This window comes from Odontesthes bonariensis, chromosome 10 (genome assembly GCF_027942865.1).
Source record: "Odontesthes bonariensis isolate fOdoBon6 chromosome 10, fOdoBon6.hap1, whole genome shotgun sequence".
Lineage (NCBI taxonomy): Eukaryota > Metazoa > Chordata > Actinopteri > Atheriniformes > Atherinopsidae > Odontesthes > Odontesthes bonariensis.
The window spans coordinates 11,991,067-12,135,245 of NC_134515.1; the positions used below are offsets into that span (position 1 = coordinate 11,991,067).

General features: G+C 40.0%; 3 protein-coding genes across 3 annotated transcripts; 2 read left to right on the plus strand and 1 right to left on the minus strand.

The window, feature by feature from the left end:
• Positions 1-5,089: 5,089 nt before the first annotated feature.
• Positions 5,090-55,125, minus strand: cfap74 (cilia and flagella associated protein 74). The gene is made up of 39 exons (XM_075475601.1): positions 55,038-55,125; positions 54,590-54,688; positions 53,724-53,805; positions 53,294-53,446; positions 52,468-52,566; positions 52,264-52,368; positions 51,691-51,864; positions 51,492-51,596; positions 50,711-50,813; positions 50,152-50,309; positions 49,791-50,004; positions 49,526-49,690; positions 46,817-46,975; positions 46,547-46,665; positions 41,227-41,293; positions 40,728-40,817; positions 40,165-40,326; positions 39,808-39,931; positions 38,677-38,771; positions 37,344-37,466; positions 37,068-37,189; positions 32,047-32,175; positions 25,203-25,290; positions 21,499-21,672; positions 20,915-21,048; positions 20,535-20,811; positions 19,161-19,295; positions 17,353-17,486; positions 16,795-16,929; positions 13,349-13,458; positions 13,202-13,257; positions 12,202-12,321; positions 11,842-11,997; positions 10,955-11,093; positions 8,093-8,247; positions 7,750-7,882; positions 6,379-6,506; positions 6,001-6,135; positions 5,090-5,270 (listed from the first exon to the last, which is right to left on the minus strand). Exons 2-39 carry the CDS (start codon positions 54,681-54,683, stop codon positions 5,166-5,168), a joined length of 4,956 nt encoding a protein of 1,651 aa, XP_075331716.1. The 5' UTR covers positions 54,684-54,688; positions 55,038-55,125; the 3' UTR covers positions 5,090-5,165.
• Positions 55,126-58,158: 3,033 nt separating this feature from the next.
• Positions 58,159-79,164, plus strand: gabrd (gamma-aminobutyric acid type A receptor subunit delta). Its single transcript, XM_075476295.1, has 9 exons — positions 58,159-58,540; positions 69,074-69,189; positions 71,092-71,159; positions 73,349-73,569; positions 73,723-73,805; positions 73,951-74,088; positions 74,536-74,691; positions 76,561-76,772; positions 78,160-79,164. The coding sequence occupies exons 1-9, from the start codon at positions 58,473-58,475 to the stop codon at positions 78,484-78,486; spliced, it is 1,389 nt and encodes a 462-aa protein (XP_075332410.1). The 5' UTR covers positions 58,159-58,472; the 3' UTR covers positions 78,487-79,164.
• A 4,445-nt stretch (positions 79,165-83,609) lies between these two features.
• Positions 83,610-88,077, plus strand: LOC142390096 (transmembrane protein 26). The gene is made up of 4 exons (XM_075475464.1): positions 83,610-83,803; positions 86,451-86,595; positions 87,192-87,923; positions 88,033-88,077. Exons 1-4 carry the CDS (start codon positions 83,610-83,612, stop codon positions 88,075-88,077), a joined length of 1,116 nt encoding a protein of 371 aa, XP_075331579.1.
• Positions 88,078-144,179: the final 56,102 nt, after the last annotated feature.

Consider the following 144,179-nt stretch of genomic DNA (forward strand, 5'->3'; position numbering starts at 1 on the left):
ACTGAATTGGTTTCTCAAAGTTGTAAATAAACTCACAATAGTTGAGTAATGGATAATGACTGAAACAGCTTAATAAATGTATTAGAACAGAAAATAATCAAAATGACAAACTAATCAAGTCTTTTCCAAGGTCTGGTAAATTGTTTCGGAGCTAAATGTAATAGATAAATAAATCACTAAAGAGTCCAGATTCTCCCTCTGTAAGTGATTCTTTTACAGAAGAAAATAACTTAAATCCATCACAAAAACATTGAGTAGTTCCCTCTCAACACACCAGCACGATTTTATAAAGGAAAAATGACACCGGGCCCTTACTCAACCTTTAAGGTTGCAGTGATTGTTAGCAATTACCTCATCTTAATCATTTTAAAAGTTAGCACTCACAAGAATAACCTCATATAAATGTGCCCCTGCAGTGTGACTAAAATTGGACCCATGACCAAAAGTGACTTTTGTTTGTCTGTGATATGAAAATGTTGGTACCTCAGAACTGCTACCTCCGGAGCAACAACACTGCTTCATTTGCAATTCAAAATACAAACAAATGTGCCCTGCCAGAAAGCACAGCTAAATGCTTTCAGAGTCTAAATTCAATCACAAAGTTGTTCATAAAAACAATATATTGAGAAATTATTATTGAAGGCAAATCATTCCTACTGATCAATTCATTATGAATCAACAACATCATTCACTCACACTGTCAGTAAAGCTGCTATTGAACATTTTTGTTGGCAAATTCTATTTGCTGAAAATTAACGTTGTCCTGCTTTACAGTTTATGGGCTTATGTGATCTAGTTCAAGCTAAGAATTCAGGAGGGATTTGCTTCCTGTGCAGAGGGTTTGGGTGGGGGGGGGGCATCACTGCAGCACAGAGATGACTTGATCATTATCACCAGCCGTGCAGGGTAGTGTGCTCAGGGGACGGGTTAATGCTCTCAGTCGGTTGAGGCGTTACTTGGAGATATGGAACACTTTGTTGTCCTCTGAGAAAACAAATCGTCCCCGGGTTCGGTGCGATTGGGGAGGGAGAAAACAACAGCTTTGTTTTTTTTAGGAGGAGAGAGCTGTCGCGTGGGTTATCAAATCTACCTGATGCCGGCTTTTCACACTTTGTTCACACTTTACACGGGCAGTCATGCATTTATTCATTTATTTATTTATTTATCGTGGCTTAGTTTTAATTGAATGTGAGCTCAGTAACAGTCAGCGTGCATCAGATTATCTCTGAATTACCTACGCGGATGTTTGCGTACACTTTAAATCGTTGGCGGTGATGAAAAATGTCTGCAACAATTCAAAAAGTGTGCATAACCTAAAGCTATAAGCCAAAATATTCTTAGTGTTTTTAGATGGGTAACATAAGTAAATCTTTGTACGAGCATATAGTCGTAGTTGGTATCGATCGATGTTTTATCTTACCCTGAGTATCGATTATATGTTGTTGAGTATTGTTTTTTTAATGTGATTACAACATTTGCAGATCGACACGGCCTGGAGGTGATGTTCTAGGTGTGGGTTTTCCACTGGGATATCTCTGCCCAGGTTAATGCTGCTGAGATTTAGTTGCCCCTGGATACACCCCTGCCTGTCTGCATACATGTGTTGTGAAGCTCCTGTAGCGGAGCTTCAGAGCACCCAGGGGAGGCGTTTTATTGTCTGCGTTCACCCTTGTGCCGGGGAGAGTGGAACAAGAAGAGTCCACACCTTGATGTGAGTGTAAAGTATAAGACTAAATTAGAATATGGATCTTATACGTATCCTTTTAAAAACTGTGTTGTTGCTCATCGATGCTCTATGTTCACATTCGTCAACATTTTTAACATAGAATCCACTATATGATCAGAAATGCATCAGCTATTAAAAACTCTGCAAGTGAACGTGGTTCCAAAGGTTTTTTTGTTCTAAATCTTGCGTTATGTATTATCAATTTCAACTTTAATTTGACTTAAACTTTTAGTTTTTACTTCGGTGTGTGAGTGCTTAACGTTTGTGGCTGAATTCATGGACACAGCCTTCACGAAAGCTCACTTCTGTTGCACTGTCGCGCTCCTACACTTTGTGACGTTTCTGTTCCCATCCAGATGCGCTCAGAGACATGAACACCACAGTCAGCACGAGCATGGGCTGTAAGTAGCACTATCTTACAGTATTAGCTCGAGATCATACGAGAAATCAGATCAAAAAAAGAGGCAAAACATTAACACAAATATTGCTTAATATGATCTGATACATTTCACAAAGTGAGTGACATTACATGAGGCTAAGCTCTTAATGACCTTGCTTTTTATAGGCAGGTTAGGGTACAGTAATCTGATTTAGCATAATCTCCTACAATCTCTGATAAATGCTTACTGCATGTGTCTCTGAGAGAGGTCAGATCCTATTGGTCCAATGAAAGGCATTACTGACATCTACTGTTCAGATATGCGGGGCTTTGTTCGCAGAGTGCAAAACCCTTTGTGGTTTAACAAGTGAGGATTTGATTTAAACGTAACAACACCAGAGAAATCTAAGTAAAAGTGATTAACCAGCCGAAACCTTCCAGGATTACTGATAGAATATATTATACATACACACATTTCAGATACGAGGTATCTAAAGTAGAAAGGTGGGGGAGGGAGCGTTGATTTAGCCCAGTGTGCCAGGCCAACCACTTCCTGCTCTGCTGTTGACTGCATAAGAAAAAACTGTATAACACACTAAATCACCAACTACCACCCATTTATATGTGTTAATCAATCTCAGTACACAACTTATCCTCCAATACCTATATGTTTACCAATGAAATTGCATTTAAACTAGCTAACAAACAAGCAGTTAAAGTGGTTGGCAACATTTGAATAATTTATATTTTGAATAATTATTTAAATGTAATGGATACACGGAGTAATTTACTAAAATGACTGAACATTAAAAATATTCAGACTTCCTGCAGTTCCTTTATGTGGTTTATTAGACAGCTGCACTTATCCTTCTAAAGGAAGTTAATATTTTCTGAAAAATAATAACAATAAAACTAAATCTGAAAGAGGTTGACAGACACAGCTCTAAACATACTGTAGTTCCCTGTTAGGAAACTCTAGGGTGGGTTTTAACGCACTATGTTTGCAGAAATGGGGGATTGTTAAGTGTGGCGATCTTTTATCATCGTGCTTATTTTGTATTTGTGAAGTGGACATGAAAAAAAAGTACAAGACAGTCGTGAAAATCAAAAACTACAACCCACACACAACAGATTTATGTGTGTGTTCAATCACAGAAGCCAACTTAACCTCCATTAACTGGTTATAATTATTCGATATGTTTTTCCATCTAATGAGGACTGATATTTTATTGTCCGTGTCGTCTCAGATTGAGAGAAACATTTTTACCCATAAGTGGAGCCGTTTCTTACACCTGTGTAAATTCAATTTGAGGAACTCCATCACACCTGGTGGTACATGAAACAGCCACTTAATGTTCTTTTATGATTTAAATAATTTATACCTGTCGATTTTTTATTTTTTTGCTGATTTAAAATCTTGTTTCTATGCATACATCTTATCATGAACCAACATGCTAAAAGATAAATGTCTAAACGATCAGACCATCGACACCTTCTGAGAGGTGTCCCCGATGGTGCTCATTTAGCTGAAAATAGTAATGCTACCATCACTTTTATTGGTGCTCTCACATTTACTGTTGCATCAATCAGGCTCCATCAAACTAACATGCTAGTAAGTGCCTGTTTAATAGGAACTATTTTCACAGAAATGGGATTTTAAACAAATGTATTCCATCAGAAACATTTCTATTTGCTCATTCTGACTCACTTATCTCAAACTGAACCTTATTCCTTCAGAGATACAGCACCAGCACGGCTATGGGAGGCCAGCACTGTATCCTGTACATCTTCTATCTGACACAACCTTCACCGTGTTGGTTATAAAACAGCCGCTAACTTGGCATAACACACCCTCTGGTGGTGTAGATCAGTTCTACGGTTAAATCCTGCACGAAATTACAAAGAACTGCAGATGGGGAAGTTTTGTTGAGGGTTTAATAATTCTGCTTCTCAATAAAGAATTGTGTTGGGGAAACGGTTGTTAACCTTCTGCTTATGAAGACTATTAGTGTGCTGGAAATTCATTTTACAGTCTCAAGGCATTCTGTCACCCCTTCGGTCCTCTGCTACACGTCCATGCTCCAGTGCTGTGCAAAAGCCTTCAACCACCCCTCATTTATTTAGATATTTAGCTTCTAAGCAGCCAGACCTTCTTACAATCATTTAAAGTGGTTTTGATCAATAGTTTTTTTTGGACATTGGCTGCTTTTTCTCTCATTTTAAGTCCATCCCCTACACATGACTTATATCTACTTGTTTATTTTTTGTTAAGCCACTCAAGCATTAAAAGGCACAAACTCAAGGAATGAATCAGTGTCTACACATAACAAACAACGTAGCAAAGAAAAAAATTTAAATGTTATCTTTGGTCACGTTGTTAGTATCAACCTGTCACAGGCTGTTTTTTTAGTTGCATCCCATAAATATGCCAAAGATAGCACAGACTGGCATAAAACCAACAAGATGATTCTCTGGGAGGTATTAACTTAAAATGTGTTAATCTCTGCACGGTGTGCAGGGCGTCATTAAAGAAACTGATGAAAATGCTCGACAAGTGGAAGACAAAAGAAGAAGTGTCGGGCCTAAAAAACTATCTACATCTATCAAGAGGTCTTAATAGTTTTGTCACGATGAAAGGGATAATTAAGGTAGAGTAACACAGAAGCCCAGCTGACGTTAGACTCATCTCATTTGTCTAAGTTGTGCCTCCTCGTCCTCTCCATCCTCCTGCCAGTGACCTTGAAATAGATCTCAAGATAAATATTTTGGAGGATGTCTCAACTTCTAAAGTGCATCAGAAGGACAGAGGACGTGCTATGAGTGAGGTTACACCGGTGTATCCTTTGCAGAAGCTGTTTGACATTTGGAACCAAATATTTGGAGAGGAGCAAAGATAAACTATGAGCGCTCTTAGAATGAAAAGACAAAGAAATCCAAAACATTTGTACCTTTAGAAAATAATTAATTTATTACTGTTGGCTCCAGATATGTCATGAGTGTACTCTGTCCGCGTATGCGTGAGCAGACTTCACATACGCAAGCTTTCGGGAACTGTAGAGGTCAGCCAGCAGTCGTGGAGACCAGAGCCATCAGGGTAACTCTGTAAATATTCTTCTCATCACCCTTTACAGTAAGAGGCACACACATCTGCACCACTTCAAAGGGCTGAAACACACACACATACAGTCAATCATTTAGTGCGGCGGGATTTTAAATAACTCAAGTAGTGCAGTTTACAACTTCTCACTGATTGATTCTTGATGATGGCGTGGATGTACGACCCCAATTCTGAGCCTGCAGGGTCAAAAAGCAACAGCGCAGTCTGACGCCATCGTTCCATTTTGCCTCTGTCAGCCTGAAACTCTTCAGATGGTTTTTGTCCACACTAACTCTAACAGACTTCACTCACTGAGCTCTTTTGTCTTTTTTTTCATGCAGAAAAAACACCACTTGTTGTTCCATTCCATTCACGTGAACACTCAAAATGAATACCGAGGCACTTACTGTTCATTTTTTTTATCCCGGGTGAGAAACTCATTTAAATTGATCGAAAAGGTGCCAATAATTGTGTCGACAGTGAATGTTTTATTTTTAAAAAATGTTTGGTTTTCTTCATTATAGTCTTTTTTGGTTGTTGTTAATAACTTGTTATAGATATCCTAAATTCTGACCAGCACTTTATTAAGTTTACTTAGTTGTTTAGCAGGATTACTTAGCAGTACAGTTAAAACAGTTTTTTCCTTTAATATTCAACAGAAAAACATATCACAGCATCAGTTGTAGATATTTTTTTCACTATCACAGAGTTGGGACTGATTTACGCAAACATTTCCTCATTCTTCCTCAGCAGAAAAGGTTTAGCGACTCCAATAACAGTGACACGTCTCTTTCTCACCTTGTACCCGCTGTGGGGAGTCCATGTGATGGTGACGGTGCGTTTGTGGCCTGCCTCCATGCTGCCTTTGATGGGCTCCACAACGAAGCCCTGTTGCTGCAGTGACGCCACGTTGTCCCAGTAGAACTCACCACTCTGGAAAACCACAGAAAAGTCATTCTAGTACAAAGAGACAAGTTCTTCTCTTCTGTCAGTGATAACAGCTCCATGATGATTTTCCGTGTTGTAATGCTGGCCCAGTGATGCTAAGTTCATCCCTAATTTGTAGACGTTGCTAATTTTCTTATCATGCAGTGCAGCTGATAACACGTGAAAGCAGTGAGTTATGTATCCAAGGAGACTGACTGCCTCTGCTGTGCTTCAGTGACATTCCAGTACCTTCTTGCTTGTGGGTGTGGAGCGGATGCAGCCCACCTGCAGCTCCCTAACTGCAGGTGTGAGGACCCCCGCGCTGAAGCTCGCCCGCAGGGTCACCAGCACCGGAATGCTTGGCCTCTCCATCGCCTCTGATGGTGCAAGAAAGAGAGATTTAAGCCTGCAGACCGACCACTCTGCTGACATCAACTCAGTGTATTGATATAGCTCAATTACACCCCAGCTGGCTTTTGGACCCACAAAGTAAAACCATTTCTATCAGTTTCAGCTTTTATCCGAAAGCACCACAGTGCAAGTACAACTTTCACATTGATGGTACTTTTGTTCGAATCATTTCAGGCATCAATTGGCTTACATTTGTTTATTTTATTTGGAACATTATTTCCAACAAATCTTGTATCAGTTTTTGTGGATTTTTAAAGGCCTTTTATAATCATTCTGCATCCCATAAGGACAGGTAACCCACCAATAGGTACCCACATGGTTCTGTTTTACTGCGCTGTGTGTCTCATTTGGGCCACACAGTCCTACATTTTGGGCCACGCACCCTTGCATCCTCAGCTATGCATAAAAAATAAACTAGAATTAACAGCAAAGTCACATAACAACACAATGACAATATCAAAAATTCATGCCAACCTAACACACAAATGTAACGCATCACAAAAGTCTGCCATTTGATTTTTTTATCTCATTGACATATCAATGAAAACTGAAAGTTGGCGAGAATCGAATAAAAAATTGAGTATCGTGCATTTAAGAACAAATGATCTGACACAAATGCTGTGATGGTACTTTTTAACTATACTCAAAATCAGAAGATTTTTGCAATGCAAATATTAAATATTAAATATTCAAGCTAACAACTCTTTCACTAGAGTGCCGTTTCTGTGACGCATTCATTGCAAAGTATGGGGTATTTTACAGGTGCTGATGGTATTTTAACGCACCGGCACCTTTTAAGATTTAGTCAAATTTAACATAACTCTGTAAAGGTGGTGTGCTTATATATACACTCATGATTTTGTGATGAAATATGATCTGATTGCCGGTAACTTGCACATGGGCTGTCGGCATGCCACTGTTAACATAAATTACTTCACTGCATACTCTGTCCTTGCTTTAATAAATCATAGAATGTGTCTTGAAGATATTAATCATCTTTATAGAGCTGATCTAGCAATTTCCTCTGCTACTGGAGCCATAAGAGGATACGCCTGGACCTGATTCCATGGGTAATTTGAACAGATGAACTCTAAAACAGATAAACTGTCATCTGTTCGTTGGAGAATACATATTCCATTTAGCGACAGGGTGTCCATCACGACACATGTGGTGACCCTCACAATGAGATGAAGATAGAGGCTTTGAGACCTGTGAGCTGAGGCTGACCGGTGATGAGCGATGGGAGGAGAGATTCGATGGGCACTGTCAGCAGGTCTCCTCCATATAGATACATATTATGTGAAGAGGCTGCACCCTTCAGATCCATCACACACACTTTACTCTGGGAGACAGAAAGGGCGCAGGGTTAAGGTCGTTACATCATGAAGAGCAAAGTGAAGTGAAGACATACAGGGTGCAGTGGGACCATTTGAATAACAAGTTTGCACTGGAGGAGTGATTAAGGACAAGGACAGGTTGAGTAAAGACGTGCATTCAAAGCTTTAAGTACATTTCAGTGTGTGTGTGTGTGTGTGTGTGTGTGTCTGCTGACCTTATTCTTTAGCTCTATGGTGAGTTTGTCAGAGTAGCTGACAGACGGGTGATCAGGCTGAAAGGTGATGGTGATGTCTTGGCTCTGTCCAGGAGCAATGCTGCCCTCTAGTGGCGCTACGCTAAACACACTCAGTCCACTGTAGTTCTGGGCTCCTTTACAAAGGGAAAATAAAACAATGTTTGCTATGTAAGCATCAGATTAGAAATAAATAAAATAAATAATTGTAAAACAAAATGGCATGTGTATTTCACTCAGCTTATCATATAAATGAGGATAAACTGATAAAAACAAAGATAAATAAATCATTCAGAGCACAGAGTAAAAACATAAAATCCCTGTGCATGACAAATGAGTTGCTTCTCATTACATCATCTGCATCCCTTCATGATATAGTTAATCTATACCTGTTACAATATCCTGAAGTGACCAAATCACTGCAAAATACTACAAAATAACAGATGAGGACATTATTAATTATTTGTAGGTGTGGCAGTATTAAACAGTAATGAAAGAGGTTTGACAGTAACACCGGTGGAATAATTATATACGTAACAGTGTGACTACATCAAGAGCCTTAAAGGCTTTATCCGTGGCCTTAGTTGATTTTAGTCTGAGTATTTATCTATAAAGCTTTACTTTGATAAGATATTTTGCAAGTGTTTCTGGTGCCTTAATTTGAGTATTTTGGTGAACTTTGGGTAAGCTTTTCTAAAGAAAATGTGAGAATTCATGACCAGAGCTGAGGTGTTATGTATGGATGTTATTTATGAACCTCATGGCTTAGGGTTCAGACCATTTGTTTTGAATCTCAACTTTATATTTGAAGAATAACATAGAATAACATGTGCCACTTCAGTCTCCTGTACCACTGCCACAATCTTGTCTGCCAACATGATGAACCTCAGTTGTGCAATTCGGAGCTCAAATTGCAAAGCAGGTGCTGTCCGTTTAAATTGATGTAAGAGTTTGACACAACAGGTTTAGGCGTTACGCAAATTAAGAGTCTTGGAAGCTGTTTAAAGAAGTGGTTTGTAGAATTTAGTCACATCTTTTAGCAATATTGTAGATAGTAACCAATTTAAAAACCCAATGCCTCACCCCTCCCCTCCCAAACACGCAAGTGGTAAAACTATGAAAGTCCCTCTGTGGGATCAGTTGTTATTTGTGCGCTTTGGACTACCGTGGAAACATAGCAAAACTACGTGGCTACTCCGTAGAACAGGGCCCAGTTTTATCCCAAGGTATTTTCGTCATAATTTACCTTTGGGATCATTTATTTTCATCTAATTAAATTTAAGCCATTTTTTATTTTAAATTATTTTTTTTTTTACATCGCTGACATGTTAGGAAAAACCTAATTACAAACCACCTGTAATTATCGTAAGACTCACAGTTAAAACTTTAGAACATTCATATAAATAAATTCCCTCATGACTATCGAGGCCACAACATATCGTTCAAACTAGGGATGCACCGATCCGATATTTGGATCGGATATCGGCACCGATATCGAAGAAAATTCGAGATCCGGTATCGGTGACAATGGGCCTATCCATATCTGCCGATTTTTTTAAATTAGAAAAAAAAACTAGAAAGCTGAAAGCAGCTCTATGCGGGACCGAGATGTGCGCACGTTGGGACACGCGCTGGACACTGTAGTCGTGCAGCTCTGCCCACACGCACGAGCACATAATAACCCCAATGCGGAGGGGTTTGTGAAAGTTTCTAGGGGGCGCCACTGAGCCATTTTGATCCGCCCACACACGATACCCTTTACATACATACGAGGTTGACAGGGTGGACGTGTGTGGCAAGTTTCATGACTTTGCGATGATGATAATTTTCATACCACAAACGCCATCACATGATTTTCACCGCCTGGCCACGCCCACACCGTTCAGAGTTTGGAAAGGTTTCTCCATGAACCCCCCCCCAGGTCTTAAGAGTAACCTCGTCAAGTTTGAAGCTGTTACCATTAAATATGTAGGATGAGTTCGATCATGTGCAAGGCGTGGAATCAGGCAAAAATGGCACGAAAACTCACCTACAATCCAAAATGGCTGCCTTACTGTGGACCTGGGACCATGGCGGCATGAGACTTTTTTGTGCGTCTTGGCATGATGAATGAGTGTACTGAATTTTGTTGTCCCACGCAAAACTAACCCCAATGCGGGACCATTTTTAAGTATTGTAGGTATTGTGGGCTACTCTGAAAGTTGGAGTGTAGCCCATTTTGAATTTCATTTTGGGTTACTTTTGGAAATCTGAAAAGGTTACCTAAAATGAAATTCAAAATGGGCTACACTCCAACTTTTAAGAGTTGACTGAACCAGTTACACTTGTTATATTTTTATGGTTAAGATTGTTTTACTGGTGCACAATTATTCAATAAATAAGTAATTCAGTACATTTATATCTGTTAATTTGTTTTTTAAAAAAATAGGAAAGAAATGTTTAAGTCAAGTCTGATATTGCCTTGCACAAAAGAATGATCCCAGTCTTTTCCACACAATGAAACTTACCATATGTCACCATAATTCCATGCTGTTTTTCTGTATCGGTATCGGCCGATACTAAACTTCAGATATCGGTATTGGTGGTGAAAAAAGTGGATCGGTGCATCCCTAGTTCAAACCATTTTTACACTTCCAGTATGAACCCATTCAGTGAGTTCATCTGTTCCATACATTTGATGTTTCTAACTAATTCCTAAATGCTGCTCCTTTAATTTTCCACCTAAATGTTTTTCAGATAAAGTATTAAATTCTGGGTCAGAACAGCTAAAGCATGGACAGGGATGACAGGACTCTAGCATCCAAAGTTTGCAGGTTAAGTAATGATTCATTTGTTACATCTTACCCACAGTAGGCTGAACCCGAGAGCCTCTGTAACTGTCCAGCAGCAAGGCCACGCTGTCGACTCCGTCCTGATGCCTGGAAGGAGACTGACTGGCCAGCAGCACCCTGAAACCCACTGCCACTGTTGAGCTGTTCTGTAACTGTAATCAGAACAGGACCCAATGCCATGACCAGAACTGGCTGACATTAACAGTCAACACACTCTACACACATCTGATTTAGACTGTTTTAAAATGGACACAACTTAAGCTGGGCATACACTGTGCGATTTTTTTCAATCGCGGTATTCAGCTGCTGCTCATACTGTACGAGTGAATCGCAAGGGTTAAAACGTCGCAGCTCACGATTCCTGTTCTCACACTGTACGACCCGATGGTCTGATGCGATCTGGCTGCTCACACTACACAACACGTCGGACTCGGTCGGACTGTCTGGAAGTTGTGCTGCCATGCTGTTCTGTTGTCTTCTTCTTCTTCTGTTGACAATTTTCTCTTGCGTATCTATGTTCGCGCATGCGTAGTGTGACAGGATGAGGTAAATCGCCGCGTGCAACTGCTTCAACTGTGCGAGAGCCTCACGAGGGGCGACCAGGATTTCAAACAAGTTTGATTTTCATCCGATCGATCGGGAGGTGGTCGGGAGGGCTTAATCGTTTGTCGTTACCCCATGTATACTACACGATGCGAGACGCACGATTAAGCCAAAACTCGGCCCGATCTCCAAAATAGTCGCACGAGTGAAAATCTTGTCGACATCGGGCCAAACATCGCACAGTGTATGCCCAGCTTTAGACACAGACAAGCAGAAATCTTCTAAACTAACAAGATATTTCCTCTTTGCCCAGGTTCTTCTTCTTGCCTTTTTGCTTCTGGCAAACTGTTGACTGACCTGAACACGTTGTGATGTGGGCTCCTTCTCTAACACGTATCCAAAGTCAAGGAGAGCTCCAGTGTGAGACAGGGTGACAGAAGGGACCACACCCACCCCACGCAGAGTCATTTCCAAGACCATTTTCTGGCATTGCACCTCCAACACGTCACAGTACTGAGAAGATGAAAGGCTGGGTGGGTAAAATACTTCTGAATATTCATAATGTTGTCAGTCACTAAACAACAGTTTGAGTGATTTGTCATTGGATTGCTTTCAAGCTGAAAGATAGTGGTTAATGTGGATAATTGGCTTATTTCTCAAACTACGCTTTTAGTAAATGACAACAAAGAGAAGTTCTACTTTTAAGTGGCAACCAACCTTTCTATCAAGAGTTGGACTAAAGGCCAGTACCAAAGTGTGTTTTTCTCCAGGTCGTATGCATCTGAGAGCATTGAGGAGGAAGAAAGGACCGTGTATATCCAACACCGATGACTTCAGCTGGCACGTGGTTAAAGAAAAGCAGCGTTTGAGTAACTGTTCATCGTTTGTAGTGGCAGTAGGGATTCAGGGACATATTTTTGTAACATGTGATGTCTGGACATCAAAGTTAAATCAAAGTAACAGCTGTCAGGAGCTATGAGTTCTGTCTGGCATTACCTCATCAGAGTCGTATACATTTCAGCAGAAATATGTTGGTGAGAATGAGCTTTTTATGTCGTTAATGGAGAGTGAACAGCAGAGATGGACGGTAAATGTGGTGAAGGTCAGATAGGAAGCAACAAAAAAACCAATGTGCTACAACCGCAGCCCATTTCCATCTCAGCTCAGAGAAGGTGAGCAGAATTTCAATTTCTGCGCTTCAAAGATTCAATACTTCAATGTAAAACAGTCTAAACCAGGATGAAAGTTTTTTCTTACTCTGAAAAATCCACACTTCAAAACAGATCTAATTTCAAGAGAGATTTAGACGGCATAAAACTGGCAACCGTGCAAAGTCCTGCAGGTTTAATTAACTATCTGTGATGCTAAATATTTCTAGAGGTATGTAAGAAATGATTCTTTTCTTATCTTGTTTAAGTTGTTGGAAGAATATTTAATACAATTTGAGCTTATTCATCAGTGTCAGTATTTAAAGTTTTAGCAGTAAAAGTAGATTTGACTGAAGCCGACAGAATAATATCTGCCTTCTACAACAGATCGACTGAAATATAATGTGCACATTATCCATTCTTTATAAACAATGTGTTGGGATACCTCGATAAATGTGTGCAGAACACAGATTCCATTTGGCATGATTTCTTTTAAGTTGAAAACACATTTGGTTCGCAGTTTCATCAAACTGTAAAACTTTGATGAAAACAAGCTGAAGAAAGGATACGTCCAAAGATTCCTTTGAAATGTTCTGAACTGTAAACCTTTTAATCACTCTTTCTCCTGCAACGATAGGCATAAATCCAACACAATATGTACGCAAAAATCATACAGGGGGAAATGACTGTGTGCAAGAACTTTATAAATGACTTACCCACAACCACCTGATGGAAGTCTATGATGTTGTGTCCGCTGTTAGATATCACCACCAGAGGGGGCTGTACGGCAGGGCACCGAAGCTTCAGGTAGAGCGTATTCATGGGACTGAGGGTGGGAATGAAACAGTTTGAATTCATTGAAAGCAACAGTTTTAATGCTGACAGATGCACGCTGGTATATGTATCTGATTTAAGTTTAGATTAAATGGCTTACAAGCTGTTTGCAGTGTACTCCACTGAGCTTACACTGCAAACAAGTGAGCAGAAAATGGATTTATTTACTGTAAGTTTGCCTTAGTGCACAAGTTAGCGTTTGTATAATTCAAATTTTAAGTAAATATCCAAAGTCACTGAACAACAGCAACAACAACAACAACAGAAAAAAGCTCTCAAGTTGTGAAATGAAAATATAAAATAATTACGTAGAGTATGCAGATGTACTGGTGCCATTTTGATGAAGTAAAATACAAAAAAAAAGTTTTTAAAGCATAAAAAAGGGTGAGATTGTTGAGAATGAAGATGTGATGAAGAAAGAAAAGCTACAGGATAAAGATCCAGAGATCTTGAAATCCCTGCTTCCACAGTTTATAATGTTACCAAGAAATTTCACAGTCATGAAACTGCTGAGTATGGAGTGCCGGACTCCTTGATATGGGCTGTTCGGTCTCTGTATGACCGGTGTCAGAGTTTGGTCCGCATTGCCGGCTGTAAGTCGGACATGTTTCCTGTGAGGGTTGGACTCTGTCAGGGCTGCCCTTTGTCACCGATTCTGTTCATAATTTTTATGGACAGAATTTCTAGGTGCAGCCAGGGCGTTGAGGGGGTCTGGTTTGGCGACCTCAGAATCGGGTCTCTGCTTTTTGCGGACGATGTGGTTCTGTTGGCGTCGTCGGGCCGTGACCTTCAGCTCTCACTGGAGCGGTTCGCAGCCGAGTGTGAAACTGCTGGGATGAGAATCAGCACCTCCAAATCTGAGACCACGGTCCTTGGCCGGAAAAGGGTGGAATGCCCTCTCCGGGTCGGGAATGAGATCCTTCCCCAAGTGGAGGAGTTCAAGTATCTCGGGGTCTTGTTCACGAGTGAGGGACGAATGGAGCAGGAGGTTGACAGACGGATCGGTGCGGCGTCTGCAGTGATGCGGGCTCTGCACCGGCCCGTCGTGGTGAAGAAGGAGCTGAGCCAGAAGGCGAGGCTCTCGATTTACCGGTCAATCTATGTTCCTACCCTCACCTATGGTCACGAGCTGTGGGTAGTGACCGAAAGAACGAGATCGCAAATACAAGCGGCCGAAATGAGTTTCCTCCGCAGGGTGTCTGGGCTCTCCCTTAGAGATAGGGTGAGAAGCTCGGTCATCCGGGAGGGGCTCGGAGTAGAACCGCTGCTCCTCCGCATCGAGAGGAGTCAGATGAGGTGGCTCGGGCATCTGGTTAGGATGCCTCCTGGACGCCTCCCCGGTGAGGTGTTCTGGGCCCGTCCCACTGGGAGGAGGCCCCGGGGAAGACCCAGGACACGTTGTAGAGACTTTTCGACTGGCCTGGGAACGCCTCGGGGTCCCCCCAGAAGAGCTGGAGGAAGTGGCCGGGGACAGGGACGTCTGGGTCTCTTTGCTCAAGCTGCTGCCCCCGCGACCCGATCCCCGGACCAGCGGAAGATAATGGATGGATGGATGGATGGAAACTGCTGAGATGCTTCCAGGATGTTGAGCTAAGAAGAAACTCCATCGGCGAAATCTGTGAGGGTTGATGGGAGTTGTGAAAAAAGCAGCTTATAGGAGGTTTTAAAGAGTTTCAGGCTGACCTCAGCAATATGGACTGATGTGGTGCATGAGCACATGAGGATAGCAACAAACTACTGCCCAATTTGAGTCATGTGAATAGACCAAAGTGAATCAAATCTATCCCAGACCTTTTTCCTAACCATCACCTAAGTTCTTGTGCATGCAGGACTCAAACATCAAGACAAAATGAAGCCCAAAAGCAAGACATAATACCCTGCATATTACAGGTTCTATTGGCAGTGGAGCTGCTTTGCTGGCCTCTGATGTAATCAAATGACCAGTGAATTGGGTTACTCGGGTCAGAAAACTGGGTTTGAGTGAAAGCTCTTGGATCGCTCAGCTGGACAATGACCCAGAGCACACATCCAATAACACAAAGGAGCGACTGCAAAGGAAAAGATGGACCGTTTTAAACTGGACAAGAATGACTCCTGAAAACTCTTAGAGGGGACTGACATGTGCCATTGTAAAAAGGAGCTCCTGCAAACTTAAAGTGATAGTTCGGAGTAGATTCAACCTGGGGTCATTTGAACCGTGATATCCAGCCAAGTAGCCCACCCGCAGTTTTTTCGATATTGACTGAACATCAGCTGAGTTACTGAGTTATCCCGAATAGCTTAGTACAAGGGTTAATGGATCCTGGCAGTATCTCCAAAATTACCACACTAAAATCACATGCCATGACACCAAACTTCTACAGTAGTACAAATATGGTCTGTACTCACCAAACAATACATTTGGAAGTTTGAAAATAGTCCAGGAGTTTATTATTATCAACACAAGCCTGATAGCTTTTCTGCTGCTAAAGCTGCGTCGAAGTCACCTCAGGAAGCTGGGAGCTTCAAAGTAAGATGAAGGTTGATCTACTACTGTAGACAACAAAGCAAGGCTGCTCAATTTCTCCATTGATAAAATAATTTCACAACTCTACAACATAAAAATTCATAAAAAAATATGTAGAATATAGCATATACTTTGTTGTCTACAGCAGTAGATCAACCCTCATCTTACTTTGAAGCTCCCAGCTCCCAGAAGTGACGTCGACGCAGCTTTAGCAGCAGAGAAGCTATCAGGCTTGTGTTGATAATAATAAACTCCTGGACTATTTTCAAACTTCCAAATGCATCGTTTTGTGAGTACAGACCATATTTGTACTACTGTAGAAGTTTGGTGTCATGGCATGTGATTTTAGTGTGGTAATTTTGGAGATACTGCCAGGATCCATTAACCCTTGTACGAAGCTATTCGGGATAACTCAGTAACTCAGCTGATGTTCAGCCAATATCGAAAAAACTTCGGGTGGGCTACTTGGCTGGATATCACGGTTCAAATGACCCCAGGTTGAATCTACTCCGGAGTATCACTTTAAGAGCTTTAATGCACAGTGATAGAAGAGTGGCAGAAACTAACAGCAGATGGGTACAAAAAGCTTCTAGATGGCTGTAAGCAAATCCGAATTCAAATTAAAATAGGATCATTTTCTGAGATCTTCATCTGTATCCAAAGTCTGCCTTTATGGATGGTAACCATGGTTACCAAGTGAAGAACACAGTACAGTCCCAGGACCGAAACTTCTTATCTCTGATGCTTTTCTTTTCCCCACGTCCTTCTATTGGTGTAAAAAATCCTTTTGTAAAGATCAAATCTGATTGAAAGCTGACTTACCTCCACGCCGCCTGAGCCTGTGTGTCCGTCCCTGGAGGGTCTCCATCTGACACGAAGCAGGGGACGGTGTACTCTCTGTAACGCTGGCCGCAGGAGCACAGCAGAGAGGTCTTTGCCTGCTCATAGTCCACTGACCTTCAACACAAAACACTCACAAATCAAGACCTACACAAATGAAGAAACTCTTCACACTTATCACAAAGAAATCCTCTTCATCATTTGGCAAGATTTGCAGTTGATATTATATGATTTATGTTGGGACTGCAGCAAATTAAAAGAAACTGGAATACTAATGCCACAGATAAATCCCCAGCTGAAGTAGGTATAAGATTCATCTGTACTTTATATGTGATTATCGTTAGATCTCAGATTTTAGGCCAAGTTATTAATTGGATTCAGACAACTTTCTTAACAGAGGACACATTTCCTAGTGAATAATTCATTCTCTTTTTGCTGCACTACTCTGTACTACTACAGAGTATTGATTAAAGAATATTTACTTCCTCCAGCCCAGCAAACTGGGAGCGTTTGATGACGCTGGGTAAATAAAAAACCTACCCCGGCTGTATCTCAGCTGGATCGGATGATTCGACTGGTTTCTCTGTGTTTGGCTCTTCTGAAACCTTGGTGTTCTTTGGATTCACAGATGTCCTCTTCCCTTTACTGGGCTCCAGCTGTTTCTCCTTTTTAGTCTAACAAAATATAAACATGCTGTGAGTTAAGACAGAGAAAGTGGCTACGGTCTGTATAAACAGTGGCATTGGGCCTCATGCAAGAACATTTTCGTATTTTTATTCTAAATTTCTCTTACTTTTTTCGTAAGAAGGTCTCGTACGAACACGCCACGTCAGATTCAACAAGCGCTCTTAACTTCGGAAAAAGTGTGTAAACGACCTGCGTAAATGATGAATCCCACTCATGGTATCTAAGTGCACGTGCACGAGGATAGCAGATTTGCATACTCCACGCCCTAAATTATACCATATAAGGGTACACTTCCTCTCTCCTGTGCCAGGAAGTGTTGAGTCATGAAAACGGCATCAAGGCGCAAAAAGAACAACTTTAGGGGCTCTGAGATTGAAGTTCTGCTTTCAGAGATCCAAAAAGGAAAATCTGTCACTTTTAGCAGTGTCAGCAGTGGAATTACGGGACCTGCTAAACCGAAGAAATGGGAAGCAATTAGGAGTGCTGATAATACCATGTCACCGAAATAAAAAAAAGAAATGGTTTGATATGAAAATGGCTTAAAAAAAAAACGTCTCGCCCTGGGCAGACGCTCGATGACTGCAACTAAAGCCGTGCAATCAGTTGTTGCCTCATCATGATGGCACTTTGATGGGGTGGTCCATGAGGGGGGTCTTCTGGCACCACAGCTTCTGGTCTGCCTGGGCTGGTTCAGGTGGAGACCCTCGTTCATGGCAATATTGCGCCATGAACGAGGTATGGAGACACACCCACCTGGCCTTCAGCTCACGGGTGTTTTGATGCGTATGTGTGTCTCGTGCTCCAATTATGATTGGCAGTCCAGCCACGGCATGAAAGTCCCTCTTAATTTGTACTTATTGGACAGCGGTGTATGGGAATTTGATGTACCATGGGGGATAAACCGATGAGAGCTTTGATGACCAAGGGGAGCGCACGACTCACAGAGGACTGGGACACACCCGATCTGTCTCCAATCTCCCTCTGAAAGCTTCCAGTGGCCAAAAATCCAAGGGTGGTGAGGACCTGGACGTGTGGTGGAATTGGGTTTGATCGGCGTGTTTCTCTCTGGAGTCGTGGCTCTAGGAAGCTGCATATGCAGCAGCACAGTCCTTGGGAATCTTAATCGCGATGTCAGCCATTCGTCTGTCTCCACACGGTCTCTTCCAAGAGCCTGACGCGCTAAGGCATCCAAAAGTAGCAAGACAGCCGCTGCGCTTCCCGTTACAGATTCAAATGAACCTTCAATTAGTGCACAATTTAAGTCAAACAGAATAATGTCAGCATCATTATGGGGTAAAATGTATGTTTATTTATGTTTTCTTCAAAGTAATTAAATATACAACCATTAGTCAAGCAAACTTGATTTGAATAACAGCGGACTATTTTACGAAACTCCTACGACAGGTCTGGATCACTCATAAATTCTGTTCGTACCTGAAAGAAAACGTAAAATATGAAAAGATTGGTGAATGCGCAAATTCTCTTAAATCACTCGTACGGACGATTTGAGAACAAATCTGTGCGTACGAACGGTTCTTGCATGAGGCCCAATGTTCTTAAATGAAAAAAAGAAAAATCAGTATGCTGCTGAGGAACTGTTCACATTTTAAAAGTCTGGCAAGAACAGAAGGTGATTGGTGTGGGTCGGTGTGCAGTTGTACCTCCTGTTTAGCCTGTCTGTTTCTCTCCAGCTCCTTCTCACGGAGCAGCTTGGCTCTGTGGAGGCGACGGAGTGCCTCCTCTTTGATCTCATGGTCCGAAAGTCTAGGTCTGAACATCACCTGGACCAGACATTTCTAGGATGGGGGAAATGGTAACACATACAAGTTCAATTTAAAGTTTTAAATGTTAAAACTGGATATTACTGAGTATCTCTTTCAAATGACTGCGTCTTTAACACCCCAACAGTTATTAATTTAAATCTCCTCTTCATTATCGGAAGCGGATGTTTAAATTAGTTTTGAGAGGTATCCGGCTTTGGGGTTTCTCCAGGGCGGAACGATTCAAGTGGACTGATGATAATCCCTCTGTTTCCTATTTGCAGACTATTTACTGGATTGCTCCCATTGGGCCTCTCTTTAACTGCAGAAAAAAACCTAATGTGAAATGAATTAATTGTTTTTATGGGCAGTGTCTGGATGAAAGTGGTCCGCCGCCAAATTAAACCACTCATAACAGAAAACTTTGCTGATTGTAAACATTTCTAAATATTAGAATTATGCTGCATACAATAAAATAAAAAGATTTTCTTTTGTTGCTGTTGGTTTGTGATGTGCTCTGGAAATAGTGCAGGGAAAAGAAGTGTGTCTACACTTCCATTAGGTGTCCAGTAGAGTGCCTCATTACACCACAGCAGCTATGATGGCTGTTTCCCTCACTGTATTCCACTGTAGTCATGATGTCCTCACTGCAGTTTATAATTATACATTTCCTTGCCTTCGGTTTGGTTTTCTTATTGTGTAAAATATCCAACACAACCTCACAATCTTAAGAAAATAAAGGCACAATAGATTACCCAAACCAGGTGGCTCAGATGGTGCCAAAAAACAGTTTATTATAGCACTTTTTTAAAGCTGAAGAGAGAAAAAAAACACAGTTGGTTTAAATCAATGCGGCAGGCGCTCACAAATTCTTAACTACAGCCCCTCTTATGGAGCCTTTCCAGTTGCATTTCAGAGTAGAAGAGAGTAGGACATCATAATCTTAAGAAATGGCCAGCAGTCCAGCTTTTCCTAGAATTTGTAACTGCATGTCATGGTCTTCATCAGCTAATGGAGGTTGAAGACCCCCACATGCACTTAAAAAGCTCTAGAATATAATTGAAATTTGATGTGGAAAAACAGACTTTGCCTGCAAGTTATAAATTTGTCCCCAAGCCTGATTAAGTCGTCACTTATTTCCAGTCAAAGCTCCTCCAGAGACACAGAACACGCAGTTGCTTCAGTCGTCCAGACAAGCAAACTGCATTTTGTGTGTAAAATCGATCAAGACCATCTCAAAACTCAGTGTAAACACAAGACAGATTTCTACCTCACCTCTCCAGGGAGAAGGCGTCCTGCAGAGGGAGTGATGCTGATGTCAGATGCCTCTGGTAGAGTGAAGCAGAACGACCGGGGAACCACAAGAGTCGTGTCGTCTTTGTCCACTGGACTGACTATCTGTTTGGACTGGTTACGGTTGGTTTGACGGTGGATCAGGTGAAATACGGCCGTGGACTGGTCTCCTACTGCTGTGGCCCCGAACTCAACCAGAGAATGAGAGAGCTCCAGCGGCGGTTGGACACCCACTGCTCGGCAAGACAGCAGAAAGTCTCTGATGACAAATGGACAACAGACGATTTATTTGTAAATGAGGTCCGTTCGTTAAATCAATAAACTTACGTGATACTTATTCCTGCTCTGTGGGGGATTATAACCTGTTTATTCCAGACTTGCAGCTGAGTTGGAATTGGTACTCTTTAGTTGTTTTGGCACTGAAAATCAGCTCGATCTCCAGGGTCTCTTGTGGGAGCAGAGTACCAAAGCCATCATTAGGCTGGACCTCTATAAACTGCGGGTTGAGACAAACGACACATTTAAACAAACTCATATTGCTCGAACTGAAGAACTGAAGATTTTGAAACTATTCATCACTGGCTTTTTTTCTGCATGCTATCCATTCACCGAACAACTCTTTTTTTAACACAGCAGCTTTTTGTTGGTTGTGGTGGAATCCACCATTTCCTGATGGGATTCAAGCTGCCCACTCAAGCAAGGTAGACTCACAAAAACATGCAATTAACCTCACTGATAGCAGTTTCTCTGATTAATGAATCAGATTCCAAATTCCAAATGATGGGAAACCTGCTAAATAAAAAGATAACTGAATCCCAAAGTTGTATTTTAGCCACTAAACGATAGTGTAGTGCAAATCTGAGGATATCTAGAAAGACAGCAATGTTCAGTTTTGTTCATAGTCACTTAACACGGATTAAGGTAGTCAAGGCTTTTTCTGTAATACCTCTGGAACACCCAAGAAGCCAAAGTCTTGAGGCAGGAGAGACCAATTGGTGAGGCGAACACTGCTCCTCACCGACTGGTAGATGGAGCAGCAGCCAAAGTCCACCTCAGTCTGGCTGAACTGCAGGTCTGTGGAGGTCACGATCGCCTGGACAGTGAAATGGGCAGACTGCACCTGAACACAACAAATTCATACAGTTTTATTTTTTCAAATGATCATTTTAGGTAAAGAAAGATCTGGTTTTTCATACATATTTGTTCATTTCCTTGCAGAGTGCAATAGAGTAGATTAGAGTAGATCAATGGAGTGTATCCCCATCATGATAAAGCTGTCCTGTGTGAACAGACTTGTAGGACACAAACTCACCAACTGTCCCATGAACTTGTATCGCTTTTCAGGTCTTAATCATACACTTTCTTATGTATTGAGGGTAGGCATACATTATAGACAAGGGGTTTCTTTTATCAGATCTGATCTCACCAATGTGAATATACACACTTGAAGTATCCACCAAATTCATGTATAACCTTTAGTCTTTCTAGACTAAATGGAGCAAAGCTTTCATGAGTAAAGTCATCACTCATCACTGGGCACCCAGGAGATGTGAGCGTGTGCAATCCAACCAAGAGCTCTGACTCAAAGTGACTTGTAGTAACTGAAATATCTCTATTTACCAGGGACACCCCCCCTCTTCCCCTGGCTGGTGTTCCTCGATATTTTTCTTATTTTCAACAAATCTCATGAAAATCCAACAATGTATCTCTCTTTACCATCTGAGGTCCCTATGCAGTCTGTATTACTCATCTCCAACCCCCCTGGGTTCTCCTGCATATATACATTCTAAAAAAAAAAAAACTTCAGAAGTATATTTATTTTTTACATCAGCTGGGGACTTCAGTGTATAGAGCAAATATTTCTCAAGCAGGAGTAAAGCAGTGCGTTTGGTGGAGACTATCTAAAGCAGGGGATTAAAACACGTTTTTGTGCTCTGGTGTTTATTTATGGCAGCAGATGATATGTTTGGAACAAACTCAAACTGCAACAGTGGAGCTCATCAACATGTTATTCAGACTTTTTTCCTCTTTGAGATGACGTCTTCTCGAGTCATGTCAGTGTTCAGCGGATGACCTTGTCTCTGCGTCCATGCTTTCCCGGCTGCTGTGGTGTCTGGTGATCATACTGGGTGTGTGTTTTCATGGTTAAATGCCAGGAGCTTAGGGTCTGGGGCTGGGGGCAACAGCTTTGGTGCTTCACAGGAACATCCTGGCCGTGTCTTTGGCTCCCCGTCATAGCCACACACACACACACACACACACACACGCACACACACACACACACACACACACACACACACACACACACACACACACACACACACACACACACACACACACACACACACACACACACACACACACACACCTCAATCCTCTCCTCCACTTGTCCTGGTAGAGACATGGACAAGTGGCTGGCCGGTTGAGGGAAAGGAAAGTGACAATTTGGCAGAAGGATGGACCAGATTTAGATTTCCTGAAAAAGAGTTCTGGCAAAAATGAAGCACAGATGTCTGAGCAGCTCCTGTGTTTTTTTTTTTTTTAAATGAAAAGCTGCTGCGTCCATATTTAAAAATTGTTAGTTGGAAATCAAGAATAGAATATTTAGATTTGAGCCTCTGGCGAGGGTTGAATTGCAAAGTGTGTCCTTGTAAATGTTTGAGCAGTAAAGTTAATGAACAGATGGTGGATAATTAAAAAGAGAAACCTCAGCACTTGACCCCAACAGTGAGGGGATCCGGTGGCTGTGCTGTGGGGGATATTTCACCGGTGTGGTTTGGATCCACTTGTCCCTTAAGAGGAAAGGGTCACTGCAAATCAGAATAAAGTGCTTTGACTGATCACCTTTATCCAATGATGGAACATTTTTAACCTGAAGGGGGGGGGGGAATTGATCTTGATGTTACAGCCTTCACAGTCACAAAATCTCAACTAACCAAAGGTCATCATCATCATCATCATCATCATCATCAAACGAGGGACTATCTTTTATGAATTGCATAGTATATGGAACATATTTCACTGTTTTCATCATTGTCTTATCTAAACAAATTTAGAACAAGTTACAAAACTTGTGAGTACTATGATTTGATATTGAGCTAAGTTTATTTTAGTCAAAGCAGAAAACAACAACTAGAGTTACAATTAAAGATAGGATCTGCACATTTGATGCCACAATCGCTCTACTATTCAGAAAAGAAACAAACTCAAAAACACACAGTGTGTTCATGTGAGTCTTCCAGTTAGAACTGTGGATTTGAAGCATCCCATCTGTGCTTGTTAACATCCTGGTATAAAAAACGTGGGCAAGCCCTTTTCCCAGTTTCTAGAAAAACACACAACTATAGTTGGAGTTTTAAAAGAAGCCGGACACAAAAGCATGAATATGCATAATCAGTCAAAAATTCGGACTCAACTATCCGTTCGCCCGTCCAAACTTTGCCGTAACTGCAGGTGCTGCTTTAACCCACTGATGAAAGAGAAAAGCAAACAGCAGCAGCAGTAAACCCTTCTCACTTTCTACAAAAGCTGGGAAATAGTGACCTGCTCAAGTCTGAGAATGGTAAGTGACATGATGCCACCACCACATCTGACACTGTCACATGAGTTTAAGTTTGCATCAAAGTCTGATTTGTGAATGTAGAGTTGATATAATGCAGCAAAAAGTTGACTAGATACTGACATGTATAATGTAAGTAGATACAGATGACACAAGTAGAGAAGTCAACAATGATTCCCAAGATGCATATTTAAAAAAGACCTACATAAAACTCCAAATGTACCATAACAGGATTGATTTGTTTTGTGCTTTTGAAATTTTCTTTTAATGTTTCCTTTGAGGTATTTTAATTTTTCATAATTTAAAGGACCTGTTACAGATGATCACGATTATTTCTTCATAAGTTAAGCATGCAAGAAAAAAAACGTGACATCCCATGCAAAAACAGGAAGTCAGCTTCTCATTCACAGACCGGGTGCTGGCGGTCACATGAAAGAAATGGGACACAGGAACATGCACATGCACACCAATCTTCTGGACCCGAGTCTGAGCCATTCAGCTGAGGTCGGACATGGAGGAAAATAAAACTATTGCCCACAATTAAGGAACTAATTCATCCTTAAGAATAAGAACGGCGACGACCTCGTTTAGCAGTGATTGCTTTGTTTTTCTGAAAAGTGAAAAAATAAGCTTCATGTGTTCTTGAACAAATAACACCTTTATTTTTTACAATTTTCTTTTCTTAACACCTTACGAATAAACTAACTAAATACCTCTCACAGGCTTCTTCTCTATTGCAGCGATGGCTGTGGCTCATTAACAGAACATCACAGAAGCATAAAGCACCTTTAGATTGTAGTAAAAGAGGAACATGCTCACATACAGTCACTGCAGGCCCAAAACAATATGGGCTGGCATTTATGCTTGGCTTATTTGGGCCCGTAGAGTAACTGGGCCTGGAGGGTGGGAGATAATTTTAGCTTGTTAGCAGCGAAATAGGTTACAACCTTCAGTGGCTCTGCCTCTGTTTGGGACAAAGTAGGACACAAGCACAGCACTGCACGGCAACTACGCCGTCTTCAAGACCACAGGAGTGTTTACTGAAAGATAAGTCTGACATGTATGCACCGTATAAAACTTACAATACCAACCTGGCCTGCTACTTGCACTTTAATAGGAACCTCCAGGACTCCTGTATCACTGTCAAAAAACTTCTCCGCATGTTTGGATAGTGAACGCCTGTGAGAGAGCAAACAGGGAGAAACAGTGTGATGACACAGAGTGCTTTCTAATAAAAGCAGCTTCATCCTCAGACTCAGAAACATTAAGGGTTGAAGACAAACACACATCTGGACAGTCAAAACCTATGAGCCGCTTTGGAACTTTTTAATGGAAGATGAAGACTCAGACCCTGAAGACCTATTTCTTTACTTTAACCCACGACTGCAGGATTGGCTAACCAGAGAAAGCAGAGGAGAGATAAAGAGTGCGCCTCCACACTACTGTAGGTTGTAGCCATGGTGATGAGAGACGTAAGTATGATTCAAAGAGGGCCAGTAGTCATGCACAGGCTTATGTAAAACTCCAATACCTCAATATCAGTGTCGAGAGCTGCTCTCATGATAACGTATACACTGGATCTATGTGTGTATGTATGATTCATTATCATATTAACAGATTCAAATGCAGTTTGTGCCTGATATCCACCTCTCACATCCTCCTCTTTCCTTTCCATTTCTTTCTCACCCGTCAGCTGTCCTCTCTGTTTTTCCCTCGTTATGTTCTTAATGCTCGTTGAAGGCTTGAGAGCTAAAGCTGTAAATGTCAGTGGTTTAAAGGCTTTCCTCATGCAGTGTGCGTGTTTTTAAGGCGCAAAAACAAAGTCTTGCCTTCTAACAGATCTGTCAGCTGGACAAGTTTGTGCTTCATATTTCACAGAAATCAATCATGCTGCCCGACGACAACAATGACTCAAAGCGAGAAAGGCCTCTTTTTCCACCAGTCAAAAGTTAAATCTCTGCAATTACAATTTTATTTGATTTTCTTTCTTGTCGTGGCTTGACCAATGAGCGCAGTGGGTGTATTTAAGGAAGCATTCCTGTTCGGCCTACTAATAGAATCGCTGCTGGAGCGTCACTCTTGAATTAGCTTGGCAGGGCAGAGTGGAAAAGCCTGGTGGGGCGTCACCAGGCCCATATGTTCAGGAGAATAGTCAGATCTGTCACTGTCCTGCACAGATTTACTGGCGCACTCTCCCTTATGATAGCCAGATTATCCACATTAATTCTCCTTTTTAGTCTTTAATGCTACTTTTTAGATTAGTGGAGGAAGAAGACAAGAAGACTGAAACGGTTTTCTGAACTTCATCTCGGGTGCAGTTCACCTAAAAGATCTGAACGAGGACGAATGTAACCTACTTGAAGCTTCCTCATGCACGTCCTTAAATAAAAGAAAAAAGAAAAAGAATGACCGAAGAGAAGGTGACTGATGGTAATCCATGCAAGAAAGTTAGAAAAAGTCTGAATAGTGCATCTTTTATATCCAATGGGAGAAGAACGTAATATTACTGTTGAAAAAAAAAATTAAAGATGAAAAGGATTTGAAAAACAAACAAAAAAAACAGATTAAGAGGCTATAGAATTTTTCACATTGGCAAAATGGATGGGTAAAAATGACAGGAAATGACTACGGTAAAAATAGTCAAAACCATTCGAACCAAACCAGTGATCATTTTGTTTGGTTTGCTTTCATGCAACTCCCTGTACCATCGAAGCGCCTGGTTCTGACAGCAGTAAAAAGCACTGGTGGAGCTGCTCAGTTTAATCTGTAGCAAATCGTCCTCGTAATCTCCCTTTTAGCAACCGGAACTGCCGGGGTTGGACCCACCGCATGCTCCTCAGAGATTACATCTAAAACCGCTCAGACAAGACATCCTATTCAAATGATCCTGTCATCAGGTTAACACAGAAACAAATTAAATAGATAAAAAAAAAAGGGGGGATTGCAGGACCAAGCCAACCAGATCACAGGCCAACAGAAATATAGCACACATGCTAATAGATGCAATCTGGCTTGGCTTTGTCCCCAATTTGGAAAATTATTAGTGGGAACATGATCCTCCTGCATGGTCAGTTACTGAAAACTGCCAATTACACTTTACCAAGCAACTGCTACTACGGATTTTATATCAGAATAGAAAAAAAAATCTAGAAAATATTTTTTAAGAATGCTGAGAGTATGACAGCATGACGTGACACTGAATAGCGATTAAATCTGATTGTGTCCTCTCTTAAAATGAGCAAGATTCCTCCGAGCTGAACGGGATTACAAACATGTGGGCCCTTACTCCTGATGTTGTAGCGACAGAATTATGTAGCGTGCAGAGCAATGCTGTGGTTATGTGAGGGAGAAGTGTGGGCCGGATGGTGACAAATAAAAGTGGAGGCAGACAGCCAGAAGAGGGATGAAGCGAGAGAAAGCTGCCGAGCGATGTGGGCAGGTTGAGCCCGATCCCTCAGAGCAGGAAGCAAGGATGCGCTCACCCTCTCCCAAAAGCCTGAGGAGGGAAGGCAGGACGCAAACACCTGTGTAAAGAACGAAAGCTATGAGTCATTTTACAATCCAGATTTAACAGTGTACGAGTGTGTGCGTGGATGTGACAGTGAGTGAAAGCAGTGCAGATAATGAGGATTTGGAAATCCAATCATGGGCTTCGGCTGGGAAAATTGGCAGTGTCATTTTAAATGACACACCACCACCGAATAAAACAAAAGCAAACCTAGCAGAAATCAACAGATTGGAAGGGCTGATCCAACCATGACAGAGATGACACATACAGGGACACAACCTGCTGTGCTGCTGGAAACATACTTATTATCTATTCCCAGTCTGAACTGGGATGATAGTCTTTAGGAAACATAAATAATTATTTCATTCTTTTCTGTTTATTTGTCTGATAACACTTCCCCTGACCCCAGTTTATTGTTTACTCAGTGTTATCACAACTACATATGCGAGCAGGTATGTCGTGTCAGGTCTTAGCAGGTCCACAACCCAGAGGGTATAATCTAATATAACTTACAGTCATTTTTCCTCAAACCCTCAAAGACTTTAACCTTTTAATCAGTATAAAGAAACACAGATGTCAGCTGAAACTGAACTGTTTTGCTTTGCTTTGCAGGACATCGATCAAATCTAAAAAGGTTTTTAATCATCGCTTATGTTTGTCTGAAGTCGTAACTAATCTTTTTACTGCCCGGTTGACATAGCTAACCTTAAAGTGATGAAGTATGTTGCCCGAGGAAATGTGCAAGCTGTGATCAATAAAAAATCTGATGATGTTTGAGTTCCATCTTCCAATAAATAGTAAAGCCTAAAGTTATTTATAGCCATGCAGAATGTCAATTATGATGTCTTTTCTTCAACCTGACAGTGGATCTGGCTGACAGTGAATTTGCTATAATAATGCACTATATTAAAAATGTTATAACACAATGTGATAATAATAGATTTAAATACGACATTTCCATTTTCTTTTCCTTTTACACTAAAAGTGGCACTTCTGAAATTGTTCAAACCTTTTCTCAGAGATGCGTTGCAAGGCTATCACAGACATCCAGATCACCTTATAATGGATAACAAATAATTGCCTTTTCCACGTCTCTCCAGGATTTTACGCTGCTCTTCTTTGGCAACACTCTCCAGGTCTTTGAGGTCTGAAGACTACCTTGCTGCCACAGATTCAGGTCTGTAATCTGGCTGGGCCACTTCAAATTGCTGATATTTTTCTTGTCCCCTCTTCTTCACCGCTTTAGCTGTATGTTTCGGCTCATTGTCTCGTTGGAAGGAGCTGCCAGAGACCAAGCTTCTCTGCAGACTGCCTGATGTTCTCAGCCAGAATCTTTACATGATCCTCTTTTCCAAAGATTTCACAAGATGAGAAGTTGTGTGCACAGAGACTTGGAGGAGGGAGAAATACTCAACGACAAAGACACCATTACTATAGTAAAGCATGGTGATGGGAATGTGATCCTTTGTTGTTTATTGTTTTTCCAGGCATCGACAAGGCAACGTTAAGAAAGTACACACCTCATGAGAAAAGAGGACTCAACTTTATCTAGTACACAAGGGTTGGACAGAATGTAAGTGTTGAAGAGGCTGTAGCTTTTTAGCTGATTAGCTCAATATTGCTAGTGTATCATTACCAAGTCACAGACCTTTACCAAGGCCAAACAAATGGCTCCACAAATATAAGTATACAAGCTGTATAGCTTGTATGTTGCCTTACTGATGTCACAACTCATACATTGCTATATTTCTTTGTTAACTTAAAAAAGAGCTTCTGTGCACCAGCTGCAATCTGTAGTACAGTTCCTTTACAGGCAAAGGAATCACTATAAAACAAAAACTATATAATGCAAACTCAATTTAGAACAGCAGCTCGGGCGCAGTTAAAATAATCCTGCCTTCAATGTACCAGCAGTTATTAATCCCCTAAAATCTCTGCTGTGTTACTAAACCTTTCAAAGTTTTGGCCACAAAAAAAAAAAAACCCTAATGGCCTTAAAACGGCTTGGGTAAAACTCTAAACCTTTTTCCTCAATCGTTTAATGAAGATCTATGAATATGCAAATCTACATTATACAGTCCACATACCCGCAGGAACACAGCTGAAAATGCTTTCCCCGTCTCCACAATGGTATGTTCTAACACTGGGGTAATTCAGCTGTAGACGTTTGAACCTCAAGAAGAGGGAACTAATTATACCAGGTCTGAGTGGAAGAGTGGTAATTAACAGTATTAGAAATGCAATATGCTCATAGCTCTCAGTGCGAGGATACGGGCTGTGGCCAGCTGAGGGCTCGGGGCCTACTGCAGCCGCCATGACCCAAGCCCTCGTCTGGCTGCAGCCCTGTGTCAACAGCAGCTCCACCAGTAGCTGACAGCCTCCAGCCCAGTGTGCTGAGAGACTCATAGCACGAGTGTTGGAACTATCAACAAGAGCGGGACAGGTTTGTGATTATTGGTTTAAGTGACATAACCTGGCAGTTTTGGGGTTGAATTTGCAAAGCTGCTGGCTGAAAACGAAGCTTGCAGACTGTCCTGTGGTGTTTTTCGTCATACTCTACCATGTCTCCAAATAAAGTGAATCCAATTCTGCTAAAGTATAATGTTTGGGTAAGATATGAAGGTTTAAAGGAATCTGATTTTGTGTCACACAGCCCAAAACTCATCATGTCAGGTTTGCCATCCTCTCAAAAAGCCCATCAAGTAGCTTCTCCACCTCGCTTCTGCAGTCTTCTCCACCTAGCTGTTACTGTATCAACTTCTCCTCATTGCTAGCTGGCTTCTCATTTCATCAGTTCCTCGCAGCACATGCAAATCAGCTGCAAGAACGAACGGGGTGTCTGGACTCTCTTTTCTGAGACTGCTTTGTAGATTCAAAGCAGAAATCTGCAGCCACAGCACCGATGGCCCTCCTGATTGCTCATAAAAAGTCTGGTAAAATATCTTATGGACATGTTTACATGTTTAAAATTGGATTCTTATTGGAGAGGGACTTTAACTATGTGAATTTAATGAATCATATTTAACACAACTGGTGATCTAACTTACAAGATAACAAGTTGAACTGGAATTCGTATTAAAGACCGACTGTATTACCAGTGACAGCACAGGAAACTAGGTCTGGTGTCTAAGGTTATGTAAGCAATAAAAGGGCCAGCGTGAAAACAGTGATGGTGGTGGATGCAGAGAGGGAGGAGAGAAGTCTGATAATAACACAGAGCGGCAGAATGAACACAGCATTAGAGGAGAAGTGAAGGAGCAGAGATAGAGTGAGAAACCCAAAGTGAAAAAAGTATAGTTAAGCTCAGAGGTGAGAAGCCAAGAAAAAGAGAAGTATGTGAGAGAGAGAGTGGGAGAGGACAGCGGAGAAGTGAAAGAAACCCAGAGAGAAAACGTGTGATACAGGGTGAGAAGGGAGGGGGTGGAAGCTGTAGTTGTGTTAGTGCCTGTGAACGATGCACCATCTCTGCAGCGGCACGAGAAAAGCTGTACTCTAATCCTCGCATTAAAACCTCTGCTGATTCAGTACGGCAGATTACTGACATTTTTGTGCTTTCCTCTAATGTCCCTCCACTGTCCGATGACCAGTGCAATGCCCCGAACATTTTTTTTAATATGTAAAGACAATGCACTCCTCCTTTTCCCACATACATCAGCCCAGCTATCAATGCACAAATCTGTTGAACTGTGATCTGAGAAAAAAAAGGAGGGTGAGCAGGAGAATACGAGTGCCCACGCAGAGGTTTTACATACTGCACGCCTCTCATATTCGCCCTGGGGGTCCCCTGTCCGCTCTCCGTGGCATTCAAACCGTAGTTCATCTCCTGCCTCTCTGTCTAAATATAGAGCCTGAATCGCTGTTGAAATAATTACCAGGTACTTCAAAGTCATTAGACACCATTGTGAGAAGCGTTCATGTACCTGTGCTCTGAGTGCAACTCTTATACCCACCGGCTGCCGACTGGATACAAAAGGTTGCTTTTTGTAACTTTGTGAGGCAGCGCAGCTTCCTCCCATCAAAAAGGGAAGCTATCACACAACCACAGTTGCACACTAGTAACCCATCACAGCCAGTATGACTAAATTAAAAAATAGACATAAACATGGGCCTATTTTTGTATCTTTGGCCACTATTTTGTTGGTTATAGTTGAGATCTGAGAGAACAGCAACAACTACAACAAAGCTTGTTTGGAAAAAAACGCAAATTGACAAACGGTAGCCAGATTATCAACTTTATCTAAAAGTAGAGATCTTCACTTTTAGCTTTTCCTGAGCCTGGGAGCTGACTGCACTGTCTCTTTTGGAGTGAAATGATTTGCACTTTCAGTGAAGGTCAACAGAATCTTAACAAGCTCTGTTTGCAATAAGATTATCAATGCTCCAGTGATTCCATTATCATTGCATCCTCAGTGTGTGTCCTTCCTTACCTTGGCATGAACTTCAGTTGGGCATTAAAGCTTGATTGAGCCTGGATGAAGCCAGTCTTTGGTAGAATCTCCATGTGTTTCCTCATCTCTTGGCATACATCAAAGGTCAGTCTCAAAGCTGTGTTGGCTCTGTTTTGCAGGAGGTAAAGTTTCATTTGCAAAATACAAACATGCACATGTTGTGTGTTCATGTAATAAAGAATTAATCCAGGACAGTCAATGTATTAATGTTAACATATTCATATGCTACTGGCACTGATATTTACTGGTAAAAATAATCAGGAATAAACTAAGATAACAGCAAAAACTACGTAACCCAGGCATTCTAATTAAAGTACATCAAAGGACAAAAGTACTACTGCCACAACGGATAAAAGACTTTTGTTTGAGTGACACCATTATAACGGTATAACCTCAAATCCACATCATTTAAGTGGCCTAATTTCCAGGAGCTCAAACAGATGTTTGAGCGTGTGTCTGCACGCCTCAGTTATAGCTGAAGCTTGTGATATAAATGGCTCTTCACTTTGGGAATTCCCAGACACATCCAACCACAGCCCACACCTTTAAAAACTATAAAGAGAAGAGCTGAAAAGAACTGTTTACTGAAGGTGAGATGCTACATTTAGTTGTGCTCACTTCCATCTTCAAAGACAAACAGATGAGAAACGAGAAAGAGACGGCCACACAGACTGAGGGACCCTTCTTTTTTCTCTTTAATCCCCCTCTACATCGAAATGCCCCATTTTAAAGTGAGGTCAACCAGATGGTTGCTTCCCTGAGGCAAGAACTCACAGGAACACTTGGGGGATGAATGATAACCTTCAAATCACTCTTGGAAGAATATTCATGGATACACAATCATTTTGGGCATTTTGGCATTTTAATTAGCAGGGGCCTGAAGCCCATCCTGTAGTTTTTACTGGTGGACTGTGACCAGTTTTATTTCTGAACCAACGTTTTGTCATTTTGCAGCATTGTGGCGCTGATCACACTGGAGTTATCGTCTGATTTCTTAAAGTTAAAGAAGATTCAAACAAAAACAACTCACAGACACCGCGTAACACTACCAGCCAAAAACGTATATATCCTTTCTGTCTTTGGCTGTTTTTCATAGTTGAGACTCAGCCACTTACTTTAAATTAAGAAAACTATTAATGCTGCGGCACACACTGACATTGTGGATAGTAGAGTCTTGAAAATGTAGGTAACAGTTTTAAAGGAGTCTCTCTCCTGTTTCAATATTGCAAAAGCCCCGGAACAAAGCAAGGTCCATGGTAACATGGTTGCCCCACTTTAGTGTGAAAAATCTACCCCACCAGTCGTTAAACGCACACATCAATGGTTGACCACAATAATATTCTTTCATCGTTCTCCTGCAGTCAAGTAAAAGAAAAAAATTAATAAAAAAGCTGAACTAGCCCTCCAAGAATGGGCGTGACCTCTGGTTTTAACAATACTGAAAACGATGTGGAAGAAATGCTGATGGCAAAAGCTTTAACGTTTCCTCTTATCTTTAGTCTGGCATTTTTACAGCCTCATTCATGAGCTGCCTGTTAAAGCACAGCACACGATTTCACACTACATAAATATCAACGGACCTTTTCTGAGCCTAGATTACCTGTCTGGCTTCCAAGGCAGGGTTCTCAAAACAAGGAACAGAGACTATGACGTTGATAAAAAAAAAGATGGTTGCAGATATGGCTCCAGCTCAGATGGATGGTGGGGCCCACACCACAATTACAACAACCACCACAGGAGCAAAGGACAATGTTGGGGTGACATTTGGAGGGATTTGATGTGCGATAAAAAAAAAAAATAATAAATTGAAGAGAAGTTGCTTGTGCAGAGTGTACATACAGAGCAGAATTAAAGAGTGCCTGACTTTCTTTAACCCATTGAGGCCGGGAAAGCATTGCCGCATTTCTACCTTTAAAGCCGGGGGCGCTGTTGCGTTATTCTACCTTTAAGGCCGGGAAAGCGTACACGTCTTTTTTCATGTATAAGGTTGTTTTGCACCAATTATTGACCTCTGCGCCAATTAAATGCATTATAATAGACACGTGAGAGTGTCGTCATGTTCCTCGTGTCATTGTTTTGAAGTTAAGTTACATCGAAAAAAAAAAAAAAAAAGTTCAGTTTCATCAAACCAAGCATGGAGGACTTTCAGTGGGAAGACATTTCAGACGGGAGCGATTGTGAGGAGTTTCTTGGTTTTGATGATGCTGAAGAACGTGCTGACCCAATTGATGGATATTTATGGCCAGCACATATGTTTGAGGATGATTTTGAAGGGTTTGAATGTGAGTGAAAGACTGACAATTACCACCGTAATCGACGGAGAGATTTCAACCGCACACCAGGGGTGAAAGTCGATTTACCTGCAGATGCTCACCGTTGCAGGCATTTAATCATATTTTTACTGAGGAGCTTTGGGCGCATCTCGTTTCCGAGACGAATAGATACAGTGACCAGGTACTTCAGACTCCAGCTCGAGCAAAGATGGCAAGGTGGTCACACGTAACTGTGCCGGAGATGAAAACGTTTATTGGAATGTGTATGGGCTCCTTGTGCTGCCAGTACGAAGAGACTGGCGATAAAATAAATAGATAAATAAATCATTTAAATATAAAATTAAATTTTATTTTATTACTGTTTTTTTAATTGAAAATATTGCTGTTCCTGCACTTTACTTTTTACATTTTCTATTTTCGTGAAGGTGTATGTAAATAAACTCAATTTCCAAAGAAAGCCTCTATCTGCTACAGAGGCTGAGAAATCAATCATTTAGTAGGTGTTGACACAATTGCTGAATTTCCAGAAAAACTTCAGGTTTTAGGGGGTCTTTCTGAAATCGCCCATAGGTTTTACAGGCATTCTTTTCCAGGCGTCTTAGGCCTAAATGGGTTAAGCAGCCAGGGCGGCTGTGGTTGTGTTCTCCAGATGTACACCAAATCCCCACGAGATGCCAAGGCCTAAATGGCAAGCGCTCGAAGCAAGTATCACCACAATGCATCATTGTCCAAGTGGCATAACAAATATTTCTAAAAAATCTCAAACAAGAGATTGTCAGCATTTGTGGATCTAGTTTTTCAAAATTAAAATCAAAGTAGATCAAAGTAGAAAATCAACAGCACACGCATCACATTCTTCAGTCCAAACAACACAGGGCTCAGGCTGCATCAGAATGAGTTATAGCTGGCACGGTACACAGTAAGCAGAGAGAAAGCAAAGGACAGAATGCTTTGTGACAGAAAAAAGCCGGTTGCTTGTGTCTTTGTGGCTTGAGTTTGGGCAGGGATGCTCAACCACCCCCCCAGCAGGTGCCCGGGAAGGAGGGCTTAAAAGTCCAGGCTAAGCGTTTGAAATATGAAAAATAAAATCTCTGCCAAGAGTGTTCAGAATATTCCAATCTCTGGCTCACATGCAAAAAAAGTCAAAAACTGCATATCTTAAAACCTCTTAAAAATACTTTCAATTAGTAGGAGTGATAATCAAATCACTGGCACGAAGGCAGGACAGATGCATTCAATCATGCTTTTGTGTCGTTCTTTCAAAACGTCTGTCACACACTGAAGGGGACTTGTGGGATATCTATCTATTCATAGAAAAAAGTGACAAATTGTGTGATGAAAGGAGCAGTTCTCTCATTGTTTTTCCCCCAAAAGCCTGCCAAGCTATTTTGTGCTCACATCATTGTCTTGGAGGCAGGGTGACATATTGCGTGCTTTCCTGGTCCAAGCATTAGCACTCCTTTCCTTGAAAAGCTGCAGTTCACACTGACACTGTCATCGTCATGTTGTCACATGTGCTGGTGTGCCAGCGCACCAGATGGCAGTTGTCACAAATCCCCTCCCCACCAAATACATGCACTCCCTGCCCCACATGATGTGACACAATGACTGGCTAGGTGATGACCAGACTCCTGCAAATTATATCGCCCTTGGTGGATTCTCAACCTTTGGTATGCGTTATAATGCATCACATCCGTGATCAGAAAGGATTTGCTTTCGCTCTGTGCTGCTGTACATTATAGATCAAAGAGGCCCGTGGGGATGGGAGATTACCACTTGGTCCCTTACATCATCCTTTGTTTATAAACATTTATCAGCTGCATCTCTATTTTTTGCATCCACATATTCGTTGAATATCTTAATGCGCTCCTTGGCTCTAAGGATGGTTGGAGAGTTTAATGTTGGGCTGAAAAGCAGTGCCTGTCAGTTTAAGGGATTTCCGTGAAACTGTCTGTTTTGGCAGCGGCTGAGTCTGTGAAGGAGTTTTAGTTTTGCTTTCAGCAGATAAACCAGCACGCTACATCAGCAATCCGTGCCACCTTCCAAACTCTATTTTAAGGATGTTTCCAAGCATGACAACAAATGAAACTGAAATATAAGGTAGCATTCATTTATGCAGTCATCTAATTGGATGTGGGTTTTATACAGACTCTCAAATAATACAACTTTAAGACATGATTAATTTCTTTTTGTTTGACAGTAATTGTGAAGATACATTATATAAATCATATTCAGCCTTTTAGGTTCTTAGGATCGTGTGATGCCTTTTTTGTCTCATTTTCATACATTTGACCAATCAAATGGATATTAGTTTCTACAATAACATTTTCCAGTTTTTAAGGTTTATCTTTTTTTATGGGAATTGTTCTGTGAACACTTGTATGTCTAACTAAGAGTTTTGTGTGATACAGTATATGCTGCACAGGCTTTTTGTGTAGTTTTATATGTTCTAACATTTGTCAAACTGCATTTGCTAATGCAGTATGGCCCTCCATAGTCATCTTTGTCTCATTAAGTGAGTTACATTTATTATTGCTCTTTAAAAGAACTTTAAAAAAGTCTGCTCTCAATTTATACAGTTAAGCGATCGCTTGCATCCTAGTTTACTTCAGTGTTTGAAGAGCCTAAACTCGACATCTTTTAAATGTTTTTATGTAATGATGATTTTATTTTTTATTGTATGTAAAACTGCAGTGTGGTGTTTGTTTAAAAAGCTTTGGGACCCACCTGCTTTGGACCACGATACTGTCTTGATAAAGGCGGTCAAACATGCAGATCTTCAGATCGATGCTGGGCTGAACTACATACACAGGGATGCTGACTGCCACACCTCTCACCTGGACGGATATCTGTTTGGATCAGTTCACAGTCACAGAGATTAAACATAAAATGTGATCAATGACGAAAAAACCCAAATCAGATTGACTCTGTAAACCTTTCAAAACTAAAACAACAATCTTGTCTTTTACCCATGGCATGAACCGCATTACTAACATATCTTACCGGCTCGGTGTTTATATCAGAGAATTTGATGTGGAACTCCCATTTGGTCTCCCCTGGAATGGTTGGATTGAATACAACCTCTAGTTTGACGCTCTCAAAGGGTCCAATCTCCCCTTCTCTCACCTAAACATAAATACATCAAACAGGAAACATTTAGTTTCTAAATAAATTGGTTCCTCTAAGAGACAACGCCAAGGGTTATTTACAGCGGTGCAAAACACAGTTGTCATCGAGCTTCATTCGGTGCACCCATGACACAGTTTAGCTGCACAATCTTGCTCGATGACACAAAAAAGAAAGCTGAAATCACTGTGGTGCAGGTGTGCAATGTAACACTGCATGCCATCAAACCACAAGGAAAGGCTGTGTGCTCCTCCAGGACCATCAATGTGTTGAGAGCAATCCCAAAAACGAAAGAGAGGAGTAAGCCATCGATGCAGCAAGTGACTCAATATTGCGGGACCATTTTTGTTTGATGGATAATCTACCATTTAAGACGCCAGCCTTCAACCTCTCAGTGCGCACATATCAGTCAAAGTTAGAGCAATCGAGCCGAAGGCATTCAGACACACGCAACACACACAGCCGCAAGCGCAGAGGGAAAGGTGATGCACCATTAGTCCCCCACTAGGGAGATGTAATGACCCCTGAACAACTCCACAGCTTCACATAGGCCACAAGGCACAAACAGCATCATTACAAAAACACAAGAGGCAGACAGTTGTCATGGAACACAATCTTTGCACCCAGAATCTGTTATAGTCTAGTGGACGGACCACTTGAAACACTTGAGACAAAAGAAGTGTAGAAATACATTACATTTTGAAATTTTTGTCATAAGATGCTTTTTTAAAGGAGAGCAAAACCTCCTGTTTCTCACAAGGCCAAAGCCTTTGATCGAGCATCACCCTTCAGTAAAAATAATCTACAATACTGGGCCAACTGACCTAAATAAACATATTTTACTGTAGTCTCCTCTGGTCTTTCTTCCTGTAAGACTACTCACAAGACAAATTGATCTTATTTTACTAAGAATGGACAAATATTCATTAATATATCCAGTCAAATGCTTTATTCTAGGACAACTTTGATTGATCCAAAGCAGCTGAACACACCAGCTACAATTATTACAAATTGTTTACATATTCATGTACAGCTTCACACAGTCCATGTCACATGGACATTATAATCTCCGCAAGGGCCCCTAAGAAGACAGCCACCGTGTCAAATCTGAGATAGGTAACAGCGACTAGTCAGTATATAGTGTAGGCTACAATGTGTTGGTCTTATTCTAGGACGTCGCTAAGAGTTTAAAGTGGGATCCAACACTTACATGTCCAAGTCTAATGTCACTGGAGTCTGAGGGGGTCTTGTCTACCTGGGTGTCCACATCTGAGGACAAACAAGCCTCAGGAGCAGCTTCTGGATCTATCACAAAACACACAGTGACAGAGAATCAGATGGCACTAAATCTGATTATACATCATTACAATGCTTTGTGGTAGTTTATTAAGCTCTATGGGAGCACCCTGCTTAGCAGAATACATCCCAGCGAGACACAACTTCTAGTGGGTAGTGGCTTGATGAAATTGTATAAAATAACCAAAGTTTGTCTTTTCTTCCCACTGGGAGTATGAATGCTAAGATGTTGAGAATATTGTGTAAATATGAGTGACAAATGAGCAGACAGACCATTAAATTAGACCATTAAAGCACCACTTCCTCCTCTTGAGAAAAATCTGATAATCAGAACCATGGCATGCAAAATACGACATGAAATATTAAAAGCAACATAAGCTGCCTAAACATTTGTTCAATATCTGAGGGCCTTGTCCTACAACAGTGAATGAAACATAGACATAGCCACAGAAAATCTCAAAAGCCAGCTGAGCAGAGGCAAAAGAATGAACAGCTTATCAAAGCATCAGTGGCGGAAAGTGCTGAGCGCAGCGATGAAGACTTCAGATGTGAGAGAAGGTGAACCTCCACTTTTTGTGTGTGCGCTTTGATTTTTTTGTTCTTGGAAGGACCAAATGTCCTCACAGGAACAGAAAGATGAGGAGATATTACAACTGTGTCCTTAAAACTGTGTTCAAATTCAACTAATATGCGACATGATGATGTATTTAGGAACGGCAGTGCTTTATATGCTGCTGGACTTTACCTGTTAACCACCTTATCTAATGGGTGAGCCTGTTATTGGCCTTAAGTTAAGGCCAACAAGTATAGTTGTGCAGGTCATAAAGACAATTCTGAAACATGTGATTATTTTGGCCTGATAATGACATCAGATGAAAGTTAAATCACTTCACATGAATTTGAATCACTTAACATTTACCATGTTGGCCAAACTACCAGCTTTGAGGAGTGCTTCTTCACACTGGTTTCAGATAGAGTCCTTACAGAGCTTTAGTTCTGGCTAAAAACTGTTGTTTAATGCATATACAGGGTACAGCAGTGTTACCAGTAGGCTCTTGCTGTGATGCCCCAGGGAGCTCCGGACTCTGTTGCTTTGGTTGAACTTCTCCAGCATCCGTAGAAGCAGAGCTCCTCTGGGTGTTAGACGTTGTGTTTTCACTGCATGTCTCCTGTTAGCCAAAATCTCACACTCATTTATTTGATCTTATACATCATAGATTAGAAGGGCATCTTGAGACTTATTTCAAATAAAACATCAAAAAGCATCAAAGAATAAATGTAAATATTTATGTTATAAAACTGTATTTTTGTTCCTCTAAATTTTTCCCCAAAGGGCATTAAAAACGGAGCAACTCTTGAGGTTCAGATTGCCGTCTCTTTGCTGGCAGAGACTGGCACAGACCTGGGATGGCACCTGGACGTGGCTAGTTTCTGGACTGAGACATGTTGAGGTGTCCAGGCTGAAGAAGCTGGCCAGTGCTCCCTTGTTGGTCAAGGTGATGGTCCGTGAAATAGTCTGGCCCACAACGTGCGAACCGAAGTCAAACTGGCTGTCAACCTCTGGCTAGAGAAAGAATATATTCATGTGCACTAATTAGCAAGCACTATCGAGCTGCTAGCTCATTTACATAGTTTTGCATACATTTATACATAAAATGATTAAATGATACATTGAAACACTGAGCATAATAAGACTATTATGTCGACTTAGTGGGATGGAAAAGATGCAGTAAGATTAAGTGTCTAATTTGATCATTATTGCGTCTTTACATCATTAGTGGCCTAAAACTAGACGTACTTTTTGGTGACATGGATGGTATTTGACAATAACATGTATAAGGTAGTTAAATATAAAGAAAAAGACGAAGGGAAACCATAAGAGAAAACTGAAAGCAGACAAATTAAACTTGTATTCAAGAGTAATGCCAACTAGTTTTTCTGTAGGTTGTATTACACTCTACTCACGCTGCATTTCTTTATGGTGCATCTGACAGGCACAGAGAAAGGACCCACTGCCGATGCAAATTGGATCTCCCCTTCCAAGTCCTCGTTGATCTACAGGGATGAGGCAACAGCACAATTTGTTGCCAGGAATCCAAAATTTAGGTCTTACATTTTAATCAGACTGAATGAAATGTGCAGGAAAAAATAAAGAGTGGGGCACCAAACAGGATGTGTGGGGTTTTTCACCGTGCAACCAAATCTTAGATGAAACAACGTCTCTTCAAGGAAAATCTCAGCATTTTGGGAAATACATTTACATGTACTTTTACATCACTTTTATATGGCATTATTCCAGAGTTCATTGTTGGTTAGACTCGAATTTCCAGCTGATATCAGACAGCAGTCTTAAACCTATCTAGACCTAATGCATATGAGAACAACCTAGGGCCACGTTTAATGGGGAACTCAGGTCTTAATAGGTGAACTGTAGATGCAGACAAAGAGTGGTGAGAGTACTAACCATAGGCTGGAAAATAGCCTGCATTTCACAGGACATCCCAGTAGATAAGGAACCACGAGGTTCAAAGCTGAAACAGAAGTCACAATAAGACATGATGTGACGGATTGCAATGCAAGTGGCTTTAAAATGCTTAGGACACCGTATAATACTGTACAACTATATGAATATAGAAGAAGTATGGAACACAATATAAAGACTATGAAGGGTAAAGTATGACAGTAATAACATAATACAGGAAATGAAGAAGGCTTGAAACATACTTGGTGTAAAAGCAACAATAGTATACATTTTATCCAAGAAAAAAAATCAGCATCTTCAGACAAAACACTGAGGAAAGAAGACAGAGCCGAGGTTAAAAGGCAACCTGATACTCAGTTTGCATGCTATAGACTACAAAGTAAAGATAAAAGGCACTTCTACATGTGAAAGCACTGCCATGTGGAACAGAATGGCAGGTTCATACTTCCTACTCTGTCACAATATGAACCCTACACAAACGCAAATGCCTTTTTCCCAGATGAGCAAAGAAACATTAGGGCTGCGAGCTATTTCAGGGCAACATGTGTAACTCAGAGTATGTTTATTCCAAACTTAACGTTGCCTCGAGGAGCTTGATAACTCGCCAACGATCAATATAGATATAGCAGAAAGGCAGCCAGAGAAGCAGAGAGGATTCTCAAAATTCAACCAAAGAAGTTAGAGATGCAACCATGAGCATCATTAGGAGGCAGCAACAGAGGCTGTCTTCTTCCTTGTTGTTAGTAGTGGCACAAAGAGAAATTTTGAACCATGCATACAAAGGACTTCAAACTTTGTGACATATCAGCAATATTAATATTGTAGTTTTATATTTGTTAACATACAATACGTTTGAAAGATGGACACGAAAATGAATACAATATAAGCTGCGTATAAGGTTTTCTAGCAACCCACCTGATAGCATTTATTGCATTTTCAAGTTGTATGTCAGTTATTTTGTTAAGATTTTACCCAAACACGTTAAAATGGTGACATTTTACACCCAATTTATGCTACGCCTAAACTTTAAAATGTCAAAGAGAGACGTGTGCTTTAATGTTAGATGGCTGGAGGAAATTATAATGAAATACCAAAGCTGCATAATCCCTCAGACTTGAAAATTCCTTCGATAAACAATGAAATCTGAATATAAATATATCCATCCAAATACATTTCCATCACAGTAGGTCTGCTTTAAGCCAGTTATTTGAAGTTGTTGGTCCAGCTGCAGGGTGAAGAAGTCGTGGGCGGGCTACCTGAAGCTAACCACTGTGATCTGGAAGTGTATGAAAGAATCCCACCTGGCTGGAAAAAAATCTGCTGGTAATTGGAAAAGTCACATTGCACCATCATCAGAATTTTGTTTTTCCTTTTGGCAAAATTCTTTATCAGTACTACTGCTCTTTCCTAGCTTCAAGACAGGTGGCATAAAAGACGTGTAAAGGAAAATAGAGCAGTTCACTTGGGATTAAATGCTGAGTGCTGAAAGCCTGCCACAGCCCTATATAAACTGCTGCAAATGAGGCCATTCTCTACAGAGCGTCCGCTGCAGAGGACTGAAATCGTGGTTACAGTATCACTGACTGTACTGTGTGTACAATTAAACATTCCATATGCTCCCCATTGGTTCCTCCTACAGTAAATCAATAAGCACCCTCTGTTCATAGTTGAGTTCAGAGCTTACACACCCTTACACTTGTACTCTTGCCACTGTACATATTCCATATTTGAAAGATAATTGTCACTCTAAATATTTGTTAGTAGCCACAACTGAAGAACATTTTTCCTTAGTCTTTGTGCAGATTCTGGTATTCAGTGTGAATGTTGCGTTACCACCAAGTTCATACAGCATTTCATTAACATTAGTAAAGAATAAGGAGCACATACAGAATGTTAAACTATACAGTGAGTTCCAGATGACGATTAATTAGACGATTAGTCTGTAAACCTGTGTTTGAAGTGTACTGTTCACTGACCGGTACTTGTTTGTGACATATTAAGTAATCCAAGAGGCAACATGATAGCCAAGACTTCACTGAACCTTGGCTTAGTGCCTTAAAAACGAGTAATACATAATCAGATATCATACAGCCCTTTTAGACTTTTTTCATACTTAGACAAATATAAACACAGTCATTGTCCGAAACTGGAATATGGCGGTTTGGCTACTGGATCCAAACTTAAACAGCACAATTTTGCTCAAATATAAATTAAATGTACTGGCTTCACCCAAACAAGACACACACCCACACACGCTAACACTCACTCTCAGGGACAATTTAGAGTCACCAATTAACCGAACATGCATGTTTTTGGAGAGCTGGAGGAAGCCAGAGGACCCGGAGAGAACCCACGCATATACGGGTAAATATGCAAACTCCACACAGAAAAGCCCAGCCAGGAGTTGAACCTGGAAACCTCTTGCTGTGAGGCGACGGTGCGAACCACCACACCAACAGCCGTGCAGCCCATTACTCAAAATGTAAAAAACTAATTTAAGTGTAAAAATATGATTAATTAGTGTTTAGAGATGCATCATTAGTGGTTTTGTGTGGTGTCTCAGGCTTCAGTCCAGCTGTTAGTGAGTGTCGCAAAACAGTTTTAATTAGCTGCTGCTGCATCAGTATTATAGCTCTTTTTGACTTTTATGTTCATTAGCTGTACATGATTAGACTTTAGGAAGTAAAGTTCCAACTTGTGGAGATCTCTGTAAGTATATAAGATAACATAAACAATACAAACATCACAGTAGGACTTTGAGGTGTCTCTTAACTTCGTGTATTCTTTGAACAATTCTTAGGGTGTTAGCTCAGCCAGTCATTTACGAGACATTAACAAGCCAAGAAGTGCCAATGAACACAACATCAACACAATGGCTTCTCACCAGGTCTGGTAAGCCCAGGCTGTCGTAGCTTTTGTTTCAGTAGTGAAAAATTACAGCAGAGCCCACTCTGGCACAAATGCACCTACACTGTGAAGGGGGGTGTGGGGGAAGAGGAAGCCATTTTTAGAAATGAAGGGGGCGTACAGGGAACCGTGGGCTGGTGTGAAAAAACCCAGTGTGTTCCCGGTTCATGTCTCTCTCTCTCTCTCTCGCCTGCTGTGCAAATGTTTTTTTGCTGGGTGAGCCATAAAAAGTTTCCAGTTGTCACGACTGATCTCAATATTGAGGTTCTGAATGTGTCACCAAGCCAGCGTTTCACACACCAGAGACAGTGAAGAGGACAATGTGGGTTGTACAGCAGGTGAATTCGTTTGTCAGTGTGTTTTGACATATTCCCTGATATCAAACGGTGAATTCTGACACCGCTTGTAAATGATCCTGGTGCAGTTTGTGGTTGTTACAGCATAACATTAAAAGGAGCACTGTGAGAACATTATATTAAACTTCGTATTTTCTAAAAGAAATACACTGTTTAATGTGAGATGCAAGGGAGCAGAGGATTGTGAAACACAGCACGGTATCTGTGCATTCACAAATTTGGTATGGAAGTGCGTGTTTGATCCATGTGAGGACTAGAAGGTGATATGTTCAGACAAGTGGTCGCGCATCAAGGCTCAAGAACAGCACCAGTAGTTTCCAGCTGACCCTGCTGTAGCCTGTGAGACTCTTCACTCAGTCGGGCAGAAAGAGGAGAGAGGAGAGGAAACTACATCAAGTCATAGGAGAGCTGATAGGAAAGTGATACACAGTGAGTGACCTGGAGAGCAATGCATCTCTGCTCGGCCTGTGGGCTGCTGGCAGGCACAGAGAGAGGAGAAAGAAGAGACATCGGCTGACTCATTGAGCTGAGGGGAGCTGTGCGCGTGGGGATCCAAGCTGGCATCCATATGTGGGAGGACAGGCTTTGCTTTCACGCACACGCCATTTGAAAATGACAAACAGTGGTTGTTCCAAACTGTTGACATATGGGCAGATGTTTCCATTGAACGAGTTGAACATATAGTGGTTCATTAGGACCTCTTACAGGTTATTTGCTGACACACCTCTGACCCTAATGTTGTCACAATATCCGAATTATGTCAATGAAACCAAATTCTAATCACTGCAGAGTTGGATGTTCACAAGCACTACATTACTCTGTCCCTTAACAGAAATCATATAGCAACAACAGTACTTTCTAATGTCTATTCATTTGCTTGCCTCTTTCGTCAGTTATTCAGGTGCCTTTTACATATCATAAAAGTTATGGATCAGAGCTGACAAATGCCACGGAACAACAGTGGCTAATTATATCATTTCATTTGAATATCTCTTCATCTTATAAGATGAATTTTTTAATGTTTTCCTCAGACTGGCTTCAGTTTTGGTTTCTGATGAGCTATAATGCATGAGGCAAACATCTGTGACTTGCGACTGTACCTGGTTGTTTCAAAGCAAGCGAGTAATACAAAGCAAGTTTCTTTTTTATTTATTAATGCATTTTCTTTATTACGGTCTTGGTTACCATCACCTTTGTTCTTCTGGCCAACTTAGAAACCGTTTGTGTTTACTGGGAGCGACACACACTGTTACATCCCAGTACATCCTCAATGACCTTGCAGCGGCAGTGCAAGAGTCAGTGGGTGGTGTATGGGCTTAACTGGTTTGAAATGGCCACTCCTATATAACTGGCTGTATAACTGGTGCGGCTTGCAGAGAGATCAGCACTCTTGCTGTTGGTTGTTATTCTCCTGCATTGCTTTTAGATTGTCATCTCAGATGGTCGTATCCTTTGTTTTTAATAATAAACCCCATATTTTTCTAAACCCATGTCCTCGGTCCTCTTTTTATGTTGCTGCCCAAAGAGCCAGGTTGTAGCAACACCTGTACGGTAGTGATGAATATTTTTCACACTACACTGTATCATAATCTTTCAAATAAACATCGTACTGTACAAAAACAGACCTGAAACGAACAATTGAGACCATAAACCTATTAGGAAAATGATCTCTAATTGCAAGATTTTTTCAAAGACAATAATTCAGGTCACTTTTATACTTGTAACATAAGATCAACTCGCAAGAAATTGTTGGAGCTTTCAACCACTTACCGCTGTATTCCTCATAAAATAGTGTTTCGCAGCTATGTATGTATGGGAGCTGTATAACTTGTGTTTGAGTTAATCGTTTGTTTAAAAAATAAACTATGAACAACAAAGGTTTGCATTCAATTTAACACAAATGCAGAATGTAGAATGCGTGTTATTTAGAGAATTGTACGCATGTTTCTGGATTTGCGCTGCACTAGTTTCATACCAATCTGAGAGTAATCCTCAGCATACTGGTAATATGTCAAGCGGCCCTTCCGAGAAAATCTTACTTGACAGCGATAAAGTCCTTCAGCTGAGCAGAGACCCTGAGAAGCTTGCAGTGGTTGACAGAGTAGCTGATGTTCGTCAGGACGATTTTCTTCTTATACACTTTTCCCACATCAAAGTCCTGAAACAGACAATTTGTCGAAATGTTCAAATCTATCCTGTTGCTATTGAAATCAATCAGCAACACTTGAGAATCACTGGGATTCATTTCTGTTTTACTGTTATAATACGTTTTGTAAGTGATGTTTTCACGAACAAAATAGAAGTGGTACCTTGAAGAGGATGACCTCTGGTTTACTGATGAACGGACACCCTTTCAGCTCTTTTCCACAGAGGCTTTTAGAAGTTGTGTTGAGCTTTCCACCAGCCACACAAGGTTCATCTTTCTTTCCTTCTTTTAGCACCGGTTCAGTTTTTTCAGCGAAGCGCTTCTGGAACCACAAATGGACACAGAACAGAACAGAGGGTAAAGCATAGCAGAAGTAGGAAACGGGATCGAACATTATGCAAGGTTACTGTTAAACAGACTCGAACTCTCTGTGACGATTAAAGGTTGTTTTTTATTACTTGTCAGTAGCTTGTTTTGTCTTTGCATCTCAGTAAATCTTGACATTTCTTTTTGGATTAGTCTGCTGTGTATTGAAAAGAAAAAAGTTCAAATAAATTAGATGTTTATAGACTTTTTTTTTTTAAAAGGGTAAAGGAAAAATGTTATTGATTATTGGCTGTGTAAAAGAAAAGCCATATTTGCTTTATTGTGATCAATATAAACACCAGTCAAAAGTCAAATTTCTCAATTTGAGCAAATGAATCTTTAAAGTAGTTTTCAAATGTTTGCATTTGAATATCAGTATTGGCATGTTTTTACTCTTATTTGCGGTACTGCACCTAAAGAAATGAAAACATCTTTCTTCGTGTTTTCAAATGTCTTACAAGCAAACGGAGTCGTTCAGGGACCCGCTTCATTCTGGATTTTCTATTTACGTAATTCTGCACTGAATAACATTTTGGCACAAAGTGAGGTGCATACATTTAATAATCACTCTCCTGCTCATGAATCATCTCATTAGCTCGTCTACTGTACTTGGCAGTAGCCTCTGATGAGGGCATCGGAGTGAACTGTATGTAAGGAAGAGAGATAATTTCCACTCGACTTGTCACTGGCTTAGATCTCTGAGCTGTAACAATGCGCTCACTCTGGGGCCTCAAAGGCACCGACTCAATGAGAAGTGATGCCTGTCGCCCCACATTTCAGCTAAGTGGGGCTGCCGGATGAGACAGGGAGCCAACTCACCTCCATGGCAGTGACTTAATGTAGAAATACTCTTACCTTTATCCAACTGCCCTGTACATAGAGATCAGATATAAAGTTTATACATATCTTCATGCAAGCACCTCTTCGTTCCCTTTCAAAGAACAGAAGTGTCTAAACTTTTAACTGGTACAGCAGATTAATTGAATAATTACTCTTTTACATATTCTATAGGCCTTTTACTGCCTGTTTTTTTTCTACACAACAGCCTCACAGCTGCAGTCACAGATAACATTTGAAAATTTTAGTTTGTAAATGGGTCCGACTTTACTTGGTAAAGGTGCTGGAGTGAAGGTTTCCATTGTTTTTTCCAGCTTTACAACCTTGCCCAACTTCATTTTTTCCATTAGCAAATATATTTGCAGTGTCCCATGTAGCAGAAAACAGTATCTAGTCTATAAACTGTACAATATGCCTTGATGAGAACGTTCCACGAACTTAGTGATGCGTTTTCATTGTCTATAGTGCTTTTTAGAAGGCATTTTGGAAGTCTACTGCTTAAGGGCACTGAACCGCTGTTTGATTGGTCACAAAAACTAATCAAATAAAAGATCAAATTAGCATGAACTGATTTATCTATGTGTGAAATGCTTACAACTTTTATTGACTTTGGTCTGTTAAAAAAACAGACCAAAGTCACTATCAGAGCATAATCTTTGTTGTGTCTTTTTGTTGTTCTATCCCACGTTAAGATTTCCATCAGTTAAAGTTGGTCAGAAGTTTTTCTTTCACTTAATGTGGTCTAAAAATTATTTTTAGCACAGCGCTCTGTAACTATGTTTGTTAAGTTTATTATCCTTATCCTTATCCTTATCATTTGTTTGAAAAGTGACTAAAAATGGACTGACGAGGCTGCTGTCTGGCTTATGTGACTAATTAATCAGCTAAGCATTTAAGTAGTCATCACAGACAAAGTCCCTCTTTGAAAGTGATAAGATCTTCCACAAAAATGTAGTACTGGTCCTTGAAAATCTGATTGTTGAAGCTCTCCCTAATTTGCTCATCACATAGTTTGTATTATTTACACCTTTTGAGTCTTTCTATGCGTGTGTGTTTGTGTGTCTCCATTACTGTGTGTGCCGGGATCATAAAATGTGCTCATGGTGACTCTTAATGTGGCAGTAACTACAACAAAAAGCAATTTTGAACTCTTTGGCAGGTGTTAAATATGTGCGATTGTCTGCCAACACAACAGCATCCAAACCGTGGCTCTCACAGCAACACAACTATATGCAGTTTAGATCAATATGAGAACAAACTCTGGAGAGTTTGATTGTCTAACATAAGAACTGATAATGTATTAGAGTAGTCATGACTACTAAGGGCTCATGGCTGAGAACATTAACATGTTTACAGGCATCACAGCTGGTGTGATCCCATCAGAAGATGGTCTCCAGCTGACTTGTGGACAGACTCATGCTACTTGACCTGACACATGGTTTCCTTTTCACCTGCCAGAAAAAAAGCTTCACTGCGAGCATGAGGGGGTTCATCCCCTTCCTGATCCAGCCAGCTCAATGCATATGGCCCCGCCAAGTAAGAGTCTCAAGAGGAATCCACAGAAAAATGATCCGTCTGCTGAATGTTATGTGATTTATGAGTGTTTAAATTTAGAAGCTTGCATGTACGTATTGGCTTTTGTTTGAAAGTGGTTGTTGTTTTAGTGCACCTTGTAGTCCTGGTCCCACAGCCCAGAGAATTCAGGCTCAGCAAGGCTGTCAGCAAGACTCTGGTGGTCCACTTCTTCCTGAACGATTTCCTCCAGTTCCTCCAGGTTCTCAGCATCAGAGGAAGCTGATGAGGAGCTGCTGATGTCGTTGACCTTTTCTAAATGCTGGGAAAATGCACGGGGACATAGATGCACACACACTGGATCATGACTGCCAAAGTCTACATTTAACAAATTGTGTATCAGATGTTAAGTAGCGCCTCACAATCGCTGTTGCCTCCTCAGTGCCTGATGAGGGGATTGGATCCAGATAGTACAGGAGCCTCTCTCTTTCCCTCCTCAAAGATGGGAACTTGGGAGTGGTTGGGAGTTTCAGAGGCTGTGCCTGGTTACTTTTTCGGCTCTTCATCAACTTATCCTCCTGAAGAATCTTTGCCACAATCTCCAACCTCTTTGACTTCTGGCTCTCCTCAAATTCCCTGGGAGGTGTAAATCAACAACACTGCATTATATTGAAATGGGGTCATGTATTCCTCAGCACACAGCGAGAGAAAACACCCACACATTGCTGCATGGAGTGGGAGTGAAGGACATGCATGTAGGAGAGGAGAGAGGAGAGGACGTACTCTTGTTTTCGTTTTGTCTCCTCGAGCTGTTTCTGCTGGTACATATGTTTGATACTGTTGATGCCTTGGGCCTGCAGGGATTCTCTCAGTTGTCTTTGCTGCTGTTCTTTCTTCTGGGCGTTTGCTTTGGCTCGCCTTTGTTGGGCCCGTAAATTCTCCTTAAGTAACAAAGCTAAATTAATAAAGCTATATTTGACCACAAGCGGCTTTAGGCATTAAATTGATTCCCCGAGCTGGGATAAATAGGTGTTCAGACACATTTTCTCCAAAATATGAAATTAACCTAATATCGTCTTAACTTGATTTAAAATTTTAGAAAAAACCTGTGACGTAAGACAATTAAAAGTATTGCAAGATCATAGCAACAAGTATAAGAAGACAGGCGGGAAAAAGACACAAGATCCAGCAATGAATCCATGGAGCCTAAATGTGGCATCTGCCTCATTTAGGCTTGCTCTTAAAAAAAGAAGACAGCAAAGTAGAAAAAATAAATCAATAATCCATGAAGATAATTCCCACCTAATGTGAGTCTCCGGGTATGGATGGATCTGTTGCTTACTTGGTTGGCTGCTATGTTAGATTTCAGTGTTTTGACAGCATGTGTCCTTTTTTCCACCAACTCCCTGTTCTGTTGCTCCTTCTCAGCTGCTTGCTGGTGCATTCTGGAAAAAATACAAAGGCATTCACAATGAATAAAAATGTTGAATACAATGTAAAAAACGCCAGTGAACCTTTCAGGAGATGAGCTAAATGAACACCGCAGGTGTGGAGCAGAAAACACCAATCACTTAAATAATGGCCACACATATATGGCTTCATTTCTGAAAGGTTAAATCAATCAGCCGAGCTTTTGAAAACTGTGGTTTGTTTATATTCAAAACGGACTTGAGTACCGACCATGAGGGGAGCCCAGGCTTTTTATTCAGGCCCTTTTCTCCATTTGAAACGATAACAGATGGTAATAAAAACTGTATTTCTAGCTTAAAATAGTAAGGAAGAGTGTTAGTGTGACTTTTGGAAATCAGGTCAACTGTTACTCGTTTAATTATTGATCGTAACATTATTTTGGCATGCATCTGTACGACAGTTTCACTTTTTATCTAATTTGCTATTCACCCTAACTACAATGTTGGTGTATGAATCTAAGCATGTTCAAGTTTAATGTCAACCCTCCACGTAACATAATAAAGTATTGTTCTATTCTATTTCTATTCTAACACTCTGCCAGTTTATTATGAGTGAACCGTCAATAGGACGGGTCGACTCTCCAACGAGTCCTCGGAAATGATTTACATCTTTATTCTATTCGGACACTGCTCATTGGTTTACCAGGTGATTACCTTTTAATGGTCTGTTTCAAGTACTTGGCAGCCATCCTGCGGCTGGCTTGACTCTCCTCGATCTTCCTCTGACATTCAGTCTCCTCCTTCTTCAGCATGATTTGCCTGTTTGTTCATGAGCACATCAGATATATTTAACACTCGTAAAAAAAAGAAATCCTTTCAATAAAAAAAAAAAAAAAAAAGCTGTTTTCCCTACTCTCTGAGATGCCTCGTCTTGTGCTGCAGGTTCTGGCTGACTTTCCTCTCCTGCTGCAACCTTGTCGCTGCCTTCTGGGCTTTAAGGACCTGGAAAAGCTGTTCTTCCTCCCGCACCTCCTGTCGGAGCAGCGAGACCCTGCCAAGCTCCACTTCCAGCTCACTCAGCTCCAGTCTTAGGAGCAAGGACACATGGATGTGGACAGAACAAACCTCAATGATGCTGACTGGTGTATATTACACCCGTGCAGGGTCCCCTCAATAAGCCCAGTGTCAACTTACACTGCACCATCAGTCTGAGGAGAAACTTTTACATTATCAGAATGAGTGTTAAAAAGTCAAATGAGGCGAGATTCTTTACAGATTTTACACACAGCAAGAATGTTTACAGCTTTTATTACAGTGCAGCAGCAGGGTGACCATGTGTTCACGTTTCTGAGCACGTTGTGTTTACGCCCTCAGTGATGATGCAGTAGTTCAATTCGAAGCAAGTGAGAGGGCCGCCCTTTTCACACAACACTAATGCCTGCCAAAACGAGACCTTCCTGACAAATCATCTTCCTCTTCAACTCACTCTTGATGCCTCAGTTCAGTGCTGATGTGGCCCTCCAGCTCTTCCTCATTCTGCAGGCTTTGACACAGTTGCTTATGCTGGGCTCGCAATCGAAACAGCCCCACACTGCCGGATGAAAAAAAAAAAGCAAAAGGGTTGGCAAATAACAGCCAGTTTCCAAATCTGAATATTAACTACTTTCCAGTTTGTTCATTTTGTACTCGCCTGTTGTCCGATGCTCTCTGCTGCTCTATTTCTCCCTCCAACTTTTCCCTTTGCTGCAGCAGATTTTCACGATTCTGATGACAGAGTTTCAACTTTTCTCTGGGACAAAAAAATAAAGTGGACCAGCATATTCAGGACTTATTTCAGGTAGACGAATTGGAGTGTCTTCAAAGGTATCAATAGGTTTTACTTTTGGCCACTACTGATAAAGGAAGCTAGTTATCTTAGATGAAAATGAAGTGGAGATATTCAAAGGCTAGAAGCAGGCACACATGTGTCAAAAACTCTGAATTGCCCAATGTTCTTTTTGGATTTTATTAGCGTGCACTGTCATGAAAAAAAGAAAGAAAATTATTGCACATGGTCCTACACAAGCTGCAGATTGGTTAAAAGCCAGGTGTGCTTTTGGCTCCATTAGACTGATGTTTAATCAGAGTGCACTAAAGCTCCACGCTGACCATTACTGCTTTGTGTTGAAGGATGATGACTGGCATTTTGGATGGGCACTGCATCACAGTTCATCAGGTGCTTAATGGCTCGCAGTGCAGACAAATAAAAAGAGGCAAGAAACGTGAGAAGTGGGAACATTACAGGAAATGTTTTCTCTTCAGCTGAAATGATTTCCTGCAAATGGCTAAATAAATTGGTACAGAAATGATTGGCCAATTCTGTGTGACAAAGGGAAGAAAGGGAAGAGTGGAATAACGGTGTAGGGAAACAAAAAGAAAAGATCCTTACATAAACTCTGATAAACAAGGCCAATAAAATTCTATCTAGATTAAGAAGCCACTTCGGCTGGAGAGGTCTGTTGCTGCCAGGTCCAGACCTGGCTTCCTGCACGTCGTGCTCCTTCTGTCGGTGAAAGCAGTCCAGCTGGTCCAGGTTTCGTCTCAGCTTGAACATCCGTGCTGTCTCGGCACAACTCCTCTTCTCGTCGATGTCGGCCGCAAGTGCAAGGTCACCAACGCCATCATCGTCTCTGAGGGGCAGATGCAAAAGGACACTTGGAAAAGGATGCGGGTTTAATGCAAAACCGTTTTAATGTGAATACAAAAACGTATGCAAAAGTTACGCTCAGAGTGCCTCTTTGCATTCCGATATATGGGGTGAAAAATGTAATCAATACGTTTTTGAGTTGTTTCTATGACAATTTCATTCTGAAAATATCACCGACCCACAGTTACATTGACAACAAAGTGAGAGAGATATTACACAATTGAGAAGAAAAAAACCTTAACAAATCCTGAAATACCCACTCATACAATTCTTCCAACCACTCCAAATCTGAAGGCAGGGCTCGCCCTTCATCTTTACATGTCTCCTGGTCTGGATCATCATCTGAAATGTAAATATATGGAATGTGGATATTCTTTTATTTTGAAACCCAGATGAAATAGACAGCCAGAACTAAAACTAAGCAGCTAGAACACACAACTCTAAACATAAATAACAAAAAATAATAATAACAAAAAGCCAAGAAAATAACTGGTCAATCAGAAATAAAAACAAAAGTTTGAACTTTTGTAGTATTACAATAATTCAAGACTTCTTGAAACAATACAACTGGCTCCAGAGAGGAATTACAAATAGGATTAAATCTAAAAACATTGCATACAAAACACTTTGAATTGCCTTGTGTACGAATTGTGCTCTACAAATAAACTTGCCTTGCCATTTATTTATAACATTTTTTTTTTAAATTACCAATATTTTCTAATTATTTCCAAACTTTATGTTCTTATTTTGCATTTGAAGGCCAAATCTTATCATGTTGCACGTTAAAGTTTGAATGGTGTGATTGTGGTGTGTTATCTAAAACATGTTAATTCACAAGAAAATACAGAGATGTTCTGCTGTCTCCATGTTGGAATCACAGAAAGTACAGGAAATTAAATCCGCATTAAACATTTTGTGCCAAAAGCAATCGCAGGAAAAGTTTAAGAACCCTCAAGTGATCTTTTACCTCAGGATGAACTGAGAAAAAGAGGAAGTCAGTCAATACCTTCACCAAAAAACAACTGGTATACTTCCCTAACATATTTTCTCTCTTTAATAATAATCCATACAGAGTAGTCTTAGGAAAAATGTATGGTTACAATTTAAGCAAAGCAAAGAAACTCACCCTCTGTGACCTCATCCCCGCTGAGGTGGACATCCAGCAGTCCACACCTGTCTGACCCCACATCAGATGAGCTTTCCTCGTCTTCCATGTCCATTTCACCTCATGGGCGAATAAAACAAACCATTAGTCAAACCCAACCCAAAGAAAACCGTAGCTTTATATTCACTTATGCCTGAAAACAGGCTAAAAGCAAGCAAGTCTTTGTATAGCAGCTACTCAAGTCGTTTATTACCACCAGCGATGTTCTCCTGCTTTCGTTTACAAAGTTGAGTTAGTGGGTCAAAGACTATCATCGCATTCTTAAAATGACGGAGGCGTGTGTTTTACTGGACAGGTGTTAGCTTCCTTGGGAATGCAAGAAAGCTAGAAAACTAATGTCCGATTCATACTGCGTTTAGGGCGTACCGAATTCTAATAATTCGAAGTAGAGAGAAAAAAAAACAACTACCTGTATGAGCGACGCTTGTCCTTAGCCCTCAAAACTACTGTTTCCTGAAGCAAGTTTAATTCGCCATGTTTGTTAGTGTTTCCAAGGCGACGGAACGCAGGGGGCGAGGGTTAACGGCTCATCAACCTGCTGTCAGCCAACTGCAAATCCAAGTGACATCAACCGTTCGTGTCAAAGTACTAACACTACTACCTGTAATGAACAGGGGGATTTTGTTCATATTGTCCATAACAGGTGCCGTAAATGTTTAATATATGAGGCCAAAGCTGTGAAAATAAGAAGTTAAGTAGAGTCTCTGATGTGAGTGTAATGTGTCCCTCTGCTCACAGTCCTGATTGAAAAGCTTCCCTAATGCTGAATGGCATACTTTAACTGTGGAGCCACACACAGCAGAAAATATCTCCGCTGATCCAGAGAGTATGATGAATCTGTGTGTCAAAGATGTTTTGTCATGCATGCAATCAGCTCCATCTCCTTCACACCAGAGACATGCATTTTGAGCTGATCTGTATATCACAGCAGCACAATTGACCTTTTTCTTCAAAGTGTCTTTTCAAAGAGCAGATTTTCATTGTTTGTTTGATTTTCCTTTCTTTTTTATTTGTATTGGCCCAGTTGATTCGAGAATGAGTTAGTGTGACGGAAACAGAGAATACATAAAGGTGGCGGGAGAAAAATAAATAAAATAGTAGAAACCAAGACAGGTGCCCTGATGCATTCATACAACGCACTCTCGACATACAGTAGGACATGAAAGAAGTTACATTTAATGAGGGAAACACAAACGTTGGCAAATGTAGACAGAATGTGGGACACATGTCTTGTAACCTATTCGGACATTTGTCTTTGATCTTTTCTGCATGAAGATGTTGTTTAACGTCATTAGGTCAAAACTTTCAAAATACATAATTCAGCAGGTTAGAAACGCTGACAAAGGAGAAGTTGCATGACAAGGTTTAAAATGAAGCATCAAGAACGTAGCTACACTGGTCTGCAAAGCCCGAGAGCTGCATGTTACTAATAAGGTCCCAAGAATTGTGTCATGACTATGTCTTCCACCCTTTGTCTGTACAGAGACACAGATTTTGTAAAGACATATATGTTCAAAGTTCACCCATGCTCTGCATGATGATACCTTCACCAATAACAACTTGCTCCCGACAAAGTACTGCATACCCACATAGCAGACGGGTCTGAGCCAGATCTGGCATGAAGCCGACACTGCTGGCCTACTGCTGGCATGGCATGCCATGGCAACTGGTATGTCATTGGTATGATATGGGCCAGGTCTGGCAATGGTGGCACTGTTTTGGCATGTCACAGGTGGTCCTATTGTGGTTGAGCTTATGTTCCCCATATCTATGGCATGCATGTGCTTTCTTATTGTGAACCACAAAGAATTCATTCTTACTTTTTTTCTACCTTCAATGGTATCTCACATGCCACCACCCTTCTCATAATTCAGTTTAGTCTTTCAGAGTTTATAGCAATTAGTACATTCAAACTCATTCATTCAAATCATGTTGCTCACCATTGACTTCAACAAGACTTCCAACTGTTTTTTTGTTTTTTTGTCACTTCTGTGTTATGTTCAGTTAATATTTAAACATAACTTTTACTAAAACAATTTCGTCACTTCTTGGTTGGGTTGAAGCACCAACATTACTTAGTTAGGGTCAGAAAACAATAACTGTTAGGGCTGAAATTCGTTCATTTTACAACAAAACCATCACCTTAATGAACACCATTTTGCTGGGGACACGTCAACACAACGTGACAACTCTTTGTCACAACCTGGCTGGGTTTCAACAATAACGTCACATGCTTGTGGTTAGAAATCAAAATGACTCGCTTAGGGTTAAAAATATCCTAATTAGAAGATTTGCATACAAAATGCTTCCTCAGAGTGAGCAGGAATGCAACATGGCATCTACAGAAACCAATGTGTGACGTCAGCTTCACATTCTTTATAGGCATTTGTTTGTTTCCATATAATGAAGTCAAGATATTTTAAGTCTATTCCATGTAAATCCCCTCAACTATCACAATGTTTATTTTTCTCCTTCAGTGTGGGGATTACGACATTAAAATGTTTCTGTTCTCTTAAATCTGTCCCTTGTAACTTGACAAAAGTGCTGTGGTAATATGAAATGTGATGTGAAAGTACCCTTTAATAATATTTATTTCTCACTTATAGACATGTATGTCAAACATTACTACTCTTATTCAAATATTTGAATACACGTGCAGCACATAGATTTATGATGTACGTGTAAGTCTCAGGACAGATTTCATATTCGTTTTTGGCCCACTGGGATCACCACTGTTTCTGTGAGGGAATTTTTGATGCAGCCTTCGATGTAGCTTCCCTTTATTATTGGACTGTTTTTATTTGACATCGCATCAGACGTTTCATTTGCATTTGTAGACTTACATTTGATGGTTGAAACTGTGCACAGAAAGGAAAAGAGGAGGGAGGCGAGAGACAAAGAAGGAGATCTCAGGCTATACAACATGTCTTCTCTCACATTTTTTACAACTTCTTTTTTGAGAGAAGTATTTTCTACTGTGCTGATATTTAATCTTTGCTGATTTCCTATGGAGACCACAGTAAAGCTTTGATCAGTGTTTTAATGCTTTCTGTCAGAAACAGAATAATCTACATGCTGCTTTAGAGCAGAATTATGTAACAGTCTGGGATGGAGGGATGGATGTGAAAGAGAAGGTAGTTGTCACTGATAAAAAAAACAAACAAATTACATCTTGGTCCTATGAGAACCTGGCCATTTTACCACCAATAGGCTGTGTTCACAATTTCACTTGTTAAAAACCCTTCTACCCTTTTGTTTGTGTTCCAATTGGGAGAAATAATCTCCAACTTAATTTAAACTCTAATGGGGATGATTCCAATGTATCAAACATTGTAGTAAGCTTTCATGGAAGTCGTGTGTTTGTGACATGCCCTCTTACTGCCCTCCTTGGCCAGATTGAATCTAATGATAAGAGGCCAAGGGATCGACAGATTAGCGAGTCTCGCGCTCTCTCCATCCCTCCCTCTCTTGCTCCCTCCCTCCCTCCCTGGCTCTTTCCCTCCCTCAGTCTCTTTCTTCTCTGTTGCTGGATGACAGACGGCGGCAGCGGGCGGATTGTCTCGTTTGACCAGGAGTTTTCCCTCTTTTCTCTCAGGTCAGCTCTGCTCTCGCGCGCTCCCGGACGCGGAGGATTTGGGGGGTCTCACCATGGGGTCAACGCCGCCATCAGCTTCAACAGCAGCAGCGCAAGACTTTACTTTCCTCTCCGCAGCGCCGGATCACGAGGAGAGCGCACCAAAGTAGAATAAAAGAGAAAACAATAAACTGCGGGCATTTCTCGTTGATTTCCAACGCAGGAAACTTTTCCTTTGAAATACGCGTTATTTATCCAGAAGGTTGTGGAATGGAGATCCCAACTTTCCTGCTCTTTGGTCTCGCTTTGCTGTTCGTCGGTGGGGATATTTTCACCAGGTGAGATCTGCCTTGCTTTTGCCTTCTTGCAGGTGATCAAAAAAAAAAAAAAAAAAAAAATCAGGATAAGAAGTTGTATTGTAGTAATGTTTTGTTCAGTTCTGCCTTTGAAACATAAAAAATGATGTTGTGTCATGGATAAAAAAACGCATCTCACTTCAGTTCCTCCTCATGGTTCATCTCCTCCCACGACTTATCAATAATAATACACTTCGCGCTTTAACCTGGGTAAACTGAATAGCTTTAACTACATATTCATGCAAAATAGTTCTCCACACCCACAACGTGAAGTCTGTTTTCTTCTCTGCCTTCCCTCGAGCACATGAACCTGATGACACGATTTACATAATGCACCGAAAGAGAGTGTTAATTTAGATCAATATGAGGTGGCAGGTAATGTCATCCTCTTCCAGGCCTGTTGTGTAGGGGTCAAATATATCAGATGGCGCAATAAAGCGGATTAGAAGAGATCTCTGTGTCAGTGCCTGTCCAACATTTATATTGAGCAGAGCGGCATCTAGATGTTCAGTTGGGGGGGTTTAAGTAAAGGAATTAATGTCATCAGGTTGCCAATTGTGATCACTATAAGTCACTAAATTAAGGTTTTATGTGTGAATTGCAAAAACTGGGGACTTAATATGAGGCGAAAGTGAGATTTTCCAGCTGTCTCACAGTCCTCACACTGAAAAATCCTGTCAGTTTGTACTGCATTATACATCATCCTAAGATCTCTGGGAGGAAAATCCCTCTGCTTTAGTCCACCGACTGAACCGTACGTCTGAACTAGACGGTGTGTTTTAGTGCTGGTAAACTTTATGATCTTGTTTTCGTTACAAGCCTTCTAGACTTTCCTGTTTTGGTAGTTGCAGTCCCCTCATGATCTTTCCCACAAGCATACAGTCGGCATCTGCCACTATGCACACATGCTGCTGAGTGCTTCCACTGAAAAGGCCAAAGGGTGAAGCTACTTAAGCTTTGGGTGAAATTTGGCCAAATCACTTCTATTGTCCCTCCCGGCTGTTCACCAGCAGAGGGAGTAACAACTACTGTAATTGGATTTTCCTGCCTCCAGTCATCGCTGTTGTTATTATTTTGGTCTTAGTACAGTGCAGTGTTAGCTTTTTCTTGCACCTCATTATGTGTCAGCTCTGTAACACACACACACACACACACAATAACGCACACACTTACTGCTGTTCTGCCTTTGGTAGTTGAAAGTTGCAGTTGCTTTGTTTCCTCTCTCCCCCCGTCTCTGAACAGAATGACTCGGATTCTCTTTTTAGCTCCTCGTTTATCCATTCGACAATAAGTTGCTTAGCGAAGTCATTCCTTGCTACCTTTGGCATTGTGCTAATTTCACAGCTGAAGTGTCTCTTATTCTGCGGTTTACCGAGTGCTATCTGCATCTAATTAACAGTGGGGCATCTGTAACAGAGATTCCCTGAGCTGCATAAGATGAGAAAAGCATCAACTCCTTATCATCATTTGGGCTTCAATTAAACTGTACAGTACTGTCAGCAAATTCTACAAAAAGCCCAAAACCAACAATGACTGATCCTGCCAGCGAATAATATCGATGTAATCCAAAAAATCTACCTAAATGCTTCCTTCTGATGTGGTAAATACTTGATAGAGCACCAAATATGTTTTAATCCGTGGCTGAAAGGCCTAACAATGAGTACACTACAAACTAGCATGTCTATCTGTTTTTGGGGAGTGACTTAGCCTTTTTAAAAAAAAATAAAGCTGTAGGTTTTTGTTCTGTTTTTAAAGATTTATGTCCTGAGAGGTAGGACAGAACACTCACACTCAGGTTGTGTCTTAAATCACTCTTTCAATTTTCCCTAAATACTTGATAATTAGCTCTATAGTCAGATAAATCCTCATCATGCTGCATCATCAAAGGAAATCAATGACTTTTTTAGTCCTACTAACACCGGACTTTTAAAATACATGACATTTTTTTAGTTTGACTGAAGTTGTGCTAAATCAAATGTATAAAAGTAGCTAACCCAGATAATGCTGCTGAGAGTCAAAGTACTCCTGCATGTTTATGTTCTGTAAAAAAATTTATAGAGCTGTCAAAACTGTCCAAGTCACAGCTAGTTGTTTTGGTCTGTGATCTTACTGGTCAGCAAGAAGAAACACAATACTAACAAGCCGAAAAAAAGCATATCACCACATATCCCAGAGTTAATAAACCAATTCCCCTCCTGCGCCCGTTACACTGGGACACGGACAGTGGTTCATTTAGATGACCCAGTCAAGCTGTAACTGTAGCTTGACACTAAAAAGCTGCCACAGATTCAGATTATTAGCAGAAAGCAGTTTACCTGCTCTGGTTTTTTGAGTTTTGAGTCAGATGTTTCACACTCAGAATTCAGCCAAACAAAACGACAGAGAGTCAACATATGAGTCTAAAACTCCATCGTGTTTTTTTTTTTTTATGAAGAGACAAACAAAGAAAATATCTCACACTCTGCTGTGATTGCAGCAGATAAGTCAACAACAAGGCTGCTATCTGCTCACACAGACAGGAAGAGGACGGTAAATCAAGGCTCTAACCTGCACTCGCTCGCATGGCAAGCAGGTGCTAGGAGAGATGAGGGTATGACGCTTTAAAATCAATGAATTCACTCCAGTTGTTTGCATCACTATATTATCACTATATTATATTCTTTCCCCTCGTAGTTGTAAGTGTTAAGAATATGGACCGTGAAGATTAGATCCTTCATACAAAGTCGTATCAAACGATCAATTTGATGACCAGCAGCTGAAGCGGGAAAAATGTTACAAAAGCTCATGTGTAAATCTAAAACTAAACCACATCGGTTTGCAAAACCTTGACAACTTCAGCAAGCCTCCCAAGGGGGCCAATCAAGTAGTCTACTTCTAATAAAGATCCCTCAGCTCACGTTGGTTCTGATTGGGCCTCAAGGCAGCGTAATCTGGCCCTGATGATGAATGCTCTCAATTTCATCATATTTTACTGACCAATAAGAGAAGTTCCAGCATCACATTTCGGCAGAGGAAGCAGGACTTTGCTTTGCGAGAATGCAAAGATGTCAACATTTCGTGATCTTCACACTTGTCCTTCAACGTGCTCTCAGGTGACCCACCTCTCCTGACTAATTTGTATGAGAGGCTGAGTCAGCGGATAAATCCCTCCGAGTGTCCGGAGAGTACACTTCCCAATAACACAGTGATTTGATCGCGTTCCTCTGCCAGCGTGACCTCGCTTTGAAGCCTGACACTGCGCTGTCTTCAGGGTGAGCTGGTACAGGCACACTCCAGTGCCTCCGCTAACAGCCTCCCACTCACTTTGAGCCGACACACTTAAAATGAAATGAATATATAAATAAATAAATGAGACTGTTGATGCCTATAATTTATGCATATTCTATCTTTATTGATTAAATGCGTCTGAATTAATTTGTGTGGGAAATTATTTTTTAATAATTTAAAATATTCTGGATTAAAATATCTCAAATGAGCATAATGTATTTGAAATTCCATTTTAGCACATTAACAAAAAATAAATCAAATCAAATTTATTTGTATAGCACATTTCATGTACAAACAGTTCAAAGTGCTTTACATAAAATAAAAGCATTGCAGAAGGGAGTGCAAGAAGCATTAAAAATACATAAAATAATATAAAGAGAAACAAATAAAATCATTTAAATGAATTTAAAATCAGGCAACAGTCTAGATAAGTTAAAAGATATTTCATGCATAGACACATGAGAAAAGAAATGTTTTTAACCTGGATTTAAAAATGTCTACATTTGGTGAAAGTTTAATAAAGATTGAATGTTAAATAAACGTCACTGAAACGTATACTTTGAATATTTAACCTACCGATAAATATCCCCGCAGAACTGACCTCCTGTAAGTGTCAGTACCTTTTAAGAGCTTTTCTGGAAACTTTTTTCTATATTTGCTGCAGTTAATTGTTTCATCATAATTTTAGGTGTCCAATTTATTTTCCTTATTTTGCCCAGCATAGGAGCAGCATGTGGCAACGGGATGCAAATACTTAAGATAGAACCGGTTTTAAAACACTGGTGAAATCATTCAGAGGCTCGAACATGAGCCCTGCAGCCTCTCTAACAAAAAAAAAAACCCAGCTATACTTTCCAACAGCATATCTGCATATCTCTCTAAGTGCAATCATCTACAGTCACCATCACTGATTTTATCAAGACGAGGTAAAGATCCTGTTTTTTAGACACATCTGCACTAGAGGATCAGGGCTCAGAATTCTAAGCTGCTAAAGTGTCCTTCTGAAAGAATCCTTCCCAGATGTTCAGTATCTGACCTTTGACCTCACTGCAGAGGTAGAAGATTTGCAGAAAAGGGAAATCCTTGTTTTTCTTTATTTTCTTCTTTACAATCATCAAACAACAAAGAAGTGAGCAGAAAATATCTACTGCTCATCCCTTGTAAAGTCCAGAAAGCTTTATCTTTTTGAGTATGAATCCAATCATCTCCAAATTAGAAAGGGTCATTGGTTCTTTTTTAAAGTGGAGATGGCTTGCTTTAAAAGAAGCAGCTGAGAGCCACTACAGGGACACATTGGACTCCATCCATCGTGCTGCTACTGCAGGTTAGTCAGTCACCCACTAAAAAAGTATTTAAAAGCAGCTGGAGCTGAATCCTCACAACATAGGCCAGTTATGTTAAAAAAATTAAAATTTTTTTTTTTGCCTTGATTGGAATTAATTAACTTGCACTGCAATATAATCTCATTTGGTATAATTTTTAATTTAGGTGTATTCAATTATAGACTTCATGAGAGCAAAGAGATAAATTTGCATTTCAGCATAAACCTTAGGCAGAATACACTAGTATGCATTTCAGGCTTCAGTAGTCTCTCTTCTCATTGTGTCTAAATGGGATGACGTCTTGCATTGCTTATGTGAATTCTGATACCGTTGCTTTGCTTTGCCAGCGTAGCTTGTTGTGAAAAGTTAGAAATAGTTTAATTTTTCACGCGGCAGCTCAGGCACCAGCCAGTCAAATCATCTGACTGATGAGGATTCGGACCTTGTGACCGACTGTTGCTACAGTTCCACCGCCAAATAACGCATTCTTGAGAATGGTGCCAAAATCATCACCAAAAATGTTTTAAATAATAACAATAATAATGGTAAAGCTATAGTGGATAATGAGGCTTTAATACTTAACTTTTTAATCTCGTAGTGATTCCAACAAAGAAAGCAATATTAACATACACAAACTGTGGAAGGGGGCTGCACGGCGGTGTGGTGATTAGCTCCGTGGCCTCACGGCAAGCGGGTTCGATTCCCAGCTGGGGCCTTTCTGTGTGGAGTCTGCATGTTCTCCTCGTGTGTGTGGGCTCTCTCTGGGTACTCTGGCTTCCTCCCACCATTCAAAAACCACGTTGGACTAATTTGTGACTAAATGAGAAATGAAATGGTGGACTGTGATCTGCAGCACTCTCAGTTATGTAGAAACTGTGGACTCTAGTTGGAATAGTGTGTTCACTGAGGCCTGATGCGCAGCCCAGCTATTCGCTCGCTCTCACTGTTTGGACCAACTGGAAGTAACTTTGCATCAACAGGGCCTTTATTCTACATCCAAGACACTGAACACAGAGAACATTTAGAGAACAGTTATTGTGGATCCCGAGCCAACCTACGTATTAGTTCTGAGTTTTTTTAAGTGGAATGCTTGGACGGCAGTTGTCATTTGGGCAAAATTTCAACAAATTCTGAAAACATGTGAATATATTTAATACTGCGGATTAAAAATTTGATTGATTGTCCTGAAGTTATACCCCATCTATTGTACACCCAACATACCCACACCCACCCCTCCACGTCAGAACCGACTCTGGCAGAGAAATAGTTCTGCCTCAGTGAAGCATTTATAAAAAAAGAGAAAATGTTTTTCACGATGAAACATTTTAAAATGCTGCCATTTGGAATAGTTTTCTCAATGTGTAAACGTGATTTCAGAACTCATAAAAGCTTATAAAGGTCTCACTACAAAACAATATTTGCTTAATTTATTATTCTTGTTTTTAGTTTTTGACCACTTTGGGCATTATGAAGAAATGTTTTCTTTGCACAGAACGTTTCTCATTAGCAGCGGACATAATGAGAACAGTTCATTCAGAAGTGCTCGGCAACAAATTACGAGAGTAGACATTTAATTTCTTGTGGGGATTCACTTAACAGGTTTAGGAGTCGACTCATTCTGCCCCCCCCCACCAGCAGCAAGCCCTTGTTTGACTGGTGTAAAGTTATTTTACGTCATATAGTATTGAAGTATTATATTATATTACAGTCAGTAAAACACATTAAAATATATATATATATTTAGTTATATAAGTTGCTTCTGAGACTCCATATTTAAATATTTAATGTCTGCAGCATTATTAGAGTGCTAATGTTGTCAGTAAAAAAAAAATCCGGAGCCTTTATTGCTAATCTAATGCAGTGCAAGCACACATAAAAACATAAATATGAAGCAGCTGTTTACAGAATGTTTAATTTATTGATGTTGCATTTTCATTTATTCAATTGGATTTTGATACCACTTATTGCAGTCTGTTATCTTTCACCCATGCCAATAAAACTAGCAATGAGGATCAGGGGAATGACATTCGTGTTCAGGTTACTGTGAAACTAATGAGGCTGTTAGTAACGTTCATGAAAAGTTGCCATCAGTCTGAGTGAGGCTGCTCCTCTCGTGTCCCCATCTGTTAAATGTAAGCTCATAAACAGACGGGAGATCCAGAACCCGGCAGAGATGTGTAATGAAAGTGAAAGATCGAAGGAGAAGTAGCGTCTGCTCTTAGCTGTATCTTATGAATGAAGGGGTGAGAAAATGGAGAGATGCAAATGCTTAGTGAATTTTCCCAGAAAGCCATCAAATGTGCAAAAATGTGCACATCTGTTGACAGAAAACAGCGATGTTTGTTTTCCCTCTGGGAGCTCAGAGCTGAAGAAATCTCACTTTTTCTCATGGGAACTGTAAATGTCACAGTAAACCTGTGTTCCTGATCAGTGTAGACATGTGGCATGGCAGAAATGAACACAAAATTACACAAATGGTGTGTTTCAGTGAGATTCGTCTCTCACATACACACACCGCCACGTAGTCTCCTCCCCTCTTTGAGGCCTGTTTGACCTTGGTTGCGAATGTCTTGAAGGAAAAGCTTTATTTCCAGATTTAGAAACTACCAATTAGTGAAGAAATCCAGGAGTCACAGTGATTAATTAATTCACCAGTGCTCCCATTTTCTTTTTCTGTACACGACAGTTATTGCCAGACTAAAGATACATCTGCCACTTCAAAATGGAACCGCTGTGAAAATGTTGATGACATTGCAGAAATACATTTCTTTTTTTAAAACTGTTTTGTTCTTGTGATCTTTCCGTGTGGCTGTGCCATTCAGTGCTTTGACTTGGCTTTCTTCAAATGTAAGCCTCATTTTAAAGGTCACCAAATGGCTTTTCACTGTTTGTCAATGAGATCCCCTTCGATCAATCCTCCTGTGGTCCATTTTCTAGTCAATGCCACCGGCAGCCTTTGTGACTCTGAATGAATGTCAGAGAAACCTTTACGTGGATTGACTTTATTCATTTTTTTGCAGAACAGTCAGATGCTTCAATTCTAGCTGATAGTTTTGTGTCAAGAAATCGATTCTTCTCCACAGTGATTATCTGAAAAAACATAACTGTTGAGGGATTTGGTCTGTTTTCAGTTAGAATATACGATTTAAAACTCCCCTTTCACTGTTTTAGAATACAAAACTGCCACCTGGTGGTATCTGAGCTGTGTTGCTGTTGTCAAATCATCCAACACTGGGAATTTGGCCGGCAGTGTAGAGCCCTTGCAGGTTTTTTTTTTAGGTTGTGATAGCCTCAGGAGACTCCCTTTAAACTTACTTAAATTTTTTTTTTTTTAAATTCCCTGTCATTCCCCTCATGACATATTTACATAAGAGAAAATGCATGTGGGGCACAGCATGTTGTTCAGCCCGGCTGTGTGGAATCTGAGGCCAGCCAGGCTTTAATCAGAGAGGCTTTTAAATGCTAATACAGTACAGATTTTTGAAGGGATGAAGCTGATGGTTGGAATTTTTGTGCAGACATTCAGCATTTCAGAATTTAATCACTTTTATGCTGAAGTCTTCAAATGACAAGCTGGTTTTCATGACAGAAAATATCAAATTGGTTATATGTTTGTTATTATTTCTGTAAGCTGAAGAGGCCCGGTATACCTTCCACAGTCTTCAATTTAGACAACCTGTATGCATCGTCGTATAAGAGCATTTTGTTTTAATGATTCCCAATGTATACAACAACATAAATGCTAACAACTCTCTATCTGTCATTACTCTAATTTCTTTAGAATTCTGCTCTGCATCAACAGTAATACAACAAAAGTCACGTCATGCACTTTTCATCGTTTCCAAAAACACATTAATAAAAAGTTAAAATCAAGGACTTCCATAGCCTGGAATAAAAAGCAAACTATACCAGGATTAGATTTAGCAGCATTAATGAAAACATTCACCAATCAATCAACAGAGAGAGATATCGCTGAAATGGATATGGGTCCATAGGGAAGTGTTATTGGCATCTCTTTTCAGCTCTTTTAACCTCCTGCAGCTCATTATTTGGTTCCCTTAAATGCTGTTTTCTGGTTTCCTTTTATTTTCACAGCTCTAATTAGCACAGAGTCCAGCCACAGCTGGCAGATGTTTACAGAAACCAACAAAATAACCGCTGAAATTAGTCGACCATTTAAAAAAGTTACTGTTTTTCATGCTTTAGCCGCTGACTACATGAAAGAGAATCTTTCTCAGGGGTGACTAGCTTTAAAGATATTCTAACTTTGCTCCGTGTATGCTAGATGTGTTAGGAGGTTAAGCAAAATGTAAAAGAGACGTTACTCTGTATTAATTGGGATGTTAAAACTGGGGTATGTTTACCACTGTCTTGCATCACCTCTTTCAAAAACCCTTACACACACCAATTTGTGTAGCTTTTAAAGTCAAATCTTCTTCATTTCAGCTGCTCAACAGCCTCCTTTGTTGTATTTTTTCTCATTTAATAATGCATCAAATGCCTTTGGTGGATGACAGATGTGGAATGGAAGGCAGGATAGTTTAGCACTCTTTTACGTCACAGCCATGCATATGTTAAAAGTGCAGAATGGGGTTGACAGAGTGTCTGTATCTTGTTCATGTGGTTTTCAGAAGTGCTCCTGAGCCCATGCTGTTTCACTACAGAGTCGTGTTAGTTTTTAACCTAAAGCTGAACGCTGTCGAGTTCTAGTTTTGAGCCTTGTCTTGTTTTTCTTCAATTACTTCAAATGTTAACATGTAACCTAGATATTATTAACCACAGATGATGAAATCCCCAAACTCTTTGACAGTGCTGACCCCCCAATCTCTTTACTTACCAAATACTCCACCTCTCTGGGAATCACCTTCTGTATTGAATCATGTTTCTAACCATCCATCCATTTTCTATACCCTCTTAATCCAATTCAGAGTCATGGAGAGCTGGAGCCTATACCAGCTGCCATTGGGCAGGATACTTCCTGAAGGGGTTGCCAGTCCATCACTCAGCCATGTTTCTGATTATTAATTTGATTAGAAGTGGGATGTTTCTCCAGTTGTGCTCAATTAGCATGTCATATGTTGTTGTTTCTTTTAGCCTTTTATTGGTCTTATCGCAACTTTTCTTAAACTGGCATTAATTTCAAAATGACCATATATTTATTTGGTCATTACATAACATATGTGGTCACAAACTTTGATAACTCAATTTGCAAATCACTGCTTTTTTTATTTTAATGTTATTTGTTTGCCAAATTGTTTTCTTTGTCAACTTTATTATTGTGTTTGTGATATTGAAGTGAACTGAATAATACTTCATTAATCATAAAAGGAAATTATTTTGCAGCATAAAGAATCAATACCAGGTATTTGTGAGTAGCAGTAATTGTGCTTCACAAAAAAAGCCATTGTGCAGAGTCATTGCTGTGGGCAGGAGTGACCTGCTGTAATGTTCTTTGTTGCAGTGGAGCTGAAGAAGCCTCTAACTGAACACACTTTGTTGTTTAATCACTATTCATTATGTCGAGTTGCTTTTTCCTGATTTTTCTTTAGATAATCAGCTCCAGAGCCTCCAGAGCACCAGCACAGAGCCAGCCTTCTTTATTAGTTTGTTCATTTTTTGTTTAAATATATGTTTTGCAATAGCTGTCACTCTGTGCTATAAGATGTCAGTATTTCTTTATCATATTACAATTTATACAACCTTTAGAAGCTTAAAGTGATAAATGCCCTTGTCTGCTTGTCTTGCTTGTAAATGTTTTAAATGTTCAAACAGTGTTATTCACAGAGCAGCAAACAGTTAAAACTGTTTGATTTGTTCTCATAAATGTTCCTAACGGTATCCTAGGCTCTGGCAGGTTTTCCTGTGGACACATGGCATTGTCAGATGACCCCTGAAGGCTGCTGTGTTTGCTGTTTGTCTCCTTTAGGGCCATGCTGAGTGACATTGGGGACTATGTAGGTACAGGCCTTGAAATATCCTGGTTACCTAATCTGGATGAGTTAATGAAGGGCTATGCCAGAAATTTTCGCCCTGGGATAGGAGGTGAGTATGAGATCTAGAGCTTGTGGTGTTGGGTTGACGTTCATCTCCTCACATTTACAGCCATCCTTAGCATAACACAACGCAAGTCCCACGCACAGGAATATGGATGTTTACATTTCATTTTCCAATTCCATTATTCTGGTGTCTTTGTTTTAATGCTTTTTTTTTCTTGTGCTACATTAGAACAAAGCTGTGTTTATATTCTGCAAGTACCTGCTTTGGTTCTTCTAAAAGGTCAATCCTTTGTTAAGATCACAAAGAAATATTCAGGCACAGAGGCTTTACTGAAGGGAATATGGGGGGGGATGCCCCTCAAGGACGAGCTGGAGAGGAGGGGTAGCACAAGCACTGTGCACCCCTCAAGGACTTTGCTAAGAATGGCTGCCAAATGTGAAACATCCAATGACCACAGCAATAGATTTCTCAATCTCACAGCTTAACTCAGCTGGGCAGAGGTGAAACTGTGGGCCAAAGTGGTGCCGTGACCACACACGCTGCCCTGCACGTCCGCTCAGACCATCATAACACAATATCACGTGGTCACTACATTTCTATGGATGTTCCATTCTGCAGGGCTGAAACAAGGGGCTGTGATGACCATTGCGGAATCATGTCTGTTATTCTGCGCAATTCCCTCCATTCAACTCACACCCCCATAACTCCTGATGTGAAGTTATATTTGTGTCAAAAACACAACATGAATATGAAATGTAGGTTTTTGCATCTTTCGAATGAAACAAGTATGACATTGTGCAGACAAACATTTGAGAAGTTCTGTGGAAGCAAAGTGATGTAGAGCTGCAGAACATCCTTGCAGTCACTTCGCTTTGGAAAAGAAAAAAAAAAAACTTTGACGTTTGTCTTTATAAAATACTTGTGGATCTTTTCATCAACTTTGTTGCAGTGAACAATGAGCAAAGATTCAGTAATGCTCCACAAATGGATTTGTGTGGCTGAAGAGGAAAATAATACTTTTGGACCAAAATATTTGTCCTGCAACAAATGAAAAAAGACGTGTGGATCTCTGTGTGTTACGCGAAACATTTAATTCATTCATCAGATGCGTTGTGCAACTGACTTAGTTTAAGTGTGCACAACCCTCATATCACAAGTCATTAAAATGGGAAGTAAAATCAGTGTTAACGGGATAGTCATGATAAAACCATGCAGTGTGTTTAATTCTAATATGCATGAAAATTAATTTCATGCGTGACAGTAAATATTTACTTGCAAGCAGTATATGCACTGCAGAGTACTGTGTTAAAAAGAAGATTTTTACGACATCATAAACACTCCCTCTGCTGATTTAGCCATACAATAAACATGCCATTATGAATCACCTCACACGATATAGCTAGTGTGTGGCCCGCAGGAAATATAACTCGCCAGAAATGGGTTTTGGGAGGTGTTGAATGTTGCGGAATAGCAATGTATGATTCCCTAATGTTCAGTGTAAACAGCTTTTCTCTTCTGCATCAGTGGGCACCCCTGTAGCTTCTTCGCTCCAGCATCCGATCACTGAGGCACACTCCGTGCTAATCATATGGCAAACCGTTGAGTGAAAACACAACGCCATATGTGTATGTGTGTGTGTGTGTGTGTGTATGTGTATGTGTGTATGTGTACATGTTTGTTGTCAGAAGCTCACTCTGTGCAAGTCCATGAGAGCCTAGTGCTGTTTATGAATGCCCACAGCGTGATGTGCCGCTTAGCATGGTTAAACTGGATAATGCTTAATCTCTGTGTAGGAGTGTTTGAGACGTGGGAAGATGATGGGCGGGAGGGTGATAAGGTGAGGATGGGAGGGGCGGATGGATTCAGAATGAGCAGAGGTGTGTGGGGGTGTGTTTGAGTTGGGGAGGCAGCAGGTTTTGCCTTGTTTTCTCACTTTTTCCTCTGTAGGTCCACCGGTGAATGTGGCCATGGCTATCGAAGTGGCCAGCATTGACCACATCTCTGAAGCCAACATGGTAAACCACACAATCTTTTTCTCCTTTTTATGCTGAGGTTGTATATCACCACGCCATGTCACACTGCTGCAAAGATTAAAGATTTGCTATTTACATAATCCTGATTTATCCCATTTCAGGGTTTGAAAGTGCTCAGTGTCAACATATGTGGCACGTTGTCAGATAATTTGGTAGTTACATGTTTTTTTGGTCAATGAGAATCAAAATCTATAGAGAAGGTATATATCTAATATATATAAGGTATATATATTTAATGTCCGCTACAAAGTCCAAATTACAAATATGAGCACTCAACAAGCCGTTTGTCTAAGAAAAAAGACAGATGCAAATACAAACCAAGAAATTGTCTTCATCAGTCTTTACACAACTGAAGTGAGGAAATTCAGCCTGATGTGGAAATAAGCTGCAAAAACAAAACAAACCGAAACACTGCAATTTACCTCGTTCATATGAAATGAAGGTCAAATCAAAACAGTGCTTACATCTTGGCTCAGTATTCCTCCACCACAGCTGACGGTCGACTTCAGCAGCTTTGTGAGTCACCATGGCAACAATGAGTGTGCCCCAGCCATCTTCCTCACTTTTTCATTTCCGCTGGAATCATTCTGTTTGTGTGAGCTGCTGCCGGTGTTTCTCTGTTTTGTTGTGTTTTCTGTGTTCAGATTGATGGAGATTTTTTTTTTCCTGCTTTTCTTCTGCTCTTTTAATCATTTCTTGTTATTTCTGAAGAGGTGCATTGAACAAGCCAAAAAAGCTGAAAACTATGAACTGATGAGTTCTTTTAACAAACAGTTATACATTTCATACCTATGCAGAGTAGAGATAACACTGATGTGATCATAGTGATAGTGAACAGTATTATAATGAGTTCAGCTCAAGGATTATCTCTCCATACAAAGAATGGTCTGTTTGATTGAGGATGAGTCTAGATTTTGAATCATAATGGTATTAGTGTCAAATTCTCATTCTTCAATGAGACACAATAGACAATAAGATAACAGAGTTAATATAATTTATACCCTCTTAATCTGTTGAATCCATTGACTTGTTGATGCATGATGTAAGCAGTGACAAAGATCACTAGTAGCAACAAAAGAAGGGCGGAATTGGACGGAGGAGAGTTTTTGACATCATCTCTCCTAAACGACAGAACACGTTGCTTGCAAATGACTCACAAAATTACATGTATGAGTATGAAAATATGCAACTGTATTTATAGCGACAATGCCATAGATGAGAGGCGGAGGGTGTTCCAAACATGATCAGAGAATGATACAAAGACTAGCACCCAGGAGACATGAGCTCGAAACGTGTGGGCCCACACGTTTCTTTGCTTTGTTTTTTTAGTATTTTATGGGGTTTCGGCACTAAAACGGGTTGTTTTTGGAAAAGATTATGGTTTGGGATCAAACAGAAAGAAGAATGATTAATTATTGATGATCAAACTGAGTACTGAGAGCCAAAAAATGAAAAGCATTTATTTGTCTCTCGCAACAGACAATTTGACGTGTCATAGAAAAAAGCTCAGATGAATTAATGATGACCACATTGCACTAAGGACAGGTCCTGTTTTGTATGTATGCTGCTTCATTGTGCTTTTTTTTTATTGTGACAAGTCAAAATGTCCATTGAAAAAGCTCTGTTTGGGCTCATGAGTGACAGATATCCCCCACATTGCAACAAGTAAGGTTATTATCCAGCGGTTTACTTTTCCACTGCCTCTAAGTGTGCGATGAGTGAGTTTTTAAAAGTGAGTCTTTTTATGTCGAGGTTCAAAAACACAAAAACATAGTCGACAGAACTCCTCAGTACAGCCATTCCTTATTTAAGCTCTCAGTTAAACATTTGGTTCTATACATGAGGATACCATCAGTCTATCTTAGGCTTGAGTTTTATGGAAAATTTAGAACTGCGCAATAAAACCTTTTGTTTTTCAGCCTCTGAAGAAACTAGACAAATAAAATGAAAATGATCTGATAGGTAAAACCTTCAGTTTTTATTGTAAATCTACTCACGTTGTCTTGAAAATATTGAGGAGACATGTGCATCCCTCCAGGCTTGAAAGGTAAAAGGATGCACGTATCGCTTCAGGTGATAATCGGTTCAATCGCAAAACATTTGCTCTGTTGTCATTGTTCTTGATACAAATTGGATTTATGGAGGGGAGCGCTCTGTGCTGTTTGTGACAGGACTACACCATGACCGTGTACTTGCGACAGAGCTGGCGCGATGACCGCCTCTCCTACAATCACACCAACAAAACTCTGGGGCTGGACAGTCGGTTTGTGGACAAGCTTTGGGTTCCTGACACCTTCATCGTTAATGCCAAATCCGCTTGGTTTCACGACGTGACTGTGGAGAACAAGCTGATCCGCCTGCAGCCCAATGGAGTCATTCTATATAGCAGCCGGTATAAATAGACGATTGTTTTCACTCTTTTTTTTCTTCTCTTGTAGTGTCTTTCAAGTCATTTTTAATGTTATGCACTTCAGCTGTACCTGAATCAAGACACAACTATGACCTCAAACATTCAGTTGGATTAAGTGGTCTGTCCTGTTTCTAGAATCACTTCGACGGTAGCGTGTGACATGGACCTCACTAAGTATCCCATGGATGAACAGGAGTGCATGCTGGACTTGGAAAGCTGTAAGTTGTGGTTTACCTAGAGCATTCAAAGTTCTCTTCTCAACACATAGTTCAAGAAAAATAAATCAAATGTTTACTTTTGTGCATTTTAGCAAGCTGATAAAATGTGTGGCTGTCATGTATTTCCTTTTTTGTTTTGTTCAAGATGGTTACTCCTCAGAGGACATTGTGTATCACTGGTCGGATAGTCAGAGGCACATCCATGGACTTGACAAATTGGAGCTCTCCCAGTTCACTATCACAGACTACCGCTTTGTCACAGAGATGATGAACTTCAAATCAGGTGAGCAGGCGGCACTCATGTTTTGCTGTTTTTCCTTCTCTTGTAAGGGTTATTCATGGCTGGCACAGTTAGTTTGTGCTGTATTGAGTTTTTTGGACTGGCTTTCCTCTTGTATCTGAGAACTCTACTTATTCTTTTTGAAGCTGGGCCTTTTTAAATTGCAGGCACCTCTGTAGTGATATTCTATGCATAGAAGGAATGGATCACGACAGTTTCTCCTGAATCAGGCAGGAGATTTAGGAGATGGCAGGAGCTGCAGCTGGCAAGATGCAGTCTGAAACGCCATCATATTTCTCATGTCTTGAAGTTTTGCCAGTAGGGGCACGTGTGAGCAGACAGACGCTCCCTCACACCCCTGCTGCCTGTGAAGAACAATACGTTTATTGTGGATAATTAGCTTCTTCAGTTCTACAATTAAACAGGGTGTCTTTGTTTTCTGTTTCCCAGCGGGACGATTTCCAAGGCTCAGTCTTCGCTTCGAGCTGAGACGTAATAGAGGCGTCTACATCATCCAGTCATACATGCCTTCGATCTTACTGGTTGCCATGTCTTGGGTGTCCTTTTGGATCAGCCAATCAGCAGTCCCCGCTCGTGTGACCTTAGGTTGGTAATAAATTCCTTTTCTATTTGACTTTCCCTCTTGTCTTTGAAGGTAAAAATGTGCTGGAAGTGATGAAGAGGAAAGTGCAATTTACACAGCAGGACTACAGCCTTGTACACACAAACACAGGAATTTTGACAAACTAAATTTTTCCCTTCTTGATCAACCCTCAATGTGCAGTCAATAACTGTCATTATTTAGCAGCAACAACCACTTTATTCTCAATGTTATCCCACCAACTTGGGAATCATCCGATTTAAAACCAGCAAAAGTGGCAGTTGGAAATGTGTTTGTATTTGCCAGTGGGCAGAAAACACAAAAATCAAAATACCCATTTTTATGTGCACAGGACCTTATTGTCTCTCTAGAGGAAAGAGCACATAATCACCAAAGTTACCATCATTAGCAGCAGTTCAGGCTTTATCGTCCTCAGTAATAACTTTCTGCAGAAAATGTCAGAGCATCCATTCCTGTCGGTTAATTAACTGTGAAATTTTAAATGAATAACAAATTGCTGGAATTTCAGCCTATTAACGAGACTCAGGCAACTGCAGGGGCCAAAGACACACAGTTGCGGGACACACAGACATTCTTATAGATTGACAGGGACCCTGAATTTCTGCAATACGAATCAAGTCAGTTGACAAGTCTGTGCAGTCACCACAAACTGCAGAGTACACTGGTTATTGCAGAAAGCTTTCAGCACACCTCTTTAAGTCATACAAAGGGGACTGGAGTCTTCTACCCTCTCGGTGCAACAAGCTATAAGACCTGACATTAATATCTGTTCAACAGCTCTATGGTGCATATATATTATACATATATATATTGAGGGGACATCAAGATCGCTTGGACTACTTGGATCCTCTGAGTTGCATATGATTATTGTATAAAGAGCTAAACCATTAGTGCCTCGGAAACACATGTCTGAATGTTGCCCCTCCCGGCTCTAGACTTAGACTTTCTTTATTGTCATTGCACAAAAAACACAGGTGAGTCTTGACAACGAAATGTCGTTACTTGGCTTCCAGTCAACAGCGCTAAAATTTTGAAAGCTATACAGTACTATACAATACAATATAAATAGGTATGGAAGTGCTATGTGCCAGCACTCGGAATAAAAAAATATAAAAAATAAATAAAATGCACTTAGTGCAAAAATATTGCTAAATATTGCACTCAGCCTTAGGGAAATTGCACAAACAGAAGTGTGTAGTTCGACCCCAGGTACAATGTAAAATACAGATGTGCGAGTATTGTCCATGTCCATGAGGGGGGCGGGGGGGTTGTTATGTGGGGGAGATGGATGGATGTGCGTTAAGCAGTCTTATGGCCAGGGGGAAGAAACTGTTCCTCAATCTGGTTGTTCTGCAGAAGATGCTTCGGAACTTTCTGCCGGACGCCAGCAGGGAGAATAGTCCATGGTTAGGGTGGGTGGGGTCTGTGAGGATCTGGTGGGCTCTGGACAGGCAGCGCCTGACTCTAGCTGTCAACCAGTCAGCATTCGATCAGTGAGTAGCATCGTTTCCGGAGCTTGAATATTGTCAGTTTGTGAGAGTCTTAAACTGAAACAAGTGGTTCATTCAGGGGAGGACCTTGCTCGCTCTGAGAGAGACAATCCTGGCTTTCAAAACAATGAGCTGAGCTTACGAGAAGTGAATACAAGTCACATAAAGGGAGAAAGGCTGTGCAGCCTGGTCAGATCATCACACCTCTTTATTAGAAAATCACTTTTTGCTGCCATATTAAGGCTTTAAATAAGTGCATATCTTTAAGGAATTCAAATTCTTACAGTCTGATAGCTTCCTACGTAGAACCATGTTTAAAAACCAGATTGAAGCCCAGTCTGTAATTTGCTGTTCTTTCTATAGGGATCACTACTGTTCTCACCATGACCACCCTGATGGTGAGCGCCCGCTCCTCCCTGCCACGAGCATCAGCCATCAAAGCTCTGGATGTCTACTTCTGGATCTGTTATGTGTTTGTGTTCGCAGCCCTCATTGAGTACGCCTTCGCTCACTACAACGCTGACTACAGACTCAAAGAGAAGGCCAAGGTGAAGGCCAACAAGCTCAGCTCCGAGGTGAGCATATAATTTCCGACATAAATTCCTGTCGGAAGACGATAACAATGCACTGTTTTGGTGGGGGGGTAATTGTGAGTACGGAGCATGCCTCTTAAACGCAAACTTTAGCTGAACATCAAGCTTGCGTGATGACAAGCATCCATTCCACTGACCTTCAGCATGAGTGAATCTGTGTAGAGCAAGATGGGAAAATGGATCGTTTCCTTACAGCGAGTAACAGTGATTTTCATCATACTGTCAGCCTCTTTTGTTGTAGATGTACATCTTGACTGAGGTGTACCTACAGAATAATAAACAGCTGTTTTTGCAAATTCTAATTCGTATAGACTCGAGATTACCTGCCAGACTATATGAAAAGGCAAGTGATGATGACGCAACCGATTAAAAGGGAAAATTATAGTGGCACAATTGATGTAGACTTTCCATAATTTCAGCAAATGCTTGTATACTAGTATAATGTTACCAAAAGTGTTGGAACAACTGTCAATGCTATGAGAAGAAAACAACAATCTGATAAATAGTAGCTTCCCTTTAAAAATCAAGACTTAATTATCTAATATCCAAAGAAAAATCAAGAAAATTTTGTCCCGCTGTAAAATAAAAAAATAACTTTATTCATCCCCCAATGGGGGAAATTCAAATTCGTCAAGTAGCTCAAAAAAATTATAAATATTTACAATGATTTTATATTAACAACAACAATAATAATACCAATTCTAGTAAAAATACTACTACTAACTAATAATAATAAGAAATGACTAAATAAACAACTAAATAAAAAAAAAATAGAAAAAAAATTAAAAAAAATAAAATGAAAAAAATAAATAATAAAATAAAATAAAATAAAATAAAATAAAATAAAATAAAATAAAATAAAATAAAATAAATGATATAAAATATACCTCCATAGGTAAGTAAAACCAAAAACAACTCTAGGTATAAATTGCTATCCAAGATAGTTACCGTTTCACATGTCTGCATTATCAGTGATAAAGAGATAAAGGCATATACAAGTAAGCAAAAAAAAAAAAAAATTTACAAAACAGCAAAAATCATCAAGTACTCATGCTCAGCATGAATTAGAGAGTACATGCAGTCTTTGGTATGAGGGAGCAGGTTGGACAAAGTCTGTACAGACTTATTTTGTATTGGTGTGAAACGATTGCCTTTTATTTCTGGTTAAATTTTAGGCATCAAAACCATTGTTAAAAGTAAAAAAAAAGTTCTGTTTTGGTTCTGGAAGTGAGACCAGACTCATTTAAATCAGAAAGCTGGGATTCTACGTATTCGTAATTTTCAGAAATTAAAATGATTGTTATATAAATGTTGAAATTGAAACTTCTGTCTGGTAAATGCTTACAAGCTTTTCTCCCTCTCCCCACAGTCCATTGTAAAGAACGGCAAACAGGCCATGGTTCTGTTTTCCCTGTCGGTCACCGGTATGAATCAGGGCGTGGTTATTTCTAACCGCCAAGGCCGAACGCAGCACTCTGGCAGTGAGATCCCGGGGGAGGGTGGCACGGAGGAGCCGGAGCCGAGGAGGAGAAGATCCAGGCCGGAGGAGGAGAGTCAGGAAAAGAAGAAGAAGTGCTGTTCCAAGTGTGTTTGCAAGCCCATTGATGCAGACACCATCGACATCTATGCCAGAGCTGTGTTCCCCTTTACCTTTGCTGTGGTGAATGTGATCTACTGGGTGGCGTACACCATGTGAAAAGGAGGCAGAGCTGTACAGAAGAAACTGCTGGAGTTCTACCACTTTAATGCTGGCAGACTGATGCAGCTGAACAAAACTGCAGGCTTCAGCAAGAATAAACTTCAGGAAAATGAAGCATATAACAGCCTGTGAATATGGAAATATGGTAATTCATGGAAATAGTTATGAGTTTAACAACTGTTAAGAGGACTTAAATATATAAAAAACTACAGATAGAGTTGTATAAAGGCAAAGGACTGTGTTACCCGCTGGAGCTTCAGATTCACAGTGTATACTGTTTAATAAAGATTTTAACACGTCATCTCACTGTATGAGCTAAACAGAAAACACTACACGAGATCATCTCATTCAAACACTTGCATTGAGAACAAGCTCTCTACTGAACAAACACAAATAATCATGGTTAGCCAAACTCTCCTCTGTGAGCCGCCTGTTATCTCACAAAGCAAAACACCTCCCAGGCAAGACGACGACGAGATGAGGTGTACTGCTATTCTGCATGGCTGATAACTCATTCACCCTCTTCCCCACCACCACTACCCCCTTTTCTATTTTCTTTGGTCCTCCACCCATTTTTTTTTTGTTGTTCATTTTCACATTTAGGATACCATCTGGAGTGTCTTATCTTCTTTTGCCAGTTCTGCCTCCTTCCTTGTCATTAAAGGACTTCCTCCACTACCTGTGTGTGTGTGTGTGTGTGTGTGTGTCCGCGCGTGCATTTCTCTCCTTGCTTCAAATAATCGCTTAAATCCAAAGTTTGTGGGTTTTATGAAGAAAATAAAAGGTTGAAATTTATTCTGGCAGCTGCAATTTGTATACTATGCATGAGTGTTCAAATCCAAAATACTTTTTTTGATTATGAATACCTTCCAGAAACTGTGCTCCATTAATAATTTCATACCCGTGTCTGTCCTTTGACTGAACTGAGAAATTGATTTCAGGAAATTTCTAGATGAGAAAGCACCCGCTGCTCCCCAGACGGATTAGTTTTAACACTGCAGCATATGCTCCAGGAAAAATCACTGCACTCCCCAGTAGTCATGTCATTTTTCCAATTTATTAGGTGACTCACAGTTCTAGGAATTCAACAGCTTAAATATGCAGTAACTACTCTGATTAAATCCTCAGTACAAAATAGTAGTAAGGGGCTACAAAAGTAAAAAAAAAAAAAAAGCCCCTGTTTCTTTGAGAGAGAAAATCGGTGCAGGTGGATTCTGCATGTTTCATGAGAAGTAATGACAGTGTTGGGAATTTGCTGTTCTGCTGCCTCGCTCCTCTGACTGCCTTCTTCTCCACGACAACGACAGCTGAAGCCCTTGAATCTAACTGGAGTCCTGTGTGTCTATGTTCAGTGACATGCAGGAAATCATCTGAAGAAAAAGTTCAAGTGGGAATACAGAACTGGGAGGAAAATACTTCCAGAAACAGAAGCTCACCTGTCTTTGAAAGAAAACTCTGTTACAAACCCCCCCCCCCCCCCCCCCCCCCCCCCCTCACTATTCAAAGAATTTTACCAATGGCACCAACAGGCACCAGTAAAAACGTGACGTGAGGTGAACAGGAAAGTTTTCAGTTAACTTTAAGTTAGATTGTGTTATTTCGTGTATACAGGGTTTTATGCAAAAAAATGTCAGAATGTCTGTCACCATTAATTCTGTTAAGTACGTCAAAGTTGAACAGATGTCTAGAGTTAGAGGTCAGAGTTCAAGACAAAACATTCCATTCTAGACTTTAGAATAAATATACAGAAAATAAGGAAATTTACAAGAATATTTCTGGCTAAATGGAAGTCTCGTAGACCAAAAAGAATTACAGAAAAAGCAGCTCAGAGCATTGTTGTGTCTAAACTCCTGGTTGACTGTTATAGAAAGAATAAACACTGGAGTGCTGGTCCATGTCCTGATGTGTTATACACCTGCACAAATATAATCTCCATGGAAGAATCATGAGATAGCAACCTTTCCTCTACCTTCACCGCAAAAAATCAAAATCAGGAGTCTGAAAGTCAACACCTAAACAATTCATGGCCACAATCATCAATGGTATTTTTGGGTGGAAAGGGGTGGAGAATATACAATATAAATGAGACGCTGAAATACATATTTTAGCTTCTTGGTGCTATGGATTTAAAGAGATTTATAAATAACATGTTTCAGCTCGTCTTGATTTTACATTCTGCTGTTTTCGCATCTTATCTTTTTTCTCATTTGCCTTTTTTCCTAGATACAACAGGCAAAGTTTTTGGTGAAAAAGCTTGGATAAACCTGCTTCATGCTTCCTACTCCACAAAAAAATGAGAATGTTAGACATATTACACGTAATTATCGTAAGATACTGGACAGAATCTCCAAATGAGTGTTGCTTCATGTCTGCATGTTTTAGCTGTTTAGAAAAAAAAGAAAAAAGACAAAAAAGACAAAAAAGACAAAAAAGACAAAAAAGACAAAAAAAACAGTTCATGTATAAATGTATTTCTATGTTGGGAAAATAATTGATCCATATTTACAGTTTGAAGAGTGAGGAAATTACAAAAAAACATCATTTCAGCCGTCTGTCTGGACTTATTAAGTACTCTAAAGTTCCTGGACAGCATCGACCCACGCAGCATCCTCATTGAATACAATTCAGTTTATTTATATTTATACAAATAATTGAATTGAATTACAACAGCAGCAACATACCCACACACTCTTCGGTGATTGCTCAGGGGGCCATTTGCATATCTTTTCCCTCTTGTTGCTCCATGTTTTTGCGTGCAGGGAGTAAATCTGTTATCAGGGCCAGAGGTGCAGAGGCAGAGCAGGGCAGGGTGCTCTCTGAGCAGGGAGCCTGACAGGCTGGTCTCTCCCAAGCAGATAACTTTGTTCTGGGCCAGGAGAGATGACATCATGACGGATGGCAATGAAGATGCGAACGCAAGGGGCAGGAAACCTTATCTCCTACGATGGCACCGGGGGCGACACAGACACACAAACGTACACTTGTGGATCACGCCACGGCACACAGATACTCCACTTCAGTAGACTTGAACAACAGTCACTCCCAGCTACACTCACACACACACAGAGGAATACACACCTCTGACATGTCTACTCCTTCAGAAGCCCTAGGAGGTGGCACTCATATAAAGGCAAAATTGGACAGATAGAGGCCAGGTCACTGTGTGTGGTTGCGTTGGCAGGAACTGAAAATATTTTGGGAATACACTGAGGACACTGATATCAGCGAGGAGTCCAGCTTGTATTTTAGGTTTGTACAGCATGCAACTGTGCCATACATATTGCATGAATTCTGTTCAAAGTCTATCAATATGCACGATAACAGAGCAGGCTCTGTTTTTGATGCAGAATATAACAGTTACAAGGGAACCTGAGATGAATTTGTGTCTAAATCAGAAAAAGTTGTGTGAGCTGGTAAAAAAAAAATCTCTAACACTTTATAAAGGGAACAATATCTTAGAGATTTGACAAGGTCTATGGATTTTTCTTATATTTATGTGTCAATTATGCATCTTTGATCATTTCAAGTTGCCAACTCGTAAAAAAATCCATGTGGCATCAATTTCTATTTGATCTTCTTGAAAGATTTCTACTCATTAGCATCACCATGACAATTCTCCAGATCATAAGTGCTCCGAGATTTCATGTGTCAATATACAGTTGGCATTGTTTAGCTAAAAATAATTTGCTCAAATTTCTCTAACAAAAAATGTGAACTGTACCATAAAACCAGGCTGAATGAATTTTTTTATTCATCACTGCATAAAATCAGAAAATAGTACCGGCAGTGGCATTTTCTTTCATGCAGGGTATTAGTTATATATGAACAAACCCTTGGTATAAACTTTTAGATCGTAGAAGGTAATAAAATGGAAAGTTTCACATACATGTGTTTTACTGAAGATTTTTGTCTGGAAATAGGAGAAAAATCTCAGCCTTTTGATTTGTGTTATTTAAATTCCAGTTTGTGGAAACTGCTGCTTAGAAATTAATATTTAAGGTATACGTCACAATTAAACAACTTCAGGTACCTCACTTATTTTAAGATGATTGCTTTTTGTATCAATTTTTCAGATTTTTTACGTTTGAGAATACAAATGTGACTAAATGTTTCTTACTAAACATGCACACAAATGCATAAATATAATACGGACAGTAAAACAGAAAGGTCAAATTAAAATCAACACATGCGCAACATTTAGGATGTTGCCTTGCCTTCTTTCTAAATAAAGTTGGCCAGCACATATAAATAAATGAATAAATATATAGATTAATAAACAAATAGATAAAGAAACTGACAGTAAGTATTGTGAGGGAAAGAGAGCGGTGACATACCACAAAGTCCTTGACCTGAATTGAACCGGGTTCAAAGAATCTTAATATGTTGTCAATCAGACTCCGTCAGGGAACGGGGATCAGATTTTAGCATTCCAGAGCAAAGCCCCTTGGAGTCATTTAAAACTGACTGCAGATCAGTTTGTTTAACTCTTGCTTACTAATCACGGCTTGCTTTGATTTCCCTGAAAGCTCTGAGGATTTCATCCTGCTGACTAATTGACAGCGAAGGCTGTTTGCATGCTGACACATCATGCAATAGTTACTAATAGTGAAGGCTGAGCTGGGTTTGAAGTGTAATGGTGTGGGTGGTTACATCAAGTTTATAGAAATGTCTGATTTTTGGCAGCATCGCACTGACTATTCTGCTTGAATTCGCAACATTTCTTAGATTTACTGCAAATAAAAAACCTTTGCTTATTCGACAAAAATACGGTAACAGCAACACGAAGCATTTATCATGACAACATTGTCTGGCAGCATTTTATTGTCCACTGTTTTGGATTCTGTCTGAGCTTTTCTGTTAACTTGCTGAACTGGCCTCAACTTCCATCAGCCTTACAAGAATGAGCTGTTGAAAAATAGATATGGCACACACACACAGGATTTCTCCTGCAGTCAAATAGTGTACTGTTCCACTGTAAATGAATTGAGATGAATGGCTCAGCCACTCCAAGCAACTTACTTAAGTTTTACTTTAGTTTTTCTTTTCCTAGTTGCAGTGATTCTACCCTAAAGACCCATAATAACGCTACTGTATATGTTGCAGGTTTTCTGTGGGGCACCATGTGTCGCCTCCTGAATGTCTTGTTGGCTCTACTGAGTCGCTTCCTGTTTGCTGTCCACGGGGTGGTGACAGTGTGGCGAGTGGTGGCTGTTAAAGGGGAGCCGCTCTATTGGCTGCTGCTGACGGGTGTGGCTCTGCTGGGCGTGGAAATGGCTGTCACTCTGAAATGCACCCGGAATGCAGAGTGGAAATGGTAACTCTGAACAAACCATGAGTTTACATTCTACACAATGCGCTCTGTTGATGTCATGATTAGCCTGTTTAGATATTCAGCAAATTAGGATACATAAGTTTATATTGTCCATGACTTAAATAGTCTGATAAGACTAAACGTGGCCAAAGCACACAGGGAAGATCAATACAAGCATTAATGGTGGCATAGTTTCACCGACTAGCAGGTAAACAGATTTTTGTATGTCTACACAGGAGCTATCAATCGCAGTAAACTCCAGTTTTATATTCAGCCAAATACACAATGAGGCTCACATCTTGGCCCTAAAACTGCACCCTTGTAATAGAAATTCCCAGCAAAAGCGCAGTAGAACTGTAGAGACAACAGCCAAAAGACCCTGAGCACCAACTTCTTTGTGTTGATATGGAAACATTTACTTATAACCATTACAAACCAAGTACAGCTGAGGTCGACGGATTAATCATGTGAACAGCATTAAGCTCAAAAACAACACAAAGGAAAAATTAGTGGTGTTTGAGAGATGAAGTCAGCTAAATTTATCCTCTGGAGAACACAAATGTCCATTTGGTAGATTTTAAGATAAATCCTGATCAGAGTTATTCGCACCTCTGAATCGTTAGCACAAAATTCAGAATATCTTCAGAAATTGATACAATTGAAACCAACTTCTTTAGATTAGAATATTTATATAAAATGTCCAAAGTTACAGAACAACAAAAAAGGAACCTTAGTGATGAATCTGAATGAGTTTTTCAGACAATATGCTGAGATACCTGTGCATTGTTTGCTGTTGGTGTTACTCCATTTAAAAAAAATTGTCTGATTGCCAAAGATCTTGAAATCTCCAATTTAAGTGGTTTGTAATGTTATGAAGAAGTTTCACAGTTATAGTACAGTTAAGATGCATATGAGGTATTGTGCTAAAAAGAAATTCAGAAAGATAAATCTGGAAGCCTTGAGGCTAACTGTAGAAAACAAAATTCTATTCAAAACATCTAAAGATCTTTGGGCTGCGCTGTAGTGATCAGGAGTGGTGTTCTCGGCCTTTGTTATACACTGCACACTGAACTAAGAGGGTCCCCATAATTGAAGGCCAAGAAAGACATCACATAAATACTGTTCGACCAAATAAGACATTTTTCTTTTAAAAATAATTGGAAAGTACTTAAGTGATTGACAAAAAAGTTGATGGGTAGAAAAGGTATTTCTCTGTTTCAAAAGGATCAAATTATTGGTCTGCATCATGCAAACAAAACAGCTAAGGAGCTGTAGTGGCATTATCTGGACTTGTTTCAGTTGGTCACGTCTAGGCTCAGCAACATTATGAGCCCAAAGAATGAGGTCAGCTGACTGCCTGTATACACTGAATGACCAGATTTTTCCATCAATCGATTTTTTTTCCTTCCCTGATGGCATTCCAAGATGATAATGCCAGGATTCATCGGGCTCAAATCATGAAAGAGTGGTACAGGGAGCCGTTTTCACTCATTGATTGGCCTCAACAGAGTCCAGACCTTAAGTCCACTGAGAATCTTAGGGATGTGCTGGAGAAGACTTTACGCAGCAGTACGAATAGCCAAATATTAATACAAACTCTTGCTTAAAAATGTATTAAAATCAGGATGGCATTGCATAAGCTTATTGAAATGATGGCATGGGGAATGTGTGCCGTAAACAAAGCGAAAGACGTTTCCTGCCTATTTTTTCTTTTGGCCAGGTGGTGTAAGTATCAAAGGAGTGGTGAAATCAGACAATAACCAAGGTATTATTCAGTGACATGTGCTGTCTAGTATCAGAAAAATAGGATTGGGTTGAAGGTCTTAGATCCCACACAGTTTTTGCTCGTGTGAAAGAGTTGACATTAAGGATTGAGCTGTTGTTGGCAGACTTTGTAGACCTATTTTGTGTGTGGAGTGAACAACTCCTAAACTTGTAACTGTGGACATTTTACAACCCATCTGCCCATAGCCATGAGAAGCGGCTCGAGTAGGCCCTGTAAAATTCTCTGCCACTAAATTCTGTTGTTCTCCGCAGCTCTTTTTCTCTCCTTCAGTGACAATCAAAAAGAACTCAATACCTTCGCTGTGCTGTTGTTCTGACTTTCCCTGAGCTAATACTGTGGGCATGCTAGCACATCTCTGTCGTGGTTTCTATGCAGTCATGGTGAAAACGTCCCCAGCTGGTTTGAGTCACTTCTAAACGGCTAGCTTTTTATTTAAAAAAAAGAAAAGCATGAGTAAACATAAGCACACGTCAACCTTTATTATCAAAACCTCAAATGATATGAGCATTTAATGTCACACCTCATTCGACACCACATCGTGTTTTATTCAAATGCTGTAGCTTTCAGGCACACATGGACCGAAAAACCCCAGACACAAGCTTTCTTCAGGCCTCTCTACTTCTCACTGACTCTAACTTTGAAGTTCTGTCCTCATGGAGGAGGCTTTGCACTGTCAAGTGGGATTTGCATATATGATGAGAATAATTGCCTGTCTGAAATTCAATACTACTTTTAGGGGCGGAAAGGACGCTTTCTTCTTCAGCGCGTGGCAAAAGACTTTTTGAAAAAAAAAAGGGTGTCACTAAAAATAACCCACCCCCACCTTTCCACTCCCCTCCCTCTCATTTGGTGGTCCTCTTTAAGGTTCTCCCCCATGGTTTTCCTGTACCTCAGTACTGTCATCCCATCCATTTGGTTTCTGGAGCTGAGCCTGTTACAATCCAAGCTGCCCCTCAACAATTCTTCCGGCCATGAGCTCCATTTGCTGGCTCACATCCCGATCACAGCGGTAAGCGTCCTTCCACAAAAGTGCCCTCCCTGCCTAGCACTCCATGCAGTCACATTAAAGCGACACCTGATATCAGATGAGATTTAAATCTAGCATGGGGGGTGGATAAACTATTAGTTGCAGGAAATGTGTAATAGACACATTGCGACAGAGTCCAGCTCGGCTCCTGCTTGGAAAGCTCTCAGATCTCTGCCCTTCTGGGATGGTTTCAGTGCGATTTCTTTGATGTAGGATTTGGGAGCTTCTTTGCTCCTTGGCAGTACTCGAGGCTGGATGGCAACGTACAACAAAAATGAAGACTTAGTGTCTTAAGACTGTGTTATAAAAGGTGCTTTCACTAAAAAAAAAAAAAATAAGGAAACCGGAAACCATTAGGTAAGAGATTCAGCTAATATCAAAAACATAAAGGTATGCCTTGTTGTATTGAGGCTTGCAATTGATTTTTTTTTAAATTGATTTTACATTCTACTATTTCATGCTATGAAATCGCTAAAGAGCAGGTTGTTGTTGAAAAATACAAAAATCAAAACAAGAAGACAAAAAGATTTGCTTTCACAGTTTGCAAATGCAGTCAATGTGTTGTTTCCTTCACCCAGGGCATTGTGGAGCTAGACCCAGAGAACTGGGTGGCTGGCCTGGAGCAGACCATGCTCATCGTGTTGGTTCTGGGTCGCTGGCTGATGCCCAAAGGGGACATGTCACGTGATCAGCTTTCACAGCTCCTCATGGTCTATGTAGGACTGGGCGCCGACATCCTGGACATCTTTGACACTTTCAAGGAACCTGAAGTCAAAACTAACAAAGTGGTTGTCATTACTGGGTTGGCCCTCTTTTCTTGGGCCCTCATGCAGTTTCCTCTGGTTCTCACCCAGACGCAACCCCAAAAGGCGGAGCCTCCTCTCAGGAGCAGGGGTGGACTTTACTGCTGTCCTGGAGCTCCGCCCTCACTCTCCTCCTGCTGCTCAAGTGAAGTTTGGAGCTTGTTGCTCACTGTGGGACTCCAAGACGGCCCGTTCCTGCTGTACCGTTTATACCTCATGGTGCAAGAGCATGTACTGAACCAGCTGATGATTTTCTTCACCTGTAAGAACATCCTCATCGTCCTTTTGGAGCTTTACAGAATCTTTGTGGTGCAGTGTGAGCAGCAGGTACGAGAGTCAGTGTTGGAGAGGTGTGCAGCTCTGGCGCTCCACTGTCAAACGCACAGAGGCACGAAGGAGGAGGAGGAAGAGGAGGAAATGGGTAAAGAGGGACGTTGTGCAGAGCGAAGCTGTCATATAGACATGGAGAGGGCGACCGATAGGGAGGAAGATCAGGGAGATGCCCAGGTAAAAAAAGATTGTAAATGTCGTGAGGCATGACTTTGGCCCTCGGGGGAAGGAATAGCTTTCACACACCAAGATAAGTCAAACCCATCTACCATCTCTTACATCTCAGCCTCATTCAGAGACGGGCTCAGGTCTCTGGAGGGTTGGTGACTAGAAATAGACCACAAGAGAAGAGAATGCTCCCATTGAAAAGATCAGACATGAAATTCTGATAGAACCTTGCAAAACAGGAGGTTTCTCTGCCGAAGGAGTTTAGTTCAGTTCAACACGTTGAACAAGAGCCTTCAGTCTGTTCGACATGAAGAAATTAACAAGGCTGCAGCAACCAGTTAAATACAATTGCTTCGTGCCTCGCAGTTAAACTAATGTGCTTTAATTGGCAACTGTAGCAACTAATAGAATGGTTTTATTATGCTGTTTGCATTAAGGTATAATAAGATGAGGTTGGTGTTGATGTAACTGTAATAGAGACTGGGTCAGCATGACAATTGAACCATTTGATAACATGTCTTTCTTACTTGATAAACATTTTCAATTAAAGCTATTTAAAAAAAAAAAAGTACAGAGCTGCTTGTTTTACTTTGATCGCCATGAGATGGCAGTGTTGCCAAGTCAACCGAGGCACAGCTCAAATGTAGTGTGTGGCTGTGGCACACGATAGAAAGAGAAGAAAAAAAAAAACAGTGTTGAACTTAAGCATTTGTTTGAATTTGGTATGAAAATATCCTCTATTGGTCTGTTTGCAAGATCTAATAATGAGTTGAGGGGGTAGGAATGCTTGTGATGAAATCATGTGAAAGATTTAGTCACTTTCAGGCAGTGGCTTTAAAATCATTAAATCAAATGCAGTCAATCCAGAGACACCTCATGAGAAGTAGGAGGAGAGTGAAGAGGTTTACTTCACTTCAAGGTTCATCTTCCTCTTGAGCACAATCAGCCCATGGACCTGTTTGAGAGCTCAATGCATTTTTATAATGTCTGAAAAAGCACACTCGTGATTATGTGGGAGTGGAATAAGTTCAGCATGATTTGCTCTCACTTTCTCTTTTCTGAGAGATGGAAGGTGCTTTTGAGATCCTTCCACAGCAAAAAAAAAACAAACAAAAAACTACACTAAATAAAAACTAAACTAAAGGAACTATTCAAGAACCCACGAAAGCCAAGAAGTGTTTGCGGCCAGAGCCTGAAGGTTTTGAGCTACGTCACAGTGTGGACAAACAGCAGCAATCCCCTTGATTCACACAGTAACTCCTGACAAACAAGGGCTGTGATGCAGCCATGCTGCATTTATGGATGACCCTCTCACTCTTGAACTGTGTTGAATTTGACTGGGATTGAAGAGTAGCAATGGCAGTGAGTGGAAAGTCAGTCTAAGGCTTTTCAAGCAGTGCCCTGTATCTGTGTTCATCAAACTGCTGCACTTCACCTGGCCTGCAACATAATGATAGGAGCCAAGGCTCTGAATGAGTTGGGACTCTCTGTTTCCAAAGAGCTCTTGACGAAAGAAAGACAGAGTCAGAGGGGAGAGTAAAGAGAGCATTTGTGTGTTTTCCTCCCTTTCTTCTCTGTGCTTGACTAAAAATGCTGAGATTATGTGCAAAATTTCCAAAAACAATTACTGAAGGCTACCTCTGAAAGATCTGCTGGAGAGCACTGCTGTGTTTCTTTTGTGGCGGCACTTTGGTCTGAATAATTGATGGTGAAGCCAATTTCTAAGAGAAACGGTAGAAAATAAAAATGGAGAGGCCCCTCAGAGATGTAAATTATTCCAGCAACATAATGCCATCCAAGTTTTTAGGATGCTGATCAAGCCCAGTTCACAAAGTCACTCCCTGGGAAATTACATCACATGGGGCCAAGATGAGGCCACGGCACGTTCTATAAGCACCTGAGTTTTGGGAGAATCCGATGTTCATGTGACAGTGGGATGTGGGCAACACAATAGGATGATGAAAGCTCTGCTTTCTTGTGAAGAGAGTCCTTTTCCTCTTCAGATTAACTGCATGCTTTAACAAGATTGTGTGGGTATGTGGGAGGATGGGGATGTCAGCTGATCCATGGGCTGCCCTACATAGATAGAAAGAGAGGAAGAAAGCGTGGAAACTCAATGCTTGCAACTCCACTGCTCTTGAATTTAAAAACAAAAAACAAGTTAACTCTCAAAAGCCCTCAGCTGCAAATTACCTGCTCACTTTGAAGAAGAGTGATGCTGCAGCTCCATCAGGTCCTCCTAAACAAACCCCACACACACATACATCTGTCATTACATGAATTCATGAAGCCCAGTGGAAGGCAACGTCTTTGCATGTGATATAATTTCCTACTAAATCTTCCCTATATGATCATGTCACTGAGAACAAATCTGAGAGCTTGATTACTGACAACATATAATTTTCCTGGGTGATGAGAGTATTAGTCACACTGAAAGTGCTAAACGAACAGCTTCATTGCAGGTCTTTATAGCCACAACATGTTCCACACAACACCATAAAGTAGATGTGGAAGTGATGAATGCATTTATTTTTCTGTCAAAGGTACTGGAGCTGACCCTGCCACCATTACATAGACCAGTAAACAAAAATGTTCTGAAGCAGAATGAAAAGTATCTGTGAAACAAACTGAAATAAAAGAGTCACAGAAAGCAAAACGTCCTGCTTGTTTATGCAAAGAAAAATCTATACACACTGATTAGATACATAAGACAATGAATGGAGGGTGACACTTCTCCGATAGTTAGCAGGGATTTCATCAAACAATAGACTGCCGAGAAAAATCGCTCATACTTGTGACATTAATTACCAATTATGATGTATTTCATGATTGAAATCAATATTCCCCAAAGCAATCTGAAAGTTTTTGACCCAACAAAAGCCAGAGAGAAATTTCTTCAACCCAAGCAGGTGCATCTCCCGTGACACCGAGATGCACTTTCACCACATGCCACAATTTCCTCGTTTGGCGTCAACTAATCAGAAAGTCCAAACACGCCAAGGTGCGGCTCATCAGCCTCCCTCCCAGAGATAAAACCGTCAACATGCCAGTGAAATGCTACAGAAGGAGAGGAAGAATGAAAAACTAAAGCAAACTTCAAATGAACTCCACAACTTTTTGACAGCCGGCTGAGGATCCAGCTCACTCCGCCTCATGTACCTCCATTGAGGGAAACTAATGAGCTTTACTTCACTGCTTGTGGATCAGAGATGCAATATGGTTGCTTGTTTTCATAGAGTGGAGGATTTTAGGATAGAGTAGGCTCTGTGATTATATAGGTCTAAATTATGACCTACAAACTGACTTTCTTTGAACATATTGTCCTCATATGTGGCTTCTATTAGTGAAGAAATGTATTGCTTGTGAGGAATATCTGATTCCTGGTTCTTCTGAATAATGAAAAGTTCATATTCTTGCAAGGATACGTTGCTTCAATTATTCTCAAATAATTGCATGGGAACTTCTCCGAAGCCATAACTTAGAGAAAAGATCAGAGCAGCCAGTCATCTCTTTAGTAACCGACCTGACAGGGCAATGTTTAGCTGGTGTCATCACATTTGCCCCATTACACACTGCACAAGCAATGCTTTTGGACCAGGAAACTTTCTCTTTGTGTTTTTGGCTGTTGTATGACAGATCCTCGTTCTTGTGTGCACAATGTAGGAACCAAGGACAGTTGCACTTTGTCAGGGGTGGGAGGATGGATGGTAGGACACTCAAAAAGGTGTTAAGCAAAAACTGAGATTTATTTCATAAAAACAATACGTGGTTAACAAAAACAAGACTAAGGAAAAACAAAACAAAAGACTTGACATGTGATTGGTCCAGACATCATGATGATACATTGATGGAAAAAAAAAAAACTGTGTAAACATCCATAACATTGTAACTGTTTGAACAACGGCTCTTACTGTTAGCCTTAAAAATTTAGACTGACAGTGAAGTCCGGGCACTATTGAACTGGCATGTGACAGAATATATACAAAGCAGTTCTGACTTGCATACATACAGTCAGCTAGCAAACATGTACCAATGATGTAACTTATGTAGCTAAGTGTTTTTATTGGCAGTGTGAGTGCAAACAGAAAAGCAGCCCTAAGATAGTATTTAATCATTGTGGGAGTTCCCGACCGTTAATTACCATGACAGAGTCCCCTGCACTGTTTGGTCTGAAAAGGGATTGAGGAGATCAACGTCAACTCATCAATAAGTGCTGTGTTTCTGTTCTATACTTCGGTTTTCTGTCTGAACATTTCTTTCTTCTGCATTAAAAGATTGGAGTAAATATGTGTATTGTTTGCCATTCAAAAAATTCCAGAACGGCTTGCAAAGGCATAAGCCCAAAGTTCTGGTTGATGAGCAAGATTGGTGGTGTTACGATCTGGTTCTTGGATCACTAAGATAACAGTTCCCAGTCAGTAAAAGACTTTCAAGAACCAACAAAACTAACACTGCTTTAGACACCAAAAAAGACAAGGGCGACAAATGTTCATCGACACTTGTGATGCTCCCAACAGCCAACTGTCATCTTGTTGTTTAAGAGCCTTCAGTTGTTTTTTTTTTCTTTTTTTCCTCCAGTCAACAACAGTATGGAGGTCGTATGGGAAGTCTAGAAATGCACAGCTCGATATAAACAGTCTGACAGTGGAATGCCCTCTTTGATACAACCATCATCCCGATCCTCCTCCATGAAAGGATTGTGGTCTGTAACATCATAACACTTCCATCTTGGCTCCAGAGCCTCATGAGTCACGTGGCCTTGGTTGTCTGGTAACCACAAATGAAGGTTAATAAAACTGTTTTCTGTTTGGAAGTAAGAAAAGGTACATTTGAGACTAAAGAGGATGAGTTATTAAAAAATCTCTTGAAGCTTGAATATGAATTTAAACTAGGTAATTCATATGCAATCTTTCAATATTCTCACTAGCATTGTAAAAAGAATATTAAAGATTAAATCTGTATTAAGCGGTTTCATTTTATATTATAATGAGTGGGTTGTTTCCAAAGGTCAAGGGAACAGATAGGCAGAAGAGCCATTCATATGGGAAACTGCTGCGTTACTGCAGGGCTGTTATGTTGTTATCATGATCTAACTGAAGGTCAGATTATATGAATGCTCGCCTCTGACTTCTTTCTTTTCTCAGACACACGGGGAAACGTTCTCTCTCCGTCTTGGAAGTATATGAAAATCTACTCTTAAAGTCCACATGTAATCAAATTTGATGTCCACACATTTGTATACGATCTGTCTTGCACAAAATTTTCCTTGGGCAGCAGTAATTTGCTCGATGATGATTGAAAAAAGTCATTCTGTACAAGTTTTTTTCTGAAAATAATTCTACTCTGGAGGTTATTAATACATTTAAATGCTCATCTGTGTTCTCAAACTTGTACATTTCTACTACTCTCATGGAGATAGTTTGGCACTAACTCTTCACTTTTTTTCCTCATTCAGTAAATTGGGATCTATGAATATGCTAATCAGCCCCACCCACATATCTGCCCGCCAGCATCTAACATTGCTAATTCAGCCATAAATGTTTCAAAGCAAGTAATTACTTACTTGACAAACTGTTTTACTAAAAGCCGGAAAATAGAGTTCAATTCAATAATCCTTTATTAATCCCCAAAGAGGAATCATTGCATTGCTGCAGTATACATTTTTGATAAAGTTAAGTTGTTATTGTGAGATAAAAAAAAATACAATAAAATGAAATTAATCAAATTAGAATAAGATAAAATGAAAAAAAACATGATATAATTAGTTGACAAACTTTTGGAAAGTTTAATTGTGGCACAGAAAATATCAGACTCAAGGCAGGAATCCCTATATTTCATCCTCTGTGAACCTTAAATACATGTGCAAATTTGAATGGTTCTCTAGTTGCTTTGGGAGATTTATTTGCTGGTTTACAGCAGGCAATATTTGAGACCTGTTAATAAAAAAAACGCTTTAAATGGGTAGAAGATTTCTGTAAAGACATCAAAACTTTGTTCCTGTTCTTAAAAAAAGATTTAATGAGGATTTCGCCTCACTGGTGACCTATATTTCAAACATTGCAATGATTTAGTAGTGGTTATGTTGATTTTAGGTCATATATTTAGGGCATCGTATCTTGTTCTGAATTACTTTGCTCAGTTTAGATTATTGTACTTTATGATTCGAAGGCAAATCAACAATGCCAAAGACCATTAGGTTTCTGATAACCTCATATTGTTGTCTCTCAGCCTTATTTGTATTCATTTTATTCTTTCTCTTGTGTTAATTGCCTGAGTCACAGATTTTGTGCAGAATACAAAAGTGAGCAATAAATATGAAATCCCATTCTGAACGGAGCATTCTGAATTCCTACCCACGTGGCAGTTTTGGAGATAACTGCTCTGACAGCTAGCAGTTTAGTCAGTCAATCTCCGGCCACAGAAGATGTATTGTTGAAATATTAATTGGCTGCCCTCCTTTGCCATCCCCCAGTCCCTCTGAGCTGGGAGAGCTGCCATTTTACCCATTTCCAATCTTCAACATTGCCTCCGGTCATTGGGGCCAAAGCCTCATCGGGACTCTGCCTCTATTAGGGAAACTGTTGACTGTCTGACTGGACGGCATAATTAGGACAGATGAGAGCAGCCAATGAACAAACACATTTTTGAATCCAGCTCAATTGTTGTTTGAGTCAAAAGCTTTATGATACTCCCACAATGCGATGTTCACGTCCCAATTCCATCCCCCATTACAGACACTGCTTACTCCTGACACATTTACATTTCTTTACCAAGGCAGCCCACATCCTCTCGTCTGTAGGTCACTGGTAACATCATGTAAGCGCCCACAGCAACGAGCACAAAATTAATTGGTGACTCTAAGCTGAATTGACATTTAAGAAGCATTAAGCAGAAATAAAGAATTTATAGAAATATACTTTGATCTAGTAAATTGTCTATACTGCCACTAGTATACTTTATTAGCTTGATAAAATTATGTTACATTCTGTATTTTGTAAAGGAAATATCTCAGTCTCTTTAAGTTAAGCTTAAGGTGTTTTAAGCTACTTTGGCTGATCCGCAATCTGTTTTGAAAAAAAATTGTCATTGACAAAAACAATGTTGTATAGATTATAGAGTCTTTGATTGCCTTGAACTAATTAAATCCAAAAAAAGTTATGTGAGTCACGGGGGAGTCAGACAAAAAGTCAACACACACTCACATGTCTAACCTGAGTGTGAAATCACCTGGTGTACATTGAAAGCCCTGCAATGGCATGTTATATTTAAACTAAATTTAGCCTGATGGAAAATAAGAGGTAATAAATTAAGTAAAAAATAGCAAAGAAATGACCAGTTTATAGCCTGTTCTGTTTTCGTTGTTAACTTGTTTCCTTTTCTCTTTTATTTAAATGTAAAAATATTGATAGCAATGAATGGCATGATCAGCAAGTACACGACCTATAGAAAGGATCTCCCTTGAAGTCTCGCTGAGGGAAAACAAACTCTTGTGAGTTGCTACAGGAAGACAAGTGAAGAGAGAGAGCGGGACTTGTAGAACTGAGGTGAAGCTACACTGCTGACAACCAAAACTTAGCTATCTAAACCAAACGCAGGCTCATACTGAAGTTTCAGCTTGTTGTGATAGAAAAGGATGTAGAAAGAAACTAAAGAAGAAACTAAATATAAGAGCACATAATTAAGCCATTCTTTTGCCAGAGGATGATTTGCCACTTGAATTTAATGAAAGGCTTCTCTTCTTTGCTTATATTATAAGCAATGCCAAATTTTATTTCTACACTCATCTTAATGCCTTTTCTGTGCAATAAATGTGATAAAATGTGACCACTGATATTGGGCAAATCAGTCTCCCTAATATTAGGAGTTTATTTCGACTTTCTCATGGCTCTGGTTCTCGGCTCTGATTCAGAGTCCGGTGCAACCTCTGATGCCCGACCAGCGTCTGTACGCCATCTTACCAGGAATACGGGAGACACATGGTTTCACTGTGATCTCTACCAATGGTGTGAGGTTTAGGCTTTCAGGGCCAGGATTAGGGATACCCAACAAAAAAAACTATTAAAATGTCTCTTCATCACCAGTGGCTAGCTTGTGTTTTCATTTTACTAGTTGCTCACGTGTGTCACTTGTAGAATCTAGATTATTTATTGTAGTATCTAGAAAATTTCCCATGAGATTTAATGAGCTCTGACCTTGACTCTAAAATGATGAGTTTGAGGGTAAAAGCACACACAGAGATATCCATTTAAAAAAAAGGGGAAAAAAAACACACGTACACACTCACTTAATGTCAGGCACACCGGTGTATGCAAAATGTCATCTATGTCCATAGGTTTTTGGTGATATGAGCGACAAAATTGGTCCCACTCTCAAGCCTTCCTTATATTAGCCTGCCTTAAAAAAATGGTAATTGGAATAGGTAATTACTGGATTTTGATACTGAAAATAATTTTTCCTTATGTAACAAACATTCTGTTTCTTCATTTTTTTTTTTCAAATGTAGTGATTTCTGATAAACTATTACTAACATTTTGGTCTAATTTTTAAATCTTTTTCACTGTTATTAACCTTTGTTTTTGGTCTTTGAGTTGCATAGAATTAAGTGTTACATTATATTACCTTGATAAATCCATAAGAGGCAGTAACCTGCTTTTCCTTTGTAATTACATGTTATTATTTGACTATTACTCTCTAATAAGTGAAACTACCATGATGTAATGTATTGTGCTATCAGAGGTGTGCTCGCTGTTTACAATACTCTGTACAATTTCTTTGAACCCATCCGAACGAGTCACCATTATCCTGTCAAAGCTGCTCATGAATGAAACCGGCCAGCTTTGTAGGTCAGTGGATGATATCCCACATTATTAATGTTCCCTATAAATCTCTGACGAATTAACTGCGTCTCCCACAGCCAGAGCAGCCATCAAATTCGCTATGACTGCAGCTATTAGTGCTGCCAAACAAATGGTTTTATCAGCCATTATTTAAATTCAAACCATTTTTAAGATACTTCCTACTGAGAACCCGTTTTGAGGTATTAACTGTCAGTGGACAGTGTACATAAGAGGGACTGTGGAGAGTCATCATAACCAAACCAAAATGAGTGTCTCTAAAGGAGGTGAGGATTTTGTATAATCTTTTATGCAACACTCAATGTGTCAAAAAGACCTGACAGGCACAGATGAAGAAGATGCCTCTGGCTTTTATGGGATAAATAGACTATGGCGTTAGGAGTTTAGATGTGCATGTGTGTACAGGTGTGTACATGTGTGTTTGATCCGTCCCGTCTTAAAAAAAATGACTAAAAAGAAGAAAATGAGTGCTGTCTCTTTTCTGATTGAACCTCGCTGTAATAGCACAAATAGTCCCTAAGTGAATCAATATAATCAATGGAGGCATCACAGATGTGAAAGAGGAGAGCCCGTTCCTTTTAACGACCTGACCAATGAGCTGTGTTACACACCTGCTGCTGTAGAGATAAGACATGCAAAGCTATTCATCCATCCTAAACCACTATTATGTTTATTAAACCCTTAGAGGGCTTTGTCGTCCTCTGCTCCTTTTGTCATCCGTCCACATTTATACCTTGACCAGTCTTTAAAAAGTGTGACATGCTCCATGAAACACAAGTATGGCCACTTTACTACTTTGCTGCAATAAACAGAACATCAGTGGGATGTGTGTGTGAGTGAGAATATTAAGGCAGCAGTCCACTACCTACCACGGAATGATGAGCAAAGCTTTCAGCGGGGCATGTCATGAAGAGTGACGCATCGGATGGTTCTTCACTCTACATGGGTGGACAGAAAATAGCTGCTGTTTTGGTCTTCAGGAAGTGAGAGGAGGAACAAGGGAGGGTTTAATCACACATTTCTCCCAGCAATTAAAGAATGTTTGAATACTTTTATCCATGAAAAAAAATAAACGAATTTTGATCGGCAATAGGAAAACATTCCCACAGCAGCAACATCAGCCACAACTGTGGTTTGCTTTGATTCAAGTTTTTAGGTTCCTTAATGACTAACCGCCATTGATAGTATGGTAGATTGTATGATGTGCATTTTTTAAATGTTTTTTTTTGTCTTGGTTTGGTTTACATAATTACATTATGTAGGACATGGGCAGCCAGAAGCGTTTTTTCTCTTTGGAAGACTTCAGAGAGTGAATGGAGTGGATCTATTTCAGGAAGTGGGTTAGTGGTGAGGGGAAGAGGTTTGATTCAGAGAATAAACACATTCTTTACACATTATGATATTTGTTATACTACCACGCAGCCCCTGGTGTCACTCAGTTTGTACACAGAGATGTAAAGGCATATACCTTACTTTCCATAGGTGGCTTAGTTCAGCTAAATGGGGAAATACTAATCGTTTAACATCCTACCAAAGGAAAAACAGCACAAAAGCATCAAAAGTACTCGTTTTTTTTAAAACTGGACCCATGTTTCATGAATACTGAAGAATCAGAGGCAATAAGTAGTATTGCTGCTGATAGTCGTGTAGTTTTGTTTATTTGTTACAGTACAAAGGCACTGCAAGATAAATGTGGGGGCCTGAGAGATGAATAATGGGGCATGCAGGGAAGAAGAAAAATCTCATTATTTATTTCAGAGCATTTGAAATTTTTGCTGTTTTCTGATTTAACAGATACTTTGAACTTCTTCAGGCCTTATACTTCTCTGGAGATAAGAGTTGAAATATCTCCAAGAACTGCTATAAACTAAAACACGGCGACCCAAGTAGCAAGGGATCAGGGTTTTTTGTATTTTCATGCAAATTTAGCCACTAACTCCATTTATCAAAAAATGTGGTGTAGTGACAGGGACAGTAGCTTCTCTGAGCCACAGCGGAAGTCAAGTATGCTACAAGCATACCACAACATTAAAGCCAATGACAGTTAAAGTGAGTAGCACTGCTCATCTTCTGGGAAAACCCAGCTTTCATAAGGATGTTAGCTTGACACCGGCCACCAATCAAACATTTTTTGCAGACCAATCACAATCCCTACCCTGACAGCAGTCCCCTGGTGGCAGCCTCCCACAGAGTCTAAGGTGTTCACCGGCCTCCGAAGTCCCCAAAGTACCAGTCTGGTGGGATCTCATCTGTGGGAAGCAGAGACCCACAACGGACTCCAGGACTCCCTCAGATGTTCTTTGTTCATGCCCTGCCTTGTCAGAACTGTTTTGGCACTGTGATTATATATTATGAGGGAGTCACACAATTGTGACTAATTGGTGTAATGTAGTATAGTAATGAAAGTACTCACCAAGCATGTCAGCAAATTATTTTTAGTAAAAGCACTTTACAACTAAAAAGCACCTTGTGTGCAGCTAAGTCTTGTCAGCTAAATCTGTGTTTACTGACTGCTCCATGTCTGACAACCTACGTTACAGCTGGAGATGCTGCATGGAGGATGGATGAAATGCTTCCCTCAAGGAATAAATCCAAAGTGTGGATGGCCGTAAACTCACAACTTTTATTTTAATATGTCTGTTGTGTTACATTTCTGCACTAGGAAATGCAAACGTTTGATGTGCAACTGTACTGCTTGTGTTGAGCAACTGTAACTCCTGCAAACAGCTGCACGTTGGGTTTTGTTGACATACTGATTTGGAAAAGCTGCTCCACCAGCAAAGACCAGAACACACCAGTCGTGCACTGCTGCGGGGCATCATGTGACTCATGTTACATCTGCCCCGAACACCACAGGAGGCGTCATGCAGACCATGGGCTGTGGTTAAGTTCCCAATTGTAGTCAGTTTTTTTTATTAATAAGCTGAAAGATGTATGTTTTGATGAGAAATATTACATCTTGAAAGTAGCAGAATAACCTACATTCAATTCAATTCAGCTCAATTTGATACTACTTTATTAATCTTTGAAGGTAAATTATATTGCTCCTGTCTTAATCATGATTAAAGATATGCTACTGTTATAGATAGATAATAAACACAGGGAAATCTGAAGTGCAGCAGAGAGGAAGGTGCCCATTAAAAGTCACATACTGCCACAACAGGCACCTGGGGAGTTGATCTGGCTTTTAATCAGAGGAATCAGACTGGTCATGTTATGGAAAAATTAAATAACAGAGCTTTCGACTTTTCTGCACCATGGTTTTTACCTACCACAGTTAGCTGTTGTGCCTCATTATTTAAACAGTGACTGAGCCAAATTAACGAGAGAAAACTATACCTCCAAGTGTTTCAGCTTCAGTTGAAGCTTCCGCTCTCTGACCACGTATCAATAATTCCAACTGCTGTTGAACTGCTGTTTCAAGGCTGTTACCATTTTCCGTGATACAGTACTGCATGTTTGTTGACTTGATATGTATTTAATGGTAAAACATTATGAGAAAATGGTAACTGAGGACTTACAGAGTTTTCGTGGTCACACCAGCAATGTTGGTGGAATGGTTCTCCTCATAAGGATAACTGTGGAAGAATGAATTCATCTACTTAACAAACTGAAGACACAAAGGATTAGAGTCTAACAAGATGAGAAACTAAATACAACAATGGCTGATGATTAACTAGCAAAGAACAAAGCAAACTAAGCTGAATATACAGAAGGAGTAAATGACTAATACAAAACAGCAGAGCAGCAGCCACTGACAAGCAGCTGGTGCAGAACAAGTTCAGGAAGCAAAACTACTGAAGCAAAACAAGGGAAATGGGAACTACAAAACAAACAGGACGAAAAACTTACCAAGACACAGAAGCAACAACAACTCCAAAGGAAGAAATCAGGAAATACCAAACATGGGAGGAAGGCAGCAGCTAAAACAAAATGTAAATCATGTAAATGTAAAACAAGCCGTAAATACAAGAATAATCTTAGAAACAAAACAAAACAGAAGATCCTAACAACAAAACCCATGACCATAACATTAACAGACAAAAAAAGTTATCTTTTTAGCTGATTCCATCCACCACTGTTTTGTTTTACACAACTATGTGCTTAGGACGCTGATATAAATTGTGAAAGGAACACGTTGCTGTGAGAAAACTCCCTCTGTAAGGAACTTAGTAATATACCTTACCTGATATATTGTCAAATCTTTCACAAGTGGCAAATATCACGCACTCTCTGCATCAAGTTCATGTTTTGAATGAAGCCCTGAGGAACATTAATGCAAATCTGGCCAATTTGTGAATGACTGAATGGCATCATTTTAACATAGTGAGTAAGCAGTTAGATTTATGTCTGTCCTGACTGAGACCTCTACCGCCTGAGCCCCACCAAACATCTGTTTTTCCCAAAAATGTTGAGCTATTTTAACTACAAGCAGTGCAACATGAATAGAGCTGTTTAATTTTACCAGGCAACCATCAAAGTGAACTCAAGTGATGCCGAGGATGAAGTCCTTGTTATGCAAAACAAATCATCTGTGTGCATTAATTCAGCTATACTATTCTTAATGTGCCGCTAAAATATTATTGGACTCGTCCTTGAAACCCACTTACTGTGAATTGATAAAACCTATTCTCTTTTATGCCCCACTCAAAGAGCATCCCACGCAACTGCAGACTGGGCTAAGACCTGATTTCCATTTCCATCATATGAAAATAGCCTCGCCTCAGTCTTACCGAACGACGGACGAGGATAAAAGCGAAATCAAAGCCCGTCAAAAACAATTTGACAAGATAATGGATTTGATGGAACTCATGTTCTCTGCCCAGGTTTTTTCAATATGACATCATATGTAAAGTTGCACACAGTAACCAGCTGGGTAGTGATGTAGTCTTAATAATACGTGATACTTAAATCAGAACTGATGGTCTCACTTTGATGTACTGAGAACCAGGAACATGCTAAACAAAATCCTTTGAAGGCAGATTTTCCAACATTTCCCTCGGTATGCTTGGCAGAAACTGAGAGCAGAGACACTGATGAGGGGGAGAGTAGTGTCTATAGCACAGACACAGTAATATGGTTCATCTCCCATCTATGCTTGCTTCTGCTTTATGTTGCCACGAAAATAAAGACAACAAGGCCTCATATTTCACTGTCAGTACTGGCCCATATGAATCCAATATGAGAGACTCAAACAGATGAGCGACTCAAACAGATTATCTGGCACTGGATAACAAGAGAAGAGGCCCAGAGTGTATCTGTAGAAGAGTGTGTCGCTGCTCTTCTGTACAGGGAATAAAACCTGTGCAGCGCAATATATTCATGCAGCCAACATACACCCTGCATGAAGAAGAGGCAGAAAAACAACATCTAAGTTTTATTTACAAGGTGAATTGCTTCCTTACTGGACATTCTGTGATATGTTTCCCAAAGGAAGCTAAAAGATTGTTTAATCTTGGACCGAATTCTTTTGTTGATCCTTTGTTTCTCAACAAATAATTGTATTCGACTACCTAATGCCTCAGGGACGGAGGAAAGTAAAGAGAAAAAAGTATGTGTGTGGTGTGTGTGTGTGTTTTGGGTAACGATAAAGTAAAACTGTCGGCATTGCGAGTCTTTTCCTGGTGACAAGCAGTTGCCGACAGACAGACAAAAGCAGAGGGAAGGGATTAGCATTAACATTTTAATTACTTGAAAGCAGTCTAATCAGCAGCCCCTGAAGCTAACATGACACTCAACTCAGGAAGTAAAGTCAGTAACTATACCTTTATCAGAGGTAAACTGTCTTAATACTAGGCACACATTAGAAACCCCTCAGGCCTGCCAAAAGACAGCCGAATTAAACAAGCTTTGTCTGATCCACTGTGTTTCCAAATGCTACTGAATGTAAAACCCCTTTTCCAAAAAAAGTTGGGGCGCTGTGTAAGAATGTAAGAATGCAATAATCTGCGAATCTCCAACAACAATATTTCACTCAAAATAGAACAATAAAAAAAAAAAAAAAGCATATGAGGGCGTGAAAAAAAATAAGTAACAAATATTTCTTAAGAAATAGACAAATGTTTCTATTTCCTTGGTGAATAAAAACATTGTTTTTTGAGATTTGCAAATGATTGCATTCTGTTTATTTACATTTTACAGTGTCCCAGCTTTTTTAGAATGACAGATCTAATGAAAGTTGTATAAAAAACCTTTAGAGATTTGCATTTTTGTATTTGTATTTGTTAAAATTATGGGCAAGTACAAGGTAAGTGTAAAGTTAACCGACATACCTCATTGTCCTGGTCCTCCACGTATCATTTGTACATTACGTGTTGAAGTGTGTTGAACTCAAATCTTAAATTAAGTCTTGTCAGTGTCTGTTGATGCTACGCTTTGACATACAACATTTCATTTCCATTTCATACCCTCTTCCCATCAGGAGTAGAACCATCCGAAGGACTTGCTTGATGTGCAGACCTGCTCATCAGCTCCCCCTCTATGAGAATGTGTTACTACAACTTACTGACAACCTCTATACTCATAGAGATGTTTACGTCTGCAGGGACATCATTTTAGCTTTAAATTCTGATAGAGTTCTTGTTTCTTTGTAACCAGATGTCTGATATAAGCAGGATCTCTTTAGGTATTCTGTAAGTGCCATCCTCATGGGTCACAGCCTTTGAAGGATTTGGTTTCTTTATTTCAGTCAGAATTCTGATCTGCAATGGTCTTACCATTTGACTATGTCCCCATTCCAGACGACAACCTCACAAAGTGAAATAGCTGCTTTGAAATGTTTTTCTGTTCCTGGGAAATGTCTTGCCTGCTCTCGTGCACTCTCTACTCATTGTAATCTGTGCACCTGCAGCTAATTACGCGATCAGGTGCATCAGTTCCCTGCTGTTTTGGCTTCTTTGTTTGCTGACTGTTGTTGGGCTGAAAGAGGAAAAAGAGGAAATATGTTATTTTTGATTTTTCCTTTTTTTCCCCCTTTGATGTTCAGTGAAAACCAAACGTTTCGCAAAGCAGTCTGAAAAAGTGGACAGGTATCTGAAGCAGTGTGTACATGGTTGGAAAGTGATGAGTATGTGCCTGGTAATTCAGACTGAAATAGATGGTACACTGCATTAGGAGCAAGTACATGTAGCAAAATGGCTGTGTGCATTGTCAGTTATTCAGCTATTCATGTGTACACTTAGGAGCAAATGCAGGGTGAATAACACCTGGCTAACACTAGACACCATAGAACCAACATACAATCACATTTCTGGTTAACAGAACAGAATGGAGTTTTACAGCTGTACATGTTCAATATTTACTTCTTTTGGCCATTTTTTGTCCTACTTTCGTGCTGAGGGGGATATCTCACTCTTTATGTGTTAAATATGTTCACCAGCTTGTCACTCACAGAGCAAGAGTACATAACACTAGAAAAACTAATTATTGCTAAACAGCTAAACGCATCAGAAATTGTGATTAAAAAGCAGCCCATTAAAACGAGATGTCAACTCGCATCCACTTAAAGTATTTTGAGACTGTCCCTCTGTGCTAATAAGATCCTGATTTTATAACTGCAGTATCATCTGACCAAATCACCATTCAGGTAACTTACAAACACAGTGATTTTAGCTTTACTGTGATGGGTTACACAAATCTCACTTGTATTAATGAGGGCTGCATTCAAATTCTGCTCTTCTTCCTCTTGCACATGTTGAGGTTGTGATAACAATATATTTTTAAAAAATTGTGCAGCCATGGTTAAAACTGAAAATACTGAAAATTTGATGTCAGCAACATGTTTGAAAGGAATGGGACAGGGGCATGTTTACCACTGTGGTGCATCATCTCTTGTTTTAACAAACCCCTACAAGTATTTGGGAACTGATACCAACGGGTTGTTCCATTTTTTCTTCTTTTTTTTCCTGTTTCTTAAAGCTGAAGACCTTGTCCTCCGGTCAAGTAATCCTGAGCCACTGGGAGTGAGTGATCAACCACTCACAAATATATCATGGCCTTTCTGTGTCATGGGACACTAAAATCTTTACTCTTTTCCCCTTCAAAATGAAAATACCAATTAAACCTCCAATATAATATCAGCAGATGCGGAGTTTTGCTGTGTGACAGACAGAAAATATGACTTTAGCTGCACTTCAGAGGCAATAAGCTTGGTCAGGCGACAGAGGTGCTTATTTTTTAATTTTTTTGTCCATTAGGGGTACATCAAAGTTGCCGAGAGATTAGTCTCAGATTCACCTCTCAAAGCTTCCTGTCACTTCAGTGCACATGGCAAAGCTGCCTTAGTAGATGATCTAGTGTAACACTTAAAAGTTGGTCGACCGGTTTTATAACCACATTAATCATTGTTGCTCCCACACGATTGTCCAGAAGCCTCGGCTGCTTGTGAAAGGGAAGAATCAGCGAGGCCCCTCATGAATTAAGATCCAAGCAGATCACAGGGCGTCCGGTGGCAAATCCTACTGCCTCTTATGATTTCCACTCTGCTTTATAGCTCGCAGACTGACATGAAGTTTCTTTACGATTTTTAAAGTGTACTAGGTATTTTAGGTTTCACTGTCGTTGTGTATTTTGCTGAAATTAGCTCCAGATAACTGGACAAGACATGTTATAGATGTAGATCTGTAGCCAGTCAGCCACTGTTTGTTTATAAAGACATTCAATATACCTGCCATGTTTCCTGAAGAAGCAGCAGAGCATAAAGAGTCAAAGAAAACTCGGGAGAGATATAAGTGTCTCCCTGAGAGAGACAGTACAACAGAGACAAGTCTAATCTGGAATACTGTCAGGTGCTCACTGGGCTGACTTGATAGACTTTTTCATTTTCAAATGTAAAGGGATATTATGGGGTTGTATGGAGTACTTCTCAGTCGTCAGTCTCTTAGCTGCAGTAGACAGCAGTCAGAGTCTGCTCAGTTTTGAATATCAGGGAATATTTGTGTCACAAATAAAAATGTATAATGCTGACAATCATCTTTTTAAGTATGTAACTTAATTTGGTAATCTGAAAGAGTGGTTTAACGGTTTAATCTAATGATGATCCTTCTGCCAGGAAGGAGCACAACACATTTAGAGGGTTCATCACAGGACACAACAAGGTTTGCTGTTTAGGTTGAAGGCATTCTGCTTTCCACAGTCACATGACATGTAAAAAAAAAATCTGTCTTTATTGTTCACACATTGGCAGGCTCTCTCTGGAAAACCAGCAACACATTCTCTTGCCAGAACATCACATCCTGGCTTCTGCATGTGTTGAGGGTCCCGGGTTTGTTATGATCATCGAGATGCTGCTTGAACTTGCTGGTGTGTGTCACACTGTAGCCTGATCGTCAGCCTTAATGTGTCTACCACCTCTGATTGGATTTGAAAATCTTTTGAGGGGATGATTGAATGACACAAGAGCAGTTAATAGCCCAGAGGGGCATTGCATCATCTCTGTGGGACATATACTCATTGACTGGCGTTGCTTTTCATCTGCCTCTCTTTGTTCTCCAGCCCTCTCACTTTTAAAATAAGCAGAGACCACCTGAGGTCCCAGCCTGCACCAACTGCGAGTGTCTCTGTTTGTTGTTGCCATGTATTAAGTGTGAAGTGAATCTCCATCTGTCTCCAACAACACTACACCATAAACAGCCAGCACTCAGAGGCCCTTCACGTGTTCTCTGTGGATTCAAAACCTCCACCGTGTGATTGCCACCTCATTTATTCAGCCAAATAGAAAGAGGCGGGCCCTTGGGTGATGGGAAGCACACAGACACGCAGGGTGAGTGACAGGACTGCCACATTGTTACAGACAGTCCCATGGCCACGACTTTGTTTTACACCAGAAGCCTTTTCAAATAAGGGGGAATTAAAAAGAATCAGACGTAATAGCTTCTTCACTGGGTGGAGTTACTTTAGAAGAGGTGGCATGTTGTCCCTCTTTTGTTGTCTGCACTAAGCTACTTAAAAGTGGGTCAAAGAGTGTGTGAAATTAAACAAATCTTCTGAGGGCTAAACTTTTTAAAAGTGTCTTCCAACTGAACACCAAAAAAAAGACGTTTCTAAACTGTAATGATTTAAATATCACAGCCCCTCATGCCGGTCTCTACCTCCATACCATGTTTGATTTATGTGACTTTGCAAACTCAAAGGGAAAGTTATTACAGAGCAATATGTTTGTTGTCTGAAGTTGGGGCTGGGTGGGGGAGCGCCTCGCTTTTCTACTGAAAAACTTTAATTTGCAGACAGAGAAAACAGACTGCTTCCCACAACAAAGTTGAACTGTGACCAATTAGAGAAGGAACGTTGCTTTGAGGAAGCAAACTCAGAGCTATCTGCTGCAGAGCTAAATGACTACAACTAAACGGAACAATGCGCATCCACTGACACTCACAGACAAGGCTGCATCCTGATTGGAAGTGTGAATTGGAAGCACTGCTTGTGAGCAGCAAGGTTTAAAGATCAGCCCTGTCAGAGTAAAGTAGTTTCATCCCCTAAAACTATAGTACTGCACAGTGCAAGTCTTCAGTTAGCCCTAATTTATTTATAAATGGCCAGGAAGTGGAAAGTATGTGCAACATGTGCAAACATAAAAGGAAACACAGCGTATAAAGTAAAAACAGAGACTGTGCATGTTTAAAAAGTCACTTTTGCTATAGTCATCTTTATTCTTCAACAGCCTGATTCCTCTCAGACAATCTTTCTGTCATTTCTTTAAGTCGTCTTCAGTTATAGTTCTCCAGGCTTCTTGAAGGACATCCCAAAGCTCTTCTTTGGATGTGGGCTGCCTTTTGTTCCGTTCTCTGCCAACATGATCCCACACTGCTTTAATAATGTTGAGGTCCGGGCTCTTGGGAGGATTCATCCCTCCATCAGACCTGCTGCCACTGATTTTCAGTCCACTTCTTGTGTCCTTTGGCACAGCTCAGCCTTTTCTTCCTGTTTCCCTTCCTTAAAGACAGCCACCCTTCCATGGAGACTAACTCTGATGAGTCTTCAGTGCACAGTAGATGCATCTCAGGTTTTTTTCTTTTTTATATGGATGGCACTTTGAGATACTGTTCATCTGCTGTAGACAGTTTTTTTTTCACGCCTGACACTTCTTCTTTTGTCTTTCACTTTCTTCAAATATTTTGAAGACACACTGCACACCATGCAGAGCTATGCCACGTTTTCAGCTAATAACACTCTCAGAATCACCTTGTTGGTGCAAAAGTACAATTTTATGTTTGTGAGACAGTGTTGTCATTGGCATTTTTAATGGATACAACAAAAGAGACTGTGACAAATGATACGTCTTTGTGACAGGCTGCTAGTAACAAAGTGCCTAAAGATACCATTTAAAATAAGTTCTTTGTGAAGTTTTCTGTTATGTCTGGGAAACACTGTTCCATTCCTTGAGTTATGTGCCTTTTTATGATTAAATGATTCATAGTTCGGTCTTAAATGGCCTAATAAAGAAAAAAAACACATTCCCCTGAAAATGTTTAATCTACAAGGTCTCGACTGAAAGTGAGTAAAAAAGCAGCCAATGTCCAAAGAAAAACTTTGAAAGACCTTCGCGGAGCCTGGAAAATGATTTTTTAGGAACAATTTAGGAAATTTGCAAGAAAGTCTGGCTCATTGGAAGCAAAATATAAAGAAATGAGGTGTGGCTACCTCTGATTTATTGCCATATCAACAATTTTGAACACATTCAGACAGGGCCTACAGCTTTATGGTGAAATGGTTTATTTAGATCTCAAACATTACACTACAACATTTCTGACATTTCCTTTTTTTTCACTGAATCAGACACAACCTGCTGTATATCATCTTGAGAGCTATCGTTACCAAATGCAATTTGTGAAGTTGTCAAAGAGACCCACCAAACTTTAGTTTACGTTGCTCTCTGTTATGATAGGCTGGATGTGTTTTTTCACAAATGCTCTGCCTAAACACACCATACTGCTGGAGAAGAAAAAGCTTTTCTGACAGTTCATGCTCTCTTTTAAAATTACCTCTTGCTTTCATCCCCCTGTGTAATTTCAATTCTGTGGCTTTCTTGCCTGCGTGCTGCACAAACACACACACACACACACACCCACCGACACAATTTATGTATTTATTCATTTCCTCTGCAGCTTGTTCAAAGCGATGTACACATCACCACTTCTTGACGTGTGAAGCTCAGGTTTTTAATTATTCATTCGGCAAAATCTAAAGCAGATATATTCCAGCCATTTCTGCTGACAACCCTGGCTTAAAGCAAAGTAAAACAGAGGACAGTTTGAATGTGCAAACAACTCTTACAGGGTAGCGATATCATTCCAGCTCCCTGGTCTCCTCACTCTTCATCGTGATCTTGAGTTCTCTTTGACACAGTGAAATAAATCACTTTGCTACCAGATAAACTCTCTTTGACTTAAAGAAACATCACAAATGCAGCAACTTTTCACAAGCTTCAGGGTGATAAGTTTGTTTCTTTCCCCTCCATGGCACGTTCAACTTCCTGAGAATTTAAAAGTCTGGAGCATGGAGTAGAGCTACAAACAATGACACGACAAAGGGCGATAAATGAGCATGACTGAACTCTTTATACAATTCAATTCAATTCAATTCAATTCAATTCAATTCAATTCAAGTAGTTTATTGTCAATTCTGCATATGTACCGGACATACAAGGATTGAAATTACGTTACTCTTCTACCAAGGCTGCAGCTAAAAAGAGACATTTATACAAACACTAAGAACATCTAAGCTAAATAAATAAAATAAAATATCCAAAAAATTAAGCTCTGCGAGTGAGTTTGCAAAGTTCATTACACCTTAAATGTTGTGTTACGACCCTGGGTCACTGCCTTCTGTGCTCTTGTGGAATTATTAACTTTGTGAATATTGTATGTAAATCAGTCTGTGTCGGTTACTTTGATGGAGCTTGCCTTCTGCCACCATCACCAGAATGCTCACCTCACTAATAAATGTACCTACAACACAACTGTCTTTCAGCTTGGATATGATTCGATTTGAGCAGTTCACATCTTGCATGCAGGATTTAAAGGGATAGTTCGCCTCTTTTGACATGAAGCTGTATGACATCCCATACTAGCAATATTATTTATGAACATTTTCTTACCTCCCGCTGCGTCCTGTGAGCCGAGTTCCAGCCTCGTTTTGGTGTTGATGAAGGTAGTCCGGCTAGTTGGCTGGGGCCAAAAAAATAAAGCGTTTTGCTTCTCAAAACAATATGTGTTCAAAAGAGTAATATATTGCTAGTATGGGATGTCATACAGCTCCATGTCAAAAGAGGTGAACTATCCCTTTAATAGTGTTCCATACCTGCTGTTTTGGTCTGCTCATCCTGCCAAACTTCTTTTACTTAGTGCAATAATAGTCCTGTTCCTAGCAGTTTGGGAGACTGTCCTCCCAAAATATGACCCCATAGATAATTTATTCAAAACAACCTATAATTGCGTTTGATTTGAATGTCTGACCTCTTGTGGTCGGGAAAGCTACTGTATGTGAATTGTAAAAATGGCGTCCATGAAGGTAACTGTCGCTTTATATGGAGAATGTATTTTAGCCCTTATTATGTTCTAACCTGCTTGTTTTACAGTCTTTTCCTCATCTAATTCAAATGAATTAATCTTTGCCAGGCTGCTGCATAGCTTGGTGAAGAGGTAGTGAGCTGCCCCATTTATCTACATCAGGTGTGTTGGTCCAAGGACACATGTAAAAAATGCACAGCAGGGGGGGCAAGGAGCAGGTTTGGGGAAAACCTTTAACCCAAACAAAGCAGTTTTTTTTATCTCTAACTCAATCCAAGTGATGTCATGACCTAAACGTAACCAGGAAGTGACAAAGTTTTGTTGTAGTGTGTTGTGTTTACATTTAACCAAACCAACTAGCAAAATGGCATTAATAAAGGTTACAGTCACGCTGTAAAAAGAATATAAATTAGCCCCAACCATGATTGTTTTCTAACACTAAACAAGTACCTTCTAGTCCTAAGTCTAACCAAGTAATGTTACTGCTTCAAAGTGTTTATCAACCGAACATAAGTCAGAGGTGAAAAAAAACAGCTATCATACACTGGGCTTGAACACCTTCTTCATGAACTGTGAAGGATTGAAGGTGCTGCTTGTAACCCTGCAATCCCTGGAAACATTTTCTCTCCTTTTAGGGGCAATACTCTATAGGTGCCATTATGGGTAATATTCAACAATATGAACAAAAGACCAGCAGAGTTGTGTCGGTTAGAGCAGTGGTTTTCAAAGTGGGGGCCGCTAGGGGGGCCTCAAGAAAAAAATGCAAAAATAAAAAAATTGAATTCAATTTTTTTTAAACATCATTATAAAAAATTCTCACATTTTTTTTAATCAGTATTGTAAAATACAATTTATAATAATATATCAAATCAAAATATTATTTGCCATGCTTGTCTTTCTGATTGGCTGCCAGTCAAAACATCGTAGACCTGGCGGTTTGCGCCTGTTCTCAAGCTGCTCTGCTCCTCAAGCTGGCGTGTAGTCAGCTAGCCAAACTGGACAGATTTTTGACTTAAGAGACTGAAAGAACTGGCCAACTAAAATCAGAAAGTATGAGGCAGCATACATTAAGTTTGGCTTTACAGCCATACAGAAAAATGGCCACGATTGCCCGAAATGCGTCCTCTGTCTGGAGACCCTCTCAAATGAGTGTTCAAAACCTTCGAAACTTCAGCGTCACTTGATACAAAAACATCCGTCAGAGTCCGAAAAAACGGTTGACTTCTTCAGACGTAAAGAAGAGCATTTAGTCAGGCTGCATTCACACGGCAAGCTACTGTCCGTGAATAAAAGAAAGAAAATACGTTCTAAAAGTTGATGTTTCTTTACATATTTTGTAGCATTGTCTGGGGTTTGCAAAGGGAGTCCCCGGCCAGAAGCTTATACTGTTTGGGGGGCCTTGGCATGGAAAAGTTTGGGAACCCCTGGGTCAGAGGACTTCGTCTGTAGCCTACTTGGTGACTTGGTCAGGAATTGGTAAATGTTTGACCCGTATACTTCAATCAAAACTCAGTATGGTATTTTGAAACACTTGGTTTAGGGGTTATGCTTTCGGGTTAAGTAGTGCCCATTGCCCTGAGGACCTCCCTTTTTTTTTTGTAGCCCCCTTTTTTTCTTCTTTTTCTTTCTTTTTTTAGCCTTGCAAACTACTCATTAATTACAGTTAATTCTCTGTCAGCCCGACCCTCTGGTTATTTTATTTATCTGACTCGCTTTGGTGGGTCACAACACCTCAACAAAATGAAGTGCGTACATGAAGGTTTTTTATATGTGGCTAAACCTGCTAAAAAAAAAAGACTCATGTTCCGTTTCCTGAGGCAGCATGGTTATCCGCTGTGGTCTGGTACCATAAGGAGCACAAATCTTCCAATTACTCCTTCCGGGGACAACCCTGCCAACCCTGAAAGAACAGGAGAGGGTGGCTTTTGATCTACCTACCTTCTCATAAAAAATACCTGCACAGTGAGGAGGACCACAATTTCTGTTTAGTGTATTATATTTTGGAATGAAAAAAGGATGAGTGAAAGAAACGGGGTGGACTTGCAACAAATGGCTCAGGTGGGAGTTGAACCTTAGCTTCTGAGTACATGGTTAACACGCTGTTTTAGCTGAGAATCCAGGACGCCCTACTGTAGCTTGTTATTTTTGTATGCACGATGACAGTGGAACAGAGCCTGTGAGTTGAGTCTGTTTTTATCAAAAAGAGTTGGTGCCCCTGTCCAGTTTGGGGCCTTTTTGTAATATTTCAGTCAGTAAATGTGCCTGAGTGTGTGTGTGTGTGTGTGTGTGTTTGAGTGTGTGTATTGTATGTTTGTGTGTGTGTCTCTTTTCAGAGCTGCACTCTTACAATCATAAGCGCAACAAAATGTGTGTTTCCAGCCAGGTGCCCTGCTTCTAATCTCTGCCATTTGGAGCTAGATCGAATAATACTGACACCATGGTTAAAGGTAATAATTAGGCCTATGGCCATTAGCCGATAGTGACAGCTTTAGTCATTTATTTTCCATTTAATGCCAGGGCAACAATGACAGTTTTAAAATACATCCAACCTTTTTTACACTAACTTTAAAAGAGTAAAAATCCCTTCATACAAGTCTTTAAAAAAAACTTTAACATATTTTCACTGTTTTAAAAGACTTTTTAGCTTGTTAAACCATAAAATAATGGCTCCAAACTCTCCTTCAAAATCCAGTGACTGTGCCCTACTGACCTTTCAGTCTCGTCCTCATTTGCTCTTATTACATCTAATATGACAGTGGCTGGTGTGTTGCCCTGGTATTCAAAAAAATATATGAAACAGGAAGAAAAATATCTCATGGGTCGGACCATGGCAGTTTTCTCATCAATGATGTAGATTTCATACCTGTAGAGACTAACAAACACTTGCAAAACTACTAAAATCTGCCTTTGTGGTTGGTTCACCTCCAGCAGGAGACACCAGGGTAACATTTTGCTATGATGCACTCTACTGCACAAGGTGCACCTGACAGGCACGCTGTGGTAAATGTGAATTCTGGTTTTCTCATGAAAAAGATTCACAATTCTGACATCCTCAGAACAGAATAGCAGATCAAAGAATACCAATGTCTTCTGAGAGTTGTGCTGGAAGAAAAATAAGAAATTTTAAAAAGTTGTTTTGTGTCAAGCTATGGCTGTACAAGCTGTAAACATCACGCCCCCCCCCAAAAAAAACCAAAAAACCCAAAAAACAACAACCAGACATTCTATTACCAAATACAGATAACAGAAAGCAGCAGTCAGAAAGTAATATTAGCATTCTGTTGTCCTGTTTCCGGCCATGTGATAACTGGAAAATGACGACTGGAAAGCCACTGCTCAAATTTTAGCTTTGTTTTGGATTCCACCAATGTCACCAATTCTTGAGCAAACATATCAGCCAGTGAGGAAAATGATCTGTCTGTGGTGCAGTGCTGAGAGGAACCAAAAGACTTAAAAACATAAATTCTCTTCATCCTACAGACAGATTTATATCCTGAATGGTCCCGAATTTTACAAAGGATAAAAAATAGATGATAATTAAAAAAAAAATCATGATGGAAATCAAGAGGCAAAGAGGTAAAGTAAAAACAACATCTATCTTTCACTACAGTTGAAGTGCTGCCAATCTGCTGCTGGCACAAGACAGTGCTGACAGTGCAGGAACATTAGCATTGATGATGATGATTTTGATTATAATGATAGCAACTCCACTTTCCACTGTGATGATCGTGATGGTGACAAAATGCACTCACTCTCACCCAGCCAGCATTTTAAGACAGGATAGCAGACTGTAAACAAGATAAAACTTTGCATCAACTGCAGACTGTGATGCGGTCTTAACTGAGAATATCTGACTGTTTACAGATAAAATTCAAAATAGATTGCTGTACTTTTACAGCACTGCTGAGCTCAGTGACACCCAGTAGTCAAAGTGGGAGTGAAGTAGCAGGAAAAGCAAAGGGGGACAATAGGAAGGGTGGATGGCCTCATGTTTTTATGTTTGCCTTGGGCCCCATAAACACTGTGCTTGCTCCTGGATGTGCTGCATCTTGCATTTCTCTGTTTTGCATTTTTGAAAGACTGCCTTGAGCACACAACTAATTCAACTCATGTTCCGTGTTTTGTTATGTTATTTCTTTTCTCTGTTCACCAGTTGTACCAATGCAGAGACGGGCCAATTTGGGGAACTGGAGCAGCTCTGACAGAAATGAGAGCTGTTTTGTAACCATTTCAATTGTGTAACCAAATTGACACCAACCCAGCACAATAAACAACAGCTGGCCGAATGACTGACAGCAAACAGTCAGCTATTCTGCAGTCGCCTGGCAACGGTGAAACAAAAACATCATTGAGTCAGTTTCTTCCAGAGATTTTAAATAGTGAACTTTTTTTATTTTATTTTTGGGGCTTTTTGAAAAAAAGGCAGTGCAGCTACTCGTGTGCTGTTCAGCCTACACTTTGTGGCGAGTGCGTCGGGGTTCTCCAGCAGCTGATCTGTGAGGCGCTGCTCCGTTTACAAAGCAACTGTCACTCCGAGGGGTGGCTCCATTGTGGACTACCAGTGATTACTTTTAATGCTAATGAGGTCTAAAAACTCTAATTCCATCATCATTCATTTATGACGAGAGCCCTTATCAGTTGAACGTGAATAGATTACATATAATTAATCTAATCTGCTGTATGGTACTATATTGTTGTTTGTTTAATTCATTTACGTGTCCTTAAGCTAGCTTAGAGCCATATCCAATGGCGAGTGATCACATTAACTGTCTCAATTTAGCAGTCAATCAAATTGATGTCATTTTTTATGAGTGGTAAATCCCATTATTAATTACTAAAGTATCTTACAACAAGATGTCATATTAAATCATCCTTGAGCCTTATCATAAATTATCATATGTTATTGCTTAGAAATGTACCAAATGGACCAAATTTTCTATTGCTTTCACTGTTCTTTTATTGTTTTTATTTATTCTTACTTATTCTTCTCTTTATTTATTACCTGCTGTAAAGCACTTTGGTACACCGTAAGGATTGTCTGTAAAGGACTGTATGAATAAAATACATTTACCATAAATTCTCCATCCATCCATTTTCCATACCGGTGAATCCGTCAGTCGGGTCGCAGGGGGGTTGGAGCCTATCCCAGTGGTCATTGGGCGAGAGGCGGGGTACACCCTGGACCATCACAGGGCCACACAGAGACAAATGAGACAAACAACCACACACACACGCTCACATTCCTGAGGACAATTTATTTAGAGACACCAATTAACCTAACATGAATGTTTTTGGATGGTGGGAGGAAGCCGGAGTACCCAGAGAGAACCCACGCATACACGGGGAGAACATGCAAACTCCACACAGAAAGGCCCCAGCCGGGAGTTGAACCTGGAACCCTCTTGCTGTGAGGTGACGGTGCCTGACCACAACACCACCGTGCAGCCCCCCGTAAATTCTCTTTTTCTAAAAACAATGGGAGAATTTATTGGATATCGTTTTCACTGTGAGGTCAAAACTGTGCTTGAGGGTTATGAGTTTCACCCTTTTTACCAATCGGTCACATTAAAGTGTAGTTGTTATGACAGTGAGAGAGACGCTCATGGTCACGATGTAGTGCTGCACACAGCATTTGAAATAAAAAACAAAAAAACAAAATAACATATTTCACAACAACAATTTCAGACAATAATAGCATCAAAACGACGTTTCACCTAACACTGAAAAGAAAACACGGAAACATTTCAGAAAGGTTGCTACACTAAAAGCCCATTTCAGAAAACACAACAACAACGAACCACTGTAGGAAACAGGAGAACGAAAGAGAAAGCACAGAAAAATGACTGTTCAGACACCAGCAAAACAATACTTCTGAAATCTTTCCAAGATCTTCAAATGTGTTTTGTTGCTGTGTTTTCTGTTAATTTGTTTGGTTCTCAGTTGGTTGTTGTGATCGATGAGACGTTGTGCTTTCCTAAATTTGTGGTTTTCTTCTTGAGTTGTCGGTTTTCTGTGTGTCGGTTGTATTTTTTTGTCCCGTGTTGTAGTGTTTTGCACCTCAGAGCCACTGTGAATCACAGAGCAGACACTGCAGAGAAAATTTTAAGAACTGTCAAGAAAGACAAAGAAAAATAACTGACAGGCTTTCTTGTTTCCTTATATCCCATTGTCTATTGTGTTCTTGCATCAGTTGTAAGTGCTTTTGTGTCATTGTCTCGTTGGGGCTGGACTGTTGGAATGACTCTTTTCAATCCCCTTACTAATCTGTCAATGAAGAAATTGGGGCGGACTGTTGCAGCTCGTCGGCCCACATCTGTCAAGAAATGCAGCACAGAATCAAGATTCTGATGTTCACTATCAAAACTGTAGACAATCAAAGTGTCGCAAAATTCAAGTTCTTTCCACTATTGATGCATGAACCATAACGTCATCTAACACAAGTTGATTGCGTTTAAAGGGGAAATTCTTCTTGCAGTTGAACACTCCAGATGTTTATCTCTGAAATCGGTGGAGACAGCTTAGTTTCCTACGTGGACTGACACATAGCATTAATTGATTGCTGTTGCTGTACTGCTGGATAGTAGCCCAATAATTCGCTGCTGTGTTATTCATGATCACTTTAAATCTTTTGGACATGGTTGTGGTTTTGTTTCACTCAGCTTTATTTTGATGCTTTCTCCTCCCTGGTGACCAACCTTGAAACAAGTGTTAAGCAGAGATCAGGAGGAAGCTGCAGACAATGGGCCTCATGCAAGAACCGTTCGTACGCACAGATTTGTTCTTAAATCGTCCGTACGAGTGATTTAAGAGAATTCGCGCATTCACCAATTTTTTCCTATTTTACGTTTTCTTTCAGGTACGAACAGAATTTACCAGTGATCCAGAGCTGTCGTAGGAGTTTCGTAAAATAGTCCGCTGTTATTCAAATCAAGTTTGCTTGACTAATGGATTGTATATTTAATTACTTTGAAGAAAACATAAATAAATATACATTATACCCCATAATTATGCTGACATTATTCTGTTTGACTTAAATTGTGCACTAATTGAAGGTTCATTTGAATCTGTAACGGGAAGCGCAGCGGCTGTCTTGCTACTTTTGGATGCCTTAGCGCGTCAGGCTCTTGGAAGAGACCGTGTGGAGACAGACGAATGGCTGACATCGCGATTTAGATTCCCAAGGACTGTGCTGCTGCAAATATGCAGCTTCCTAGAGCCACGACTCCAGAGAGAAACACGCCGATCAAACCCAATTCCACCACACGTCCAGATCGGGGGTGTCCCAGTCCTCTGTGAGTCGTGCGCTCCCTTTGGTCATCAAAGCTCTCATCAGTTTATCCCCCATGGTACATCAAATTCCCATACACCGCTGTCCAACAAGTACAAATTAAGAGGGACTTTCATGCTGTGGCTGGACTGCCAATCATAATTGGAGCACGAGACACATATACGCATCAAACCACCCATGAGCTGAAGGCCAGGTGGGTGTGTCTCCATACCTCGTTCATGGCGCAATATTGCGCCATGAACGAGGGTCTCCACCTGAACCAGCCCAGGCAGACCAGAAGCTGTGGTGCCAGAAGACCCCCCTCATGGACCACCCCATCAAAGAGCCATCATGACGAGGCAACAACTGATTGCACGGCTTTAGTTGCAGTCATCGATCGCCTGCCCAGGGCGAGACGTTTTTTTTAAGCCATTTTCATATGAAACCATTTATTTTTTTATTTCGGTGACATGGTATTAACAGGACTCGTAATTGCTTCCCATTTCTTCGCTTTAGCAGGTCCCGTAATTCCACTGCTGACACTGCTAAAAGTGACAGATTTTCCTTTTTGGATCTCTGAAAGCAGAACTTCAATCTCAGAGCCCCTAAAGTTGTTCATTTTGCGCCTTGATGCCGTTTTCATGACTCAACACTTCCTGGCACAGGAGAGAGGAAGCACAGCCTAATATAGTATAATTTAGGGCGTGGAGTATGCAAATCTACTATCCTCGTGCACGTGAACGTAGATACGCACAGGTGTGATCCATCATTTACGCAGGTCGTTTACACACTTTTTCCGAAGTTAAGAGCGTTTGTTGAATCGTACGAGATCTTCTTACGAAAAAAGTGAGAGAAATTTAGAATAAAAATACGAAAATGTTCTTGCATGAGGCCCATTGTGTCAACACTTTTTTAAACAAGCAATGGCTCGAGTGATGTCATTTGATACAATTGTAAAGCCATTCATGGGTGTTTTTTCATTTCTATACTTGATTGGACAAGAATAAATCATTGTTGGACAGAGTAGTGTTATCTGGTGGTGGCTGGTTTGAATCCCATCTCCTCTCTCTCAGGCTGACTGATAGAACTAAGGCCCAATCCCAATCCCCACCTTTGGTCCTACCCCTCCATTTTGCATAAGTAAGATGTCCCTTTTCTTTCAGGGATCAAGGGGCAGTTGTTACTTAGGACTTCAAATAGGACAGTGGAGAAGGCTTGGATGGCTAGATGACCAACATCTCCAAAAGAAAAAAAAAGACACTGCTCGGCCTACAACACAGAAAAACAGAGGGAAAATAAACTTTCCAATCCATTCCTGTGTAAGAACATCTGCTTCTATGCCACTTGTTGAAGACATTCTCATGTCAAGGTATTCTGATGGTATTATATGCTGCCACCGTGTTGATTTGTAAGTGATCCCTGGTGTCACTGTTCAATGCTGAAGATAGCCTTCAGTGTCAGATGCAGGTTGTTTAACTGCTTGAATCTTTTCCCATTGTCAGTTAAAAGTACAGAGGTGGAACAGGAACAGGAAGTAGATCTCAAAACCGTGCAAACTGTGTGTACTTACACACATTCAGTTGGCATTACAGGACTCTCTACTCTGACCATTAGTGCTGTCGTCACTCAGCTGATTCTGCAATGTCAGTTTGATGTGTGTAAGGACAACGATGTGGGGCTCTGTTTGACACGTGTGAATTACAAGGAGGAACGGTGGTGGGTTATCAGGGACGTCTTTTTTCGCCTAGAAGGCCCAACAGATGTGTGAAAGAGGCTGTAGAAACATCCCTGTTTAAAGAGAGAACCAACGTGATCTGTCCATAGACGTTTGAAATGGTACTGGCTTTTTATGTCGCATTTTTCCATTGGCAGAACCTTTTTTTCTATTTTCAAAACTTTGATGAAGTGTGAAAGTCACATGCTTGGTGTAGCTGAGCCCACACCTGCTCAAAGCCACAGCTGTCCTTGATGCCACTTGAGGCAGTTTATCAGATTTTGTGCAGCTCCCTCTGCCACTAAAAGCTTTACATCACTTTATTCATATATGCAGGGTGCTCTCTGGTAACTGTAAACAGACTTTGATATGTTAACTTGTCGGAGTTGCCCTATAAGCAGTGGATTGGCTCATTTTATCACTGTACATCTCACTGAACTTACTGGAAAACTGTGCTTCAAGATCTTTAAAAACACAAATAACTGCAAGGCAATTTGACCTCAATCTCATGGTCATTATACTGCCGTATCAGAGTGAGCTTCTTAGACTTCTCCTGTCCTTTAAAAGCTCCACACCCCAGTGATCAACCTCCCTTGTGCTTCCATATTGTTTTGCAGCACAATGAACAGATGTGGAGAAATTATAGACCCACTGTTATTGCTCCGAGGATGAACAAAACAAAATGATGCGGGAAGTCAGCATTTCTCCTGCATATAATGACCCTGGAGCAAAGAAACTGAACACTATGAAAAACTGCACAATACATCAATTATTTTTTATGACGCAAACTCATATAGAAGTATGTACTGAGTCATTCAAGAGCGAAGGGATTATGTTGTCCCTCGCTGTAATGGGCTGAGTAACAGCGAGCCCTGCAGCTAAAACTTCAGGATGATTTAATGTCAACCTTCCCTAAATTTAAAATGTCCCACACTTCTCTGCTGGTACCACAGAGTATACACACTTTAGACCAGCCTGTGCTGTCATGGTAATCCCTCAGGGATTTAGTTGCACACTTCCTGTGGCCTTCAGCTTTATTCAGTGAGTCTAAAATTGGAACAAACTTTGTAGAAAAATGACAGAATTGATAATTTGCTAACACACATAAAACTTCCTTTGTTTACGTTTAGCAGGAAAAGGCCGTTCATTGCAGCAATGAAGAAATGTTGTCTATGGATCTAGTTTACTTTTGTGTCATCACAACACAATGCTTCAAAATTAAAGTGATGTCATCAATTAACACAATCATTTTTGGGGGGCTAGAGCTGTGCTAAAAAAGATTGTTGACCGAGAGGCTGCTTTCTGGGCTCCGTGTAAACCGTACGATATGATACACTTTATTGTCTTCGTAGGTAAATTTGTCTTTTACTCCAAGTGGTCCATAAAAAAGGAATAGCTAAATTAAAAACATTGACATTTTTGCACAACCCACGAGCCTTAAGAAAGTTCATTGAAGATTTTGACATAGGAAGGAACAAATTAGTGTCTAAACTGGTTCAGTTTTGGTGACCCTGAATCATCTGCCAGAAGGTAAAAGCTCATAGTCAGAATGAAGGACTCTGCAGCTATATAGCAAAGTGCTGATGGGATGGTCAATCACTATTGTATAATTCAGCACACCTTTTCAAAATACATTTGATTTAATGGATTTTGCCGTTTTGGTGAAACAAACAAACTCAAACTCAAACAGAGCAAAAACAAAATCAAATAAACGAGCAAACTTACAGCTCACATTAAGAGTTCACAGACAGGTATGTATGTGTGTCAGTCAGTAGGATGACTAATACGTCCACAAGAGAATGGAGGGCCAGGATGGAGGTTAGAAAATTGTCTAGCCAATGGCAAAAAAAACTGAAATCCTGGAAGATCAAAGCACAACAAAAAACAATAAAAAAAACTGTACAAGACGGTCTAATACAATTAGTCCCCAGGTTGACACCTCTCCCTCCCAATACGCTCAATAAATGGTCCCCGAACGTCACATTTCATTTAATGAAGAGGCATGCTTGAGGAGAAAAAGCTTTCAGAGCTCAGGGGATATCTAACTGTTTGTCAGCTGTTAAAATGAGAAAAATTGTCATCAGGATAAGTTTACAGGATTTATTGAAATTATGTATGTTTGCCAAGCTGAATTGTTGTTTTTCTTATTTCTTCTGCAACAAATATTGTCCCTTTCAACCATGATCAAAATTTTAACCGTAAACTTCTTTTTAATAGAAATTACACCAAACCTTAGTTATCAGTGTCTTCTCAGTAACAATTAGCCAAATCAAGGAGAAAATGTTAGTCGCAGTAGCCCCCTCTGAGATTGTTTGTGTCAATTTGTTAAAAAAAAGAAAAGTAAGTTTAAAGAAAAAAATATAAATTATAATAAAAGGATGCTTCTCAGAGGAATCATCAAAAGTCACAATACTATTTATGTGGAATGTTTTCAAAGAGATCCCGATACATTCAGCTGCCAAAGTCACATCACACATGCTGGTTCTCTGCTCATCTTTGAAGTTTTCAATTCAAAACAAACAAAAAAACAAAAAGACACGAATATTCTTTAAAAATAGAACCTGCTGCTCTTTGAGTGCATCACCAAGGAGATGTTCAAAAGGGGCGGGTGATCGTGACAATGCGACTTTTTCACTGAATCGCCCGGAGAATACTTTGCCACACGTTTTCAGGAAACCACAATGTACATACAGTGTCTGCATTCCTCATGTACTGCAGCTGTACTCCTGCAGTAAACTATTCTCGATGTCCTCTTTTATCTTGGATAAAAAAAACAAAACAGTTTCACTCAGTGGGAGGTCCTGCCACTGCCATTTCCCTCTCTTTTATAATGCAAATTTTTCTTTGGTTACATATATGACCCAAAAGCTGCTTGGTTAGGTTTACAAAATAAAATTTCTGGCTTTGAAAAGGACTTAAAGATATCACTCAAACAATCTGCACTGGGCTTCTTTGGCTGAGGAATAAACACACGATGCATAATTTTGGTTTTCAAAAATGAAACACGACAACTTGATTCTTAGAAGACTTGCCTCTCATTTGACAAGATCTTAATACAGGTACTTTATAATAATCTCTTGCAGGTTTCAGTAGTCTGCAGGTCTATATAGAAAACAATGGCCGCCTGTTATTTTTTCAAAGTAGACATTTTTAATGGGCAGTTGGCACAGCAGAAAAAGCACAAATCCTGGAAATGACATTAATGAAAGCTCTTCCGTTTAAGTGCTGGTAAACTAAGACAGCGTGACAGTGAGGCTGCATGCAAACAGAATCCTGGAGATGAAACAGCTTAATGGAATTTAACCATCATTCACCTTACTTATATTTTGGATTCTGTAACATGTCAGCTTGTCTTTTGTAATTGAACCTGCATAGGAAAAAACTAAACAAAAAAAAAAACATAGCAAGTATTCCAATTAATTTGACAAAAATAATGCTGCACTCAACTAGACAAAAAGACAAGGAAGAGTAATCAGTATGTTAATAGAGTAATAATCTACAGGAGCAGCCTGGCTTCCTGCCATATTTCATGTTGACTGCTTCCGTACCGTCCTAAATTGGTACTGTCTGGGATTTCATCACCTCGAGTCAGAGTCAGAGCCAGAATGGAAGTGAAAACTCTTCATAAAAACAGCAATAAATATTGGTTGCCAAGTTCATTTGAATAAATAACCTCAAACTCTTGGAAATAAGCTTTTTTTTTTTTGTTATGCCTTACCTAACTGCTTCCTGAAACAGGCAAAAGTGAATCATAGGACCCTGTAGTACATCCAAGTGACACCTACAGAGCTCAGTCAAAGAACACTTGAAGCTCGAGCATCCCGTGTGATGGCAGGTCTTATAACAGGTCTTAGAAACTTATTGCTTTTGAGGTCAAAATCCCAAAACGTGCACATTTCCCAGTCTGCACAAATGCTGCCAAGAGCCTCCTTTAAAATGGAAGAGGAATTTGAAAATCATACATCAAACTTGGCATCATACCGCAGTATAACTCCCTGAGCAGGACTCTGGTGGAAGAATGTCAATCCTTACTGTTTCAGTCTGTAATATGGCTGATATACTGTATTCTATGGCAACTATTGTACCTATGTATAAATTCAGTAAAACAAATGTCTTGTTCTTGGTTGAACAAGACATTTTCATTGCCGATAGAATTTTCATCAAGGATGCTCTTAATGAGCCTGACACATCACCTGTGTTTCATCAGCGTCTTTTACACGATCAATCTCGATCAATTGACGCTACTGTAACAGACTAATTCATCTCAGATAATGAAGACATTTAACCAATGTTTTCCTGACGATGAAGTGCCCCAAAAAACATCAGGAAAAATACTGCTTGTCTGGTAAGTTATCTAATTGCCACAGGGCATCACCTCTGCGTTAGATTTCCTTTATTAGTTTTTGGAGCCCAAACGAGGCTCATTAGCTGGCCCGCTCTAATTAGAGGACATATATCAGAGCACTCTAGGGTTTCTCACACTGCATGATAGGAAAAATGAAATGCCATTAATCAATTTGGCCTCCTGTCTAATGGCCTGGACTGTGGAAACAAATGAAATGCTGATTGAGTCAGTGATGCAGAAATGAAGTTTGTTGGATGCAGAGAAAAAAAGGATTGAAAGCAAAAAAGGCATTGCAGATATGCTTTCGTGGAGAAGATCCCAAAGGTCAAATGAAATCTGCCGTATTGTACTTTTTTCATAAATGCTAGTATAAATATATGTATGATTTACAAAAAAAAAGTGAATTAACCACCAGGATGCACTTCAGTTATCTCCTGACATTAAGAACATTAGCCTCAAATTAGAGAAGTTTCAGGCAAATATGGGAACAGACTTTCTATTCCTCAGTATCTTAACTGCTTGGCAGGAGTTTGCACAAGTCTCATCTTACTTGCAGGGAAGACAAAAGCAGGTGTCTGTTGTGAACCTGGGGAGATTCAATTCAGTGAAGAGAAGTCTAAGAGTAGCCCATTTCACACAGTGTGCAAAACAAATTCTGCTCTCAACATGACACTTCTTTTGTTTCACCTGGTGACTGAAACATTAAAGCCTTTGTGACGATTTGACAAAGTCATTTCTCTCTTTTCTTTCTTTTGACTCTAAACTGTGAAGTACTTTGAGGTTAATTTCCATAAGGGTTTTTAGTGTGGTGAAAAGGACTTCAGCCGTTTTTGTCTCATCGTATTCTGGCATCTAGCATAAATATTGTCATGCTTTACCCATCATAGCCATCTGTTCATAACCCAAATCAAGAGTTTAGATTTTCAGATAACTGAGGGAGACATTCTGTCTAATGAACATTAAGTGATTACAACAGCAGGAAGTGGTAACTCTTCATTTGGCAAAAGCATCATTGGGATGATGGCTCAGTGTATCTTTGCTTTGTTAGCTTCAAGTGAAATATTTGGACACGGATACAGGGATATTATCAGAACAAATTCAAGTTACAGTCATGTAATGAATAAAGAAAGTTTAAAGTGCAAATTAGCGGAAGGGCTTAGATCTCTCAGATATTAAATCTGTAGAAAGGGATCAAGTGTAATGGGACAATTGACTCAAAAGCTCTTTCAGGAACATGGTGTGCCTTGATATTTCTTTCGCACTCAAGCAGGTAGAAGGTTAGAAGTTGATGATTGCCATCTGAAGCTGTTGCTTTCAACTCAAACATGTTATCAAAGAGGAAATCGACGTGAAACAGGACATCCTACAGCTGCGAAAACAAACACAAAAAAAATCCATCAAGGTGATATCAGGAGCTTTAACAATGGCCAAAACAGTAGTCTGTTATAAGTACGCATTGTTGGAAGTGGTGGTGAACGCAATGGAGAAAGCTTAGACCAGCTCATAATATGAAGCTACAACATCACTGTAAAACACATGGTCTGTTGGCATGGGTGTGCATTGCCTCCACAGACACTGCGTCACCAGTATTTACTGATCATTGTGACAGAAGCAGCTGGATGACTTCTGCAGTATATAGTCATATAGTCTGCTCAGGTTTAGAAAGACTGGATTGGACAGCGCATCTCAAGTAAAAATAGACATTGACCCAAAACATTCTGTAAAACCATCCCAGGAGCTTTTGAAGGTAAAGAAGTGGAGAGTTCTAACCTTGGCTCGATCGCACATCTAATATCAACCTGATTGAGAAAAATTTAAGTTGCTGGATACAAAGCTCAACAACAGAAAGACTCAAACAAACAAGTAATAAATGCAGACAGCTGCAGTAAAGGCCTTGGCAACACATCAAACAAGAAAACTCATTGCTTGCGATGCCCATGAGTTCCAGGCTTCAGGCACTGCTTGCAAAGAATTCTCAACAAAATATTTTATATCAACATTTTATTTATGGTTATGTTCATTTTTCTAATTACATTTTAGCCCTTATAAAAGAGGGGATCTGTACCTTACTTATATTGTTAAAAGCTGACGTAAAAATTCTGTCCACCTACCACCTCTCAATCATATTATTTATTATCTCAGTGTCTTTGGTCACTGGCACTACAGCACTTTGGGAGAGAGCCCTCTAAGCTTTCTTGCAACCTCAGATGTACTGAAGCTATTGAATAGTCAAGGCAAGAGGGGCTGTATTGACTTTGATCCGAATTGAGCGACTTTCATGGTCAATTTTACACGGACTGCTAACGCCGCGCATGAGTTCACCCCAAGCCTTTCAGCCTCGAGGAAATTAGATTCTTTCTTCACTCGAGGATCTACTGCAGTGTGAAGACCATTCTCACACAACATGATATCGACTCTGGAAGACACCACATATACACAACACACAGACGACATACAGTTGGCTTTGTATTGCAATATTTGTGAAGATATTCATTTCAAATATTCCCTCGCTGTTCTCACATCTAAACCTCCCATCCTAATTCCAATATGAAGTTTCATAACATTTTGTGAAGTGGCCATGGACAAACAGTCATTTCATTCAACACATTCAACAACAGGATTATATAACAAGAGCTAAACTGTACACGACTTTGGAGCTGTTCCCTCTCATGACAAGGTTATCATTGAGGACAACAGACCAACTCTCTCTTAAATAAGAAGTTAGAAAGGTAAATGATGAGTCACTTTTAAATTTGGAAGGTTGGAAAAGACTAAAGCAAAAAGAAAATAGGGCTAATTCTTCAATTTTTTTTAATACCAAAGTGAAATATATGTACAATAAAATACTGATAACTTCATTTACTCTCAGAGTCTTCTGTCTATCAGAGGGGGGCAGAATCTTTGTCTTTTTATGACTAATGATTAAAACCCAGTCTTTGTATGAAGAAACAACATCGCATGGGAATTTTGACTTGCTGTGTTAGACCCTCCCTACTTTATTTTAGGTTTGCAAAGCTTTCTCTGTTACACCGGTACTATCACCACTGAAAAACAAAATGTTCAGGAAAAACACATTGCTGTTTCATGTCATGGATGGTTGTTGCAGTCCTAAAGTTTATTTTATTTTTTTGTAAATATTCCAACGATTTATCAGCTCACAAAGTCGAAAACTTACATCTTTGAGACATGCAGAAGGCCTCTTTCGGCATTTATGCACAGTCCTCTGAAATATCAGGTGCCAAGATCAAATGCTCCAAATAAATTCGGAGTTGTTTTCCGATGAAAAACTGCAACAGTCCTTAGAAGGAAAGAAGGATGATAGAGGACCACGTCCAAGGAGTTGAACCAAAGTAAACCTAAAATCAAGACTAATCTGTAGGTGGTAAACCAATTCATATTGGTCAACCAGTGGCAAATAAATTTGGCCTGTGGAAACCATGTGGACAGGCCTTAGCAAAAAAATAAAGTTTCAAATGTGGCAAACTGGAGCACAGGAAATTAATATCAAAACTTTCATTATGTGCAGAAAGATGATCCAAACAGTCTGTTGCCAAACAAAGACACGGTGCCAAAAAAAACAGATCCTAGGGAGGAGAAAAGAAGACAATATCTCCTCTGTAAAGAAACGTGTTTATCTTTTAACAGAGCTGAGATTATATTTATTTTTTGGAGGAATAAAGACACTTTGGAAAATAGTCTGAAGGAACAGAACATAATCAGATTTTGATTTGCTTATTCAGTTATTGTGAATAATGGGAAAAGAGAAATAAGAATATTTCTGGTTGTCCAAAGTTTTGGTTGTGGTAACATACGCTGCTCTTGGGTTTTCTGTTTTGTAATTTTGTTTCCCTTCCTCAATCATTTCCTTTGGTTATCTCTTTCAATCTGGTTTCTACCCACACATTTGGATTAAGTAAGCCAATTACCGCAGTTGCCCTTTATTTGTCATTAGCTCCCTTTGTACCAATACATCCTGATTTCCTTTGCTCAGTGCCAGAACCATGTCTTTGTTTGAGCCCTCTCCTCCTTGCCAAGCTGTGGGTTTTACTTTCCACACTCTGCCATACGTTTTGGATTTTTTTGTGTGTGTGAGATCTGGACTTCCTGCCATTGCAGTGCTTTCAGTTTTGTTTTGGATAAAAAATCAATCTATTTCCTCCACCGTCCTTCTTCCGGAGTTGGAGTCTGCATTTGGGTCCTGCGCTCATCCTCACGCACTGCTTTGCATGACAATCAGAACTTGTATTATCATGCCTCCATTCTGGGACAGCTGGGTTTTCTGTCTGTCGCTTCAATTCTCCTGATTTCAAGATCTTAGAGGAAATAACCAGTTGGACTCAAGGATGAACTGATGGTCAGAGGATTGGTGGTCAGAAGTTACTGTGGCCTGTGTGAAAGGTTAGAATAATAAGCTTAATTTTCACATAATATTACATTTCAAAGCAGGACACATACATGGTCTCGTCTTCTTTTCTTTGGTTTAGAACCTGTGGACTAAAAGAAAAAACAGTAAAGTAAAAAACACACACACGTATGCAGAATCCCTCCCAGTTTACCACACCCAATCCACTGACAGTAGATGGTTCAGTAAGGGGTTGTGCCATCTCTCAGCTTTTTCAGGAGCCGTGTGATGCAGAACATTTCTCCCAGAGGTTCTCTTGCTAAGGAGCTTTGGCATGTGAGAGATGCAGCGGGGGGAAGTGTAAGGATGAAGCTAATTAAAAATGCAAGACAACATCAAACTCTTCTTAAAGCAGGCGCTCTCATGCTCTCTTCTGATATGTGTCACATAAAATCCCTTTAGAGAAACATCACTGACCGTGACTGACCACACTCTCTATTCTCCATTTTGCCTCATTTTGGATGGATCATCTCTACATCACCCATGGTGCTCCTCTGGAGAAGGCCGAGCTCCTGGGTGGATTTTTCAATCCTCACTTAGAGGAATGGAAAACTCTAAAATCTCTTTATACGTCAGTATGAGTTTTTATTAGTTTTCTTCCTAGACTTCTTGAACTGAGCTACTGAAGAATAACCTCTCTAGAGTATCTGGTCTCATTCTCTTGACTTTTTTGTATCACTCCTTGAAGTTTTCCAAAAATAGCATTGCTTAATAATTCAATTTGCACAGTAGCTCTAAGATTATATCAGCGATCAACTAAAAGTCCTAAAGACACAGTGGGGCCAAGTCATAATTCTGCGTCACTGCATTTAATCAGTTGGTTCAATTGATTATCAAAGTCCCACTGCAGCAGTTCTAAATCCTCTAAAAATGTCTTTAAAATTGTCAGAGGTATGACTACCTTTTCTTCCTCATTTAGTGAATGAGGATTTGTGAATATGCTAACCTGTCCCTGCACACATCTCCACTCACAGCAGCCTTCCCTGTCTTTGCGAAGCAATGACCAATTCTAATATTGGTGTAATTCAGCCATACATTTAAATATCCAGTGTGTTATGACTATGTGTTGAATAAAGCCTAAACCAGAGAGCGATTCTGAAGAAAGCCAAACAAATTACAGATGGCTGTATATGAGAAAAAGTATCATAACTGTAATGTATTCAATTTCTAGGTTTTCAACAATTCAGGTGCTGAAGGAGTTAGCTCCAGGAGTTAGAGTATCTCTGAGCTGATGGGTAGCTCAGCACTTCCAGAGGTTGTTGGTTCCAGGGATTAGTGTCACACAGGAAGAACAGGGCCAGGAGAAACTAACACTTGGCGAGCCGTGCAAGCTGGCCAAAAGCTCGCTTGCAGAGCAACGTTTTATCCAGGGCGAGCGAGCGAGCTTCTGGTCACCTCCAAAGTGCCTTGCTTCTTGCTTGGCCTTGCTTCTTGCTGTTTTCTTTCTTGCATCTGTTGCGCTCTTCAACTAGTCAGTTGCTATCCTCTTATTTAATTTGTTCCCCATAGTGCATGCAAAGTTTTGAGGTTTGAGTTGTTTTCGATGGCAACATTTTGCTCCTCTTCTGTCCCTGCTCTCAGTAGCTGTTAGCTTAGCTCAACAATGAGGATTCCCTCCTGGTTCTCCAAAAAGGAAGTGCTCTGACCGGTAAGGTACCAACTACTCATAAGCACTTCACACAACTTCAAAAAACCCAAACTATCCTATAAGTATTTAAAGGTTGCCCTGGGTGGAGCCTAACAAACTATTACACTTTCTCTAGTCACGATATCTTTTGGTGGCCCCCTGCTGGGGAGGGTAGCAGTGGTGTTTAATCATCCGCCCGACTCTCAGGTACAATCTAATTGTTTTAGGTCAAGTTTCTGAACTAGAATACACAGAATGGTAAAGTATACATAAAGTTTCAATTTTACATTGGAGAATTGGTGTTGAGTAGATTCTCAGCACTGGGTTTTTGTCCTGAAAACAGCTGCCTGTTGGAGACAAAAGCGCTGACATAAATGTCGGAGAAAGGCTTTATAAATCTGAGAAGAGCTCTACATTCGAATAATACTCACAACAGGACCATCACTGTTAGAGACTGTTTTATTTTCCCTAATGTTTTTTTTTTTGATAAATTGTTGCCATATAAATATTGACAACTGACACTTTAAAGATTAACTTGACACTAGACTGAAAAGCAGATTCACTCACCTGTTTTGCTAAAAGTTTGAACCATGCTTCATCTTGTGCCTTATCAGGAATTCCTGATATCACTGTTTGAAGGACACAAATCAATCAAACTATAAAAAAGTGATGCATGTTACTACTTGAGGTCGGGTATTATTTAAGATAAGGGATGAATGATTATGATTTGGGAAAAAAAATGAAAAAAAAAGGCTGTAAGACTACCTAATAACATACAGAAACTATTCATAAACTATTATAAAACTACTCAGGCTAGTCCTGTTTTCGTGTCTGAGAAAGAAAACGTTAAATTTGAAAATCCAGAAGACCCCGTAGTTTGGTAAACATAACCCCTTTTTAGATGATTGTTCTTCCTTTTGAAGTACTTTGACCACATTGACATCAGCACTAAAATGAATTAATCACAAAATGAGCACTCTGAGTTAACAACTTGTGCCCTGAGAATGCTAATATCATGTGACATAATGTGTGAAATGAATTCTTAGTCGTGAAAAAAAAAAGGCAGAGACAGTGCCTTCCTTTTCCTCTCACTGAAGCTTTGAATTCGATCACTGCAAATGTGATTAACAACAAGCTCAGTCTTGACCTTCGAGATTAACTTTTAATATTTCATCAACTCTGCTGAAAGATGGAGAAGGCAGTATGGAGAAGGATCAACGAGCGACGTGTCACTCACTGAAGATTAAGCTTTTGATCTTGTAGCATCGTTTGCTGTGCCGTTTTTGTTGACAGTATCCGAAAGCCAGCAGCCTGATATAGTCCACATAACCATGCAAAAACAGTGTAAGGCGCTGGCTGTTACAGTACTAAGTCTAATCCTGATGGATTTTTTTTCCCCTCTTCTTGCGTATGTAAGCCTCACAGACCACAAAATCAGAGACTTCATTGCTAGGCAACTAGTCTCTGCACAGAGATAGGGAGGGTGTTCAGTGTTTACTGTCAGAGATCTGTTGCTAGTGGGAGTGCTGCCTCGACTAAAGAGAAAAGATACAGCAGATACCAGTCATCTGTGCAGACTTTAAAACAATTCCAAGTAATTACTGTGTCCCATAGCACGTATGACTCGTTCATGTCGGAGGTCTGTCGTAGCTCATATCGTTCAGGACCACCTCAAAGTACGGTATATTAAAGGTTCACGGTGAGCGACGGCCTCTGGGTTACTGTGCTGTAAATTCACAGAGTATAGAGGGAGAGGAAGCTCTCTGGAGAATGAGAAATGATGAGGTAATCATTCACCCTGATCTGAATTAATAAGGCCTCATTAGGCAGTCAGAGACACACTGCAGTGCTGAATGGAGCCACAGTGTGGATTTACCCATCATCTCCTCTGTTCAGATATGGCTTCTGCAGCCCATTGATGCACAATGCGTTCATTAGAGAGCCTCATTCCTACGTTTGCTGATCTGAGATGTACGGGGATCATATAGTATGCCACAGGAACAACCTGGTCTTGCATAATTTCTGCTTCAACACGAGGAAAGTTGAGGATGTGCAATAATCAGATTTGATTTACTATTGTTGAATTCATTTTGCTGCTACGTTTGAATGATCTACCTTGTGAGGAAGTCTTAACTTTTAGCCTGCCAAAGAAAATGGAGTTCAATGGGACAGCGAGGGAAAGCCTAAAGCGTTCAAAAGCCTAAAAAGGCAACTTGTGGCGACTTTCATTCGCTTGAACTCTCAGCACCCCTTCTGGGTTTGAACCCCTGTGAAGTGAGGCTAACTGTGCGGACAGCCCAATAGAAAGTCACACAGGGGACTGATTAAAAGGCCGAAAGACTTCTCCACAATCTAGATTTCATTTCCTCGAATAAGCATTTTGCATCAGGGCCTGAGCTTTTGCCACCCTGCCAGTCTGTTTTGAAATTCAATAGATTGTAGTGGCAGATCTCCAAGGATGGCAGAAAGAATTGTTTCATGGAGTGGAAGCCTGTGGTTTTTAGTTCTATTCCCAGGGAGTGCTTGCCTGAGCAGACTGAAGGGCACTTTGGTTCAGAAAGCACCCCACCTGACCTCAGTCTAAGTGGATGTGACAGGTAGCAATGAAAAAAGAAAAAGGAACACAACAAAGACACAATACTGGAATTACTGACATGAAAACATCTGCTCTAGCTTTACTTTCTCAGTCCGCCTCACATGATGCAGCATTTGGAGCAAAATAAACCAATGAACCAATGAAGTAATAAGACCAGTTCCAGTTTGACACGTTTGGTCTATCTTTGTTTATTTTTATTACTTTAACATGAAAACAAAACTCCTGTTTAAGATGAAAATAGAGAGCTGAAATAAAAATCAGACCATCCCGTAAAAAACAATGGAAAAATACATTTTGTGTAAGTCACTGTTCACTGCAAAAAGAAAGAAACTTTGGGGTAAATTATTGACGACTTAGTCATTAACCTACTTCTGCTGTTTTGACAGAATTAGCCACAACTAAGAATAAAGTAAGAAATTAGGGCCAGACACTTGGAGACACCACTGAAATAAGCACATTGTGTTCAGACTTGAACTTTTCAGTTGATCTGTTTCCAGTGACAGGCGATGGAGAGATAATTACAAATAGTAGGAATCATGTGACCAATGCAATGCGGCTCCTTATTACAAAATAAAACACTGGATGTTTACTGGGCAGATGTACTGCTGTGATATGAAGAAAGAAGTCCCAGAGGACAGAACATTTATAGGACAGAACCACACTGTCTGTCAGGGCAAGGTATGCATTGCTCAACACAAAGAGTGGATGAAAGCACAGCCACAGCGAGGCCAAAGTGAATCTCTTTAAGATCCAACAACAACTCTGCTGGTACAAAGATGACAAAAGGGAGAGCGAAGAGTTGATGGACAGAATAAAGACAGAACAAGTCAGATTTAATCATACTTTCCCTGCATTATAATAAATATACAGGTGTTGATACAAATTGTCCTATACTGATCTATTATAGTCAATAGATGTCCTCAGTATGTATTGACTGATTTCCATATTGTGTTATTCTTCAGATGATTTTTAGAAATTCTGTGTAGACATATTGAGATTGTAGATGAAGTTTAGGAGATTACACTTAAATGAACCGAAATCAATTGCCTCAATGTTTATTCACATTGAACAAAAACCTCTGGAAGTAAAAGACATCTTGGGAAATACAGTTCTTCCCATACCTGCAGGTGATAAGATTGATGGTAGTCTAATAACTGACTTTTTAATTAAGGTTATAAGACTGTCGGCCGTTTAGCTTAGCTAAGCACAAAGAATGGAAAAGGGAAAGTATAACTGGACCAACAGTCCAATAAAATGTTAACAGGTGGGGGTCGTGGATGGGGTAATCAGTTCACAGTTCAACTGAGGTACGGTTATTGCACAACTGTGCCATTTCATTGGACTTTTCTCCTTCTATCCTTTTCTGCCGGCATATCTCCTTGTATTTCTGTCTTTGCTTTCGACAAGGTATGATTCGCCCTCTTTGACCTTTCATGTTGTCAGTTTTGGGCCTTTTCCAGTTGACCAATTACCTCACAGTCTACAGCAACTGACAGAAAAGTTAGCTGGCAGCAGTGGTCAACATCTGTTGTTACCAGCTTTTTCTTGTCTTACGTAACTGCATCTTCTGATTCTTCTGGGTCAAACCCGAGTGCCTTGGCCAGTTTGAGAGTATGAATATAGAACTATTCAACGTTCAGCCGCGTTATCTAAGTGTTTCAACTGGACTGACAGGTTTTTGCTTGTTCTAAAAGTGCAATTTTGTTTGGACGAATTAAATAATTATAATATTTTCTGTGGGGTAAGGTAGCTGTCAAAGAAGACTTGTGTGTGTACAAGTAAACGTGCATATTCATCTAAAGATGTGCATAGAGAAAAAGTTAAGAAATTATTAGTATTAGTATTAATATTAGTAAATAATATGAATTCTTTAATGTGGATTTTGTCTGTGAGAATACGACTCAAAAAGTTAGAACTGTGAAAAGAGTAAAAACATGAATATAAATTTGTCAGTTCAATTTCATGGTGCACGATGGCTGATAAGAGTCTATGACATTATTAAAATGTGTGTAATGGTTTGTACAAACAATAGACCAATGAAAAAATATGAATCAATGAATAAATAAACACAGAACAAAATCAGGTAACGTAAACAGTTCATGTACCTCGCTATACAAGTCAGGAATTTTACATAAATCATACTCCTGAAGTGAAATGTCCACTTGATCATGGAGTAAAAGTTGTGGTTCAGTCTGGTCTGAAAACATTGTAAGGATGGTTTGAACTGTGGAACATTCACAGGAAATATTGTTGGCTTTTTGCCAAGATATATCTGTTCGCCTCTTCGTTTATCAAACTTTCAAGCACACTGTGTGATCTTTTTCTGAAATCCCCCACAGAAGTTAAAACATTTCAACACGAACGATGAACGTAGATAGGGGGAAAATAGACATATATATAATACATATATATGGCAATATATATGTATTACATATATATATATTTAGCAAATCTATCAAGGATACTTAAAAGTCTTCAAAGTATTTAAAATTAGCTTTTTTTCCCCAATGTCTTGAAATAGTCTTGGTAGCTACAATAAGCCCAACCTAACCATGCAGGAGGGTAATGCCAATCTAGAGAGGCTACAGTTGTTTGACCGACAGCAATGTGCCTGTCTTCGACAAAAACTCCTGCTTTGTCCGGTAGAGCTCCGGCCACAGAGATACTATCCATACTGCTCTATAAATAAACACAGTTAAGTATGCATGCTGCTTTAGCAGCCATGGCATATAGCATTAACCCTGAAAACGTCAAAGGGAGACAAGACAAGTGGACGTGCATTGATATAGAGCCTTTAGTCACACCTCTCTTGAGAATCCTTAGTCAAATATTAAGCGGCCTATGTGACAAGTGAGCTCAACAGCGTGAACTTCAGCTTCAGAGCTGCCCAGAGCTTTCAGTTAAACGTGGGGAAACAGCAGGCCCTGTTGGGTCCTGGAATTTGCCCGAATGGTTTTACACACCTCCTTCATTGAAATAGTCACTTTGATTTACCTCATATACCAGGCAGCCAGGAAGACATTGAGTTTCCAGCGGATGGGTATCGTGTACAACAGCGATAAATAATCCAGAGGGTGTGTTTAACAGATTAATGGCTTTTTGCTTGAGTGCTAGCCCTCCTGTGTCGTCTGTGGGTTTGAAAGTGCTGCTGTGATGCCGTACCCTGTACACTGTTTATTCTCAGTGCCTGCAGCTTTAATGCTCAGCTGCTTTGCTTTCCTGCTCCTCAATGTTCAAGTGCATGCCCACCATCAGAACACACATTAAAAGTTTCAGCTCTTACTTTTATGAATCCTTGGTGGCTAATAGGTGTTTCGCAGAGAAAAAAAATTTGTTCTGCCAAAAAATGATTTTCTCGGGGGATGTTTCCTGTTTCACCGCTGGCAAGAAATGACATCAATTAATCATTTTATCCCTTATTGATGGCGTTTGAAATTGAATGTGAAAAGAAAAAGAAATCTCCTAAGGCTTGCTGTTTGCCTTCTCATGATCAGAAATGACACATCTATTTTAGGTATAAATCGTCTTTATTATCATTAATTAATAAAAACATGAATTCCCATATGAAAGCTGTTAGGCTACTTGTCACACGTCAGATGATTTTATCCTCAGAGTAATCCCTTCAAGTTATAGCAATGCTCACACAATACTGGAACAAAAACACTCTTGAATAGAGAATAGAGAAAGTGAGGGAACTTGTCTACTCTAACTGTTATGAACCTGTAATTCAGTCTTTGAAATTTTTTTTTACTGAAGCTCAGCATTTGAGAAAATATGAAAGTGTCATTGTGTTGTACTAACGATGACAATGTTAACTTGTATTTTCAGTGCGCTCCCTCTTTTCTTCAATCTGAATATCAGTCGATCAACACTGAATGTGAAGCACAGCTAAGGGTTAAAGCTAGCAGTAGATACTAAACAACAACCACCGGACAGAGTGGCATGAAAGTCGTTTTACTTCAGTGGACCACCAAAGTCATTAAAATTAAGTGGAGCTTGAATGCATGTATAGCATAATATATCAATACCAATTATATATCAAGTGTATTAAACAGGTGGAATGGCAGAGATTTCCATCCCAAGAGCCACATGCTAGCTGTCATTGTGAAAATAAAATACACCGTCCTGTAAATCTAAGCTTTTATGTGTCAGTATAAAATTAAAATCATCAGTTTTTTATTAGGTCTTTAAACAACGCAAAGAGTTATTTATTTTTTTTTTACCTTATAACTATGCACTTTTTTCTCTCGTTTTGAGGTGCATTGACTTTTGTTATGCACATCCCAGGTGTGAAGCTGCCCTCGAGCGCTCGGGGGCTGAGATACAGCACTTTATAACACCGTTTTGCTTTACGGTCGCTTGACATTTCTGTGGGCTTTTTATGGTGTCTAGTGTTACTTTGAATTAGATAAATCCAACCTCAGATGAACAACATGTGACATTTTACAGTGAATGTATTTAGAATAAAGTAATTAAGCTGCAGCAGCGGTGAGTAAAAAATCCTCACGATTCAATAGTTTATTGAACCACCTTTAGCAGCAATAACTTGAAGTAATATTTTTTTGTAAGATGCTATCAGTCTCCCATACCGTTGTGAAGCAATTTTGGTCCACTTTTCTTTACAATGTTGCTTCTGTTCATTGATGTTTGCAGCATTTGTTTACGCACAGCTCTCTTTAGGTCCCACCACAGCATTTCAATCAGGTTGAGGTCTGAACATCAACTGAATCATTGCAGCACCTTGATTATTTTTCGTTGTAGATTTGCTGCTGTTCCTGGGATCATTTTCCTGTTGCATGGCCCAATTTTAGCCAAGCTTTAGTTGTTAGACAGTGAGTATTCTCATGTCACATTTGTGACCTCAAGTTGTCCAAATCCTGTAGTTGCAAAACAAGCCAAATCATCAGCCTTCCACCTTCGTGCTTTACAATTGGCACGAGGTGTTTGTGCTGCTATGTTGTGTCTGGTTTTTGCTAAGTGTGGTGCTGTGCATTGTGTCCAATTTGTTTCATAAAACTTGTGGTTTTAAGATCTGGCCAAGACCAGATATATTATTATACCCTGATATGTAAAACCTTTGAATTAAAAGAAGATATACTGTACTTATTTCTATTTTTTAACATGACTAGAGGTGGAAATATAAACTCTCTTCTGTTCGAATGATGTAATTGCGACAGTTTTTCAGGTGTATCTTTGGCTTTGCTCTACTGAAATGTTTTGTTGTCTATTGACTGTTACACACACTGATACTGATACTGTTTGCTTGTTGTCCAGAGTTGGAATCAGAGTTGCTGTTTATTTACTCAACCTCTTATAGACCAACTGGTGATGAAATCTCTGTGACTAACATTCCATATCTCATTATCATGCAGCAAACTATAATGAAAGCAGAGCGAGAGCCACCTCTGACAACACGTTTTTCATTCAGTTTATCAAGAATTCTGCATGCATAACTTTAAATGTTCACAGCTTGAGGTAACACTGGCCGTGTTTGAATTAGTCTGAGCTCTTTGTCATTCCTCTGCTTCCTTTTACACTGTCAATGACTAAAGAGTGTAGGTTCCGAATGCACATTGTTATTTCGAGTACGGGCTTGGATCCAAAAATCCCTCTTTCCAAACAAGTATAGACAGGAAGCCAAAATATGTTGCTGCTCTATTCCAATCTGAGGTGAAATACGTTGTTCACTTCAACCTGGGTAATAGCTGAGGCTTTCCCTTTTTGCTTCAAATATTTGTCAGTAAATGGTGTGTCACCACAGAGCAATGCTCAGGTGTGGACAGCTGAACGGATTTGTGGGGTTTTGAATCGTTACATAAATAGTGTTTCACTTAGTTTCTTTGCACACAGTTCACAATACTGAAACTTAATTGTTACCATAGTGCGGCTCCAAGGAAAACACAGAGAGTAAAAACAGGAGTTGAAATGTGCTCTGTTATACTAAATCATACCATTTTCTAAATACTGCATTTAATGGCTGTACTCAGCTGTAGATAAAGACACACTTAGTTTACTAATGACAATCCACAGCATCTGGACTGTGGATGCAGGATCAACTTAGATAATCTTATAGATACTAAAGATGCGATTAGATTCAACACGCGCTATGAACCAAAGTAGCTAACAAGTGAGGTCACTAAGGTTTGAAACTCTGGCATAAGTGTGAAGTGGCAATCAAAGTACAAGTAGAACCTGTAAAAAAGTACAAAAAAAAGTGTGAGTTTGGGTTTTTAGGGTATTTTACACCAAACCAATATGAAGAACCAGCTGCGACAAGAGGCCCCCTGCTGTGTCTCCTGATATTACCCGCATCTGGGCAAACAAAATAGCACACGAGCACACCGCAAATATAACTTAAAACAGCTGTGGATTTACAGTCTATGGCTGTGCATAAAGACATAGCTCATTATAACAGAATGGGGCAGTAATACATACATTATACAATAAGAAAACTACTTAAAAAAAAAAAAGAAAAACAACAAAACTAAACAGGTAGAGAGGGACACAACCTCTGATAGCATTTGTTGATTCATTCCACTTTTAAACTTTCGCTCTTGATTTTTGAATGTTTGTATAGGCAATCATATGGAAAAAAAATAAACAAAACTTCATACTGAGGAGTGAAGCAGTGCATGTTTGTGAAATTTAATTGTTACATTTGCAAAAACTGTTACCTGAAAATGGGAACTGGATGGATCATGAATTTCTTTTGAGAATTTGTAAATGAGAGAATTTATCTTGAAATACTGTTTCTTTAAATTAAATATGAATCAGTTGACACGTCATTACTTTTGAAAAAAATATCTAATATTCAGCCCATAAATATGGCATTCCTCTATTTGAAGTTGTTGTATAGTCAGCTTTTTGAAGGTTAGCCTGGATGTTTCCAGAAAAGAAAGTAATCCCAAACCACTTTGGGCATAATAACAAACACGTAAACCAACATGTTGGACTGTCCCATTATTAATTAATAGAGTTGATTTTCTTTTTTGATCCAAATATTCATGATCAAACATAATCAGACTCCCTCCCAAGATATTAGCATAACCTGCCTTCCATCCACTTTCTCATTCCAGTTTCCATTAATGGTGAAATGATGTTCAGTGAACCTGCATATTAAAAGTCTCCATGTCATTAATTAGCATGCAGCGAAGATCACTTCAAACTCCAGTCACAGTTTAAATACTGATTGTTGGTTGGCCTGTAGTGAAAAAAAATATTTTGGAATGGCCTTAACAGCCACTTATTGATGAGAGCTTGTTTATTTCATAGAGGAGTGGCTGACCTTGTTAAGTGCTCATGGAGATGGAGGTTGTGTTTTTCTCATTCAAAACACGCATTCATTTGGTCATTGATTACACAAACTGTTAACATCAACAGCCCACTGTGTTACAGCAGCATATTCACACTCTCTGAACAACACAGGTGCATAATATCACTGAAACAGTGAAGGTGTCAAATCGTTAGATTACATAGGCAATGTTCAGAGTGTCGATCCAAATTAATTTTTGGGCCAATTAGTTTAGATTATGGAAAAAGTCTTGTTGGAAAACCAAATGGATCCAAACAGCATTTGGAGGCAGTTTGGAATGAGATGGAGATGATTCCTGCATGTGCTTAAGTCCAGATGTGCTGGATGCTTGAACTGAATCTTAGGTTTTGTGCATGACTTTTAAAGTAATATATCATAGATATTTCAGGTTTTATTCTCACAACTTCACTTAATTTGCTTATTATATTAATTTTTTTTTAAATTTCAAGCTTGCAACACATTTAAATGGTAAATTGACTGTAGGCTACATATATCGAGCTTTTCTGGTCTAGTTGACCACTCAAAGTGTTTTTACACTTCAAGCCACATTCACCCATTTACACATGCTGTCATACAGCATGTTTTAGTCTATATAGAGTTACAAGCTACACAGTACTTTTCTAATCACACACCGATGGACGCATCGGCAGGCAACGTGGGGTTCAGTGTCTTGCCAAACAACACTTTAACATGTAGTCGAACCACGACCTCCAGATTTGCAGACAACTGCTTTTCCTCCTGAGCTATTGCCGCCTCTTTTACCTCTTTGTAATGGTACTAATCCTTCTCCAAACCTTTCAAAAAGTTCTGGAATTTAGGATACAAACACTGAAGCCATATCATTGTTTCAGGTGTCATTTTAAGGTGTAATTTTGTCCAATTCATCTCTTCAGGGATGCAACAGTGCATTGACATACCTGGATAAAATGCTGTCTTGATTGCAGCTCTAAAATTTCAATGAACATTGATGTATTAAGGCTCATCACAGAAATAGAAATGACTTTCGCCAGGAGCACCGATGCAACCCAATAACAAATCTTCTTGCTGCTAAAACCAGAATAAAATCCTTTAAAGATGAGACGAGAAATGTTAAATGCCTTGAAGAGTATTAGCATTCATATATTTAGTTATTTTGTGTCACTCAAACAGAAAAGAGACAGAAATGTTCCATGAGACAAATCAATTGATAGGGGAAGATGTACTGTCACTGACAGACATAGATGGGCATATGTCACTTCAGGTCACCTGTGTGCTTTGGAAACTACCATTGGGAAGTTGTGCCACAAGCTTTAATACTTTAATACTACATAAACCCATGCAGTTATGTTTTGATGTCTAGACAAAAAGTCAGTTTGATCACTTGCAAATAATAGTGCATATAAGCTGCCTTTTGGCAAACGTGATGCGCCATCAATTGTCGCTTTCTTCTAGATTTTAGGTTAGTGCTGTAAGACAGTTATTTTTCATGCAATAGGGACACGAGAGTAAAAAAGCAAATCTAAACTTATACCTGCGTTTGATGCCGTTAAAAATGGCCTCAGATTGCATTTGTACTGCTGAGCGTTTACTGTCATTCTGTTCAGTCAGTAATGAGGAAAAAAAAGAGGTCTTGCGGCATTGCTCCAGGGACTTTGAATAAGATATTGAGATGAGAAGGCGATGGTAAGAGCACAACGGGAAAAATCGGATGAGTTCATTTCCTCCAAGAGTTTGGTTGTCTGCAGTTATTTATGTAAAAGAAAGTTTATATATCCTGAGAACAACAAACAGACAAACAAAAGTCCAATAAATCAACACAGCCCAGACACTGTCGGGGATGCAGCAACGGATTGCAAACTGCACGATTCACAAGATTGAGCCCTTGTGTGAAGTCATGCTGCAGGCAGGGATTTCTCATGTTTCACTGCTGTTCCATTTAATTTCTGCCACAGTTAACAGCCGATAAGATGAACACAATTCCTCAAGTTTTCCCATGATTCTTTCCTAGCAATAACTAGGTAGGAAATGTCTTGAGTGGCCGACAAAGGCCAAGCATACTGACATAGAGGGCATGTTGCTCTCCAGAAAAGCCTTATTAAAATGTAAAGCTCATGTAAACACAGGGTCGGGTCGCTTGTCACTTCAGGAGGAGAGAACACCAAAACAAGTGTCTCTTTGCATCTGCTGGAGCTCCTCTTGTTCTTTTTAGGCTTCAACATTTGGAAGTGAGACAGACCTTTCCAGTTATCAGCTGGCAGTGATATTATTCAATCCACCCACACACTGTGAAAAGGATAAAACCCACGCGTTTAGAGCACAAGTGGGAACACAAAAACATAATACCGAAATTAAACATTTTTGTTGTTAAATTGTGAGGATGGATAATTAATTTTGTTTCCTTATAGAGTATGCTCCCTCTGGTAACACTATATGTAGACAAATTCAATATTCCTCTGACACCTCCAGCTGCAGATAAGAATTTACCACCTGCGGGAACAGCGACACACAGAAAATGAGTCGTGTTTTCCAGCTTTTTCACCCAAACAGCACCTGTGATTGCATAATGCTAAACTGTTAGATTTATAACACAGAGCACCTTGCTATGGAGTTGCTTTTAATCGTTTTCAGAAGATGGATTGAATTGACCCAACCTAATCTGAGAAGTAACCTCAAAACTTAGACCACACATCCAAGTAATGATCCAAGATCTTAAATATTTATTATCGGCAGCTGAATGAGGTAACAATGAAATTATTAATAAATATCCTATATTAAAGAGTTTAAGCATCAACATAACAGCGTTAGTAGCTAAGATGAAGAAAATAAAAAGATAAATAAGTCAGCCTCATCTTGATTTGTAAAGTTGTTTTTTTGCTGCATTTTTAATGTCAGAGACACAGAATTCAAACGGGTTCACAAGTCAAATTCAAGTCTCAATCTGAATATAAATTACAATTATACAATGCAGTCTCATAGCACAAATATGATATTATCACATAATCTATGGTTGTCTATTGATTAATGTCCACAACAACGGGGCCCACTGTTTTTTCAGGCTACTTAACACAAAAATAACTCCATAGAGTAACGCAGTGTCACAGCATTTTATCAGGTGATCACATTTTCACAGTTGTTTCACATTTGATAAGCCACAAAGTCTACATCTGATGCACCCCAACACCATCACAGAGGCTGACTTTGCTGAAAACAGCCTGGATGGCCTTTCTTATCTTTGGCACATAGAACCAGCTGAAATGTGGACATGTCTGACCACAGAACACATGTCCACGGTCTTTTAGTCCATTTGAGACAAACTCCTGCCCAGATAACCCAGCAGCACCCTCACCTGTCACCAGTTAATCTGCTGATTGTATAATCTTCCAGTTAAGTTAAGTATTCTATTTACTTTTCTGGCTTTCTTTGCCATGTTTTCAGTGTGTTGTCGGTATCAAATATTAGATTTGTTTGTACAAATTAACCTTTCTCAAAGGGCTTTCATTGTTTTAGTTAACAAGGTTAACAAGGTCAATTCAAATTTTGTAGAAAGCAGCAGAGACCAATTCGGCCAGTTTAAAAAGTGGTAGAGACATATCCCCATTGTAAATGAGATCTAATGCTATAACTTATACTGTTAGTTGTACAAGCCAATTATGTACTATTTTTTGCAACTATGGTCTTTTCCTCATTGAGTGGTTTGAAGTACAGCAGGTATTAGTAACTTCCTGAGTTATGTTGTCATGAGATGCCTCATCAGACTGAACAGTGCAGTCATTGTAATACTGAAACAGCTGGTGTGGAAAGCTTTCAAATGTATCATTGGGTGTCAGACCATCAAAAGTGGATTTGAGCGGATTTTTCTATCCAGAAATATGCATATGCTCATGAGTAATGTTTAACACCGGACTTAAAAGCTGACTATGTATCATTTGGTGAATTGAATGACATTGAAGATAAAATGAACATTTGTCTCTGGAGAAGTCTGGATAACATCAGAAGTTGCACAAAATCATGGATGAATGGCTTCCCCTTTTCCATCATGTCATAGTTTCTGTCTTGTGAAGGGGTTGGCAGAGTCATTGGCTGATCGTAATGTCATAATGGTCACAGTGTGAAATGGATTGTTAATAACAGATTACAGAGGCATAGTGATAAATCCTGGGCCACAATTCATCTGGGAAACTTTCACCTCGGTGTAACCTGTACCTAAGTGATGGGACATTGATTTGATATGAAATGGGTAATATAATCTGATACTTTTCACCCACTGACTGTAACATGCTCACTGGACACTTTTATAGATGACTGGTAAAGTCAGTATGACTTCCTTTTCTGTCATTTTTGGTTTTCCGTTGTTAGGATCTTTGAACAGGGATGTCAGTCTTTCCATTTGACCATTACTTGTGTTCCAATCTTGACATCAAATGTTTAGACTTTAGACTCTGTGCCGCTTGTGTAGATCATGAAGTTTGATACTTATGACCAACACAGGACGAGTCTTAAGAATGACTTTTCTTAATCATCACTTTGATCTGTGATAAATAGTCTTAAAAACATAACAGTATGTTTTTTTTTTCTATGTTTGTTTGATGATAAAATAAATGAAATAAACTTCTCCTGCACAGTAGTGACAAGATTGCCATTTGTGGTTTGTCTCAACAGCTTT

Coding starts and splice junctions, on each gene's coding strand:
- cfap74 (XM_075475601.1), bottom strand. CDS start 54,683: ATGGACATGGAAGACGAGGAAAGCTCATCTGATGTGGGGTCAGACAGG. Junction 52,567..53,293: donor CACGACGTGCAGGAAGCCAG/GTCTGGACCTGG, acceptor TTTTTGTCCCAG/AGAAAAGTTGAAACTCTGTC. Junction 40,818..41,226: donor AGGCTATTTTCCAGCCTATG/GTTAGTACTCTC, acceptor TCATCCCTGTAG/ATCAACGAGGACTTGGAAGG.
- gabrd (XM_075476295.1), top strand. CDS start 58,473: ATGGAGATCCCAACTTTCCTGCTCTTTGGTCTCGCTTTGCTGTTCGTC. Junction 73,806..73,950: donor CATGCTGGACTTGGAAAGCT/GTAAGTTGTGGT, acceptor GTTTTGTTCAAG/ATGGTTACTCCTCAGAGGAC. Junction 76,773..78,159: donor CCAACAAGCTCAGCTCCGAG/GTGAGCATATAA, acceptor CTCTCCCCACAG/TCCATTGTAAAGAACGGCAA.
- LOC142390096 (XM_075475464.1), top strand. CDS start 83,610: ATGTGTCGCCTCCTGAATGTCTTGTTGGCTCTACTGAGTCGCTTCCTG. Junction 86,596..87,191: donor CTCACATCCCGATCACAGCG/GTAAGCGTCCTT, acceptor TCCTTCACCCAG/GGCATTGTGGAGCTAGACCC. Junction 87,924..88,032: donor AAGATCAGGGAGATGCCCAG/GTAAAAAAAGAT, acceptor CTTACATCTCAG/CCTCATTCAGAGACGGGCTC.